We start from the raw sequence: 143,642 nt of genomic DNA, 5'->3' as shown, positions 1-143,642 counted from the left end.
CTCTTGGCGAGTTGAGCAAAACAAGGAGGGAGGCGGGTTGAACATCAGCCTACGTTGCAGTCAGAAATGCCAAAATGAAACAACATAAGAAAAAAAAGTAAACTCCGCGATTGTGTTGCGAAGCCACACGTCGTGAACTCAGTGCGTGGCCTAAGCAGGGCTCAGTGCTGCCACCCGCGACTCACGAAGAGAGGCCGCGCTGCCCGTGAGCCAATCGGCGCGCGTTTCACCTCCTCGCCCTTCGGCGCGGCTTCCTCGCTCAGTCGCGGCGCAAGGACGCGGCATTCGCTTTCCTGACTCGCTTCGAAGCAGCAGCAACAGCCGAGATGTCTGGACGTGGCAAGAGTGGCGCGAAGCGTCATCGTAAGGTGTTGCGTGACAACATCCAAGGCATCACCAAGCCAGCCATCCGTCGCCTCGCTCGCCGTGGTGGTGTCAAGCGTATCTCTGGCCTGATCTATGAGGAGACACGCGGTGTGCTCAAGGTGTTCCTCGAGAACGTGATCCGGGACGCCGTCACCTACACTGAGCACGCCAAGCGCAAGACCGTGACAGCCATGGACGTGGTGTATGCCCTCAAGCGTCAGGGCCGCACCCTCGACGGTTTCGGAGGCTAAGCAGCACGCGTGCGCGGCGTCGTCTGCAAGCAGCGCATCAGCTCCTCTGAAGAACCCAACAGCCCTCTTCAGGGCTACCCACTTGGTGCTTCGGCAGTGATGCGCAGGATTTGCGATCTCCTGCTCCGTTGACCCTCTTTTGCATGCCATTATCTCGCGTTCGGCCGTACGAGACACGCGCGGTAAACTTTGGTCAGGTGAGCGAGCGCAACCGCATGTATTCATAAGGTGTGGTAGCATTGTTTTTCGCCCTCGCAAGGCGAGTTTGCTCGATTGCATTTGCGCTCGCCCCTGTGTGTTGTGTTGCTCCCATTTCACCCGCCCTCAGTCTGTCCGAGTTGCGACGTGGCGGTCGTTCGTGCAGCTCAGTTGTCGCCTTTGGTTGGACCCTGATTGAGGCAACCAGAGTGGACTGATGATTAAAAGACAGAGGTAATCGTAAGCTCGTCGATGCGCATTTTTGTCGCTTTGAAATGGCTCGCTTCTTCTACTCCCTTAGAGAAGAGTATGAGCCGGGCAGTAGCACTCGGTTACATACATACGCCGAGCGTGACGGTCAGCGGGCGCATTTAAGTTAAGTAAGTTTTATATGTTAAGCCCCATATTTCACAACAATAGCTCCTGTGGGTACGCAGCGAAGCAAAGCGCGAGGAAAATATTGCCGGGCACGGGCCAGTGTGTAACAGCTGAAAGTGAGTTTTCTACAGACGGCGGTTATTTGTTCTTTCCAGTGCAAGCGTTAAATGATTGAGCCTACGCGCGACGCTGTGTCTGAGCGGCATACGCATGGCTTCGTTGTTTTGCGTGCGTCGGAGAAACAATAACGAGCCAGCCCTCTTGCCCTACGAGCTGGGCGGCCGTAAACTACCACCGTGCGATTCACAATTGTGTAACTCTTTTGAGCGACGCAAATGAATGCAAAGGTGAGATTAGCTAGGTAGCTGTCGCTAGAACCGGGCTCACTGCGTTGTATTCAAATGGACGAGGGTGCGCGCGATAGACACCGAGGCGCGTGCTGTTTTCATACTAGTGTACAGGGTTACAGTGGCATTTCTTGTCAGCGCGCTGTAGGTGATAAGCAGTTGGTTCGAGGCCAACGTGGCTCTTCTTGCAAGACAATGCACCGCTGAGTTGCCCAAAACAAGAGGAAAATAAAATAAAGGAGCAGAACGGTGAAGTGTGCTTACTGAGACAGAAATATGCTTGCACAGTGCAGACTCACTTTCTCTCGTTATTTCTGTACGACTGGCCCTTTCGTCATGCGTGCGTGTAGGCGATGCTGGGCGGCCCTTGTTCGCGCCATATACTTAGATCGGTAAGGAAGCGGGCGCTGGACACGCGCTGTATTTAAAGAAAACAAACTTTTTCGAGCAACGTATTTGTGTATGCCACACGCCGCGAGAACGGGGGAAAAAGAGAGAGAGGGACGAGCGGCCGCCCGATGGGCGATTTGAGCGGTGCATCACGTATTTGTCGAACTCTTCGCCGCCAGAGGGAGCCACCTGTCCTACATGTGAACATTTCTCCTTGTGGCAGCTTATGTCCGGCGTATTACGCGCTGTGAGGCGGTTGCGTAATGCCATGGCATGGACGCGCCAAAGTGCACAAGACTACCTCCTGCCGCTTAATCCCTGGAACATCGTGAATGTGCAAGCTGCTGTAGAGAAAAATTCCGAATTCGAACCGGCTCCCTCACTCATGGCACATATATTGGCACGCCAAGGTAAGGGAAGCTGACACACGCCGGCCGTCGTCATTGCACGGATTTCGCATTCGTGTTGCGTTTAATGAAAGCCAAGCTCGCGCCTATTGTTTTACATTCGTCCCACGAAGCCACCCGGAACTGCGCCTATGGCCTTCATGTATATAGCAAAGTGAGGTGATGGCTAAACAGGTAAACAAATGGGGAAGGAACAGTCAGAGAAAATGTACGGGCCTCTTGCTTTGAAGAAACGCGGAACTTTTGGTTATTTCTTTTCTCTTGTCTATGTAATGATTACTGCAACGAAGTCACTGGCATGCGCGTGCAAAGGGAATAGCCGAGGACGAAGCAAGGCGTACACAGTGCGCAATGAGGTCATACCGGTCGTGCGTGTAGCTCGGAGGTGAACTCTAAGTAAGGCATCGGAACACACCCAAGAGAAAACAACGGGTTGTCACGAGAGAACTACTGCAGCCATGTAAACAAGCTTCTTGTTCCATCTAAGAAAAATGTGTGGTGGTGCGGTGACGTCTCTCTTTCTCTCTTTTTTCCCTTTGTAATAAGATGATTTATTATGAGGCACTAGGCCCAGTCTAGTAGCACTGGCAGTAGACGAAAGCTGATCACGCGCACAGCCGACACAAGAGCGCCTTCTTCGTCTTCGTCTTCACCACAATGGCCCCCGGGAGAGAAGAGGAGCCATCCTGGCGACTTACGGCGTAGGTAGGATGAGGGGGTCATAGTACGGCTTAAGTCGGTTGACATGAACCGTGTCACGCCCGCGATGCCTATGGTCGGGTGAAGGTGTCACAGGTTCCACAACATAGGTGACAGCGGAGGTACGGTCTATGACGCGGTAGGGGTCATCATAGCGTGCAAGGAGTTTGGTCGAAAGGCCAGGGCTGTGAGGCGGGACCCACAACCAAACAAGGGAACCAGTCGGGAAAACTGGTGTAAGCGCGTCACTGTCACACCGCAGCTTTTGACGACCTTGAGCAGCGGTCGTAAGGGTTCGCGCGAGCTGCCTACAGTCCTCGGCGTATTTGGCGGCTTCAGACACAGTCGTGCATTCGGAAGCGTCGGGTCGGTATGGGAGCATTGTGTCCATAGTACACGAGGGCTCTCGTCCATACAGCAGAAAAAAGGGCGAAAAGCCAGTGGTAGCTTGTGTGGCCGTATTATAGGCATATGTGACGAAAGGCAAAACAGTGTCCCAGTTACTGTGATCCGAGGCGACGTACATAGTCAACATGTCACCGAGTGTGCGGTTGAACCTCTCTGTCAAGCCGTTCGTTTGCGGGTGGTAGGCTGTAGACTTGCGGTGAACGTTGCTGCATGCAGCGAGAAGGGCTTGGACGACTTCGGACAAGAAGACACGTCCCCTGTCGCTGAGCAGTTCGGGTGGAGCGCCATGTCGAAGAACGAAGTTCCGCAAGATGAAGAACGCAACTTCGCGCGCAGAGGCTGCCGGGAGTGCGGCAGTCTCGGCGTAGCGCGTCAGGTGGTCGACACCTACAATTATCCATCGGTTACCCGAGGAACTGCAGGGAAGTGGCCCGTATAGGTCTATGCCGACGCGATCGAAGGGCCGAGCCGGGCAGGGCAGCGGCTGTAGCTCACCAGAAGGGCGCTGTGGAATTTTACGCCGTTGGCACGCCGTGCAAGCGCGTACGTACTGGCGCACGAAGTGATACATGCCGTGCCAGTAGAAACGCTGCCTTAGCCGAGTATACGTTTTCAGAACACCGGCGTGACCATTATGAGGAGCAGCATGAAAATAAGCGCATATGTCAGAACGCATGTGTCGTGGTATCACCAGGAGCCATTTGTGACCATCAGGCAAATAATTTCTGCGGTAAAGAACGTTGTCGCGGACAGTAAAGTGAGCGGCTTGGCGACGAAGTGTTCGACAAGAGGGTGTGGCGGATGGGTCGTGGAGGAAATTCAGCATAGTTGAAAGCAGGGGATCCTTACGCTGCTCGTCCGGCATATCAGCGACGTTGAAGGCTGACATGGATGCGAAGAGCGGAGACACTGAAGCCACATCACAAGGTAGCGGCGATCGGGAAAGCGCATCGGCGTCAGAGTGCTTTCTGCCCGATCGGTAGACAACGCGGATATCATATTCTTGTAAGCGGAGTGCCCATCGCCCTAGGCGACCTGACGGATCCTTCAACGAGGACAGCCAGCAAAGTGAATGGTGGTCGGTGACAATGTCAAAAGGGCGACCATATAGGTATGGACGAAATTTGACGAGCGCCCAAATAATGGCCAAGCACTCCTTTTCTGTTACTGAGTAGTTGGCTTCTGCCTTCTTTAAAGTGCGGCTCGCATACGCGACGACGTACTCGTCATAGCCGTCTTTCCGTTGTGCGAGGACTGCACCAAGTCCGATACCGCTGGCGTCCGTATGTACCTCTGTAGGCGCTGTGGGATCGTAGTGTCGAAGAATCGGTGGCGAAGTAAGTAGGCGACGTAGTTGCTGGAAGGCTTCGTCACAGGAAGTTGACCACGCGGAGATGCCGTTGGTAGCGGTAAGCAAATTGGTCAGTGGTGCGATGATAGTCGCGAAATTGCGCACAAAACGCCGAAAGTAAGAGCAGAGCCCTATAAAGCTGCGGAGCGCCTTAAGAGTAGTGGGCGTCGGAAACTCTGCGACCGCGCGAAGCTTGGCTGGGTCAGGAAGCACGCCGTCCTTCGATACAACGTGACCCAATATTGTTAACTTGCGAGCAGCAAAACGGCACTTTTTGATGTTAAGTTGGAGGCCAGCAGAGGTGAGGCAGGTCAGTATCTCATGCAAGCGAACGAGGTGCGTCGGGAAATCTGGCGAAAACACCACGATATCATCAAGGTAGCACAGACATGTTTTCCACTTGTAGTTGCGAAGGATGGTGTCCATCATACGCTCGAAAGTAGCGGGCGCGTTGCAGAGCCCGAATGGCATTACGGTAAATTCGTACAAGCCATCGGGCGTGATGAAAGCTGTCTTCTCACAGTCATCATCTGCCATCGGCACTTGCCAATAGCCGGAGCGAAGATCCAAAGATGAGAAGTACTCCGCGCCTTGCAAGGAGTCGAGGGCGTCATCTATCCGAGGCAGCGGATAGACATCTTTACGAGTGATCTTATTGAGTCGACGGTAATCCACACAGAAGCGTATTGACCCGTCCTTCTTGCGTACTAATACTACAGGAGACGCCCAAGGACTGTGGGAAGGGCGAATGACGCCACGTTGCAGCATGTCGTCGACCTGCTCGTTGATGATCTTTCGCTCGGCTGCCGACACGCGGTATGGTCGCTGGCGTAAAGGAGGATGGGAACCAGTGTGGACGCTGTGAGTGACGGTTGCCGTACGCCCCAGAGATAGTTGGTCACAGTCAAACGACGAGCGAAAATTCTGAAGAAGCGCGAAGACTTGTTGGCGATATGGAGGCGGCAGATCGGCGTCTACGACAGATTCAAGAACGTCGGACGACGACAATGATGATGATGATGTGCACGGCACGGGAGAAGTGAGGGCGTCGAGTTCATAACAGGCCGTGTCGTCGGAAACATCGAGAATGTGAAGCGGGTCAAGGGGCTGAACCCGACCGAGGGATTCGCCGCGCAGTAACGTCACATGGTAGTGAGACGGGTTACACACAAGCATTGAGGATAATCCAGACTCAGTGGTGAGTACGGCAAATGGGAGAGGTAGGGCCTTGCGACGTAGAAAAATCGGCGATGGTGTAAAAAGTACTGTAGCGTCTGGCGCGGTAGAGCAAGAGACGGGCACAAGCACACACATGTCGGGTGGTATGTCCGTATCGGACACAATAGTGAGCTTGGAGGCTGTTTGTTCAGAGGGGTCAGGCAGCGGGGCATCGGCAAGCGGGAAAAGCGCTACTTCGGCCCGGGCACAGTCGATGATGGCACGATGGTGAGACAAGAAGTCCCAGCCGAGAATAATGTCATGCGAACATGATGACAACACGAGAAATTCAACAACATAGACAATGCCGTCGATGACCACCCTTGCAGTACATTGAGCGAGCGGGGCTATATGCTGCGCAGTCGCGGTGCTTAGAAGCATACCAGACAACGGCATTGTGACCTTATGGAGGCGGCGACAAAGCTTTTCGTCGATAACAGAAACAGCAGCCCCAGTATCAATAAGGGCAATTGCGGCGGTTCCTTCGACCAAAACGTCCAATAAATTGCGTGGCGACTGTGCAGGCCTTGTAGAAGTCGCGAAGCTGGCAGTTCGTGCCTGCGGAACTGCAGCAACTAGTTTCCCTCGCTAGGTGACTGGCGGCGACGTAAGGGGGAAAGTGAGCGACGACGTGGTGATGGCGAACGATGGGTGCCGACAGGGCGTCGAGGAGGCGGCGAAAACTCGTGGTCGGGAAGCATCGCATGCCCGGTGGTATCGTGGGAATAGGCATATCCAGGTGGTGCGACAGTAGCGTTAGCAGCTGGCATACGACGATGGCAGAAGCGCGCAACGTGGCCGGCGACACCGCAAGCGAAGCATATGGGTCGGTTGTCGCGTGTGCGCCAAGGGGTCTGAACTGGGCGTCGAGATGGAACGGCAGGCGATGCGGGAGGAGGTGCAGCTTGAAGTCGCATTGGCGCCGGAAACGAGAACGTCGGCGGCGCAGGTCGCGCGGCGACTTCGGCATAGGTCAGAGGTGCAGCCACGGGAGGGCAGGGTTGGGCGAAAGGTAAAGACCCAGCAAGTTCCTCGCGAATGGCCCGCCTAATGGGAGCAGCCAAAGATGTGTCAGGCTGGGGAGGTCCATCGTTGAGAGGCAGCATAGACAATTGGCGCGCCACCTCCTCACGAATGAAATCCTTAATCTCAACAGAGAGCGATGCTGCTGGTGTGGTGTGTGAGCGAAGCGTGAGGCCCGAGAGCGAGTCGCCAGGTGCGAGAGCGCTGCGCGCAAGGACCCTCTGTCGACGCAGCTCATCGAAGCTCTGGCAAAGAGTGACGACAGCTGCGACAGAAGTAGGGTTCCGCGCCAGGAGCATTTGAAATGCGTCGTCCTCGATGCCCTTGAGGATGTGCTTCACCTTGTCCTCTTCAGGCATGGTGGAATCGACGCGGGCGCAAATATCAACGACATCCTCTATGTAACTAGTATAAGTCTCGCCGGGCTGTTGAGCGCGCTGGCGGAGGCGTTGTTCAGCACGGAGTTTTCGCAAGGCTGGGCGACCGAAGACTTCCGCGAATGCAGTTTTGAAAGCGGACCAAGTTTGGAGTTCCCGTTCGTGATTGTGGAACCAGAGGTTCGCAACGTCAGCAAGGTAGAAGATGACGCTACGGAGCTTCGTCGGGTCATCCCACTTGTTGTGTTCACTGACGCGCTCGTAGGTAGAGAGCCAATCTTCTACGTCAGTCTCACCTGATCCGCTATAAACAGGAGGGTCCCGCTGCCGTTGCACGGCGCCGCACATGACAGGAACGGCAGATGCGCCAAGCGGATTGTTGGGAGCGTCGTTCATAGTAGCGGCTGGAGCAGATGTTAAAGTTCGGCTGCGAAGTTCCAGGGTGAGGTCGGGGAGTGCAGCACCTTCCACCAAATGTAATAAGATGATTTATTATGAGGCACTAGGCCCAGTCTAGTAGCACTGGCAGTAGACGAAAGCTGATCACGCGCACAGCCGACACAAGAGCGCCTTCTTCGTCTTCGTCTTCACCACACCTTCCATAATGCACGAGTACTGGCAGGTTAAGAAGTACAAAGTTTCATATCTCAACAATACAAAGCGGTACCGCGATCGTGTGAATTGCACGCAACTACTCACGGAAGTTCTGTCTAAAAAATTTTATCCCATCGAAAACGCCTGTGATGTCTGTGAAGGTATTGTAAAAGTCATACTCACACATGCCTGGCATATCTTATCGAGGCGTATAAATTGTGTTCCCTTTATACATATCGCCTTGTGCAATTAACAGAATTTCCAAATCCGTTGCCATTGCTGTGTGACAGAGCTTTAAAGCGCACAGTTGAACTGTTTGTTCTCTCTTCCATTTCACAGTTTGCCACAATCACTGAGAAAAAAAATAGTAAAGAAAAAAGAGGCAGCGCTCGGCATCAGTTGAAAATCGCGCTGTTGCAGGCGCGGCATTTGAACATTTTCTTTTACTCGTAATTAGGCGCACCAAATTCGGTGAATTAGTTGGCGAGGAAATAGATTTCTCCCGGCGGCTGCCGAGCTGGAGCTTCGCTATAACATGACATCGATGCCGTCGATCCTGTGGCGAAGTTGCGTGCGGGAATGCAATCGAAAAAGCTAGCTGACGAAATGTACGCACTGTATGGAGCAAAGTGTTGCGTTTGATGATTGTTTGTCAAAACATGGTGTCCCTTGCAAGTGCGAAAACTGCGCACCGAATACGGGGCACGGGGAAGCCGCGCTTGGGATCGCGCCTGCGAAGCATTGGTTGATGCTACCTTGACATATTGTTTAAGGACCCTTCATACATATGGAAGTACCGCTTGCCTATCCACAGTTTTGAGGCCCCAATTAGTTGTCCAGGTCTCCTAACGCGCGTTCAACACCTGTCAATATTGTATTCCAAATTCGCTCTTAGAGCGGAAGTGCATCGTTTTCTCTGTAACTCTGAAGTGGTGCTGGTAGTCCATACTTGAGTTTGTCGTTAATCTTGTGAGGCGCATGCGGGCCTCGCGTTCTTCTGTGCGTGGACTGGAAAGTGCGGTACTGGCATGTGTGCACATGCGAGACGGTTTGCTGCCGTGTGCGGCCAAAACACGATGTAGTTGCCCCTCGAGAAGGCACCGTGGCGTGCACTTGTAGTTCGTGAAACGAGCATCAGCATGATCAAAGCAAGGCAGTGGACAAGCAATAATGTAGCCTTAACATGCCACCCATCTGCGTCGCGCGGAGATCGCGATAACAGCTCCGATGGCGTTGGGCGTGGAGCGCTAACCACTGTCGAGATTAGTGGTGTGGTCTCACACTCGGCACTGGCAATTGGCGACGCGCGGCGGTATAAACGAGATTGTGGTGTTGGCTGAAACGAAAGAGAACAGCGCGGCATGCTGTCGTGTTTAAACTCAATTAAACCGCCTGCGAATGTGCTTTCCTTAGCCGCGAACAAGGCGCCCGCGCGAAAACGTGCCTCCTCCAGCATCCTGGCGAACGGTGGCGGCGCGCGCACCGCCCGAGACGGCTGTGCCGGCGCTGGCCAATCGGCGGGTGAGTTGGAGAGGAGAAGAGTAGTGCGGCGAAGCACGACGCGCGCGGCGCAGGGGTCATTTTCACTCCGGCAGTCGACGACTTCGGACGCTCGCTCCGTTCGCTATGGCCAGGACCAAGCAAACCGCCCGTAAGAGCACCGGTGGGAAGGCTCCGCGTAAGCAGCTTGCTACCAAGGCTGCTCGCAAGAGTGCACCTGCCACAGGAGGGGTTAAGAAACCGCATCGCTACAGGCCTGGAACCGTGGCCCTTCGTGAAATTCGCCGCTACCAGAAGTCGACCGAACTTCTCATCCGCAAGCTGCCGTTCCAGCGCTTGGTGAGGGAAATCGCTCAGGATTTCAAGACCGACCTCCGATTCCAGAGTTCGGCTGTGATGGCCCTTCAGGAGGCCAGCGAGGCATACCTGGTCGGTCTCTTCGAAGACACCAACCTGTGCGCCATCCACGCCAAGCGTGTTACCATCATGCCAAAGGACATCCAGCTGGCCCGGCGCATCCGTGGCGAGAGTGCCTAAGTTCGGCCGCTGTCTGCGCCGCAGCCTCGGTCAGGCAAGCAACACAAAACGGTCCTTCTCAGGACCACCTACATGTTTGCTTCGGCCACGGGAGCACGCGAGACCACGTACTCCAACCGTACCCTCTCGGTCTGTCTGTTTTGTTGTTATTTTTTATTATTAATATTTTTTTGTGTGTGCCTGTGGTGGGCTGCCGGTGCGAGGTGGTGCCTCGTTTGGTATGCATATGGTAAGTATTGCGCGCGTTCGAGCACGAACAAGACGAGAGAGGGGAAAAAAAATAAACAAAATGCGTGTTCGTTGCAAAACGGTGCGCGCATTCATGCGAAGAAGCCGCGCCCGAAAACGAAATTAATGCGGCCAATGTTGCGTGCAAGCTTTTGTGTATTGGTATGCCATGCATGCGTTTGTTCACGTTCCTCATGCATACCTGCCTGGCTCATAAGTGCATGCTGGTTGCGGATATGGCCCATTTTTTGTTTGTTTGTTTTTAAGGGCCCAATCGCCTATCACATTGCACTACGCGAATCGTACGCTAATTGCAGTGAGGCTCGTCCCTGTGCGCCCCCGGACACCCGGAAGCTCGCTTTCCATTTACATTCGTGCACTGAAATGCCAGCTAGCTAGCAGCAGCGTCAGTTCAAGAGGCACGGTTGCGCTAATTCAAACAGAGGGAAACGGGCGCAGAGAACGGGATTGCCAAGCAAAACCCTGCCGTCACATGCATTTCGGTGGTCCTGACGAGGACCGTTGGGTTGTGCGACGAGCACGACTGTAGTCCGGCGGCTGGGAGCTCGCTTAAGCCTTCTTCTCGGTCTTCTTTGGGAGAAGCACAGCTTGGATGTTGGGCAAGACGCCGCCCTGCGCGATCGTCATGCCGGAGAGCAGCTTGTTCAGCTCCTCGTCGTTGCGGATGGCGAGCTGCAGGTGGCGGGAGATGATCCTGGTCTTCTTGTTGTCACGAGCCGCGTTGTCAGCGAGCTCGAGCACTTCGGCAGCCAGGTACTCGAGGACGGCCGCGAGGTAGACGGGAGCGCCCGCTCCGACGCGCTCGGCGTAGCTTCCCTTGCGCAGGAGGCGGTGGATACGGCCTACGGGGAACTGGAGACCCGCGCGGCTGGAACGCGTCTTGCTCTTGCCCTTCGCCTTGCCGCCTTTGCCACGTCCGGACATGCTGGTGCTGTTGACGCGTAGACTGAGTAGCGTTGTCAGATGGGAAGAGGACTTGGCAACCAGGGGCGCCGCGTCCCAGAGCTTTCATGTACTCATACACCCAGCATCATTCGATACATTGACCCCGGTACTCCCCCACAACCCGGGCTGGCTGGGTGGGGGGACTTGGTTCGGGCCAACGGTCCTTCCCGGACAAGGGGGCTGTTGTGGTGCAGCCCAACTGAGGGACTGCACTCAACACACAAACAGCCATGTTGGTCTTGCAGGGCACAAGCCTGACTGACCCTCGGACTGCCCTGATGCAAAAGAGGTCAAGGCATACAACCATGGAGACCACCAAAGCCGTCCGCGGAGCAGCGCGACCACTTGAGGGTGCACCACCACCGGTTCCAGCTCTGGGTTCCACTGAGCCAAACAAAACCCCGTAGATCGACTGGCGCACACGGCCGAGTCGTGCGACCTTTGGAGCATGCATCATAACTTAATGGATAGCTTTCCACCTGACTCGTCAAAAATCACGGCAGGACGAGCCCACACTTCGAGAAACTTCTCGCCCAAGCGGTGCCGCTCCCGGGCGAGGTGGAACCAGACCTCCTTCCGTGCTTTCGCAAGCACTTCGTGAAGGGCCGGTGCCCGACCCCCCGAAAATTGCATCGCAGCGTGCCAGCCAAACTTGGTATGAGCACTCGGCGAGGAGAAGCACGAACTGGTTGATCGTCTGATTGGGCAAAGGGTGCAAAAATCGGACTGTCTCATAAGGAACGCCTGGGAGCCTAAATAGACTAGCAACTCTTTGGAGAAGAGCTGCTGGAAGCAAACACTGCGTAAAGATATGAACTGAGTCCTCACGAGCGCCACAGAAAGGACACACTCCACGAGCCGGGATGGCTGTGAAGGGCCTGTAGCTCAACGGCAGGCACCCTCGCGCCAGGCGGTACACAAAGGTGGCTCGTCTGGCGTCGAGGAAACCGGCTGTAATGAGCTTCCAGTTTGGCCTGTGAATCGACAGGTCGTACCTTTGGTAATGTGGGGGGAGTCCTGGGGTGAGGATATCCACTAACTCTTGGAGTGGAGCTGAAACTACTTCGATGCCTACGTGAACCTTGCAGAGGCTTACCAAAGAGTTGGCAGCCGCCGCATAAATGGTGGACGGGGTACCTGAACGAGGAACACAGTGGGAAAATGTGCTCTGCGAGAACAAGCGGAGTCGGGTGCTAAGAAAGAAGGAAGTTAAGCTTCGAGTTAGGAGCATATCCGAGTTAAGAGCGACCTGGGTCCAACTGACGTGTAGTGCAGTAGCCACGATGCCCAGGTCGGAAATTCCGAGTCCTCCCTTGTCCCTGGGCAACTTGAGCACCCACCTAGCTACACAACCAGTTGTGCCCTTCCAGAGGAAGCGAAACAAGACCCTCTCCAAGATAAGCTTGGTTCGGGTTGGAATAGGAGACACACACGCCACATACGTCAGAAAGGAAAACAGAAGTGAGCGAAGGATTGTCGCTCGAGTAGTCAAAGGGCATGACAACGCGCTGTATTCCTGAACCCTGGCTTCAAGCTTCTCCTTAGCCTGTTGCCAGTTTTAGGGAGAGAGACCATCTGGTTCGAACTTTAAGCCTAGAATCCGCAGCCGCGTTTTCACGGGGAGACCATGAACGGGCTGCGGACTGGAAGGAGTGGAGTTCAAGTACATTGCTGCACTTTTCGACCTATTCAACCTTGCACCGCTCGCCCCGCAGTAACTGTCCATGACCTCCAGGACGTCGCAAGCTGATGCTTCGTCCGGGACGATAATGGACAAGTCGTCTGCATAGGCAAAGAGTGCAACTGGGGGGGAACCTGGTGGAAGTAGGAACCTGCCAATTCTGCTGTCACAAGACAACCTCTGCAGAAGCGGTTCTAAAGCGAGTACGTAGAGGGCAGGTGGGAGCGGGTCCCCCTGTCGCACACCACGTCCCACAATGAATGCCTCCGAGAGGCGGTCTCGTATGAGAACAGCAGAAGTCGGTCGAGAATACAAAGCTTGGATCATCTGTCTAAAACCCACACTAAAACCAGCCTCTTCCAAAACACGGAAAAGGTACCTATGGCTAATGATATCGAAAGCCTTTTCCTGATCGAAGGAGCAAATACCTGGAAGTTTCCTGGTATTTGCCCTCAGGAGAAGGTCCCTTAGTGCTATACCGTGAAGCTGAGTAGAGCGCCCCTGGACACAACATGCCTGGTATGGACCCAAAACAGTGCTGAGCACTGGCGTGAGTCGCATACACAGGCACTTTGCTATGAGCTTATAATCGCAGTTCAGAAGTGTGATTGCACGCCATGCTCTCAGATCGGAGCTCCTCGACTCGTCCTTACAAAGGAGAGGGATTAACCCCTCTCGTTGAGACGCTGACAAAGTCCCTTCACTGAGTAGCCGGTTCACCAGTGATGTGAATGGCTTCCCTAACAGTGTCCAAAATTTAACATAAAATTCGACTGTCAGACCATCGGATCCCGGACTGCGATTACGCTTCATAGACTTCAATGCCGAAAAAAGCTCGTCCTCATCTATGGCTGAGTCGCACACTTGCGGCGGCTCAGCTGGCGAAGCAAAAGGAAACGCAGTTGGAGTGGCAGCTGGTTCTGCATACAAGATCATGTAAAACTGCCTCGCCATTGCAAGAACTCCATCTGGTGAATCGACTATGCTACCATCGCTTGGATCTATTAGGGAGGAGAGAGTTGTGCTCTTCCTTGAGAGATGTTTACGTAGGACGTTTCTGCTGCACCACGCTTCCATTTCCCACAGCTCTGCTCGGGTTGTGGCCCTCAAGCCATCCCAGCGTCGCTGCAGGAGAATCCGAAGTTCCTTTCGGAGTGAGGCCAGCGCCGAAGCAACTCCAGGACCACCGGACAGTGGCCTCGAGAGCAGGAGAATCGCGTTGGACACGATTTTAATCTCCTCACGCTCCTCACGCGCTCGACGCTTGCCCCAAGACCTGCAGCACTCACGCACTCTGACCTTCACGTCATCCCATTCTGTACCACTTAGATTCGCTCTATTGTGCAGCGATCGAAAAAGAATGGATGATACCTCTGCGGTTGCCTGCCTGTCTTTTAGAAGACGTGGATTCAGACGCCTCGGTCTCTTCCCTTGCGGGACTATGCTAGAATCGGCGAACCGCAGAATTTGGAAGCTGTGGTCGCTAAGAGCAGAAGGAGTTAACCAAGAAGAATGCATACTGGGAGCCAGTGACGACGAGATGTAAAAACGATCGATGCGGCTCTGCATGCCTCTTCCTGTCCAAGTCATTCCTGACTGACCAGGGCGAAGCACACGCCAAGCATCGACAAGTCCCAGCCCGTCGACGAGCTCTCGTAGTACAACATTTGCACGCCTATCTTTCTGGTTTGAAGTCCCTCTATGCGGGATGCGATCAACCTGTTCTAACACACAGTTGAAGTCGCCTACAAGGATTAGCCGAGAGGGACCTACCAAGTAGGGTTCTAATGTAGCGAAAAACTCTCTCTGATCTTGAGACTGGGTTGGCGCATAAACATTAACAATTCGAATGCCACAATCAAGGTCCACCGACAAGACGCGGCCCTCGGAATCCCTGGCATGGCGAATAACAAGGCAGTCGAAATTCGGCATCAAAACGATCGCCGTACCTCGACTGCCCGTCGCGCCATAACTCCAGAAAGACCGAGTGCGAAAAATCCGGTCGAAGTGGCTGATCTTGCCTAGCCTATGAATATAAGTTTCCTGAAGCACAAGAATATCTACCTTTTTGGATTTAGCCAAAATAATAACCTCTAACTGCTTAGAAGCACGCGACAAACCACGACAGTTAAAGGTAGCTATGGTGAGAGAAGAAGCCATTTGAAGGGAGAAAGAGATTAGCTAAGAGCTAGTAGAAAAAAAAGGAAGACAAAAAGAGCTAGGAAAATAAATAAAGAGCAGGCAAGTATTAGGTAATACTAGCCGCTAGTGACAAATAAGCAAAGTCTACTTATGAGAGGGTCTCCAAAGTTGGGGACCCCTCATCAGTAGACTCATAGGTTCTGTCTGAGAGCAACGAGCATTCGCAACGTCCCCATCCGCAATTGGGACAAGGAGGAGAACCCTCCGCGTCCGATGGGACCTCAGTATCAGAATCGGACGTTTCAACAGCACTGCGCTTAAATTCTGGAGGGCCAGTCTCCGAGCCCTGGGAGTCACCTTCGTCCGAGCTCGACTCACACCCCACGGCCGCCGCCCTGGCAGCGGAGCCAGCGCGGTGTGCGCGCCGGCTCTTACGCTTATGGTTCGACCGACGAGCAGTGTCAGTCGCGCCAGTCAGCGGTTCGAACGCGCCAGAGATAGCGACCGGCGTAGCGAGAGGCGTACCCGCCACGGAGGCGACAGCGACCGCCGCTTCAGCCTCCTCGCTCGCTGCCCCCTCGCACGTTGCCGTGACAGAAGGGGGAACGACCTCGGTAGCGTCCACGGAATCGCCGCCGCGCTCGGCGGCATCGACCACGCTCAAGGAGCCCTGGCTCTCTCCTTCCTCTAAGGCAGCAACCGTATCAGCTACCGGCGAAGTAACCGCTTCCACGACGGCAGGTTTCTGCTGTTCTGGCCTCGCGGTCACTGACGAGTAGGTGCGGACACTACACGCCGAAACCGCATGGTCGCCGCCGCAACGTACGCACGCCGCGTCGCAGGACGTGTGGCCAAACTGCCCGCAGTGCGCGCACTGAGGCGTGTCGCACGCGGCGGCGTGGTGTCCTGCCATGTTACACCTACGGCACAAAATAACTACACCCTCGTACTCACACTGAACGACACGCTCACCTACACGAAGAAGGTTAGGAACGGGCCGCGCCATCTCTATCCGAATGCGCCGGTTTCCGGTGCCAACGGCAGGGAAACCGGGCACGCATTCTTCGGAGATCCCGTGAACCTTTCCGAACACCTCTAGCTCGGAGACGAGAGCCTGGTCCGGAAGATCCGCGGGGTAGCCAAACACCCTAACCAACTTCACACGCACACCTCTATACTCAAAACGAACTTCCACATCCCGAACCTTCAAAGCGGGATCAGCTGAGAAGCGATCAACCGCGGCCTTATTCTTAAACGTTATCTCAAACCGTCCTACACCAAAGTCCTGCACTGCCTTAAGGTCGTTCAAGGAAAAGCGCTTTACGAGCGCCTTGCAAACATCTACATTGGACGCGCCTTTCGGAACTCGCCCGAAAAACGTAAGCGGCCGATGCCGCGAAGGGGCCACCATCGGGGTAAAAACCACGTGGCGCCCGCGCCTAGCCGAAGTTTAAGCTAACACTACACAAGATAGGAAGCTAGAAACCCTCAGCTAAACACTGGAAAAAACCAAGGACAAAAAAGAGCCACCGGAACACCTCACCGAATCGAAGACAGCGGGTTGGAGTCTAGAAGAATCCGCACCGTAATCCTATCCAACCATCCGAGAGGGGCCCACGTGGAGGGTAACAATAGCACCGAAGTTCGAACGCACAAATCACGCCACCACAGCACCTATCCACAGCACCTGGGGAGGCATCGCAGTGTTGCTGTCAGACTGAGTAACAACGACTTGCACAGTGGCGATCTGTGAGCGATTTGAGCCGTGCTCGTAGCGCCGTCGCCGCTCTCGCCGCCGCCGGTCCCAAAGGAAAGCGCGAGGAAAAGGGAGAGAAGCCGCACGGACCAATGGCGAGCGCGGCTTTGCGAGGTCGCGTGAACACCACCCTCCCGCGATAAAAACGCGGCGCGCGCGACCGGTCGCGCGTATTCCGATCTCGTTTGCTCGGCTACTGACATGCCTCCCCAGCCCAGCGGTAAGGCCGTGAAGAAGGCCGGCAAGGCGCAGAAGAACGTGCGCGCCACCGACAAGAAGAAGAAGAAGCGCCGCAGGAAGGAGAGCTTCTCCATGTATATCTACAAGGTGCTGAAGCAGGTGCACCCGGACACTGGAGTCTCCAGCAAGTCCATGTCTATCATGAACAGCTTCGTGAACGACATCTTCGAGCGTATCGCCGCGCAGTCGTCCCGTCTGGCTCACTACAACAAGCGCTCGACCATCGCGAGCCGGGAGATCCAGACTGCCGTGCATCTGCTGTTGCCCGGAGAGCTGGCCAAACACGCCGTGTCCGAGGGCACCAAAGCCGTCACCAAGTACACCAGCTCCAAGTAGGCGACCGAGCGCTCGTCCGCGCAGCCAACACCCAACGGCTCTTCTCAGAGCCACCCAAAGTGTCTGCATTGGCATTGGGATGTAGTGAGAATCTCGACAATTCCGTCCGTTCCCTCTGTTCGACGCTTCCTCGTTTACACGCACCCGGCGCGCGCTGTCGTATTCTCATTGCGACAGCGCATGTGCTGAAAGTTTTGTATCAGAAACGCACACAACGGCATGCGCGCAACACAACAACACACACAAAAAGGGACTCTCACGGGCCGATAGGCCCGTGAGAGTCCCTTTTATATGATATATGCACTTTTATTATAGATATATGCACTGCATATATCTCTCAGCTCGTGAAATCCTAATCGACACCTTGGACTCCCCATAGCCCGTCCTCAGGACTTTCTCGTTTCCTAGGGGTTTTGCGGTTTTACTCAAAGGAGCCTTCCCAGCTCATTGAGTTCTTTGAGTCGTCGAACCTTACCACGCTGCCATAGGCCCCGTTTCACGCTTCTCTCTCTCTCTTTTTTTTTCTTCACGGCCTTCCGCTCGTCCTCTTTAATCTTTGTTTCTCTTGGCTCCTTTATTCTCCTTACCCTCCCCCGTGTAGTACTGTTGAGGTGACCTCCTAAGCGAGAGACAGCTACGGTACTGCACTCTTCTCTTCTTTTACCATCTCAACGGCACTTACTACTACTTCTTGTTTTCAAACACGCGGCGTGCGCGGTCGGACAGCGCGTGTGCTATAACTTTTGTAGCAGAACCGCACGGAACGCCACGGGGCTCAGCACAACAACACACACTAAGCAAGTATGGGGCGCGTGAGGCGACTCTGCGCGAGCGGCCACGTTCGCCTGCATGCACTAATTACCACGGCGCGTGTTTCACACACCGAGGATGATGAGGCGGTCGTTGCTGCACATTTACTTAATTCTGATGTAGCGCAACTTTTAAAAGCAGGCAGCCCTCATCCCTCCTTTTTTTCTTTTTACCGTTTTGTTTCTTCTTGTCGTTCGACGCACTTTTGCGGGCCCTGAGGTGTGCCTCTATGGCTGCTAGAACTAATGCCATCGGTCGCTGCGTCTGCTAGAATGCCCTCTCGGCGGCCGCCCGCACGTATGCAGCAGTGCTCCGGACTGAAATTCAGAGCCGCATTGCTGTAGCGGTGGCTGGCGAGCGGAAATGGGTACGCACGTTCACGAAGCAGCACTGCCTAAGCGGAAATTTTACACTGTTATTAAAAATGTAGCAGTAGTAAGTGACTTTGAAGTGGGAAAAGAAGAGATGCGCGCGCTCTCCGCATACTGCATAGCTAGCGGTTCCGCGCGCGCGCCTTGCGTAGCTGCCTTCGTACGGGCGATGGGAGAGTGAGGAGCGGCGCAAACAGTTCCCTCGTTCTCTTCCGTCCCCTAGAATGCTGAATTGGGCTCGCGCGCGCGTCTTAGGCTGATTTCGCTGACGTTATCTACGAGGCTACGTAAGCTATCGCGACGAAATTTGACGGTCGTGTAGGCACCAGTCAGCGGTGCCGGCGTGCGAAATTTTAAACGCCTTAGGCGAACAGAGCATGAACGCGCCCTGTTTCGCGACTAGTGATCAAGTGAACGATGTTGGCGTGGCGGAATTTGAAGCTGTGCGCAATGTGTGCTTTGCGGCAATGACCAGGGTGCACTTGAAAGCGTAGCCGAGCTACCGGTGAATAGAACGAGTAATCATAATTATGAGAAGACAATAAACTTGTTCCTGGGGCGCGAAACGAGCAGTGGGTGCGTGCAACATAGCACAATAACATTGTTGACACGTTTGTTTTTCTCTTGGCGAGTTGAGCAAAACAAGGAGGGAGGCGGGTTGAACATCAGCCTACGTTGCAGTCAGAAATGCCAAAAAGAAACAACATAAGAAAAAAAAGTAAACTCCGCGATTGTGTTGCGAAGCCACACGTCGTGAACTCAGTGCGTGGCCTAAGCAGGGCTCAGTGCTGCCACCCGCGACTCACTCGCGAAGAGAGGCCGCGCTGCCCGTGAGCCAATCGGCGCGCGTTTCACCTCCTCGCCCTTCGGCGCGGCTTCCTCGCTCAGTCGCGGCGCAAGGACGCGGCATTCGCTTTCCTGACTCGCTTCGAAGCAGCGGCAACAGCCGAGATGTCTGGACGTGGCAAGGGCGGCAAGGGGCTCGGCAAGGGTGGCGCGAAGCGTCATCGTAAGGTGTTGCGTGACAACATCCAAGGCATCTCCAAGCCAGCCATCCGTCGCCTCGCTCGCCGTGGTGGTGTCAAGCGTATCTCTGGCCTGATCTATGAGGAGACACGCGGTGTGCTCAAGGTGTTCCTCGAGAACGTGATCCGGGACGCCGTCACCTACACTGAGCACGCCAAGCGCAAGACCGTGACAGCAAGCCCGTTATACTGCAAGGTGGTGCGGGCCTCCCCCTTTTTCTTTTTCTGTTTTTTTTTGCTCTGGGGGACACACTTAAGCCATGGACGTGGTGTATGCCCTCAAGCGTCAGGGCCGCACCCTCGACGGTTTCGGAGGCTAAGCAGCACGCGTGCACGGCGTCGTCTGCAAGCAGCGCATCAGCTCCTCTGAAGAACCCAACAGCCCTCTTCAGGGCTACCCACTTGGTGCTTCGGCAGTGATGCGCAGGATTTGCGATCTCCTGCTCCGTTGACCCTCTTTTGCATGCCATTATCTCGCGTTCGGCCGTACGAGACACGCGCGGTAAACTCTGGTCAGGTGAGCGAGCGCAACCGCATGTATTCATAAGGTGTGGTAGCATTGTTTTTCGCCCTCGCAAGGCGAGCTTTGCTCGATTGCATTTGCGCTCGCCACTGTGTGTTGTGTTGCTCCCTTTTCACCCGCCCTCAGTCTTTCCGAGTTGCGACGTGGCGGTCGTTCGTGCAGCTCAGTTGTCGCCTTTGGTTGGACTATGATTGAGGCAACCAGAGTGGACTGATGATTAAAAGACAGAGGTAATCGTAAGCTCGTCGATGCGCATTTTTGTCGCTTTGAAATGGCTCGCTTCTACTCCCTTAGAGAAGAGTATGAGCCGGGCAGTAGCACTCGGTTACATACATACGCCGAGCGTGACGGTCAGCGGGCGCATTTAAGTTAAGTAAGTTTTATATGTTAAGCCCCATATTTCACAACAATAGCTCCTGTGGGTTCGCAGCGAAGCAAAGCGCGAGGAAAATATTGCCGGGCACGGGCCAGTGTGTAACAGCTGAAAGTGAGTTTTTTACAGACGGCGGTTATTTGTTCTTTCCAGTGCAAGCGTTAAATGATTGAGCCTCCGCGCGACGCTGTGTCTGAGCGGCATTTTCATGGCTTCGTTGGTTTGCGTGCGTCGGAGAAACAATAACGAGCCAGCCCTCTTGCCCTACGAGCTGGGCGGCCGTAAACTACCATCGTGCGATTCACAATTGTGTAACTCTTTTGAGCGACGCAAATGAATGCAAAGGTGAGATTAGCTAGGTAGCTGTCGCTAGAACCGGGCTCACTGCGTTGTATTCGAATGGACGAGGGTGCGCGCGGTAGACACCGAGGCGCGTGCTGTTTTCATACTTGTGTACAGGGTTACAGTGGCATTTCTTGTCAGCGCGCTATAGGTGATAAGCAGTTGGTTCGAGGCCAACATGGCTCTTCTTGCAAGACAATGCACCGCTGAGTTGCCCAAAACAAGAGGAAAATAAAATAAAGGAGCAGAGCGGTGAAGTGTGCTTACTGAGACAGAAATATGCTTGCACAGTGCAGACTCACTTTCTCTCGTTATTTCTGTACGACTGGCCCTTTCGTCATGCGTGCGTGTAGGCGATGCTGGGCGACCCTTGTTCGTGCCATATACTTAGATCGGTAAGGAAGCGGGCGCTGGACACGCGCTGTATTTAAAGAAAACAAACTTTTTCGAGCAACGTATTTGTGTATGCCACACGCCGCGAGAACGGGGGAAAAAGAGAGAGAGGGACGAGCGGCCGCCCGATGGGCGATTTGAGCGGTGCATCACGTATTTGTCGAACTCTTCGCCGCCAGAGGGAGCCACCTGTCTTACATGTGAACATTTCTCCTTGTGGCAGCTTATGTCCGGCGTATTACGCGCTGTGAGGCGGTTGCGTAATGCCATGGCATGGACGCGCCAAAGTGCACAAGACTACCTCCTGCCGCTGCATCCCTGGAACATCGTGAATGTGCAAGCTGCTGTAGAGAAAAATTCCGAATTCGAACCGGCTCCCTCACTCATGGCACATATATTGGCACGCCAAGGTAAGGGAAGCTGACACACGCCGGCCGTCGTCATTGCACGGATTTCGCATTCGTGTTGCGTTTAATGAAAGCCAAGCTCGCGCCTATTGTTTTACATTCGTCCCACGAAGCCACCGGGAACTGCGCCTATGGCCTTGATGTATATAGCAAAGTGAGGTGATGGCTAAACAGGTAAACAAATGGGGAAGGAACAGTCAGAGAAAATGTACGGGCCTCTTGCTTTGAAGAAACGCGGAACTTTTGGTTATTTCTTTTTTCTTGTCTATGTAATGATTACTGCTACGAAGTCACTGGCATGCGCGTGCAAACGGAATAGCCGAGGACGAAGCAAGGCGTACACAGTGCGCAATGAGGTCATACCGGTCGTGCGTGTAGCTCGGAGGTGAACTCTAAGTAAGGCATCGGAACACACCCAAGAGAAAACAACGGGTTGTCACGAGAGTACTGCAGCCATGTAAACAAGCTTCTTGTTCCATCTGAGAAAAATGTGTGGTGGTGCGGTGACGTCTCTCTTTCTCTCTTTTTTTCCCTTCCATAATGCACGAGTACTGGCAGGTTAAGAAGTACAAAGTTTCATATCTCAACAATACAAAGAGGTACCGCGATCGTGTGAATTGCACGCAACTACTCACGGAAGTTCTGTCTAAAAAATTTTATCCCATCGAAAACGCCTGTGATGTCTGTGAAGGTATTGTAAAAGTCATACTCACACATGACTGGTATATCTTATCGAGGCGTATAAATTGTGTTCCCTTTATACATATCGCCTTGTGCAATTAACAGAATTTCCAAATCTGGTGCCATTGCTGTGTGACGGAGCTTTAAAGCGCACAGTTGAACTGTTTGTTCTCTCTTCCATTTCACAGTTTGCCACAATCACTGAGAAAAAAAATAGTAAAGAAAAAAGAGGCAGCGCTCCGCATCAGTTGAAAATCGCGCTGTTGCAGGCGCGGCATTTGAACATCTTCTTTTACTCGCAATTAGGCGCACCAAATTCGGTGAATTAGTTGACGAGGAAATAGATTTCTCCCGGCGGCTGCCGAGCTGGAGCTTCGCTATAAAATGACATCGATGCCGTCGATCCTGTGGCGAAGTTGCGTGCGGGAATGCAATCGAAAAAGCTAGCTGACGAAATGTACGCACAGTATGGAGCAAAGTGTTGCGTTTGATGATTGTTTGTCAAAACATGGTGTCTCTTGCAAGTGCGAAAACTGCGCACCGAATACGTGGTACGGGGAAGCCGCGCTTGGGATCGCGCCTGCGAAGCATTGGTTGATGCTACCTTGACATATTGTTTAACGACCCTTCATACATATGGAAGTACCGCTTGCCTATCCATAGTTTTGAGGCCCCAATTAGTTGTCCAGGTCTCCTAACGCGCGTTCAACACCTGTCAATATTGTATTCCAAATTCGCTCTTAGAGCGGAAGTGCATCGTTTTCTCTGTAACTCTGAAGTGGTGCTGGTAGTCCATACGTGAGTTTGTCGTTAATCTTGTGAGGCGCATGCGGGCCTCGCGTTCTTCTGTGCGTGGACGGGAAAGTGCGGTACTGGCATGTGTGCACATGCGAGACGGTTTGGTGCCGAGTGCGGCCAAAACACGATGTAGTTGCCCCTCGAGAAGGCACCGTGGCGCGCACTTGTAGTTCGTGAAACGAGCATCAGCATGATCAAAGCAAGGCAGTGGACAAGCAATAATGTAGCCTTAACATGCCACCCATCTGCGTCGCGCGGAGATCGCGATAACAGCTCCGATGGCGTTGGGCGTGGAGCGCTAACCACTGTCGAGATTAGTGGTGTGTTCTCACACTCGGCACTGGCAATTGGCGACGCGCGGCGGTATAAACGAGATTGTGGTGTTGGCTGAAACGAAAGAGAACAGCGCGGCATGCTGTCGTGTTTAAACTCAATTAAACCGCCTGCGAATGTGCTTTCCTTAGCCGCGAACAAGGCGCCCGCGCGAAAACGTGCCTCCTCCAGCATCCTGGCGAACGGTGGCGGCGCGCGCACCGCCCGAGACGGCTGTGCCGGCGCTGGCCAATCGGCGGGTGAGTTGGAGAGGAGAAGAGTAGTGCGGCGAAGCACGACGCGCGCGGCGCAGGGGTCATTTTCACTCCGGCAGTCGACGACTTCGGACGCTCGCTCCGTTCGCTATGGCCAGGACCAAGCAAACCGCCCGTAAGAGCACCGGTGGGAAGGCTCCGCTTAAGCAGCTTGCTACCAAGGCTGCTCGCAAGAGTGCACCTGCCACAGGAGGGGTTAAGAAACCGCATCGCTACAGGCCTGGAACCGTGGCCCTTCGTGAAATTCGCCGCTACCAGAAGTCGACCGAACTTCTCATCCGCAAGCTGCCGTTCCAGCGCTTGGTGAGGGAAATCGCTCAGGATTTCAAGACCGACCTCCGATTCCAGAGTTCGGCTGTGATGGCCCTTCAGGAGGCCAGCGAGGCATACCTGGTCGGTCTCTTCGAAGACACCAACCTGTGCGCCATCCACGCCAAGCGTGTTACCATCATGCCAAAGGACATCCAGCTGGCCCGGCGCATCCGTGGCGAGAGTGCCTAAGTTCGGCCGCTGTCTGCGCCGCAGCCTCGGTCAGGCAAGCAACACAAAACGCTCCTTCTCAGGACCACCTACATGTTTGCTTCGGCCACGGGAGCACGCGAGACCACGTACTCCAACCGTACCCTCTCGGTCTGTCTGTTTTGTTGTTATTTTTTATTATTATTATTTTTTTGTGTGTGCCTGTGGTGGGCTGCCGGTGCGAGGTGGTGCCTCGTTTGGTATGCATATGGTAAGTATTGCGCGCGTTCGAGCACGAACAAGAAGAGAGAGGGGAAAAAATAAACAAAATGCGTGTTCGTTGCAAAACGGTGCGCGCATTCATGCGAAGAAGCCGCGCCCGAAAACGAAATTAATGCGGCCAATGTTGTGTGCAAGCTTTTGTGTATTGGTATGCCATGCATGCGTTTGTTCACGTTCCTCATGCATACCTGCCTGGCTCATAAGTGCATGCTGGTTGTGGATATGGCCCATTTTTTGTTTGTTTGTTTTTAAGGGCCCAATCGCCTATCACATTCCACTACGCGAATCGTACGCTAATTGCAGTGAGGCTCGTCCCTGTGCGCCCCCGGACACCCGGAAGCTCGCTTTCCATTTACATTCGTGCACTGAAATGCCAGCTAGCTAGCAGCAGCGTCAGTTCAAGAGGCACGGTTGCGCTAATTCAAACAGAGGGAAACGGGCGCAGAGAACGGGATTGCCAAGCAAAACCCTGCCGTCACATGCATTTCGGTGGTCCTGACGAGGACCGTTGGGTTGTGCGACGAGCGCGACTGTAGTCCGGCGGCTGGGAGCTCGCTTACGCCTTCTTCTCGGTCTTCTTTGGGAGAAGCACAGCTTGGATGTTGGGCAAGACGCCGACCTGCGCGATCCTCACGCCAGAGAGCAGCTTGTTCAGCTCCTCGTCGTTGCGGATGGCGAGCTGCAGGTGGCGGGGGATGATCCTGGTCTTCTTGTTGTCACGAGCTGCGTTGCCAGCAAGCTCGAGCACTTCGGCAGCCAGGTACTCGAGGATGGCCGCGAGGTAGACGGGAGCGCCCGCTCCGACGCGCTCGGCGTAGTTTCCCTTGCACAAGAGACGGTGGATACGGCCCACGGGGAACTGGAGACCCGCGCGGCTGGAACGCGTCTTGCTCTTGCCCTTCGCCTTGCCGCCTTTACCACGTCCTGACATGCTGGTGCTGTTGATGCGTAGACAGAGTACCGTTGTCAGATGGGAAGAGGACTTGGCAACCAGGGGCGCCGCGTCCCAGAGCTTTCATGTACTCATCAACCCAGCATCATTCGATACATTGACCCCGGTACTCCCCCACAACCCGGGCTGACTGGGTGGGGGGACTTGGTTCGGGCCAACGGTCCTTCCCGGACAAGGGGGCTGTTGTGGTGCAGCCCAATTGAGGGACTGCACTCAACACACAAACAGCCATGTCGGTCTTGCAGGGCACAAGCCTGACTGACCCTCGGACTGCCCTGATGCAAAAGAGGTCAAGGCATACAACCATGGAGACCACCAAAGCCGTCCGCGGAGCAGCGCGACCACTTGAGGGTGCACCACCACCGGTTCCAGCTCTGGGTTCCACTGAGCCAAACAAAACCCCGTAGATCGACTGGCGCACACGGCCGAGTCGTGCGACCTTTGGAGCATGCATCATAACTTAATGGATAGCTTTCCACCTGACTCGTCAAAAATCACGGCAGGACGAGCCCACACTTCGAGAAACTTCTCGCCCAAGCGGTGCCGCTCCCGGGCGAGGTGGAACCAGACCTCCTTCCGTGCTTTCGCAAGCACTTCGTGAAGGGCCGGTGCCCGACCCCCCGAAAATTGCATCGCAGCGTGCCAGCCAAACTTGGTATGAGCACTCGGCGAGGAGAAGCACGAACTGGTTGATCGTCTGATTGGGCAAAGGGTGCAAAAATCGGACTGTCTCGTAAGGAACGCCTGGGAGCCTAAATAGACTAGCAACTCTTTGGAGAAGAGCTGCTGGAAGCAAACACTGCTTAAAGATATGAACTGAGTCCTCACGATCGCCACAGAAAGGACACACTCCACGAGCCGGGATGGCTGTGAAGGGCCTGTAGCTCAACGGCAGGCACCCTCGCGCCAGGCGGTACACAAAGGTGGCTCGTCTGGCGTCGAGGAAACCGGCTGTAATGAGCTTCCAGTTTGGCCTGTGAATCGACAGGTCGTACCTTTGGTAATGTGGGGGGAGTCCTGGGGTGAGGATATCCACTAACTCTTGGAGTGGAGCTGAAACTACGTCGATGCCTGGGTGAACCTTGCAGAGGCTTTCCAAAGAGTTGGCAGCCGCCGCATAAATGGTGGACGGGGTACCTGAACGAGGAACACAGTGGGAAAATGTGCTCTGCGAGAACAAGCGGAGTCGGGTGCTAAGAAAGAAGGAAGTTAAGCTTCGAGTTAGGAGCATATCCGAGTTAAGAGCGACCTGGGTCCAACTGACGTGTAGTGCAGTAGCCACGACGTCCAGGTCGGGAATTCCGAGTCCTCCCTTGTCCCTGGGCAAATTGAGCACCCACCTAGCTACACAACCAGTTGTACCCTTCCAGAGGAAGCGAAACAAGACCCTCTCCAAGATAAGCTTGGTTCGGGTTGGAATAGGAGACACACACGCCACATACGTCAGAAAGGAAAACAGAAGTGAGCGAAGGATTGTCGCTCGAGCAGTCAAAGGGCATGACAACGCGCTGTATTCCTGAACCCTGGCTTCAAGCTTCTCCTTAGCCTGTTGCCAGTTTTCAGGAGAGAGACAATCTGGTTCGAACTGGAAGCCTAGAATCCGCAGCCGCGTTTTCACGGGGAGACCATGAACGGGCTGCGGACTGGAAGGAGTGGAGTTCAAGTACATTGCTGCACTTTTCGACCTATTCAACCTTGCACCGCTCGCCCCGCAGTAACTGTCCATGACCTCCAGGACGTTGCAAGCTGATGCTTCGTCCGGGACGATAATGGACAAGTCGTCTGCATAGGCAAAGAGTGCAACTGGGGGGGAACCTGGTGGAAGTAGGAACCTGCCAATTCTGCTGTCACAAGACAACCTCTGCAGAAGCGGTTCAAAAGCGAGTACGTAGAGGGCAGGTGAGAGCGGGTCCCCCTGTCGCACACCACGTCCCACAATGAATGCCTCCGAGAGGCGGTCTCGTATGAGAACAGCAGAAGTCGGTCGAGAATACAAAGCTTGGATCATCTGTCTAAAACCCACACTAAAACCAGCCTCTTCCAAAACACGGAAAAGGTACCTATGGCTAATGATATCGAAAGCCTTCTCCTGATCGAAGGAGCAAATACCTGGAAGTTTCCTGGTATTTGCCCTCAGGAGAAGGTCCCTTAGTGCTATACCGTGAAGCTGAGTAGAGCGCCCCTGGACACAACATGCCTGGTATGGACCCAAAACAGTGCTGAGCACTGGCGTGAGTCGCATACACAGGCACTTTGCTATGAGCTTATAATCGCAGTTCAGAAGTGTGATTGCACGCCATGCTCTCAGATCGGAGCTCCTCGACTCGTCCTTACAAAGGAGAGGGATTGACCCCTCTCGTTGAGACGCTGACAAAGTCCCTTCACTGAGTAGCCGGTTCACCAGTGATGTGAATGGCTTCCCTAACAGTGTCCAAAATTTAACATAAAATTCGACTGTCAGACCATCGGATCCCGGACTGCGATTACGCTTCATAGACTTCAATGCCGAAAAAGCTCGTCCTCATCTATGGCTGAGTCGCACACTTGCGGCGGCTCAGCTGGCGAAGCAAAAGGAAACGCAGTTGGAGTGGCAGCTGGTTCTGCATACAAGATCATGTAAAACTGCCTCGCCATTGCAAGAACTCCATCTGGTGAATCGACTATGCTACCATCGCTTGGATATATTAGGGAGGAGAGAGTTGTGCTCTTCCTTGAGAGATGTTTACGTAGGACGTTTCTGCTGCACCACGCTTCCATTTCCCACAGCTCTGCTCGGGTTGTGGCCCTCAAGCCATCCCAGCGTCGCTGCAGGAGAATCCGAAGTTCCTTTCGGAGTGAGGCCAGCGCCGAAGCAACTCCAGGACCACCGGACAGTGGCCTCGAGAGCAGGAGAATCGCGTTGGACACGATTTTAATCTCCTCACGCTCCTCATGCGCTCGACGCTTGCCCCAAGACCTGCAGCACTCACGCACTCTGACCTTCACGTCATCCCATTCTGTACCACTTAGATTCGCTCTATTGTGCAGCGATCGAAAAAGAATGGATGATACCTCTGCGGTTGCCTGCCTGTCTTTTAGAAGACGTTGATTCAGACGCCACGGTCTCTTCCCTTGCGGGACTATGCTAGAATCGGCGAACCGCAGAATTTGGAAGCTGTGGTCGCTAAGAGCAGAAGGAGTTAACCAAGAAGAATGCATACTAGGAGCCAGTGACGACGAGATGTAAAAAAGATCGATGCGGCTCTGCATGCCTCTTCCTGTCCAAGCCATTCCTGACTGACCAGGGCGAAGCACACGCCAAGCATCGACAAGTCCCAGCCCGTCGACGAGCTCTCGTAGTACAATATTTGCACGCCTATCTTTCTGGTTTGAAGTCCCTCTATGCGGGATGCGATCAACCTGTTCTAACACACAGTTGAAGTCGCCTACAAGGATTAGCCGAGAGGGACCTACCAAGTAGGGTTCTAATGTAGCGAAAAACTCTCTCTGATCTTGAGACTGGGTTGGAGCATAAACATTAACAATTCGAATGCCACAATCAAGGTCCACCGACAAGACGCGGCCCTCGGAATCCCTGGCATGGCGAATAACAAGGCAGTCGAAATTCGGCATCAAAACGATCGCCGTACCTCGACTGCCCGTCGCGCCATAACTCCAGAAAGACCGAGTGTGAAAAATCCGGTCGAAGTGGCTGATCTGGCCTAGCCTATGAATATAAGTTTCCTGAAGCACAAGAATATCTACCTTTTTGGATTTAGCCAAATTAATAACCTCTAACTACTTGGAAGCACGCGACAAACCACGGCAGTTAAAGGTAGCTATGGTGAGAGAAGAAGCCATTTGAAGGGAGAAAGAGATTAGCTAAGAGCTAGTAGAAAAAAAAGGAAGACAAAAAGAGCTAGGAAAATAAATAAAGAGCAGGCAAGTATTAGGTAATACTAGCCGCTAGTGACAAATAAGCAAAGTCTACTTATGAGAGGGTCTCCAAAGTTGGGGACCCCTCATCAGTAGACTCATAGGTTCTGTCTGAGAGCAACGAGCATTCGCAACGTCCCCATCCGCAATTGGGACAAGGAGGAGAACCCTCCGCGTCCGATGGGACCTCAGTATCAGAATCGGACGTTTCAACAGCACTGCGCTTAAATTCTGGAGGGCCAGTCTCCGAGCCCTGGGAGTCACCTTCGTCCGAGCTCGACTCACGCCCCGCGGCCGCCGCCCTGGCAGCGGAGCCAGCGCGGTGTGCGCGCCGGCTCTTACGCTTATGGTTCGACCGACGAGCAGTGTCAGTCGCGCCAGTCAGCGGTTCGGACGCGCCAGAGATAGCGACCGGCGTAGCGAGAGGCGTACCCGCCACGAAGGCGACAACGACCGCCGCTTCAGCCTCCTCGCTCGCTGCCCCCTCGCACGTTGCCGTGACGGAAGGGGGAACCACCTCGGTAGCGTCCACGGAATCGCCGCCGCGCTCGGCGGCATCGACCACGCTCAAGGAGCCCTGGCTCTCTCCTTCCTCTAAGGCAGCAACCGTATCAGCTACCGGCGAAGTAACCGCTTCCACGACGGCAGGTTTCTGCTGTTCTGGCCTCGCGGTCACTGACGAGTAGGTGCGGACACTACACGCCGAAACCGCATAGTCGCCGCCGCAACGTACGCACGCCGCGTCGCCGGACGCGTGGCCAAACTGCCCGCAGTGCGCACACTGAGGCGTGTCGCACGCGGCGGCGTGGTGTCCTGCCATGTTACACCTATGGCACAATCTAACTACACCCTCGTACTCACACTGAACGACACGCTCACCTACACGAAGAAGGTTAGGAACGGGCCGCGCTATCTCTATCCGAATGCGCCGGTTTCCGGTGCCAACGGCAGGGAAACCGGGCACGCATTCTTCGGAGATCCCGTGAACCTTTCCGAAGACCTCTAGCTCGGAGACGAGAGCCTGGTCCGGAAGATCCGCAGGGTAGCCAAACACCCTAACCAACTTCACACGCACACCTCTATACTCAAAACGAACTTCCACATCCCGAACCTTCAAAGCGGGATCAGCTGAGAAGCGATCAACCGCGGCCTTATTCTTAAACTTTATCTCAAACCGTCCTACACCAAAGTCCTGCACTGCCTTAAGGTCGTTCAAGGAAAAGCGCTTTACGAGCGCCTTGCAAACATCTACATTGGACGCGCCTTTCGGAACTCGCCCGAAAAACGTAAGCGGCCGATGCCGCGAAGGGGCCACCATCGGGGTAAAAACCACGTGGCGCCCGCGCCTAGCCGAAGTTTAAGCTAACACTACACAAGATAGGAAGCTAGAAACCCTCAGCTAAACACTGGCAAAAACCAAGGACAAAAAAGAGCAACCGGAACACCTCACCGAATCGAAGACAGCGGGTTGGAGTCTAGAAGAATCCGCACCGTAATCCTATCCAACCATCCGAGAGGGGCCCACGTGGAGGGTAACAATAGCACCGAAGTTCGAACGCACAAATCACGCCACCACAGCACCTATCCACAGCACCTGGGGAGGCATCGCAGTGTTGCTGTCAGACTGAGTAGCAACGACTTGCACAGTGGCGATCTGTGAGCGATTTGAGCCGTGCTCGTAGCGCCGTCGCCGCTCTCGCCGCCGCCGGTCCCAAAGGAAAGCGCGAGGAAAAGGGAGAGAAGCTGCGCGGACCAATGGCGAGCGCGGCTTTGCGAGGTCGCGTGAACACCACCCTCCCGCGATAAAACGCGGCGCGCGCGACCGGTCGCGCGTATTCCGATCTCGTTTGCTCGGCTACTGACATGCCTCCCCAGCCCAGCGGTAAGGCCGTGAAGAAGGCCGGCAAGGCGCAGAAGAACGTGCGCGCCACCGACAAGAAGAAGAAGCGCCGCAGGAAGGAGAGCTTCTCCATGTATATCTACAAGGTGCTGAAGCAGGTGCACCCGGACACTGGAGTCTCCAGCAAGGCCATGTCTACCATGAACAGCTTCGTGAACATCTTCGAGCGTATCGCCGCGCAGTCGTCCCGTCTGGCTCACTACAACAAGCGCTCGACCATCGCGAGCCGGGAGATCCAGACTGCCGTGCATCTGCTGTTGCCCGGAGAACTGGCCAAACACGCCGTGTCCGAGGGCACCAAAGCCGTCACCAAGTACACCAGCTCCAAGTATGCGACCGAGCGCTCGTCCGCGCAGCCAACACCCAACGGCTCTTCTCAGAGCCACCCAAAGTGTCTGCATTGGCATTGGGATGTAGTGAGAATCTCGACAATTCCGTCCGTTCCCTCTGTTCGACGCTTCCTCGTTTACACGCACCCGGCGCGCGCTGTCGTATTCTCATTGCGACAGCGCGTGTGCTGAAAGTTTTGTATCAGAAACGCACACAACGGCATGCGCGCAGCACAACAACACACACAAAAAGGGACTCTCACGGGCCTGTCGGCCCGTGAGAGTCCCTTTTATATGATATATGCACTTTTATTATAGATATATGCACTGCATATATCTCTCAGCTCGTGAAATCCTAATCGACGCCTTGGACTCCCCATAGCCCGTCCTGAGGACTTTCTCGTTTCCTAGGGGTTTTGCGGTTTTACTCAAAGGAGCCTTCCCAGCTCATTGAGTTCTTTGAGTCGTCGAACCTTACCACGCTGCCATAGGCCCCGTTTGACGCTTCTCTCTCTCTCTTTTTTTTCTTCACGGCCTTCCGCTCGTCCTCTTCAATCTTTGTTTCTCTTGGCTCCTTTATTCTCCTTACCCTCCCCCGTGTAATACTGTTGAGGTGACCTCCTAAGCGAGAGACAGCTACGGTACTGCACTCTTCTCTTCTTTTACCATCTCAACGGCACTTACTACTACTTCTTGTTTTCAAACACGCGGCGTGCGCGGTCGGACAGCGCGTGTGCTATAACTTTAGTAGCAGAACCACAAGGAACGCCACGGGGCTCAGCACAACAACACACACTAAGCAAGTATGGGGCGCGTGAGGCGACTCTGCCCGAGCGGCCACGTTCGCCTGCATGCACTAATTACCACGGCGCGTGTTTCACACACCGAGGATGATGAGGCGGTCGTTGCTGCACATTTACTTAATTCTGATGTAGCGCAACTTTTAAAAGCAGGCAGCCCTCATCCCTCCTTTTTTTCTTTTTACCGTTTTGTTTCTTCTTGTCGTTCGACGTGCTTTTGCGGGCCCTGAGGTTTGCCTCTAGGGCTGCTAGAACTAATGCCATCGGTCGCTGCGTCTGCTAGAATGCCCTCTCGGCGGCCGCCCGCACGTATGCAGCAGTGCTCCGGACTGAAATTCAGAGCCGCATTGCTGTAGCGGTGGCTGGCGAGCGGAAATGGGTGCGCACGTTCACGAAGCAGCACTGCCTAAGGGGAAATTTTACACTGTTATTACAAATGTAGCAGTAGTAAGTGACTTTGAAGTGGGAAAAGAAGAGATGCGCGCGCTCTCCGCATACTGCATAGCTAGCGGTTCCGCGCGCGCCCTGCGTAGCTGCCTTCGATGGGAGAGGGAGGAGTGAGGAGCGGCGCAAACAGTTCCCTCGCTCTCTTCCGTCCCCTAGAATGCTGAATTGGGCTCGCGCGCGCGTCTTAGGCTGATTTCGCTGCGTTATCTACGAGGCTACGTAAGCTATCGCGACGAAATTTGACGGTCGTGTAGGCACCAGTCAGCGGTGCCGGCGTGCGAAATTTGAAACGCCTGAGGCGAACAGAGCATGAACGCGCCCTGTTTCGCGACTAGTGATCAAGTGAACGATGTTGGCGTGGCGGAATTTGAAGCTGTGCGCACGGTGTGCTTTGCGGCAATGACCAGGGTGCACTTGAAAGCGTAGCCGAGCTACCGGTGAATAGAACGAGTAATCATAATTATGAGAAGACAATAAACTTGTTCCTGGGGCGCGAAACGAGCAGTGGGCGCGTGCAACATAGCACAATAACATTGTTGACACGTTTGTTTTTCTCTTGGCGAGTTGAGCAAAACAAGGAGGGAGGCGGGTTGAACATCAGCCTACGTTGCAGTCAGAAATGCCAAAAAGAAACAACATAAGAAAAAAAAGTAAACTCCGCGATTGTGTTGCGAAGCCACACGTCGTGAACTCAGTGCGTGGCCTAAGCAGGGCTCAGGGCTGCCACCGCGACTCACTCGCGAAGAGAGGCCGCGCTGCCCGTGAGCCAATCGGCGCGCGTTTCACCTCCTCGCCCTTCGGCGCGGCTTCCTCGCTCAGTCGCGGCGCAAGGACGCGGCATTCGCTTTCCTGGCTCGCTTCGAAGCAGCAGCAACAGCCGAGTTGTCTGGACATGGCAAGGGCGGCAAGGGGCTCGGCAAGGGTGGCGCGTAGCGTCATCGTAAGGTGTTGCGTGACAACATCCAAGGCATCACCAAGCCAGCCATCCGTCGCCTCGCTCGCCGTGGTGGTGTCAAGCGTATCTCTGGCCTGATCTATGAGGAGACACGCGGTGTGCTCAAGGTGTTCCTCGAGAACGTGATCCGGGACGCCGTCACCTACACTGAGCACGCCAAGCGCAAGACCGTGACAGCCATCGCCACTGCCTCAGCCTGGTTGCTGCTCGCTTCGCTCTTCGTAGTTTCGGACAAAGGTTGTTTTTCCCTCCTTTGCCGCCCTCTCTCTTGTTGGTGGACCTTTATAAGTGTCTCGCGCACCCGGCCGAGGTCGTTTGCTGTGCTGCAAGGCCTTCCTTTTGACGGGATCGGCGTGTGCTGGTGTGTCATCGGACGGCGGTTGGGCTGATGGCTCATACCCACTAGTGGGATATGGCTGCTGTTCAGCCTACCGCAGCTGGACTTTCCACCGGGGGCGACCCCACTTCAGCGGGTTCTTCTCCGCGATCGGGCGGCTCTGTCTTTTCGGTGGTCGGGGATAATGCGCTTCGTCAGCTGAGCCTGGAATCTCGCGAAGGAGACCCCCCTGCTGCTGCCTCTGTTCATGGTGGCGAGGTCGACCTGCCTTCTACTGCCCAAAGCCGTGTGGATGGCGCGCTGACGGCGTCTTTTCATCGCGCCGTCTCGCTCCAGAAGGACATTATGGACATCCTCTTTGATTCTCAGTGTAAAGTGACGAACGCCCAACGCTCCCTAATCCTTGGACATCTGCGGCAAATTATCCAGGAGTGCGCCGATATGAGAGCGGTGGCGGCACGGCAGTGCGGGCGTGCTGACGCACTTCGTGAGCAGTTGGCCCAGCCGCGGTTGGGTGCTGCGGTGTGCCCCGGGGCGGACGTCCGGACCGGGGCTCTGGCGTCCTATGCTACCGTAGTCCGCGAGGGTGCCCCTACAGTCCTCAGGGCGCCTGCTGGACTCGCTGCTGCTGCGCCGTCCTCGACGTCCACCCTGACTGAGGGCGCCACCGACACCCACTTCAGGCGAGACCATCAACACATTATGTTCTTATCACCTCTCGTTCCCACATCCTCTGCCGCTCAGGACATTCATTCTGTACTTAAAGCAAACATTGACCCAGTCAAAGAACAAATAGGAGCCGTTACTATTCGAAAGACTTCACATGGGCTGACAATCCTTTCCAATGACAAGACATCAATAGACCGGCTTAAGGCTGCCCTTGAACGAAATCATGTGACGAACACCACCATGTCAATTCGCTTACCGCTAAAACGTAAGCCCCACATTAAGTTAACGGGGGTTGATCCTGACATCCCTGCCGCTACTTTAGTTCCGCAACTAAACGCCCGCAATCCTGGCTTGGACTTAGATATCTCATTATGCTCGGTACGTGTATCCAGTAAAGAACGCTCGGGTAACTTTTCCCACGTGTTAGAAGTTCCTCCTTCGGCGTTCCGCTCCCTCCTGAGCCGCGGGCGCGTTATGGTGGGCTGGACTTCGGCAGCGGTGGTCGAAGACCTCCATGTCCCCACCTGTACGTTTTGTGCGACTTATGGTCACCCTCGCCGTGCCTGCCCCGTGCGACAGCAGGATGATATGGCCGTCTGCACGCGCTGCGCGGGCCCACATCTTTACCCTCAGTGTACTGTTCGCTTGGGAGACGCGGCCGTGTGTTGTAACGAGTGCCGCAAGGCCGGTTTAGCAAGCACGCACCCTACTGGGGACCGTCTCTGCCCTCTCTTAGCCAGCCGGGTGGCCCGCTTAAGGGCAAGAACCGATTATGGCTGACGCCTCCCACGATGCTCCTGGGTCGCCGTGCGACGGCTTCAGTGTAGCGGATGGTTGGTCCCGCACTTGCACGCAGTGGTGGGCATGTCCTCTGAGCTCGCGTGCGAGCCTGGGGCTGCCGTGCGGCGTCCTCTCTGTTCTGCGACTTCATTTGTTCTTTATCTACGAATATTTACTTCCGGCCTCCTGCGTTGCTCGTTGTCTCCCCACTTGCTTTTGCTCATTTCTGATCGCTTTCTCTCCCCTGCCTCTCCCCCTGATCAGTGCCTCTCTCCGCCTCCTGTCCGATCTTCTACTTTTTGCAATCTCTCGACACTGTTGTCACCTCCTCTCCGGGGTGCGTGCGTGCGAGGACGCACGCGCATGTTTCTTTAACGTGCTTCCCTCTTCGCCCCGGCATCAGTGGCTTTTAGTTGGTTTTAGCCAAGATGCATACCCTTAAGTTCTTGCAGGCTAACATTGATCACACGAGGGACGCGATGAAGGTGTTGGTCGACCACATGGACCGGGGCGGGTTCACTTTTGCCATTGTCTCGGAGCCGCACATCCGAGATGGCAAAATTGCCAATGTGCCCCCTTCTTTAACCGCTTTTCATGCACTGGAGAACCCGCGAGTACTGCTCCTGGCACGAGCTCCCGGTTTTGACTTATTCCCGACGTATATCTCGCAGTACGTCGTTGCGGTCAGTTGTGCTTGCCCGGGGCAGGATTTTATCATCGTAGCGACGTACGCCCCACCGCATCGTCCTATAGACCCCATCCTCGATGAGCTCTGGCAATGCTTTTCACGGCATCCTTCTCAGAACTTTGTTTTGGCAGGCGATTTTAATGCCAAGCACGAGCTTTGGGGCCCTGTAGGTGGTGATATACGGGGCGTCCAGCTGGCCAGTTTTGCTAGTGGCAATGGTCTTCAGGTCCTGAATGACCCCGCCTCTGCCCCTACCTTCGACACACCCTATGCCAGTTCGTGGATCGATGTTACGATGCTGTCCATACCTTTAGCCAGCAAGGGGTACATCTGGACAGTATCGGACGTGGACACGCTTTCGGGCCACAGGTATATTGAATTTTCCCTTTGCGCGGCTTCCGGTTTTCCCATCAAGCGTCTAACCACTTATGCGCAATGCGAGATGCTGCGCGTCTTGCAGTGCTCCGACTGGTTCGCACGCGTGGTTCGTTGTGCCTTTTCCACAACCCTCTCGTTGGAATTGGTGTTAACGAAATTCTATTGTCTGTATGATGCGCTTTGTCGCAAGCACATGCGAGTAATTCGACAAAGGGGTGAGCGGACCAATGCTTGGTGGACCCCACAATTAGGGGAGGAGCGGGCAAAAGTGCGCGCGATGCGCCGCCGGGCTCAGCGGACAAGGGACCCTGCGCTCCGTACAATTTTCCGGCAGCAATATGCCACCGCTTTCGCGGTGTACAAACACCACATCCGGATTGCGAAGGAGAGCTTCGAAAAAACTGTCTGTCGTGATCTCACGGCAAAAAATCTATTTGGCAAACCGTTTAAACTGGCATTTGGGAAGCACGTCGCACAGTTGCCCCTTCCCCCGCTCGCTCTATCTCCGGAACGTTCTACGGTCTCCATTCTCGACCCTGCCGCGTTGCTCTTGCGGGAGCATGTGGCGACTGACGATCCGGCCTCTGACGGCGAGTTCCACCAACGCCTTCGGCGGCTCACCGCTTCCCCCTATCCGTGGCACCACAAGGACTGCCCGTTCAGCATGGCAGAGGTTGAACATGCCATCTTGCTAGGCAACCCTCGTGCGGCGCCGGGGCCCGATGGCCTCACAGGCATGTTTGTCCGGCAACTTTTTCAGCAGCATCCCCACTTCTTTCTGGCTGTCTTTAACAGTGCTCTTAAACTGGGCCACTTCCCCTCTTGTTGGAAGGTCGGCAGAATCATTTTTACATTAAAGCCTGGTCGTCCTTCGCACCTTCCATCTGCATATAGGCCCCTTGTTATGAACTCGTTATTCGGTAAGATTCTCGAACGCTTACTAAATTCCCGCCTTTACCATTTCCTGCACTCCAACCATCTCCTTCACCCCCGCCAGTTCGGCTTTACTCATGCTCGTGGTGCCCTTCAGGCTCTCTACGCCTTGCGTCAGAGGCTGTGCGCCCTGAAATCCTCCAAGACTCCAGCCGTCCTGCTTTCCTTAGACTTTACTGGGGCCTTTGACAGCGTGTGGCACGACACGGTTCTTTTCTTCTTCCGCAAACACCGCTGCCCGATCAACCTTTACAACCTACTCCAGTCCTTCTTGACGGGGCGATCGGTTGTCTTTCGCTCGAACGCGGGAGAGGTGAAAGCGCGCTCGTCGATTGGCACCCCTCAGGGATCGCCGGTCAGCCCTCTCCTATGGAATATAATTATCTATTCCCTTTTAGACCTTGACCTTCCTGCGGGAGTACATATACAGGCCTATGCGGACGACACCGTTCTCCTCGTTACTGGGACGTCGCGATTGCAACTGCAGGCCTTGGCGGAATCTGTCCTTACCTTGGTCTGTAATTGGTCTCGACAAAACAAGGTTCAAATTAGTCATCCCAAATCATTCTTTGTATTCTTTAACAACGGTCACATTGGCACATCAAAGCGCCGACCGCCTATCCGCTTGGATGGCGCTTTTCTGCAGTGCAAAGATCGCATCAAGCTCCTTGGTGTGGTCTTTGACGACAAACTTAATTTCTTTGCCCACGTTGACTATATTAAATCTAAATCAGAGGTCCTGGCTTTCCGATTACTCAATTTTATCCGCTTACATCGCGCGCTTCCTCCGGCACTTATTTTTCGGCTCTACCGACAGGTCCTGCTGCCTGCAGTTGCATACGCGTCCCCAGTATGGTGGCCTCCCTTTCCCTCCACCCACCTTACTACGCGGGTGCTGTCTGCCCAGCGGTCCCTTCTGGTGGCCATGACGGGCGCGTACCATACGACGCGCACGTCGGCCCTTCATGTTCTCGCTAACTGTCCCCCCCTTACTGTGGAGCTCGATCGATTGGCGGCGGAGTTTTCCCTGTTTACGCTTCGACAGGTGACTTATTATGGGGTCGAATCCTTTCATCCCTGCTTACTTGACTTCCCCTGCGACCCGTGGCGGGAACACCCTAGCGAGCGCATTCGGTTCCCTTTCACGCGCCTCACTCCCGAGCAGGCGCATAAGCTTTCACAGGCCCCGGTCTACCATGTTTACACGGACGGTGCCTTCACCACTACGGCGGCGGGCGCCGCGTTTGTAGCTTTCAATCGGAGTGGTCAAGTCGTCCGTGTGGGCAAGTACCGGGTCGTTGGCGCTTCTAGTGCATTCGGCACGGAGCTTTGTGCGTTTGAAGAGGCGCTGCTTTATGTCGCAACCTTGCACCACACCGCGTACTTGTATTCTGACTGTCTCTCACTTTTAGTGGCCTTGTCACGATGGCACTGTGAGGGGGAGCAGTTACGACGCGTTAGAGCTGTGCCGCGTCTCCTGGCTCATACCGGACCTGGTGTCCGGTTATTTCACGTACCAGGACTCCGGGGCGTACTGGGGAATGAACTTGCAGACACTGCCGCATCGTCTGCGTGCACCACAGGTGCAGTGCGTACGAGCGCCCTCTCTATACGCTCGATCAGAAAGCGCTTCTTTCAAATCGCAGCGAACCAGTGGCACGACTACTGGCAACAGGAAGGACTGGGCACCAGCCTCTATGCTTGGGTGCCCAGTGTCCACTCGATTCCTCGTTGGTTCCCTCCTCACCGCCTCCTTGTTCACCTTTTCACGGGACATGGGCACTTTCCCTATTACCTACATCGCTTTCACCTCAGTGCCACTAATTTCTGTACCTGTGGAGCGGAGTGCGCGGGAGTGGAACATTATTTTTCCGCGTGCCCGCGTACTGCGTCGATCGTGGCACAACTGTGCGCTCACTCGCGGTTCGACCAGGTGACGCCAGCAGTCTACCCGGAGTTGCTTCATACTAAACGACACCGTGCATTATTACTACAGTTTACTCTTGCCATCGTGCGCTCTGTGCCGGCACACCCTGCCACAATACCTTTTCCGGACGCCACATAACTTCCCTTCCTCCCTCGCTCTGGCACGCCTTCATGTTACTTTTGCATGTCTGTTTGTGCCCTTAGCACTGTACATGCCTACCGTGGTGGGGTCTTTACCCCGTTGCCAATGGTACAAACTACATGCTTCATCTCCATTACCTCCTTCCTTTCTTTCCTATCCTTCTCCTGCCGCGTACTATTCTATCTTGTCAACATACCAGCACGCCTCCAGGTCACCACCAGTTCCTCCAGGTCACCCCCAGTTCTTGCTGCTTTGAGCCTACTCCGGACCCAGCCTCTGTCACGGCGAGCGGCAATGTACCGGGCTCCGCATTCCGTCCCTTGGCACAACCGGCGGGAGACACTACCACCGGAGCCGACTGAACTCTATTCGCACTGACTTGCAATAAAGATGCAGCCTCGCAATGATCGCGCACCACTGCCAGAGCCTTCGGCTCATTACACCCTAAAGGAGCCTGCCCCGGGTCGCTATGTGCTGCTAATCCTGGCGACATACTTCGTCTTCTACTACTTCCTCAATGATTTCATTGGCTTCAGCTCCGAATTTGTTTTTTTTAAATATTGGCTTTGTATCCAAATTTCCTATGGATCATCTCTCGTGATGATCCCTCATTTTTTATCTTTTAATTGGCGTTAAGACCGTTATACTGCAAGGTGGTGCGGGCCTCCCCCTTTTTCTTTTTCTGTTCTTTTTGCTCTGGGGGAAACACTTAAGCCATGGACGTGGTGTATGCCCTCAAGCGTCAGGGCCGCACCCTCGACGGTTTCGGAGGCTAAGCAGCACGCGTGCGCGGCGTCGTCTGCAAGCAGCGCATCAGCTCCTCTGAAGAACCCAACAGCCCTCTTCAGGGCTACCCACTTGGTGCTTCGGCAGTGATGCGCAGGATTTGCGATCTCCTGCTCCGTTGACCCTCTTTTGCATGCCATTATCTCGCGTTCGGCCGTACGAGACACGCGCGGTAAACTTTGGTCAGGTGAGCGAGCGCAACCGCATGTATTCATAAGGTGTGGTAGCATTGTTTTTCGCCCTCGCAAGGCGAGCTTTGCTCGATTGCATTTGCGCTCGCCACTGTGTGTTGTGTTGCTCCCATTTCACCCGCCCTCAGTCTGTCCGAGTTGCGACGTGGCGGTCGTTCGTGCAGCTCAGTTGTCGCCTTTGGTTGGACCCTGATTGAGGCAACCAGAGTGGACTGATGATTAAAAGACAGAGGTAATCGTAAGCTCGTCGATGCGCATTCTTGTCGCTTTGAAATGGCTCGCTTCTTCTACTCCCTTAGAGAAGAGTATGAGCCGGGCAGTAGCACTCGGTTACATACATACGCCGAGCGTGACGGTCAGCGGGCGCATTTAAGTTAAGTAAGTTTTATATGTTAAGCCCCATATTTCACAACAATAGCTCCTGTGGGTATGCAGCGAAGCAAAGCGCGAGGAAAATATTGCCGGGCACGGGCCAGTGTGTAACAGCTGAAAGTGAGTTTTCTACAGACGGCGGTTATTTGTTCTTTCCAGTGCAAGCGTCAAATGATTGAGCCTACGCGCGACGCTGTGTCTGAGCGGCATTCGCATGGCTTCGTTGGTTTGCGTGCGTCGGAGAAACAATAACGAGCCAGCCCTCTTGCCCTACGAGCTGGGCGGCCGTAAACTACCACCGTGCGATTCACAATTGTGTAACTCTTTGAGTGACGCAAATGAATGCAAAGGTGAGATTAGCTAGGTAGCTGTCGCTAGAACCGGGCTCACTGCGTTGTATTCAAATGGACGAGGGTGCGCGCGGTAGACACCGAGGCGCGTGCTGTTTTCATACTTGTGTACAGGGTTACAGTGGCATTTCTTGTCAGCGCGCTATAGGTGATAAGCAGTTGGTTCGAGGCCAATGTGGCTGTTCTTGCAAGACAATGCACCGCTGAGTTTCCCAAAACAAGAGGAAAATAAAATAAAGGAGCAGAGCGGTGAAGTGTGCTTACTGAGACAGAAATATGCTTGCACAGTGCGGACTCACTTTCTCTCGTTATTTCTGTACGACTGGCCCTTTCGTCATGCGTGCGTGTAGGCGATGCTGGGCGAACCTTGTTCGCGCCATATACTTACATCGGTAAGGAAGCGGGCGCTGGACACGCGCTGTATTTAAAGAAAACAAACTTTTTCGAGCAACGTATTTGTGTATGCCACACGCCGCGAGAACGGGGGAAATAGAGAGAGAGGGACGAGCGGCCGTCCGATGGGCGATTTGAGCGGTGCATCACGTATTTGTCGAACTCTTCGCCGCCAGAGGGAGCCACCTGTCTTACATGTGAACATTTCTCCTTGTGGCAGCTTATGTCCGGCGTATTACGCGCTGTGAGGCGGTTGCGTAATGCCATGGCATGGACGCGCCAAAGTGCACAAGACTACCTCCTGCCGCTGCATCCCTGGAACATCGTGAATGTGCAAGCTGCTGTAGAGAAAAATTCCGAATTCGAACCGGCTCCCTCACTCATGGCACATATATTGGCACGCCAAGGTAAGGGAAGCTGACACACGCCGGCCGTCGTCATTGCACGGATTTCGCATTCGTGTTGCGTTTAATGAAAGCCAAGCTCGCGCCTATTGTTTTACATTCGTCCCACGAAGCCACCGGGAACTGCGCCTATGGCCTTGATGTATATAGCAAAGTGAGGTGATGGCTAAACAGGTAAACAAATGGGGAAGGAACAGTCAGAGAAAATGTACGGGCCTCTTGCTTTGAAGAAACGCGGAACTTTTGGTTATTTCTTTTTTCTTGTCTATGTAATGATTACTGCTACGAAGTCACTGGCATGCGCGTGCAAACGGAATAGCCGAGGACGAAGCAAGGCGTACACAGTGCGCAATGAGGTCATACCGGTCGTGCGTGTAGCTCGGAGGTGAACTCTAAGTAAGGCATCGGAACACACCCAAGAGAAAACAACGGGTTGTCACGAGAGTACTGCAGCCATGTAAACAAGCTTCTTGTTCCATCTGAGAAAAATGTGTGGTGGTGCGGTGACGTCTCTCTTTCTCTCTTTTTTTCCCTTCCATAATGCACGAGTACTGGCAGGTTAAGAAGTACAAAGTTTCATATCTCAACAATACAAAGAGGTACCGCGATCGTGTGAATTGCACGCAACTACTCACGGAAGTTCTGTCTAAAAAATTTTATCCCATCGAAAACGCCTGTGATGTCTGTGAAGGTATTGTAAAAGTCATACTCACACATGACTGGTATATCTTATCGAGGCGTATAAATTGTGTTCCCTTTATACATATCGCCTTGTGCAATTAACAGAATTTCCAAATCCGGTGCCATTGCTGTGTGACGGAGCTTTAAAGCGCACAGTTGAACTGTTTGTTCTCTCTTCCATTTCACAGTTTGCCACAATCACTGAGAAAAAAAATAGTAAAGAAAAAAGAGGCAGCGCTCCGCATCAGTTGAAAATCGCGCTGTTGCAGGCGCGGCATTTGAACATTTTCTTTTACTCGCAATTAGGCGCACCAAATTCGGTGAATTAGTTGACGAGGAAATAGATTTCTCCCGGCGGCTGCCGAGCTGGAGCTTCGCTATAAAATGTCATCGATGCCGTCGATCCTGTGGCGAAGTTGCGTGCGGGAATGCAATCGAAAAAGCTAGCTGACGAAATGTACGCACTGTATGGAGCAAAGTGTTGCGTTTGATGATTGTTTGTCAAAACATGGTGTCTCTTGCAAGTGCGAAAACTGCGCACCGAATACGTGGTACGGGGAAGCCGCGCTTGGGATCGCGCCTGCGAAGCATTGGTTGATGCTACCTTGACATATTGTTTAACGACCCTTCATACATATGGAAGTACCGCTTGCCTATCCATAGTTTTGAGGCCCCAATTAGTTGTCCAGGTCTCCTAACGCGCGTTCAACACCTGTCAATATTGTATTCCAAATTCGCTCTTAGAGCGGAAGTGCATCGTTTTCTCTGTAACTCTGAAGTGGTGCTGGTAGTCCATACGTGAGTTTGTCGTTAATCTTGTGAGGCGCATGCGGGCCTCGCGTTCTTCTGTGCGTGGACGGGAAAGTGCGGTACTGGCATGTGTGCACATGCGAGACGGTTTGCTGCCGAGTGCGGCCAAAACACGATGTAGTTGACCCTCGAGAAGGCACCGTGGCGCGCACTTGTAGTTCGTGAAACAAGCATCAGCATGATCAAAGCAAGGCAGTGGACAAGCAATAATGTAGCCTTAACATGCCACCCATCTGCGTCGCGCGGAGATCGCAATAACAGCTCCGATGGTGTTGGGCGTGGAGCGCTAACCACTGTCGAGATTAGTGGTGTGGTCTCGCACTCGGCACTGGCAATTGGCGACGCGCGGCGGTATAAACGAGATTGTGGTGTTGGCTGAAACGAAAGAGAACAGCGCGGCATGCTGTCGTGTTTAAACTCAATTAAACCGCCTGCGAATGTGCTTTCCTTAGCCGCGAACAAGGCGCCCGCGCGAAAACGTGCCTCCTCCAGCATCCTGGCGAACGGTGGCGGCGCGCGCACCGCCCGAGACGGCTGTGCCGGCGCTGGCCAATCGGCGGGTGAGTTGGAGAGGAGAAGAGTAGTGCGGCGAAGCACGACGCGCGCGGCGCAGGGGTCATTTTCACTCCGACAGTCGACGACTTCGGACGCTCGCTCCGTTCGCTATGGCCAGGACCAAGCAAACCGCCCGTAAGAGCACCGGTGGGAAGGCTCCACGTAAGCAGCTTGCTACCAAGGCTGCTCGCAAGAGTGCACCTGCCACAGGAGGGGTTAAGAAACCGCATCGCTACAGGCCTGGAACCGTGGCCCTTCGTGAAATTCGCCGCTACCAGAAGTCGACCGAACTTCTCATCCGCAAGCTGCCGTTCCAGCGCTTGGTGAGGGAAATCGCTCAGGATTTCAAGACCGACCTCCGATTCCAGAGTTCGGCTGTGATGGCCCTTCAGGAGGCCAGCGAGGCATACCTGGTCGGTCTCTTCGAAGACACCAACCTGTGCGCCATCCACGCCAAGCGTGTTACCATCATGCCAAAGGACATCCAGCTGGCCCGGCGCATCCGTGGCGAGCGCGCCTAAGTTCGGCCGCTGTCTGCGCTGCAGCCTCGGTGAGGCAAGCAACACAAAACGGTCCTTCTCAGGACCACCCACATGTTTGCTTCGGCCCCGGGAGCGCGCGAGACCACGTACTCCAACCGTACCCTCTCGGTCTGTCTGTTTTGTTTTTATTTTTATTATTAATATTTTTTTGTGTGTGCCTGTGGTGGGCTGCCGGTGCAAGGTGGTGCCTCGTTTGGTATGCATATTGTAAGTATTGCGCGCGTTCGAGTACGAACAAGAAGAGAGAGGGGAAAAAAAAATAAACAAAATGCGTGTTCGTTGCAAAACGGTGCGCACATTCATGCGAAGAAGCCGCGCCCGAAAACGAAATTAATGCGGCCGATGTTGCGTGCAAGCTTTTATGTATTGGTATGCCATGCATGCGTTTGTTCACGTTCCTCATGCATACCTGCCTGGCTCATAAGTGCATGCTGGTTGCGGATATGGCCCATTTTTTGTTTGTTTGTTTTTAAGGGCCCAATCGCCTATCACATTCCACTACGCGAATCGTACGCTAATTGCAGTGAGGCTCGTCCCTGTGCGCCCCCGGACACCCGGAAGCTCGCTTTCCATCTACATTCGTGCACTGAAATGCCAGCTAGCTAGCAGCAGCGTCAGTTCAAGAGGCACGGTTGCGCTAATTCAAACAGAGGGAAACGGGCGCAGAGAACGGGATTGCCAAGCAAAACCCTGCCGTCACACGCATTTCGGTGGTCCTGACGAGGACCGTTGGGTTGTGCGACGAGCGCGACTGTAGTCCGGCGGCTGGGAGCTCGCTTACGCCTTCTTCTCGGTCTTCTTTGGGAGAAGCACAGCTTGGATGTTGGGCAAGACGCCGCCCTGCGCGATCCTCACGCCAGAGAGCAGCTTGTTCAGCTCCTCGTCGTTGCGGATGGCGAGCTGCAGGTGGCGGGGGATGATCCTGGTCTTCTTGTTGTCACGAGCCGCGTTGCCAGCGAGCTCGAGCACTTCAGCAGCAAGGTACTCGAGGACGGCCGCGAGGTAGACGGGAGCGCCCGCTCCGACGCGCTCGGCGTAGTTTCCCTTGCGCAGGAGACGGTGGATACGGCCCACGGGGAACTGGAGACCCGCGCGGCTGGAACGCGTCTTGCTCTTGCCCTTCGCCTTGCCGCCATTGCCACGTCCGGACATGCTGGTGCTGTTGATGCGTAGACTGAGTACCGTTGTCAGATGGGAAGAGGACTTGGCAACCAGGGGCGCCGCGTCCCAGAGCTTTCATGGACTCATCAACCCAGCATCATTCGATATATTGACCCCGGTACTCTCCCACAACCCGGGCTGACTGGGTGGGGGGACTTGGTTCGGGCCAACGGTCCTTCCCGGACAAGGGGGCTGTTGTGGTGCAGCCCAACTGAGGGACTGCACTGGAGATGTTGTGGTGCAGCCCAACTGAGGGACTACAACAATGGAGACCACCAAAGCCGTCCGCGGAGCAGCGCGACCACTTGAGGGTGCACCACCACCGGTTCCAGCTCTGGGTTCCACTGAGCCAAACAAAACCCCGTAGATCGACTGGCGCACACGGCCGAGTCGTGCGACCTTTGGAGCATGCATCATAACTTAATGGATAGCTTTCCACCTGACTCGTCAAAAATCACGGCAGGACGAGCCCACACTTCGAGAAACTTCTCGCCCAAGCGGTGCCGCTCCCGGGCGAGGTGGAACCAGACCTCCTTCCGTGCTTTCGCAAGCACTTCCTGAAGGGCCGGTGCCCGACCCCCCGAAAATTGCATCGCAGCGTGCCAGCCAAACTTGGTATGAGCACTCGGCGAGGAGAAGCACGAACTGGTTGATCGTGTGATTGGGCAAAGGGTGCAAAAATCGGACTGTCTCATAAGGAACGCCTGGGAGCCTAAATGGACTAGCAACTCTTTGGAGAAGAGCTGCTGGAAGCAAACACTGCGTAAAGATATGAACTGAGTCCTCGCGAGCGCCACAGAAAGGACACACTCCACGAGCCGGGATGGCTGTGAAGGGCCTGTAGCTCAACGGCAGGCACCCTCGCGCCAGGCGGTACACAAAGGTGGCTCCCCTGGCGTCGAGGAAACCGGCTGTAATGAGCTTCCAGTTTGGCCTGTGAATCGACAGGTCGTACCTTTGGTAATGTGGGGGGAGTCCTGGGGTGAGGATATCCACTAACTCTTGGAGTGGAGCTGAAACTACGTCGATGCCTAGGTGAACCTTGCAGAGGCTTACCAAAGAGTTGGCAGCCGCCGCATAAATGGTGGACGGGGTACCTGAACGAGGAACACAGTGGGAAAATGTGCTCTGCGAGAACAAGCGGAGTCGGGTGCTAAGAAAGAAGGAAGTTAAGCTTCGAGTTAGGAGCATATCCGAGTTAAGAGCGACCTGGGTCCAACTGATGTGTAGTGCAGTAGCCACGACGTCCAGGTCCGGAATTCCGAGTCCTCCCTTGTCCCTGGGCAACTTGAGCACCCACCTAGCTACACAACCAGTTGTACCCTTCCAGAGGAAGCGCAACAAGACCCTCTCCAAGATAAGCTTGGTTCGGGTTGGAATAGGAGACACACACGCCACATACGTCAGAAAGGAAAACAGAAGTGAGCGAAGGATTGTCGCTCGAGCAGTCAAAGGGCATGACAACGCGCTGTATTCCTGAACCCTGGCTTCAAGCTTCTCCTTAGCCTGTTGCCAGTTTTCGGGAGAGAGACCATCTGGTTCGAACTGGAAGCCTAGAAGCCGCAGCCGCGTTTTCACGGGGAGACCATGAACGGGCTGCGGACTGGAAGGAGTGGAGTTCAAGTACATTGCTGCACTTTTCGACCTATTCAACCTTGCACCGCTCGCGCCGCAGTAACTGTCCATGACCTCCAGTACGTCGCAAGCTGATGCTTCGTCCGGGACGATAATGGACAAGTCGTCTGCATAGGCAAAGAGTGCAACCGGGGGGGAACCTGGTGGAAGTAGGAACCTGCCAATTCTGCTGTCACAAGACAACCTCTGCAGAAGCGGTTCAAAAGCGAGTACGTAGAGGGCAGGTGAGAGCGGGTCCCCCTGTCGCACACCACGTCCCACAATGAACGCCTCCGAGAGGCGGTCTCGTATGAGGACAGCAGAAGTCGGTCGAGAATACAAAGCGTGGATCATCTGTCTAAAACCCACACTAAAACCAGCCTCTTCCAAAACACGGAAAAGGTACCTATGGCTAATGATATCGAAAGCCTTCTCCTGATCGAACGAGCAAATACCTGGAAGTTTCCTGGTATTTGCCCTCAGGAGAGGGTCCCTTAGTGCTATACCGTGAAGCTGAGTAGAGCGCCCCTGGACACAACATGCCTGGTATGGACCCAAAACAGTGCTGAGCACTGGCGTGAGTCGCATACACAGGCACTTTGCTATGAGCTTATAATCGCAGTTCAGAAGTGTGATTGGACGCCATGCTCTCAGATCGGAACTCCTCGACTCGTCCTTACAAAGGAGAGGGATTAACCCCTCTCGTTGAGACGCTGACAAAGTCCCTTCACTGAGTAGCCGGTTCACCAGTGATGTGAATGGCTTCCCTAACAGTGTCCAAAATTTAACATAAAATTCGACTGTCAGACCATCGGATCCCGGACTGCGATTACGCTTCATAGACTTCAATGCCGAAAAAAGCTCGTCCTCATCTATGTCTGAGTCGCACACTTGCGGCGGCTCAGCTGGCGAAGCAAAAGGAAACGCAGTTGGAGTGGCAGCTGGTTCGGCATACAAGATCATGTAAAACTGCCTCGCCAGCGCAAGAACTCCATCTGGTGTATCGACTATGCTACCATCGCTTGGATCTATTAGGGAGGAGAGAGTTGTGCTCTTCCTTGAGAGATGTTTACGTAGGACGTTTCTGCTGCACCACGCTTCCATTTCCCACAGCTCTGCTCGGGTTGTGGCCCTCAAGCCATGCCAGCGTCGCTGCAGGAGAATCCGAAGTTCCTTTCGGAGTGAGGCCAGCGCCGAAGCAACTCCAGGACCGCCGGACAGTGGCCTCGAGAGCAGGAGGATCGCGTGGGAGACGATTTTAATCTCCTCACGCTCCTCGCGCGCTCAACGCTTGCCCCAAGACCTGAAGCACTCACGCACTCTGACCTTCACGTCATACCATTCTGTACCACTTAGATTCGCTCTATTGTGCAGCGATCGAAAAAGAATGGATGATACCTCTGCGGTTGCCTGCCTGTCTTTTAGAAGACGTGGATTCAGACGCCACGGTCTCTTCCCTTGCGGGACTATGCTAGAATCGGTGTACCGCAGAATTTGGAAGCTGTGGTCGCTCAGAGCAGAAGGAGTTAACCAAGAAGAATGCATACTAGGAGCCAGTGACGACGAGATGTAAAAACGATCGATGCGGCTCTGCATGCCTCTTCCTGTCCAAGTCATTCCTGACTGACCAGGGCGAAGCACACGCCAAGCATGGACAAGTCCCAGCCTGTCGACGAGCTCTCGTAGTACAACATTTGCACGCCTATCTTTCTGGTTTGGAGTCCCTCTATGCGGGATGCGATCAACCTGTTCTAACACACAGTTGAAGTCGCCTACAAGGATTAGCCGAGAGGGACCTACCAAGTAGGGTTCTAATGTAGCGAAAAACTCTTTGATCTTGAGACTGGGTTGGAGCATAAACATTAACAATTCGAATGCCACAATCAAGGTCCACCGACAAGACGCGGCCCTCGGAATCCCTGGCATGGCGAATAACAAGGCAGTCGAAATTCGGCATCAAAACGATCGCCGTACCTCGACTGCCTGTCGCGCCATAACTCCAGAAAGACCGAGTGCGAAAAATCCGGTCGAAGTGGCTGATCTGGCCTAGCCTATGAATATAAGTTTCCTGAAGCACAAGAATATCTAACTTTTACGATTTAGCCAAATTAATAACCTCTAACTGCTTAGAAGCACGCGACAAACCACGACAGTTAAAGGTAGCTATGGTGAGAGAAGAAGCGATTTTAAGGGAGAAAGAGATTAGCTAAGAGCTAGTAGAAACAAAGGAAGACAAAAAGAGCTAGGAAAATAAATAAAGAGCAGGCAAGTATTAGGTAATACTAGCCGCTAGTGACAAATAAGGAAAGTCTACTTATGAGAGCGTCTCCAAAGTTGGGGACCCCTCATCAGTAGACTCATAGGTTCTGTCTGAGAGCAACGAGCATTCGCAACGTCCCCATCCGCAATTGAGACAAGGAGGAGAACCCTCCGCGTCCGATGGGACCTCAGTATCAGAATCGGACGTTTCAACAGCACTGCGCTTAAATTCTGGAGGGCCAGTCTCCGAGCCCTGGGAGTCACCTTCGTCCGAGCTCGACTCACGCCCCGCGGCCGCCGCCCTGGCAGCGGAGCCAGCGCGGTGTGCGCGCCGGCTCTTACGCTTACGGTTCGACCGACGAGCAGTGTCAGTCGCGCCAGTCAGCGGTTCGGACGCGCCAGAGATAGCGACCGGCGTAGCGAGAGGCGTACCCGCCACGGAGGCGACAGCGACCGCCGCTTCAGCCTCCTCGCTCGCTGCCACCCTCGCACGTTGCCGTGACGGAAGGGGGAACGACCTCGGTAGCGTCCACGGAATCGCCGCCGTGCTCGGCGGCATCGACCACGCTCAAGGAGCCCTGGCTCTCTCCTTCCTCTAAGGCAGCAACCGTATCAGCTACCGGCGAAGTAACCGCTTCCACGACGGCAGGTTTCTGCTGTTCTGGCCTCGCGGTCACTGACGAGTAGGTGCGGACAGTACACGCCGACACCGCATGGTCGCCGCCGCAACGTACGCACGCCGCGTCGCAGGACGCGTGGCCAAACTGCCCGCAGCGCGCGCACTGAGGCATGTCGCACGCGGCGGCGTGGTGTCCTGCCATGTTACACCTACGGCACAATCTAACTACACCCTCGTACTCGCACTGAACGACACGCTCACCTACACGAAGAAGGTTAGGAACGGGCCGCGCCATCTCTATCCGAATGCGCCGGTTTCCGGTGCCAACGGCAGGGAAACCGGGCACGCATTCTTCGGAGATCCCGTGAACCTTTCCGAAGACCTCTACCTCGGAGACGAGAGCCTGGTCCGGAAGATCCGCGTGGTAGCCAAACACCCTAACCAACTTCACACGCACACCTCTATACTCAAAACGAACTTCCACATCCCGAACCTTCAAAGCGGGATCAGCTGAGAAGCGATCAACCGCGGCCTTATTCTTAAACGTTATCTCAAACCGTCCTACACCAAAGTGCTGCACTGCCTTAAAATCGTTCAAGGAAAAGCGCTTTACGAGCGCCTTGCAAACATCTACATTGGACGCGCCTTTCGGAACTCGGCCGAAAAACGCAAGCGGCCGCAGCCGCGAAGGGGCCGCCATCGCGGTAAAAACCACGTGGCGCCCGCGCCTAGCCGAAGTTTAAGCTAACACTACACAAGGTAGGAAGCTAGAAACCCTCAGCTAAACACTGGAAAAACCAAGGACAAAGAAGAGCCGCCGGAACACCTCACCGAATCGAAGACAGCGGGTTGGAGTCTAGAAGAATCCGCACCGTAATCCTACAACCATCCGAGAGGGGCCCACGTGGAGGGGATCCATAGCACCGAAGCTCGAACGCACAAATCACGCCACCACAGCACCTATCCACAGCACCTGGGGAGGTATCGCAGTGTTGCTGTCAGACTGAGTAAGAACGACTTGCACAGTGGCGATCTGTGAGCGATTCGAGCCGTGCTCGTAGCGCCGTCGCCGCTCTCGCCGCCGCCGGTCCCAAAGGAAAGCGCGAGGAAAAGGGAGAGAAGCCGCGCGGACCAATGGCGAGCGCGGCTTTGCGAGGTCGCGTGAACACCACCCTCCCGCAATAAAAACGCGGCGCGCGCGACCGGTCGCGCGTATTCCGATCTCGTTTGCTCGGCTACTGACATGCCTCCCCAGCCCAGCGGTAAGGCCGTGAAGAAGGCCGGCAAGGCGCAGAAGAACGTGTGCGCCACCGACAAGAAGAAGAAGCGCCGCAGGAAGGAGAGCTTCTCCATGTATATCTACAAGGTGCTGAAGCAGGTGCACCCAGACACTGGAGTCTCCAGCAAGGCCATGTCTATCATGAACAGCTTCGTGAACGACATCTTCGAACGTATCGCCGCGCAGTCGTCCCGTCTGGCTCACTACAACAAGCGCTCGACCATCGCGAGCCGGGAGATCCAGACTGCCGTGCATCTGCTGTTGCCCGGAGAGCTGGCCAAACACGCCGTGTCCGAGGGCACCAAAGCCGTCACCAAGTACACCAGCTCCAAGTAGGCGACCGAGCGCTCGTCCGCGCAGCCAACACCCAACGGCTCTTCTCAGAGCCACCCAAAGTGTCTGCATTGGCATTGGGATGTAGTGAGAATCTCGACAATTCCGTCCGTTCCCTCTGTTCGACGCTTCCTCGTTTACACGCACCCGGTGCGCGCTGTCGTATTCTCATTGCGACAGCGCGTGTGCTGAAAGTTTCGTATCAGAAACGCACACAACGGCATGCGCGCAGCACAACAACACACACAAAAAGGGACTCTCACGGGCCTATCGGCCCGTGAGAGTCCCTTTTATATGATATATGCACTTTTATTATAGATATATGCACTGCATATATCTCTCAGCTCGTGAAATCCTAATCGACGCCTTGGACTCCCCATAGCCCGTCCTGAGGACTTTCTCGTTTCCTAGGGGTTTTGCGGTTTTACTCAAAGGAGCCTTCCCAGCTCATTGAGTTCTTTGAGTCGTCGAACCTTACCACGCTGCCATAGGCCCCGTTTCACGCTTCTCTCTCTCTCTTTTTTTTTCTTCACGGCCTTCCGCTCGTCCTCTTTAATCTTTGTTTCTCATGGCTCCTTTATTCTCCTTACCCTCCCCCGTGTTGTACTGTTGAGGTGACCTCCTAAGCGAGAGACAGCTACGGTACTGCACTCTTCTCTTCTTTTACCATCTCAACGGCACTTACTACTACTTCTCGTTTTCAAACACGCGGCGTGCGCGGTCGGAGAGCGCGTGTGCTATATCTTTTGTAGCAGAACCGCACGGAACGCCACAGGGCTCAGCACAACAACACACACTAAGCAAGTATGGGGCGCGTGAGGCGACTCTGCGCGAGCGGCCACGTTCGCCTGCATGCACTAATTACCAAGGCGCGTGTTTCACACACCGAGGATGATGAGGCGGTCGTTGCTGCACATTTACTTAATTCTGATGTAGCACAACTTTTAAAAGCAGGCAGCCCTCATCCCTCCTTTTTTTCTTTTTACCGTTTTGTTTCTTCTTGTCGTTCGACGCGCTTTTGCGGGCCCTGAGGTGTGCCTCTATGGCTGCTAGAACTAATGCCATCGGTCGCTGCGTCTGCTAGAATGCCCTCTCGGCGGCCGCCCTCACGTATGCAGCAGTGCTCCGGACTGAAATTCAGAGCCGCATTGCTGTAGCGGTGGCTGGCGAGCGGAAATGGGTGCGCACGTTCACGAAGCAGCACTGCCTAAGGGGAAATTTTACACTGTTATTACAAATGTAGCAGTAGTAAGTGACTTTGAAGTGGGAAAAGAAGAGATGCGCGCGCTCTCCGCATACTGCATAGCTAGCGGTTCCGCGCGCGCCCTGCGTAGCTGCCTTCGTACGGGCGATGGGAGAGGGAGGAGTGAGGAGCCGCGCAAACAGTTCCCTCGCTCTCTTCCGTCCCCTAGAATGCTGAATTGGGCTCGCGCGCGCGTCTTAGGCTGATTTCGCTGACGTTATCTACGAGGCTACGTAAGCTATCGCGACGAAATTTGACGGTCGTGTAGGCACCAGTCAGCGGTGCCGGCGTGCGAAATTTGAAATGCCTGAGGCGAACAGAGCATGAACGCGCCCTGTTTCGCGACTAGTGATCAAGTGAACGATGTTGGCGTGGCGGAATTTGAAGCTGTGCGCACGGTGTGCTTTGCGGCAATGACCAGGGTGCACTTGAAAGTGTAGCCGAGCTACCGGTGAATAGAACGAGTAATCATAATTATGAGAAGACAATAAACTTGTTCCTGGGGCGCGAAACGAGCAGTGGGTGCGTGCAACATAGCACAATAACATTGTTGACACGTTTGTTTTTCTCTTGGCGAGTTGAGCAAAAGAAGGAGGGAGGCGGGTTGAACATCAGCCTACGTTGCAGTCAGAAATGCCAAAAAGAAACAACATAAGAAAGAAAGTAAACTCCGCGATTGTGTTGCGAAGCCACACGTCGTGAACTCAGTGCGTGGCCTAAGCAGGGCTCAGTGCTGCCACCCGCGACTCACTCGCGAAGAGAGGCCGCGCTGCCCGTGAGCCAATCGGCGCGCGTTTCACCTCCTCGCCCTTCGGCGCGGCTTCCTCGCTCAGTCGCGGCGCAAGGACGCGGCATTCGCTTTCCTGACTCGCTTCGAAGCAGCAGCAACAGCCGAGATGTCTGGACGTGGCAAGGGCGGCAAGGGGCTCGGCAAGGGTGGCGCGAAGCGTCATCGTAAGGTGTTGCGTGACAACATCCAAGGCATCACCAAGCCAGCCATCCGTCGCCTCGCTCGCCGTGGTGGTGTCAAGCGTATCTGTGGCCTGGTCTATGAGGAGACACGCGGTGTGCTCAAGGCGTTCCTTGAGAACGTGATCCGGGACGCCGTCACCTACACTGAGCACGCCGGCCTTGGCTTGGCTGGCCGGTGGAATCGGGCTCCCGTTTGTCGGCGAAAGGTCAGTTCTTTCTGATTCCTGGCTTCTAATTTCTATCAGGGGTTATTTTTGAACATTTGGGGTTTGCATTCGACCAGCGGGTTTGGGCTAAAAGGGGCTACTTTTCATTAATTTTCGACCTTTCGTCGCGGCCGGCTGCCGGCCTACGGGCCAATGGCTCATACCCGCTAGTGGGGCATGGCGGAGAGCGTCAATCCCGCTACTGACCTTCCGCCTGCGAGCGGCTCTGCCTCGCCGGGCGGCTCGTCGCGCTCGGACGCGTCAGTGCTCTCTACTGATGGCGATCGGCTCCTAGCGGATGTTCACCTCGGCCCTCCGCGCCTGCTATACCCGCGCCTCCTGGGCGGGCGGATGCCGATCGCCGGCCGGACGGCCGAGGGCATGCAGACTCATGTTCCGAGCGCGGGGCCGTCGATGCCGCGCTTTCGGCCTCCTTTCAACGTGCCATTGATTACCACAAACAAATCACGGATATCATGTTTGAGAACAACTGCAAAATCACTAATAACTACCGGTCACAAATCTTGGGCCTTTTGCGAGGTCTGATACAGGAGTGTGCTGATCTGCGTGCGGTCGCGGCCCGGCAATGCGGACGGGCTGACGAGTTGCGGCACCAACTGGCGCGGGCTGGAGCGGCTGGTCCGGTGCCGTGTGCGGCTGCTGTTGCTTCCGCGACCCCGGCTCGTTCCTACGCCGCGGTGGCCCGAGATGGCGGTTTGGCACCACATGCGGGCGCGCTTGGCATGCCGGCTCCCGTCGCCTTCGGCCCGGCGCCTTCGGCTGTCGACGTCACCGTGGAGGACGACTTGCCCCGGCGAGAACACGCCCACGTCATGTTCCTGTCGCCACTCACCCCTACCACCTCTCCCGCGAAAGATCTCTCCCACGTCCTAAAAACTAACATCGACCCGGCTAAGGAAAACATCAGTGACATTACTATTCGAAAGACGTCCCGCGGCCTCACTGTCCTCACCAACAAATTACCATCTGTCCTCCGACTTAAAGAGGCGATCGAACAAAATATCATCACTAAAACGACTATGTCGGTGCGACTCGTTGACCGGCGTAAACCTCAGGTAAAGATCACAGGCGTTGTTCCCAATGTCCCGGCAAGCACCCTCGTCGCGCAGATCGACTCGCGCAATCCCGATGTCAACCTCGACCCTTCGACGTCTGACGTGCGCGTGTCATTTCGGGAACGGTCAGGCAACTTCACTCATGTACTTGCGGTGACCCCCGCGGCGTTCCGGGCGCTCACGAGCCGCGGCCGCGTCACGGTGGGATGGACATCTGCCACCGTGGTGGAGGACCTGCACGTCCCCACGTGCACGTTCTGCGCCTCGTACGGCCATCCCCGGCGTGCCTGTCCTCTGCGCGATCAACCGGAGCGAGCGGTTTGCACCCGCTGCGCCGGCCAACATCTCGGCGAGCAGTGCACCGTGCGTATAGGAGATGCGACGGTGTGCTGCAGCGAGTGCCGTCGGGCGGGGCGGCCGAGCTCGCACCCGACGGGCGATAGGGGGTGCCCTCTTTTGATGGCTCGCATAGCCCGCCTGCGGTTGCGAACCGATTATGGCTAGCTTCCATCTGATGGCCCCTCTGTTGCAGCGCGGCGGCTCCGCCTTGTCCGCGGCAGTCGGTGGCTTTTGCGTGCGCGGGAGACGGCGCACCTCGCCGGCGGGGGCGGGGCCGCCGTGCCTTCGTCACTCCTTTGATTTTGGCTCCTCGTTACATCGCCTTCCTTTCGTCTCTCAACTCGAACCTGTACCCTGCGTCTTCCTACCCGTTTTCGCGTCCCCATTTCGTCCATGTTCCTGTCTCCGTTGTTCTGTCCCCTTCTTTCTCTCACACCACCTTTTTTTCGATAGCATTCTCTGCCGGCCGGTTGCAGGATCAGGGCAGCTTTGTCCTCTTCTTAGGTTTCGTGCTGCTCCCTCTTGGCTGTGGGTCATGCCCTTGTTCGGTGGGTCACGCCTCTTGACGGCCTTGGCTTCGTGCACACGGTTTTGGTGCTTTCGCTGGCGCTTTTCCTGGCTCTTGCTGAGTGCGCGTATTCATTTTGATGACACACCTGTGCTCACCCGCAATGGCTAGCGCCACTCCTCTCAAATTCCTCCAGGCTAATCTTGCCAGTACGCGCGATGCCACCAAGATGCCTGTGGAGCGCATGATCGAGGGGGACTTCAGTTTTGCGCTGGTGTCCGACCCGCACATGCGCGACAACAGCATGCAGAATCTGCCCCGGTCCATCGTTTCCTATCACGCTCCCGAACGCCCGCGTGTTGTCTTGCTGGTGCGGGCACCTGACTTTGACATCTTTCCTGTCCACTGTTCCCAGTTCGTCGTTGCACTCCGCTGCGAACGTGCTGGGAAGGCTTTCATTGTCGTCGCGGTCTATGCGCCACCTCATCGCCCGTTGGACCCCATTCTAGATGAATTGAGCCTGGTCGTTTCTCAACATCTCACCCACAGCTTTATCTTGGGCGGTAATTTTAATGCGAAACATGCGTTGTGGGTTCCCGAGAGGAGCGATGTGCGCGGCGCTCAACTTGTGCAGTTCGCGTGCGCGAACGATTTGCTCATTTTAAACAATTGTGCCTCCCTCCCCACCTTTGAGACTCCCTATGCTCGGTCATGGATCGATGTCTCATTAGCATCATTCTCCTTGACTGAGCAGGGCTATAGCTGGTCGGTATGCGAGGAGGAGACGCTGTCCGACCACCGCTATATTGCATTCACTCTTTTCGCAGCCACGACCACACCGGTCCGTCGTCTTACCAACTTCGCACGCGGCCAGATATTGGAATGTCTCCGGCAACACAAGTGGTTCCGCAGCGTCTCCCGTTGTCAATATTCCACGTACACTATGCTTGACGTCGTGTTACAGGGGTTCTATACCACTTACAACACCCTCTGTAGACGCTACATTCGCACGGTCCGTCCACGACGCGACGGGGCAAAGTCTTGGTGGTCGCCTCTCTTGCAGGAGGAGCGGGCCAGGGTGCGCGCGATGCGCCGGCGTTTTCAGCGCGCGCGCGACCCTGCCATGCGTGCGCACTTTCGAGCTCAATATGCTGCCGCCTACGCTATCTATAAGCGCAATCTGCGGCAATCGAAGGCTGCGGCTGATCGGGCGGCATGCCACGACCTTACGGCACGGTCCCTCTTTGGTATCCCTTTTCGGACCGCTTTTGACAAAATTCCCCCTCTCATCTCTCTTCCTCCGCTACAGGGTTCGGACGGTACTCTAACCACGTCCGTCTTAGACTCGGCGACCCTCCTGTTACGGACGCATGTCGCTTTCGATGACCCCACCGCTGACAGCGACTATCATAGTCGCATCCGGACGGTGGTACAGAGCCCGTATCCTGAGGTGCGGAATGACTGTCCCTTTACCGCGGCCGAGATCGAACGAGCGGTTTACCGGGGCAATCCGCAGTCGGCGCCGGGACTAGACGGGCTTACTGCCATGTTCATCCGCCACCTGTAGCGGCTACATCCGCGTTTCTTTTTTGATGTCTTTAATGCCTCTCTCCGTTTGGGACACTTCCCCTCCGTGTGGAAGGTCGGCCGGGTTATTTTTATTCCTAAACCCGGTTGGCCCCCTTCTCTTCCTTCCGCGTATCGGCCAATCGTCAGGAACTCTATATTCGGCAAGATCTTGGAACGGTTGCTAAATTCCCGCCTCTATTATTTTCTCCACGCCCACAACCTCCTTCACGCTCAACAATTTGGTTTTACTCATGCGCGGAGCGCCCCTCTGGCTCTGCATGTCCTCCAACGTCACCTCAGTGCGCTGAAGGCTGATAAAATCCCGGCGGTTTTGATCTCCTTAGACTTTACCGGTGCGTTTGACAGCGTGTGGCATGATTCGGTGTTGTTTTTTCTGCGCCAACACCGCTGCCCCGCCGATCTTTACTTCCTTCTTAAATCCTTCCTAACGGACCGCCAAGTAGTCTTCTGGGCGAACGCGGGCGACGCGTCGGCGCGTCCGTCCATTGGAAGTCCTCAGGGCTCTCCTATTAGCCCATTACTGTGGAATTTAGTCATGTTCTCGTTATTAGACCTTCCATTACCACAGGGGGTACACATCCAGGCTTATGCCGACGATACCATTATACTCGTTTCCGGTTCGTCGCGCTTGCAGTTGCAGGCTCTTGCAGAATCTGTACTCACCTTGGTTTGCAATTGGGCACGGCAAAACAAGGTCAAAATTAGTTCCGAAAAGTCCTATTTCGTCTTTTTCAACAATGGGCACATTGGCACATCTAAGCGGCGTCCCTCCATTAGGTTGGACGGCGCTTATCTAAAACCAAAGACCATATTAAAATTCTCGGCGTGGTCTTTGATAACAAACTTAATTTCCACGCCCATGTTGATTTTCTTAAAACCAAAGCCGAGGTATTGGTTGCGCGATCTCTTAAATTTTTACGCATGCATTTTTCGCTGCGTCCCGTGCTTATACGGCGTCTATATAGACAGGTCCTGCTTCCTGCGATTGTTTACGCGTCTCCGGTGTGGTGGCCGGCTTTTCCATCCTCCTTCCTCACCACACGCGTCTTGTCGGTTCAACGCTCCCTTCTCGTGGCCCTGACCGGTGCATATCATACAACGCGCACCACGGCACTGCACATCCTGGCCAACTGTCCACCTTTGAATGTGGAGTTAGACAGGTTGGGGGCGGAGTTCTCCGTCCTGACTCTCCGCCAATTCACCCATTATGGCCAGGTCACGTTCCACCCGGCCTCCATCGCGCGTCCATTCGACGCCTGGTCGCATCACCCGTGCATGGCCTGTCGCTTTTCCTTCACCCGTCTGACACCTTCCCAGGCTGCCCTCCATTCTTCCTTGCCGGTATACCATGTATACACGGACGGCGCCTTCACGTCAGTCGGGGCAGGCGCGGCGTACGTGGTGTTTGGCCCGCGCGGGCGCCTTCTTGCAGTGCGCAAATACAGGATACACAATGCCACTAGCGCATATGATGCTGAGGCTATTGCTTTTGAAGAGGCCCTCCTGTTTCTAATGAACAGGCGTGGGCCTTGCATAACCCACCTCTACACTGACTGCCTGTCACTTTTGCGGGCGCTTTCCAGCCTTCATCATACAGATGCACGCGTCTGGAACTTTCAGCAAGTGCTGCGCCAGCTCCACCTCGTGGGTCGCACCGTGCGCCTCTTCCATGTCCCTGGCCACCAGGGCGTAGTGGGCAACGAACTGGCCGACGAGGCTGCGTCATCGGCGCTCCGCCGTGGTATACTTCGTTCCTGCCCGACCTCAGTCCGGTCGGTCCGAAAGACTCTCTTTGTGGCTTCATTACAGCAGTGGCACTTGCACTGGCAGCGTGAGGGCCACGGTACCAGTCTTTATCGATGGGTCGGAAGTGTCTATGCAATCCCCTCTCGGTTCCCCCCGCCTCGTCTGTTTACGCATTTTTTCACTGGCCACGGTCATTTTCCCTACTACCTCCATCGGTTTCGACTTATTGCCTCCGATCGGTGCGCGTGTGGTGCCTCTCCTGTCGATGACCTTCATTACTTGACCTCCTGCCCACGCACTGCATTTGTTGCTTCGCGGTTGTGCCGACTTCATCATGTCCATGCCCTTTCTCCCGACCTGTACCCCGCACTCATTAAAACCCCTCGATCCCGCGCCCTGCTTCTGCAACTCATCCGGCTTATCACCCTTTCCGTTCCTCCCCATCCTGTTCCTGTGCCTCCTCTTCTTCCCGACGCCTACTAATTTGCTTTCTACTGATGCCTCTCGGTTCACCTTTTCATATTATTTTCGCATGACTGTTCGTGGCCATCCACACTGCATATGCCAACTATGGCGGGGCTTCCCCATGTTGGATGGTCCTAACTGCATGCTACATTCACATTTCTTTCCTTTTCATCTTTTCCCCAATTGTATTGTCTGCTACCCTTTGTGCAGCTGTCCAGCCAGCCGACCGTGGGCGTCTCCACTGCGATGACCTTTCTCCGGACTCTCCCAGTCGCCTCGGCGTGACACGACCACACGGCACGAGCGCGCCCACGAAGACAGCCACATGCTTCGGTTCTTTTTACAATAAACCAACTGCGTGTCACTGCGTGGGCATTGTTGGGTTGCCCTGCGGACGGGGTGCGTTTGGGAGCATGCACTGCTTGCAGACCCTGGAGGCAGTTTTACTTTACTGCTCCCTCCTTCTCTTCCAGTCTATTTGTTTATTCCTCATTTTGGCCTCCTTGTTGGCTTGCCTCCGTCTCTTTTCTTTTATCAAGCAGGTAAACAAATGGGGAAGGAACAGTCAGAGAAAATGTACGGGCCTCTTGCTTTGAAGAAACGCGGAACTTTTGGTTATTTCTTTTCTCTTGTCTATGTAATGATTACTGCTACGAAGTCACTGGCATGCGCGTGCAAAGGGAATAGCCGAGGACGAAGCAAGGCGTACACAGTGCGCAATGAGGTCATACCGATCGTGCGTGTAGCTCGGATGTGAACTCTAAGTAAGGCATCGGAACACACCCAAGAGAAAACAACGGGTTGTCACGAGAGAACTACTGCAGCCATGTAAACAAGCTTCTTGTTCCATCTGAGAAAAATGTGTGGTAGTGCGGTGACGTCTCTCTTTCTCTCTTTTTTTTCCCTTCCATAATGCACGAGTACTGGCAGGTTAAGAAGTACAAAGTTTCATATCTCAACAATACAAAGCGGTACCGCGATCGTGTGAATTGCACGCAACTACTCACGGAAGTTCTGTCTAAAAAATTTTATCCCATCGAAAACGCCTGTGATGTCTGTGAAGGTATTGTAGAAGTCATACTCACACATGAGTGGTATATCTTATCGAGGCGTATAAACTGTGTTCCCTTTATACATATCGTCTTGAGCAATTAACAGAATTTCTAAATACGGTGCCATTGCTGTGTGACGGAGCTTTAAAGCGCACAGTTGAACTGTTTGTTCTCTCTTCCATTTCACAGTTTGCCACAATCACTGAGAAAAAAAATAGTAAAGAAAAAAGAGGCAGCGCTCGGCATCAGTTGAAGATCGTGCTGTTGCATGCGCGGCATTTGAACATTTTCTTTTACTCGCAATTAGGCGCACCAAATTCGGTGAATTAGTTGGCGAGGAAATAGATTTCTCCCGGCGGCTGCCGAGCTGGAGCTTCGCTATAACATGACATCGATGCCGTCGATCCTGTGGCGAAGTTGCGTGCGGGAATGCAATCGAAAAAGCTAGCTGACGAAATGTACGCACTGTATGGAGCAAAGTGTTGCGTTTGATGATTGTTTGTCAAAACATGGTGTCCCTTGCAAGTGCGAAAACTGCGCACCGAATACGTGGCACGGGGAAGCCGCGCTTGGGATCGCGCCTGCGAAGCATTGGTTGATGCTACCTTGACATATTGTTTAAGGACCCTTCATACATATGGAAGTACCGCTTGCCTATACACAGTTTTGAGGCCCCAATTAGTAGTCCAGGTCTCCTAACGCGCGTTCAACACCTGTCAATATTGTATTCCAAATTCGCTCTTAGAGCGGAAGTGCATCGTTTTCTCTGTAACTCTGAAGTGGTGCTGGTAGTCCATACGTGAGTTTGTCGTTAATCTTGTGAGGCGCATGCGGGCCTCGTGTTCTTCTGTGCGTGGACGGGAAAGTGCGGTACTGGCATGTGTGCACATGCGAGACGGTTTGCTGCCGAGTGCGGCCAAAACACGATGTAGTTGCCCCTCGAGAAGGCACCGTGGCGCGCACTTGTAGTTCGTGAAACGAGCATCAGCAAGGTCAAAGCAAGGCAGTGGACAAGCAATAATGTAGCCTTAACATGCCACCCATCTGCGTCGCGCGAAGATCGCGATAACAGCTCTGATGGCGTTGGGCGTGGAGCGCTAACCACTGTCGAGATTAGTGGTGTGGTCTCACACTCGGCACTGGCAATTGGCGACGCGCGGCGGTATAAACGAGATTGTGGTGTTGGCTGAAACGAAAGAGAACAGCGCGGCATGCTGTCGTGTTTAAACTCAATTAAACCGCCTGCGAATGTGCTTTCCCTAGCCGCGAACAAGGCGCCCGCGCGAAAACGTGCCTCCTCCAGCATCCTGGCGAACGGTGGCGGCGCGCGCATCGCCCGAGACGACTGTGCCGGCGCTGGCCAATCGGCGGGTGAGTTGTAGAGGAGAAGAGCAGTGCGGCGAAGCACGACGCGCGCGGTGCAGGGGTCATTTTCACTCCGGCAGTCGATGACTTCGGACGCTCGCTCCGTTCGCTATGGTCAGGACCAAGCAAACCGCCCGTAAGAGCACCGGTGGGAAGGCTCCGCGTAAGCAGCTTGCTACCAAGGCTGCTCGCAAGAGTGCACCTGCCACAGGAGGGGTTAAGAAACCGCATCGCTACAGGCCTGGAACCGTGGCCCTTCGTGAAATTCGCCGCTACCAGAAGTCGACCGAACTTCTCATCCACAAGCTGCCATTCCAGCGCTTGGTGAGGGAAATCGCTCAGGATTTCAAGACCGACCTCCGATTCCAGAATTCGGCTGTGGTGGCCCTTCAGGAGGCCAGCGAGGCATACCTGGTCGGTCTCTTCGAAGACACCAACCTGTGCGCCATCCACGCCAAGCGCGTTACCATCATGCCGAAGGACATCCAGCTGGCCCGGCGCATCCGTGGCGAGAGTGCCTAAGTTCGGCCGCTGTCTTCGCCGCAGCCTCGGTCAGGCAAGCAACACAAAACGGTCCTTCTCAGGACCACCTACATGTTTGCTTCGGCCACGGGAGCACGCGAGACCACGTACTCCAACCGTACCCTCTCGGTCTGTCTGTTTTGTTGTTATTTTTTATTATTAATATTTTTTTGTGTGTGCCTGTGGTGGGCTGCCGGTGCGAGGTGGTGCCTGTTTGGTATGCATATGGTAAGTATTGCGCGCGTTCGAGCACGAGCAAGAAGAGAGAGGGGAAAAACAATAAACAAAATGCGTGTTCGTTGCAAAACGGTGCGCGCATTCATGCGAAGAAGCCGCGCCCGAAATCGAAATTAATGCGGCCGATATTGCGTGCAAGCTTTTGTGTATTGGTATGCCATGCATGCGTTTGTTCACGTTCCTTATGCATACCTGCCTGGCTCATAAGTGCATGCTGGTTACGGATATGGCCCATTTTTTGCTTGTTTGTTTTTAAGGGCCCAATCGCCTATCACATTCCACTACGCGAATCGTACTCTAATTGCAGTGAGGCTCGTCCCTGTGCGCCCCCGGACACCCGGAAGCTCGCTTTCCATCTACATTCGTGCACTGAAATGCCAGCTAGCTAGCAGCAGCGTCAGTTCAAGAGGCACGGTTGCGCTAATTCAAACAGAGGGAAACGGGCGCAGAGAACGGGATTGCCAAGCAAAACCCTGCCGTCACACGCATTTCGGTGGTCCTGACGAGGACCGTTGGGTTGTGCGACGAGCGCGACTGTAGTCCGGCGGCTGGGAGCTCGCTTACGCCTTCTTCTCGGTCTTCTTTGGGAGAAGCACAGCTTGGATGTTGGGCAAGACGCCGCCCTGCGCGATCGTCACGCCGGAGAGCAGCTTGTTCAGCTCCTCGTCGTTGCGGATGGTGAGCTGCAGGTGGCGGGGGATGATCCTGGTCTTCTTGTTGTCACGAGCCGCGTTGCCAGCGAGCTCGAGCACTTCGGTAGCCAGGTACTCGAGGACGGCCGCGAGGTAGACGAGGGCGCCCGCTCCGACGCGCTCGGCGTAGTTTCCCTTGCGCAGGAGACGGTGGATACGGCCCACGGGGAACTGGAGACCCGCGCGGCTGGAACGCGTCTTGCTCTTGCCCTTCGCCTTGCCGCCTTTGCCACGTCCGGACATGCTGGTGCTGTTGATGTGTAGACTGAGTACCGTTGTCAGATGGGAAGAGGACTTGGCATCCAGGGGCGTCGCGTCCCAGAGCTTTCATGTACTCATCAACCCAGCATCATTGGATACATTGACCCCGGTACTCCCCCACAACCCGGGCTGACTGGGTGGGGGGACTTGGTTCGGGCCAACGGTGCTTCCCGGACAAGGGGGCTGTTGTGGTGCAGCCCAACTGAGGGACTGCACTCAACACACAAACAGCCATGTCGGTCTTGCAGGGCACAAGCCTGACTGATCCTCGGACTGCCCTGATACAAAAGAGGTCAAGGCATACAACCATGGAGAACACCAAAGCCGTCCGCGGAGCAGCGCGACCACTTGAGGGTGCACCACCACCGGTTCCAGCTCTGGGTTCCACTGAGCCAAACAAAACCCCGTAGATCGACTGGCGCACACGGCCGAGTCGTGCGACCTTTGGAGCATGCATCATAACTTAATGGATAGCTTTCCACCTGACTCGTCAAAAATCACGGCAGGACGAGCCCAGACTTCGAGAAACTTCTCGCCCAAGCGGTGCCGCTCCCGGGCGAGGTGGAACCAGACCTCCTTCCGTGCTTTCGCAAGCACTTCGTGAAGGGCCGGTGCCCGACCCCCCGAAAATTGCATCGCAGCGTGCCAGCCAAACTTGGTATGAGCACTCGGCGAGGAGAAGCACGAACTGGTTGATCGTGTGATTGGGCAAAGGGTGCAAAAATCGGACTGTCTCATAAGGAACGCCTGGGAGCCTAAATAGACTAGCAACTCTTTGGAGAAGAGCTGCTGGAAGCAAACACTGCGTAAAGATATGAACTGAGTCCTCACGAGCACCACAGAAAGGACACACTCCACGAGCCCGGATGGCTGTGAAGGGCCTGTGGCTCAACGGCAGGCACCCTCGCGCCAGGCGGTACACAAAGGTGGCTCGCCTGGCGTCGAGGAAACCGGCTGTATTGAGCTTCCAGTTTGGCCTGTGAATCGACAGGTCGTACCTTTGGTAATGTGGGGGGAGTCCTGGGGTAAGGATATCCACTAACTCTTGGAGTGGAGCTGAAACTACGTCGATGCCTAGGTGAACCTTGCAGAGGCTTACCAAAGAGTTGGCAGCCGCCGCATAAATGGTGGACGGGGTACCTGAACGAGGAACACAGTGGGAAAATGTGCTCTGCGAGAACAAGCAGAGTCGGGTGCTAAGAAAGAAGGAAGTTAAGCTTCGAGTTAGGAGCATATCCGAGTTAAGAGCGACCTGGGTCCAACTGACGTGTAGTGTCGTAGAGACGACGCCCAGGTCGGGAATTCCGAGTCCTCCCTTGTCCCTGTGCAACTTGAGCACCCACCTAGCTACACAACCAGTTGTACCCTTCCAGAGGAAGCGAAACAAGACCCTCTCCAAGATAAGCTTGGTTCGGGTTTGAATAGGAGACACACACGCCACATACGTCAGAAAGGAAAACAGAAGTGAGCGAAGGATTGTCGCTCGAGCAGTCAAAGGGCATGACAACGCGCTGAATTCCTGAACCCTGGCTTCAAGCTTCTCCTTAGCCTGTTGCCAGTTTTCGGGAGAGACACCATCTGGTTCGAACTGGAAGCCTAGAATCCGCAGCCGCGTTTTCACGGGGAGACCATGAACGGGCTGCGGACTGGAAGGACTGGAGTTCAAGTACATTGCTGCACTTTTCGACCTATTCAACCTTGCACCGCTCGCCCCGCAGTAACTGTCCATGATCTCCAGGCGGTCGCAAGCTGATGCTTTGTCCCGGACGATAATGGACAAGTCGTCTGCATAGGCAAAGAGTGCAACCCGGGGGGAACCTGGTGGAAGTAGGAACCTGCCAATTCTGCTGTCACAAGACAACCTCTGCAGAAGTGGTTCAAAAGCGAGTACGTAGAGGGCAGGTGAGAGCGGGTCCCCCTGTCGCACACCACGTCCCACAATGAACGCCTCCGAGAGGCGGTCTCGTATGAGAACAGCAGAAGTCGGTCGAGAATACAAAGCTTGGATCATCTGTCTAAAACCCACACTAAAACCAGGCTCTTCCAAAACACGGAAAAGGTACCTATGGCTAATGATATCGAAAGCCTTCTCCTGATCGAAGGAGCAAATACCTGGAAGTTTCCTGGTATTTGCCCTCAGGAGAAGGTCCCTTAGTGCTATACCGTGAAGCTGAGTAGAGCGCCCCTGGACACAACATGCCTGGTATGGACCCAAAACAGTGCTGAGCACTGGCGTGAGTCGCATACACAGGCACTTTGCTATGAGCTTATAATCGCAGTTCAGAAGTGTGATTGGACGCCATGCTCTCAGATCGGAGCTCCTCGACTCGTCCTTACAAAGGAGAGGGATTAACCCCTCTCGTTGAGACGCTGACAAAGTCCCTTCACTGAGTAGCCGGTTCACCAGTGATGTGAATGGCTTCCCTAACAGTGTCCAAAATTTAACATAAAATTCGACTGTCAGACCATCGGATCCCGGACTGCGATTACGCTTTATAGACTTCAATGCCGAAAAAAGCTCGTCCTCATCTATGGCTGAGTCGCACACTTGCGGCGGCTCAGCTGGCGAAGCAAAAGGAAACGCAGTTGGAGTGGCAGCTGGTTCGGCATACAAGATCATGTAAAACTGCCTCGTCAGTGCAAGAACTCCATCTGCTGAATCGACTATGCTACCATCACTTGGATCTATTAGAGAGGAGAGAGTTGTGCTCTTCCTTGAGAGATGTTTACGTAGGACGTTTCTGCTGCACCACGCTTCCATTTCCCACAGCTCTGCTCGGGTTGTGGCCCTCAAGCCATCCCAGCATCGCTGCAGGAGAATCCGAAGTTCCTTTCGGAGTGAGGCCAGCGCCGAAGCAACTCCAGGACCGCCGGACAGTGGCCTCGAGAGCAGGAGGATCGCGTCGGAGACGATTTTAATCTCCTCACGCTCCTCGCGCGCTCGACGCTTGCCCCAAGACCTGAAGCACTCACGCACTCTGACTTTACGTCATCCCGTTCTGTACCACTTAGATTCGCTCTATTGTGCAGCGATCGAAAAAGAATGGATGATACCTCTGCGGTTGCCTGCCTGTCTTTTCGAAGACGTGGATTCAGACGCCACGGTCTCTTCCCTTGCGGGAATATGCTAGAATCGGCGAACCGCAGAATTTGGAAGCTGTGGTCGCTAAGAGCAGAAGGAGTTAACCAAGAAGAATGCATACTAGGAGCCAGTGACGACGAGATGTAAAAACGATCGATGTGGCTCTGCATGCCTCTTCCTGTCCAAGTCATTCCTGACTGACCAGGGCGAAGCACACGCCAAGCATCGACAAGTCCCAGCCCGTCGACGAGCTCTCGTAGTACAACATTTGCACGCCTATCTTTCTGGTTTGGAGTCCCTCTATGCGGGATGCGATCAACCTGTTCTAACACACAGTTGAAGTCGCCTACAAGGATTAGCCGAGAGGGACCTACCAAGTAGGGTTCTAATGTAGCGAAAAACTTTCTCTGATCTTTAGACCGGGTTGGCGCATAAACATTAACAATTTGAATGCCACAATCAAGGTCCACCGACAAGACGCGGCCCTCGGAATCCCTGGCATGGCGAATAACAAGGCAGTCGAAATTCGGCATCAAAACGATCGCCGTACCTCGACTGCCCGTCGCGCCATAACTCCAGAAAGACCGAGTGCGAAAAATCCGGTCGAAGTGGCTGATCTGGCCTAGCCTATGAATATAAGTTTCCTGAAGCACAAGAATATCTACCTTTTTGGATTTAGGCAAATTAATAACCTCTAACTGCTTAGAAGCACGCGACAAACCACGATAGTTAAAGGTAGCTATGGTGAGAGAAGAAGCCATTTTAAGGGAGAAAGAGATTAGCTAAGAGCTAGTAGAAACAAAGGAAGACAAAAAGAGCTAGGAAAATAAATAAAGAGCAGGCAAGTATTAGGTAATACTAGCCGCTAGTGACAAATAAGCAAAGTCTACTTATGAGAGGGTCTCCAAAGTTGGGGACCCCTCATCCGTAGACTCATAGGTTCTGTCTGAGAGCAACGAGCATTCGCAACGTCCCCATCCGCAATTGGGACAAGGAGGAGAACCCTCCGCGTCCGATGGGACCTCAGTATCAGAATCGGACGTTTCAACAGCACTGCGCTTAAATTCGGGAGGGCCAGTCTCCGAGCCCTGGGAGTCACCTTCGTCCGAGCTCGACTCACGGCCCGCGGCCGCCGCCCTGGCAGCGGAGCCAGCGCGGTGTTCGCGCCGGCTCTTACGCTTATGGTTCGACTGACGAGCAGTGTCAGTCGCGGCAGTCAGCGGTTCGGACGCGCCAGAGATAGCGACCGGCGTAGCGAGAGGCGTACCCGCCACGGAGGCGACAGCGACCGCCGCTTCAGCCTCCTCAATGCCCCCTCGCACGTTGCCGTGACTGAAGGGGGAACGACCTCGGTAGCGTCCACGGAATCGCCGCCGCGCTCGGCGGCATCGACCACGCTCAAGGAGCCCTGGCTCTCTCCTTCCTCTAAGGCAGCAACCGTATCAGCTACCGGCGAAGTAACCGCTTCCACGACGGCAGGTTTCTGCTGTTCTGGCCTCGCGGTCACTGACGAGTAGGTGCGGACACTACACGCCGAAACCGCATGGTCGCCGCCGCAACGTACGCACGCCGCGTCGCAGGACGCGTGGCCAAACTGCCCGCAGCGCGCGCACTGAGGCGTGTCGCACGCGGCGGCGTGGTGTCCTGCCATGTTACACCTACGGCACAATCTAACTACACCCTCGTACTCACACTGAACGACACGCTCACCTACACGAAGAAGGTTGGGAACGGGCCGCGCCATCTCTATCCGAATGCGCCGGTTTCCGGTGCCAACGGCAGGGAAACCGGGCACGCATTCTTCGGAGATCCCGTGAACCTTTCCGAAGACCTCTAGCTCGGAGACGAGAGCCTGGTCCGGAAGATCCGCGGGGTAGCCAAACACCCTAACCAACTTCACACGCACACCTCTATACTCAAAACGAACTTCCACATCCCGAACCTTCAAAGCGGGATCAGCTGAGAAGCGATCAACCGCGGCCTTATTCTTAAACGTTATCTCAAACCGTCCTACACCAAAGTCCTGCACTGCCTTAAGGTCGTTCAAGGAAAAGCGCTTTACGAGCGCCTTGCAAACATCTACATTGGACGCGCCTTTCGGAACTCGCCCGAAAAACGTAAGCGGCCGAAGCCGCGAAGGGGCCACCATCGCGGTAAAAACCACGTGGCGCCCGCGCCTAGCCGAAGTTTAAGCTAACACTACACAAGGTAGGAAGCTAGAAACCCTCAGCTAAACACTGGAAAAAAACCAAGGACAAAAAAGAGCCCCCGGAACACCTCACCAAATCGAAGACAGCGGGTTGGAGTCTAGAAGAATCCGCACCGTAATCCTATCCAACCATCCGAGAGGGGCCCACGTGGAGGGGATGCATAGCACCGAAGCTCGAACGCACAAATCACGCCACCACAGCACCTATCCACAGCACCTGGGGAGGCATCGCAGTGTTGCTGTCAGACTGAGTAACAACGACTTGCACAGTGGCGACCTGTGAGCGATTTGAGCCGTGCTCGTAGCGCCGTCGCCGCTCTCGCCGCCGCCGGTCCCAAAGGAAAGCGCGAGGAAAAGGGAGAGAAGCCGCGCGGACCAATGGCGAGCGCGGCTTTGCGAGGTCGCGTGAACACCACCCTCCCGCGATAAAAACGCGGCGCGCGCGACCGGTCGCGCGTATTCTGATCTCGTTTGCTCGGCTACTGACAGGCCTCCCAAGCCCAGCGGTAAGGCCGTGAAGAAGGCCGGCAAGGCGCAGAAGAACGTGCGCGCCACCGACAAGAAGAAGAAGAAGCGCCGCAGGAAGGAGAGCTTCTCCATGTATATCTACAAGGTGCTGAAGCAGGTGCACCCGGACACTGGAGTCTCCAGCAAGTCCATGTCTATCATGAACAGCTCCGTGAACGACATCTTCGAGCGTATCGCCGCGCAGTCGTCCCGTCTGGCTCACTACAACAAGCGCTCGACCATCGCGAGCCGGGAGATCCAGACTGCCGTGCATCTGCTGTGTCCCGGAGAGCTGGCCAAACACGCCGTGTCCGAGGGCACCAAAGCCGTTACCAAGCACACCAGCTCCAAGTAGGCGACCGAGCGCTCGTCCGCGCAGCCAACACCCATTGGCTCTTCTCAGAGCCACCCAAAGGGTCTGCATTGGCATTGGGATGTAGTGAGAATCTCTACAATTCCGTCCGTTCCCTCTGTTCGACGCTTCCTCGTTTACACGCACCCGGCGCGCGCTGTCGTATTCTCATTGCGACAGCGCGTGTGCTGAAAGTTTTGTATCAGAAACGCACACAACGGCATGCGCGCAGCACAACAACACACACAAAAAGGGACTCTCACGGGCCGATAGGCCCGTGAGAGTCCCTTTTATATGATATATGCACTTTTATTATAGATATATGCACTGCATATATCTCTCAGCTCGTGAAATCCTAATCGACGCCTTGGACTCCCCATAGCCCGTCCTGAGGACTTTCTCGTTTCCTAGGGGTTTTGCGGTTTTACTCAAAAGAGCCTTCCCAGCTCATTGAGTTCTTTGAGTCGTCGAACCTTACCACGCTGCCATAGGCCCCGTTTGACGCTTCTCTCTCTCTCTTTTTTTTCTTCACGGCCTTCCGCTCGTCCTCTTTAATCTTTGTTTCTCTTGGCTCCTTTATTCTCCTTACCCTCCCCCGTGTAGTACTGTTGAGGTGACCTCCTAAGCGAGAGACAGCTACGGTACTGCACTCTTCTCTTCTTTTACCATCTCAACGGCACTTACTACTACTTCTTGTTTTCAAACACGCGGCGTGCGCGGTCGGACAGCGCGTGTGCTATAACTTTTGTAGCAGAACCGCACGGAACACCACGGGTCTCAGCACAACAACACACACTAAGCAAGTATGGGGCGCGTGAGGCGACTCTGCGCGAGCGGCCACGTTCGCCTGCATGCACTAATTACCACGGCGCGTGTTTCACACACCGAGGATGATGAGGCGGTCGTTGCTGCACATTTACTTAATTCTGATGTAGCGCAACTTTTAAAAGCAGGCAGCCCTCATCCCTCCTTTTTTTCTCTTTACCGTTTTGTTTCTTCTTGTCGTTCGACGCGCTTTTTCGGGCCCTGAGGTGTGCCTCTATGGCTGCTAGAACTAATGCCATCGGTCGCTGCGTCTGCTAGAATGCCCTCTCGGCGGCCGCCCGCACGTATGCAGCAGTGCTCCGGACTGAAATTCAGAGCCGCATTGCTGTAGCGGTGGCTGGCGAGCGGAAATGGGTGCGCACGTTCACGAAGCAGCACTGCCTAAGGGGAAATTTTACACTGTTATTACAAATGTAGCAGTAGTAAGTGACTTTGAAGTGGGAAAAGAAGAGATGCGCGCGCTCTCCGCATACTGCATAGCTAGCGGTTCCGCGCGCGCCCTGCGTAGCTGCCTTCGTACGGGCGATGGGAGAGGGAGGACTGAGGAGCGGCGCAAACAGTTCCCTCGCTCTCTTCCGTCCCCTAGAATGCTGAATTGGGCTCGCGCGCGCGTCTTAGGCTGATTTCGCTGACGTTATCTACGAGGCTACGTAAGCTATCGCGACGAAATTTGACGGTCGTGTAGGCACCAGTCAGCGGTGCCGGCGTGCGATATTTAAAACGCCTGAGGCGAACAGAGCATGAACGCGCCCTGTTTCGCGACTAGTGATCAAGTGAACGATGTTGGCGTGGCGGAATTTGAAGCTGTGCGCACGGTGTGCTTTGCGGCAATGACCAGGGTGCACTTGAAAGCGTAGCCGAGCTACCGGTGAATAGAACGAGTAATCATAATTATGAGAAGACCATAAACTTGTTCCTGGGGCGCGAAACGAGCAGTGGGTGCGTGCAACATAGCACAATAACATTGTTGACACGTTTGTTTTTCTCTTGGCGAGTTGTGCAAAAGGAGGGAGGCGGGTTGAACATCAGCCTACGTTGCAAACAGAAATGCCAAAAAGAAACAACATAAGAAAAAAAAGTAAACTCCACGATTGTGTTGCGAAGCCACACGTCGTGAACTCAGTGCGTGGCCTAAGCAGGGCTCAGTGCTGCCACCCGCGACTCACTCGCGAAGAGAGGCCGCGCTGCCCGTGAGCCAATCGGCGCGCGTTTCACCTCCTCGCCCTTCGGCGCGGCTTCCTCGCTCAGTCGCGGCGCAAGGACGCGGCATTCGCTTTCCTGACTCGCTTCGAAGCAGCAGCAACAGCCGAGATGTCTGGACGTGGCAAGGGCGTCAAGGGGCTCGGCAAGGGTGGCGCGAAGCGTCATCGTAAGGTGTTGCGTGACAACATCCAAGGCATCACCAAGCCAGCCATCCGTCGCCTCGCTCGCCGTGGTGGTGTCAAGCGTATCTCTGGCCTGATCTATGAGGAGACACGCGGTGTGCTCAAGGTGTTCCTCGAGAACGTGATCCGGGACGCCGTCACCTACACTGAGCACGCCAAGCGCAAGACCGTGACAGGCATGGACGTGGTGTATGCCCTCAAGCGTCAGGGCCGCACCCTCGGCGGTTTCGGAGGCTAAGCAGCACGCGTGCGCGGCGTCGTCTGCAAGCAGCGCATCAGCTCCTCTGAAGAACCCAACAGCCCTCTTCAGGGCTACCCACTTGGTGCTTCGGCAGTGATGCGCAGGATTTGCGATCTCCTGCTCCGTTGATCCTCTTTTGCATGCCATTATCTCGCGTTCGGCCGTACGAGACACGCGCGGTAAACTTTGGTCAGGTGAGCGAGCGCAACCGCATGTATTCATAAGGTGTGGTAGCATTGTTTTTCGCCCTCGCAAGGCGAGCTTTGCTCGGTTGCATTTGCGCTCGCCACTGTGTGTTGTGTTGCTCCAATTTCACCCGCCCTCAGTCTGTCCGAGTTGCGACGTGGCGGTCGTTCGTGCAGCTCAGTTGTCGCCTTTGCTTGGACCCTGATTGAGGCAACCAGAGTGGACTGATGATTAAAAGACAGAGGTAATCGTAAGCTCGTCGATGCGCATTTTTGTCGCTTTGAAATGGCTCGCTTCTTCTACTCCCTTAGAGAAGAGTATGAGCCGGGCAGTAGCACTCGGTTACATACATACGCCGAGCGTGACGGTCAGCGGGCGCATTTAAGTTAAGTAAGTTTTATATGTTAAGCCCCATATTTCACAACAATAGCTCCTGTGGGTACGCAGCGAAGCAAAGCGCGAGGAAAATATTGCCGGGCACGGGCCAGTGTGTAACAGCTGAAAGTGAGTTTTCTACAGACGGCGGTTATTTGTTCTTTCCAGTGCAAGCGTTAAATGATTGAGCCTACGCGCGACGCTGTGTCTGAGCGGCATTCGCATGGCTTCGTTGGTTTGCGTGCGTCGGAGAAACAATAACGAGCCAGCCCTCTTGCCTTACGAGCTGGGCGGCCGTAAACTACCACCGTGCGATTCACAATTGTGTAACTCTTTTGAGCGACGCAAATGAATGCAAAGGTGAGATTAGCTAGGTAGCTGTCGCTAGAACCGGGCTCACTGCGTTGTATTCAAATGGACGAGGGTGCGCGCGGTAGACACCGAGGCGCGTGCTGTTTTCATACTTGTGTACAGGGTTACAGTGGCATTTCTTGTCAGCGCGCTATAGGTGATAAGCAGTTGGTTCGAGGCCAACGTGGCTGTTCTTGCAAGACAATGCACCGCTGAGTTGCCCAAAACAAGACGAAAATAAAATAAAGGAGCAGAGCGGTGAAGTGTGCTTACTGAGACAGAAATATGCTTGCACAGTGGAGACTCACTTTCTCTCGTTATTTCTGTACGACTGGCCCTTTCGTCATGCGTGCGTGTAGGCGATGCTGGGCGACCCTTGTTCGCGCCATATACTTAGATCGGTAAGGAAGCGGGCGCTGGACACGCGCTGTATTTAAAGAAAACAAACTTTTACGAGCAACGTATTTGTGTATGCCACACGCCGCGAGAACGGGGGAAAAAGAGAGAGAGGGACGAGCGGCCGCCCGATGGGCGATTTGAGCGGTGCATCACGTATTTGTCGAACTCTTCGCCGCCAGAGGGAGCCACCTGTCCTACATGTGAACATTTCTCCTTGTGGCAGCTTATGTCCGGCGTATTACGCGCTGTGAGGCGGTTGCGTAATGCCATGGCATGGACGCGCCAAAGTGCACAAGACTACCTCCTGCCGCTGCATCCCTGGAACATCGTGAATGTGCAAGCTGCTGTAGAGAAAAATTCCGAATTCGAACCGGCTCCCTCACTCATGGCACATATATTGGCACGCCAAGGTAAGGGAAGCTGACACACGCCGGCCGTCGTCATTGCACGGATTTCGCATTCGTGTTGCGTTTAATGAAAGCCAAGCTCGCGCCTATTGTTTTACATTCGTCCCACGAAGCCACCGGGAACTGCGCCTATGGCCTTGATGTATATGGCAAAGTGAGGTGATGGCTAAACAGGTAAACAAATGGGGAAGGAACTGTCAGAGAAAATGTACGGGCCTCTTGCTTTGAAGAAACGCGGAACTTTTGGTTATTCCTTTTCTCTTGTCTATGTAATGATTACTGCTACGAAGTCACTGGCATGCGCGTGCAAAGGGAATAGCCGAGGACGAAGCAAGGCGTACACAGTGCGCAATGAGGTCATACCGGTCGTGCGTGTAGCTCGGAGGTGAACTCTAAGTAAGGCATCGGAACACACCCAAGAGAAAACAACGGGTTGTCACGAGAGAACTACTGCAGCCATGTAAACAAGCTTCTTGTTCCATCTGAGAAAAATGTGTGGTGGTGCGGTGACGTCTCTCTTTCTCTCTTTTTTTCCCTTCCATAATGCACGAGTACTGGCAGGTTAAGAAGTACAAAGTTTCATATCTCAACAATACAAAGCGGTACCGCGATCGTGTGAATTGCACGCAACTACTCACGGAAGTTCTGTCTAAAAAATTTTATCCCATCGAAAACGCCTGTGATGTCTGTGAAGGTATTGTAAAAGTCATACTCACACATGACTGGTATATCTTATCGAGGCGTATAAATTGTGTTCCCTTTATCCTCCTGAGACCCGGGATGCATTTGGGTGCACAGATTTTTACCAAACTTTCAGAATAAATCAGGATGGTTATGAAGGTGAAAAGTGTTAAATGTTTTTTCAATAGCCGTGATAATTTCAGCTCAGCGCGATGTCCAATATATTGGACATTGGGATGCTACCCGGTCTTTCTTCACCCAGGGCGCACGTAATGACATACAGCGGATATTACGCAAAACTCATGTGCAAAAATATTTTAACAACTCAAAAGGCAAAGTATTCAATAAAGTACATAAGAAGAGCATTCCTCTGCTCAAAAAAAAAAAATTTCGCTCTTGTGTTCACTTCCCGTGGGCAATTTCAAAACACCTGTTTGTCCTTGGTGATGCAGAAGAAGAGCCGACATTTGGTGCAAAAGAATTATTATTTAGGCACCTAATTAAACCGCCCGATTCTTGGCCAATCCCCCACTGTGGGTGTGTGCCACGGCCACTCAGGACAACAACAACAACAACTTCGTTTTCATGTCGCAGCCCTGTAGTCTGCAACGGGCAGTGTTTGCAGTGTCTGCCAGTATTGAGTAGTGGGTAGTGCTCTTTTCTTGCTGTTCTCGAGGAGACAGCCGAGCCTGCTTTGATGGCGGATGCCACTCGGCTTCGTTCTCACTCTTCGTTTCATCCTGCTTCTTCCCTTGAGCCACGAGAGTCTCAGCAACAGATGGGTGGAACTGCATATATTTGAGTATTTATTTCCGCTGTTTCTTTACGGAGCGTATGTCCCGCGTGTTCTGCACCCAGGAGTTGTTGAGGGCAATGTCGAAGAGGTGAAAGATGGCTCTGATTGTCCACTTGTTCACGCCTGCTTTTATCCTGTAGTAACTTAGCATTCGTTCTGCCTTGTCAACAACGCCCATGTTGAAGTTGTACATGCGAACAATATCTGGTAGAGGGATATTGATATTTTTTTGCCTTACGAGACCATCTGCGACAGTAGGTGTCTTGCGGATCGAAGCCATGGATTGAAAAAAGAAACGTTATTGGATTAATTCATGAGACACGCGAGGCCGGTCCCCCGAAGAAAAAAATAAGCAATTTCGTCCGCAAGCCGCTAAACGCCATCAGTACTCGCCTACTGTTCATAACAAGGCCATTGAAAAAGCGCGGTCAAAATAACCGGGTTGAGTCCTAGCGTCCAACGTAATGGACACGCGAAATCAAAGGAAGAGTAAAAAAAGGTAAGCGAGCGAATAGTTAAAATTTTGTATCCTGCGCGTACGCTGTTGTATCACCTTTATTATAAAATCAAAGATATGCCCTAAAAGCAGGTAGAAATACGAGAAACAGTGCTTACTTCTCCGGCAGCTGCCGTAAAACGCCGCGCCGCTTAATGCCGCCATTGTGGAACTGTTTCGGCGGGAATTTGAACGATGTATTTTCATCAATGCTGCATAGATGGCGCAAGCAGGTGTCCAATAAGTTGTACAGTGTGGTTTTATGAGGATGAAAGCCTTGTCACAGGAGTACTGTCTCATATCTCAATGTCCAATATATTGGACAAATCCCCATAGCGGGGTCTCAGGAGGTTATACATATCGCCTTGTGCAATTAACAGAATTTCCAAATCCGGTGCCATTGCTGTGTGACGGAGCTTTAAAGCGCACAGTTGAACTGTTTGTTCTCTCTTCCATTTCACAGTTTGCCACAATCACTGAGAAAAAAAATAGTAAAGAAAAAAGAGGCAGCGCTCGGCATCAGTTGAAAATCGCGCTGTTGCAGGCGCGGCATTTGAACATTTTCTTTTACTCGCAATTAGGCGCACCAAATTCGGTGAATTAGTTGGCGAGGAAATAGATTTCTCCCGGCGGCTGCCGAGCTGGAGCTTCGCTATAACATGACATCGATGCCGTCGATCCTGTGGCGAAGTTGCGTGCGGGAATGCAATCGAAAAAGCTAGCTGACGAAATGTACGCACTGTATGGAGCAAAGTGTTGCGTTTGATGATTGTTTGTGAAAACATGGTGTCCCTTGCAAGTGCGAAAACTGCGCACCGAATACGTGGCACGGGGAAGCCGCGCTTGGGATCGCGCCTGCGAAGCATTGGTTGATGCTACCTTGACATATTGTTTAAGGACCCTTCATAAATATGGAAGTACCGCTTGCCTATCCACAGTTTTGAGGCCCCAATTAGTTGTTCAGGTCTCCTAACGCGCGTTCAACACCTGTCAATATTGTATTCCAAATTCGCTCTTAGAGCGGAAGTGCATCGTTTTCTCTGTAACTCTGAAGTGGTGCTGGTAGTCCATACGTGAGTTTGTCGTTAATCTTGTGAGGCGCATGCGGGCCTCGCGTTCTTCTGTGCGTGGACGGGAAAGTGCGGTACTGGCATGTGTGCACATGCGAGACGGTTTGCTGCCGAGTGCGGCCAAAACACGATGTAGTTGCCCCTCGAGAAGGCACCGTGGCGCGCACTTGTAGTTCGTGAAACGAGCATCAGCATGACCAAAGCAAGGCAGTGGACAAGCAATAATGTAGCCTTAACATGCCACCCATCTGCGTCGCGCGCAGATCGCGATAACAGCTCCGATGGCGTTGGGCGTGGAGCGCTAACCACTGTCGAGATTAGTGGTGTGGTCTCACACTCGGCACTGGCAATTGGCGACGCGCGGCGGTATAAACGAGATTGTGGTGTTGGCTGAAACGAAAGAGAACAGCGCGGCATGCTGTCGTGTTTAAACTCAATTAAACCGCCTGCGAATGTGCTTTCCTTAGCCGCGAACAAGGCGCCCGCGCGAAAACGTGCCTTCTCCAGCATCCTGGCGAACGTTGGCGGCGCGCGCACCGCCCGAGACGGCTGTGCCGGCGCTGGCCAATCGGCGGGTGAGTTCGAGAGGAGAAGAGTAGTGCGGCGAAGCACGACGCGCGCGGCGCAGGGGTCATTTTCACTCCGGCAGTCGACGACTTCGGACGCTCGCTCCGTTCGCTATGGCCAGGACCAAGCAAATCGCCCGTAAGAGCACCGGTGGGAAGGCTCCGCGTAAGCAGCTTGCTACCAAGGCTGCTCGCAAGAGTGCACCTGCCACAGGAGGGGTTAAGAAACCGCATCGCTACAGGCCTGGAACCGTGGCCCTTCGTGAAATTCGCCGCTACCAGAAGTCGACCGAACTTCTCATCCGCAAGCTGCCGTTCCAGCGCTTGGTGAGGGAAATCGCTCAGGATTTCAAGACCGACCTCCGATTCCAGAGTTCGGCTGTGATGGCCCTTCAGGAGGCCAGCGAGGCATACCTGGTCGGTCTCTTCGAAGACACCAACCTGTGCGCCATCCACGCCAAGCGTGTTACCATCATGCCAAAGGACATCCAGCTGGCCCAGCGCATCCGTGGCGAGCGCGCCTAAGTTCGGCCGCTGTCTGCGCCGCAGCCTCGGTCAGGCAAGCAACACAAAACGGTCCTTCTCAGGACCACCTACATGTTTGCTTTGGCCACGGGAGCACGCGAGACCACGTACTCCAACCGTACCCTCTTGGTCTGTCTGTTTTGTTGTTATTTTTTATTATTAATATTTTTTTTTGTGTGCCTGTGGTGGGCTGCTGGTGCAAGGTGGTGCCTCGTTTGGTATGCATATGGTAAGTATTGCGCGCGTTCGAGCACGAACAGGAAGAAAGAGGGGAAAAAAAATAAACAAAATGCGTGTTCGTTGCAAAACGGTGCGCGCATTCATGCGAAGAAGCCGCACACGAAAAGGAAATTAATGCGGCCGATGTTGCGTGCAAGCTTTTATGTATTGTTATGCCATGCATGCGTTTGTTCACGTTCCTCATGCATACCTGCCTGGCTCATAAGTGCATGCTGGTTGCGGATATGGCCCATTTTTTGTTTGTTTGTTCTTAAGGGCCCAATCGCCTATCACATTCCACTACGCGAATCGTACGCTAATTGCAGTGAGGCTCGTCCCTGTGCGCCCCCGGACACCCGGAAGCTCGCTTTCCATCTACATTCGTGCACTGAAATGCCAGCTAGCTAGCAGCAGCGTCAGTTCAAGAGGCACGGTTGCGCTAATTCAAACAGAGGGAAACGGGCGCAGAGAACGGGATTGCCAAGCAAAACCCTGCCGTCACACGCATTTCGGTGGTCCTGACGATGACCGTTGGGTTGTGCGACGAGCGCGACTGTAGTCCGGCGGCTGGGAGCTCGCTTACGCCTTCTTCTCGGTCTTCTTTGGGAGAAGCACAGCTTGGATGTTGGGCAAGACGCCGCCCTGCGCGATCGTCACGCCGGAGAGCAGCTTGTTCAGCTCCTCGTCGTTGCAGATGGCGAGCTGCAGGTGGCGGGGGATGATCCTGGTCTTCTTGTTGTCACGAGCCGCGTTGCCAGCGAGCTCGAGCACTTCGGCAGCCAGGTACTCGAGGACGGCCGCGAGGTAGACGGGAGCGCCCGCTCCGACGCGCTCTGCGTAGTTTCCCTTGCGCAGGAGACGGTGGATACGGCCCACGGGGAACTGGAGACCCGCGCGGCTGGAACGCGTCTTGCTCTAGCCCTTCGCCTTGCCGCCTTTGCCGCGTCCGGACATGCTGGTGCTGTTGATGCGTAGACTGAGTAGCAACGACTTGCACAGTGGCGATCTGTGAGCGATTTGAGCCGTGCTCGTAGCGCCTTCGCCGCTCTCGCCGCCGCCGGTCCCAAAGGAAAGCGCGAGGGAAAGGGAGAGAAGCCGCGCGGACCAATGGCGAGCGCGGCTTTCCGAGGTCGCGTGAACACCACCCTGCCGCGATAAAAACGCGGCGCGCGCGACCGGTCACGGAGTTCCTTGTGCGCCTCGGACACCTTCGAACGTGTATCGAACTCAACGAACCTCCATGCCGCCCGTGTTCTGCACCCACGACCGCGCTCTCGAGCGTAGCCCTTTTTAGGGCTCCCAAGGGTGCAGATGCAGTCGGAGGTCCTAGCGTCCACCGCTTTTTCCACTGCACTGAGGATGTCAGTCTCTGACAACCCAGTGCAGGGGCCACGTGGCCCCACCTCAGCGCACTCGCCGGCGCTCAAACTGCTTCTTGCGGAAGCGAGACGCCAGTTTTGCGCCACTACGGCGAACGAGGCACTACCAGCCGAGGCTGCTGCCCCATCCCCGAGGTTCCTACGTTCCGGAACCTGCAGGGATATTGCACCAGCGGCAACACAGCTACGACGACGCGGCCGTGCTGCCCCGGACAACGTTGACGACGGCGGAGACACCACCGGCAGCGAGAGCGACGACGAGACTGCCAGCTCGCGCCGCTCTAGCAGCTGCCCGCCTTCCTGCTCGTACTCGTCGAGCAGCAGCGAAGACAGCCAGATGACCCTGGCTACGGATTCTATTAGAAGCCGTTCCCCATCGCCCAGCGCGCAAGGAGAAAGCGTCGGCATCCCCACTGATACTGAGCGAGGCACTGAAGCCGTGTTGGCCGTGCTTACTCGAGCACCGCATGAGCCCAGGGTACCCGCGGTCGCCCTCGCCGAGGCGAGCACAAACGCGGCCACGAGCGACGCTCCCGAGAGCTGCCCCACAGCGCTTGCGCCGCCAAATGACGTCACGGACACGCGAAGCGAAGCCCCGGCTCCACCCGCGGAGCCTCCTCACCCCGGCGCGAAGCAGCCGCCACCCGTGGAGCCTCCTCGTCCCGGCGCGAAGCAGCCGGGCAAGAAAAAGCAATACAGCAGGCGTAAGCGCCACAACATGCGCTCGGTGACGATCACCACCGTCGCTACCGGTGGCGTACGATCAAGCACCCCTGCGACAGCAGAAGACACCGGACCGGCCGCTGAGGGACGGGAAACTGTCCTCTACAGACCACTGGCAAGAAAGGCCCACTTTCTTGCGGCATCGCGCGACGCGATTGCCGCTTTTCTTGCCGGTGTTCCAGGCACCCATCGAGTGCGGCCGAACCTTCGGCGGAACGTCGTAGCCGTCGACGCGCTGCCCGGCACGGACCTCTCCCCACTACTCGCCGTCCGGGTGATATGCGACGTGCCTGTCAAGGCGAAGGCACTCATCGCCGACTCCTGCACGGGCACGCTCTTCAACGTGGACCCGGCGATCGATGGGCCTTCCATACTTGAGGGGCTCGAGTCCCGGGTGCCCGTTCTCGCCGTCACCAGGAGCGGCGATGTGGCAACCCTCAGCTTCGCTGGCAGAGACGTGCCGGAAGAGGTCCACCTCTTCAGACAGCGCCGTGTCGTGCGCCCGCAGCTGCCGCGGCCGTTGCAGTGCGGTCGATGTGGTCTGTTCGGCCACGCCACAGCGACTTGCACCCGCGACCCACGCTGTCTGCAGTGCGCGGGGTCGCACGCGACGAGCGCCTGCACTTCAAAGCGGACCCGCTGCATTAATTTGCCGGGGCCCGCACGAGTCAGCAGAGCCACACTGCCCCAACTGGCAGCTCGAGCGGCGGGTGGCGAGCATACTCGCGAGAACCGTCCCGCGCATCACGCGCCGACAAGCCTTGGTTCTCGCGAGGAGCAGTGCCCCTGCAGCGCTGAACCGGCAGCCGGCCACCACTACAGGACAGCGCACCCCCGAGCGACGACCATCGCCGACGGTTCAGCCGGGACGCTCCTTTCGCGACGTGCTAGCCGGCAACACAGTGCCGCAGCCTGTCGCCGAGAGCAGCCCTGCACAGCCCCGCAGTGCGACAACACCCGACGCACGTGACCTCGTTATAACGACGCTCGCGTCGGCATTGCGTGCACTCTTGGAATCGGTACCTGCCGACTCGCCAGCGCGTCACATGTGTGTGGCAGCTCTGGGAATGCATGACACCCTGATCCAGCATGGCTAGCACACCAGTAGAGCAACGGCCGCGCATCGTTCAATGAAACGTTCGTTCGATGCGCCGCCGTCATCCAGAGCTGGCGCATGGGGCTCTGTCGGACGAATGCGACGTGCTTGCTTTGCAAGAAACCCACGTTCGCCCGGGAGAGCTCAACCTGCCAGACTTCGTCAGCTACCACAGTGCTGCTAGCTGCGAGCAGGCGTCATGCACGGCCATTCCGTGTACCGATTCCGCTCATCCGGCTGGGCGATCACGCGCGTCACTTTACGTACGCACTGGGCTCCCCCAGGCCGTGGTGAGTGTGGACGATTTGCCGTGCACGGGCGTCGAGTGCGTGGCGGTGACCGTGCGAATCGGAAGAACCGACACGTGCGTCGCGAGTGTTTACGCGTGCTGCGGCGGCAGCTGGGACAAGGAGCTGATCGTCCGGCTGTCGCAACGGGTGCGCGGTGATCTCGATGTGTGCGGGGATTTTAACTCCCACAACAGGGCTTGGGGCTCAAGCCACACGGACAGTAGCGGCCGCGACCTGCTTGACGCCATCCAGCGGGCGGCTCTGCTCGTAGTCAACACGGGCTGCGTTACTTTCACCCGTCGTGGTTCCGAGGGAAGTGTGTTGGACCTCTCGCTAGTGTCGGAGCGCTGCCATTACACCTGGCGCCGCAGCCCCGACATGCGAGGGTCCGACCACTACCCAATCCACCTCGAGCCCCGCCACGCCGCCCACCTACCGACGCACGCATACAGTGTTGTGAATTGGCCGCGATTCCGGGAACTGTGTGCTACAGTGCCAGTCTCGGAGGGTAGCCTCTTTTTCGAACACATCGCGCGGTGCGCGCGAGCCGCGTCGACTCGCTGTGTTGTGCCGGCCGGGAGGCCCGTTCCCGACATGAAACAGTTGAACATCCGCGCTGCGCGTCGCAGAGCCGAGAGGATAGTGCTGCGCTCGGGTAAACGCGATCATTGGACGCTATACAACCGGCTCGACGCGGTATGCCGTCGCCACGCGAAGCAGCGCCGCAACGCCAGCTGGTCCAGCCTCTGCTCGTCACTGGAACGGGCGAGTGTGCGATCAAGCCCGTGGCGAATCCTGGGAGGGATCCTGCGGCCCCGCGTGCCGCGCTGCCCCGCCCTCTCCATCGCTGTGGCGCGCGGCATCACCAACGGGCAGCTGGCCGAGCTGCTCGCAGAGACTTTCTGCCCACCTCCCACCATCCGTGCACCAGCGCCGTACGTGCTGCAGCCGCAACCGCATCCAAGGCGCGAGCTGCTTGCGCCGGAGCGGTATTTCCCAACGGCCGGGATCCTCGAGGACATCAGGGCACTGTGCGAGACTGACTTCACTCTCAGTGAGCTTCGCACAGTGCTCGCGTCGCGGAAGCGCCGTTCAGCTCCGGGTTCCGATGGCGTCACGTATCAGATGCTTCGGAACCTGGACGGCGAACAGCTCCTGCTGCTGCTCGACGCCTTCAACGGGGTATGGCGGACCGGCAGCATCCCGGACGAGTGGAACGAGGCGGTGGTCGTCCCGCTGCTCAAGGCTGGCAAGGCAGCCAGCAACCCTGCTTCGTACCGGCCCGTTTCGCTCACCTCCGCCGCTGGCAAGGTGCTCGAGGCCATGGCGCTGCGGCGGCTCGAGTGGATTGCGGCGGCGCTCGACACCTTTGCAGCGGAGCAGAGCGGCTTCCGGCGACTCCAGGCCACTGCGGACTGCCTGGCCGACGTCATCGCGACACTGGAGACAGCGAAGCGCCGGGGCGAGGCAGGCTACCTCATTCTCCTTGACGTCGAGAGTGCCTTCGACCGGCTGCTACACGCCACCATCATGGACGCACTCGATGCCCTGCGAGTGTGCGGACGAATGCAGAGTTACGTTGCGGCGTTTCTCGGCGGCGGACGATGCGGGTGCGTGTGGGTGGAGTGTAGTCGACCGCGTGCGGTTGTGACAGGAGTGCCGCAGGGCAGTGTGCTCAGCCCATTCCTGTTCAACCTCGCGCTGGCACGCATCCCCAACTACATTCCCCAGCTCCCCGCGCATGAGGTTCGCGTCGCAGTGTACGCGGACGATATCGCGTTGTTTGCGAGCGGCCCCACCAGCGTCGGCTATGCGGTGCATGCGTGTGTACAGCGCGTGCTGGATGGGGTCGATGCTTACATCAGCGGCATCGGTCTCACCCTCTCGGCATCCAAGACCAAGGCGCTCATCGTTCACCCAAAGTACAAGGGGCAGCACAACACGCCGGGCTTCACCCTCCATGGAGTGCTGCTTCCGTGGGAGAAGCGTGTACGTTACCTTGGCCTTGTGATCGGCCGACGGCTGAACTGGTGTTCTGCAGTAGCTGACTTGCGGAAAGGGGCCGCGCAGGTGGCGGGCGCCGCGCGCTCCCTACTCGCTCGTGGCCAAGGCTGCTCGCCCACCCTCGCGCTGCGCCTCTACAATTCCGTGGCCTCGGCGCGGATCCTGTACGCGCTGCCCCTGGCGGACCTGCAGCCGACGCAATGGAAGGTGATGGACGCGGATCACCGAGCCGTCGTACGCCAGTTCCTGTGCCTCCCGCGGTCTTCACAGAGCGGCGCCACTCTCGCCGAGGCGGGGGAGACGCCCATCTCTCTCCGTGCCGAGGGGCGGGCGCTCAACCACGTGGAGCGCTTGCATCGCTAGCGGCAAGGCCAGCAGCTGATCAGCCGGCTGCACTCTCTCCCGAGCTCCGGCATGGGTCGCCGCGTCGCCGAGTTCGCCAACCTGGTACGGGGCGGCGCCACGTGTGCGTGGCTTGCTCCGCCCCCGCATCGAGAGCGTCGTCTGCTCATCCGCACGACCGTCCCTGGTGTTCGAGGGAAGCGCAACACACCGCTCTGCGCCATGCAACAAGAGACGCCTGCAGCCATCAACGAGCAGCTGGCTGGCCGGGTGCTCGTGTTCACCGACGCCTCTGTCTTGCGGGACGGTGCTGCCGCTGCCGCGTGCGTCGCCCCTTCAATCCCGGCGCACAGTCAGTGCCGCGTTTTGAGTGCGGTCTCTTCAACGCACGCGGAGCTGGCGGCCATCGACTTGGCGGCCGAGCTGATCTTCCGGCGACGCATCCCTGCGGCGGCGCATCCCTGCGGCGGCCATCCTGACGGACTCCCGTGCGGCACTGCACATGCTGCCCGGGGCCGACCAGGGATCCCCGCTAATTCAGCGCCTCCTACGCAAGATGCATGGCGTGTGCGAGCAGGGATGCCACCTCGTTCTGCAGTGGGTGCCTGCCCACATTTGCATACACGGGAACGAGGAAGCGGACCGGCTCGCGAAGGCCGCCCACGCGGCGTCGGTGCCTCGATCGCTCGTTGTGACTCCCTTCGATGTCGCCCGTCACACCGTGGCTGGCACGTTGCGAGCGAGACACCCGGACGCCCGCGTCGCCAGTGGCAACCCGCCGAGACTCCTGCTGCGAACGGGTCTTCATCGACGAGACCGGGCGCTGCTGCTCCGCCTCCGCATCGGCTGCTGCCGCACCTCAGCAAGGACTCACCGCTTCCAAGGTACGGGGAGCCCCTTTTGCCTCAAGTGCGCCGATGTGGAGGACTTAGAGCACGTACTTTTACGGTGCCCAGCGTACTCGGTACAGCGTGACACGCTCACGAGCGCCTACCGCCGCCTTGGGCTGCCGTGCGACAGTACCGATGCGCTTCTGTTCCCGGCGGCGCATTCATCAGTGACCGGGCGCGCCTTCGCGGCGCTGCTCGATTTCTTGGACGGCGCCGAACTGTATGAGCGGCTGTACCCGCCGCGCCTTCCTGACGTGCCTTACCGCTGGGCTATCTCTCACTTCTATACTCTGTTTTCTTCGCCACCGTTTTCATCCCTCTCTCCTCACCCGTACAGCGCCGTGGAGGTGCCCTCGCACGAGAGGCAGTAACAGCGCTGTACTTATCTCTTCCTTTTCCCCTTTAAAACCACTCACACGCGACCGGTCGCGCGTATTCCGATCTCGTTTGCTCGGCTACTGACATGCCTCCCCAGCCCAGCGGTAAGGCCGTGAAGAAGGCCGGCAAGGCGCAGAAGAACGTGCGTGCCACCGACAAGAAGAAGCGCCGCAGGAAGGAGAGCTTCTCCATCTATATCTACAAGATGCTGAAGCAGGTGCACCCGGACACTGGAGTCTCCAGCAAGGCCATGTCTATCATGAACAGCTTCGTGAACGACATCTTCGAGCGTATCGCCGCGGAGTCGTCCCGTCTGGCTCACTACAACAAGCGCTCGACCATCACGAGCCGGGAGATCCAGACTGCCGTGCGTCTGCTGTTGCCCGGAGAGCTGGCCAAACACGCCGTGTCCGAGGGCACCAAAGCCGTCACCAAGTACACCAGCTCCAAGTAGGCGACCGAGCGCTCGTCCGCGCAGCCAACACCCAACGGCTCTTCTCAGAGCCACCCAAAGTGTCTGCATTGGCATTGGGATGTAGTGAGAATCTCGACAATTCCGTCCGTTCCCTCTGTTCGACGCTTCCTCGTTTACACACACCCGGCGCGCGCGGTCGTATTCTCATTGCGACAGCGCGTGTGCTGAAAGTTTTGTATCAGAAACGCACACAACGCCATGTGCGCAGCACAACAACACACACAAAAAGGGACTCTCACGGGCCTATCGGCACGTGAGAGTCCCTTTTATATGATTTATGCTCTTTTATTATAGATATATGCACTGCATATATCTCTCAGCTCGTGAAATCCTAATCGACGCCTTGGACTCCCCATATCCCGCCCTGAGGACTTTCTCGTTTCCTAGGGGTTTTGCGGTTTTACTCAAAAGAGCCTTCCCAGCTCATTGAGTTCTTTGAGTCGTCGAACCTTACCACGCTGGCATAGGCCCCGTTTCACGCTTCTCTCTCTCTCTTTTTTTTTCTTCACGGCCTTCCGCTTGTCCTCTTTAATCTTTGTTTCTCTTGGCTCCTTTATTCTCCTTACCCTCCCCCGTGTAGTAATGTTGAGGTGACCCCCTAAGCGAGAGACAGCTACGGTACTGCACTCTTCTCTTCTTTTACCATCTCAACGGCACTTACTACTACTTGTTTTCAAACACGTGGCGTGCGCGGTCGGACAGCGCGTGTGCTACAACTTTTGTAGCAGAACCGCACGGAGCGCCATGGGGCTCAGCACAACAACACACACTAAGCAAGTATGGGGCGCGTGAGGCGACTCTGCGCGAGCGGCCACGTTCGCCTGCATGCACTAATTACCACGGCGAGTGTTTCACACACCGAAGATGATGAGACTGTCGTTGCTGCACATTTACTTAATTCTGATGTAGCGCAACTTTTAAAAGCAGGCAGCCCTCATCCCTCCTTTTTTTCTTTTTACCGTTTTGTTTCTTCTTGTCGTTCGACGCGCTTTTGCGGGCCCTGAGGTGTGCCTCTATGGCTGCTAGAACTAATGCCATTGGTCGCTGCGTCTGCTAGAATGCCCTCTCGGCGGCCGCCCGCACGTATGCAGCAGTGCTCCGGACTGAAATTCAGAGCCGCATTGCTGTAGCGGTGGCTGGCGAGCGGTAATGGGTGCGCACGTTCGCGAAGCAGCACTGCCTAAGGGGAAATTTTACACTGTTATTACAAATGTAGTAAGTGACTTTGAAGTGGGAAAAGAAGAGATGCGCGCTCTCCGCATACTGCATAGCTAGCGGTTCCGCGCGCGCCCTGCGTAGCTGCCTTCGTACGGGCGATGGGAGAGGGAGGAGTGAGGAGCGGCGCAAACAGTTCCCTCGCTCTCTTCCGTCCCATAGAATGCTGAATTGGGCTCGCGCGCGCGTCTTAGGCTGATTTCGCTGACGTTATCTACGAGGCTACGTAAGCTATCGCGACGAAATTTGACGGTCGTGTAGGCACCAGTCAGCGGTGCCGGCGTGCGAAATTTGAAACGCCTGAGACGAACAGAGCATGAACGCGCCCTGTTTCGCGACTAGTGATCAAGTGAACGATGTTGGCGTGGCGGAGTTTGAAGCTGTGCGCACGGTGTGCTTTGCGGCAATGACCAGGGTGCACTTGAAAGCGTAGCCGAGCTACCGGTGAATAGAACGAGTAATCATAATTATGAGAAGACAATAAACTTGTTCCTGGGGCGCGAAACGAGCAGTGGGTGCGTGCAACATAGCACAATACCATTGTTGACACGTTTGTTTTTCTCTTGGCGAGTTGAGCGAAAGAAGGAGGGAGGCGGGTTGAACATCAGCCTACGTTGCAGTCAGAAATGCCAAAAAGAAACAACATAAGAAAAAAAAAGTAAACTCCGCGATTGTGTTGCGCAGCCACATGTCGTGAACTCAGTGCGTGGCCTAAGCAGGGCTCAGTGCTGCCACCCGCGACTCACTCGCGAAGAGAGGCCGCGCTGCCCGTGAGCCAATCGGTGCGCGTTTCACCTCCTCGCCCTTCGGCGCGGCTTCCTCGCTCAGTCGCGGCGTAAGGACGCGGCATTCGCTTTCCTGACTCGCTTCGAAGCAGCAGCAACAGCCGAGATTTCTGGACGTGGCAAGGGCGGCGCGAAGCGTCATCGTAAGGTGTTGCGTGACAACATCCAAGGCATCACCAAGCCAGCCATCCGTCGCCTCGCTCGCCGTGGTGGTGTCAAGCGTATCTCTGGCCTGATCTACGAGGAGACACGCGGTGTGCTCAAGGTGTTCCTCGAGAACGTGATCCGGGACGCCGTCACCTACACTGAGCATGCCAAGCGCAAGACCGTCCCTTGGCACAACCGGCGGGAGACACTACCACCGGAGCCGACTGAACTCTATTCGCACTGACTTGCAATAAAGATGGAGCCTCGCAATGATCGCGCATCACTGCCGGAGGCTTCGGCTCATTACACACTAAAGGACCCTGCACCGGGTCGCTATGTGCTGCTAATCCTGGCGACTTACTTCGTCTTCTACTACTTCCTCACTGATTTCATTGGCTTCAGCTCCGAATTTGTTTTTTTTAAATATTGGCTTTTGTATCCAAATTTCCTATGGATCATCTCTCGTGATGATCCCTCATTTTTTATCTTATAATTGGCGTTAAGCCCGTTATACTGCAAGGTGGTGCGGGCCTCCCCCTTTTTCTTTTTCTGTTTTATTTTTGCTCTGGGGGAAACACTTAAGCCATGGACGTGGTGTATGCCCTCAAGCGTCAGGGCCGCACCCTCTACGGTTTCGGAGGCTAAGCAGCACGCGTGCGCGGCGTCGTCTGCAAACAGCGCATCAGCTGCTCTGAAGAACCCAACAGCCCTCTTCAGGGCTACCGACTTGGTGCTTCGGCAGTGATGCGCAGGATTTGCGATCTCCTGCTCCGTTGACCCTCTTTTGCATGCCATTATCTCGCGTTCGGCCGTACGAGACACGCGCGGTAAACTTTGGTCAGGTGAGCGAGCGCAACCGCATGTATTCATAAGGCGTGGTAGCATTGTTTTTCGCCCTCGCAAGGCGAGTTTTGCTCGATTGCATTTGCGCTCGCCACTGTGTGTTGTGTTGCTCCCATTTCACCCGCCCTCAGCCTGTCCGAGTTGCGACGTGGCGGTCGTTCGTGCAGCTCAGTTGTCGCCTTTGGTTGGACCCTGATTGAGGCAACCAGAGTAGACTGATGATTAAAAGAAAGAGGTAATCGTAAGCTCGTCGATGCACATTTTCGTCGCTTTGAAGTGGCTCGCTTCTTCTACTTCCTTAGAGAAGAGTATGAGCCGGGCAGTAGCACTCGGTTAGATACATACGCCGAGCGTGACGGTCAGCGTTCGCATTTAAGTTAAGTAAGTTTTATATGTTAAGCCCCATATTTCACAACAATAGCTCATGTGGGTACGCAGCGAAGCAAAGCGCGAGGAAAATATTGCAGGGCACGGGCCAGTGTGTAACAGCTGAAAGTGAGTTTTCTACAGACGGCGGTTATTTGTTCTTTCCAGTGCAAGCGTTAAATGATTGAGCCTACGCGCGACGCTGTGTCTGAGCGGCATTCGCATGGCTTCGTTGGTTTGCGTGCGTCGGAGAAACAATAACGAGCCAGCCCTCTTGCCCTACGAGCTGGGCGGACATAAACTACCACCGTGCGATTCACAATTGTGTAACTCTTTTGAGCGACGCAAATAAATGCAAAGGTGAGATTAGCTAGGTAGCTGTCGCTAGAATCGGGCTCACTGCGTTGTATTCAAATGGACGAGGGTGCGCGCCGTAGACACCGAGGCGCGTGCTGTTTTCATACTTGTGTACAGGGTCACAGTGGCATTTCTTGTCAGCGCGTTATAGGTGATAAGCAGTTGGTTCGAGGCCAACGTGGCTCTTCTTGCAAGACAATGCAGTGCTGAGTTGCCCAAAACAAGAGGAAAATAAAATAAAGGAGCAGAGCGGTGAAGTGTGCTTACTGAGACAGACATATGCTTGCACAGTGCAGACTCACTTTCTCTCGTTATTTCTGTACGACTGGCCCTTTCGTCATGCGTGCGTGTAGGCGATGCTGGGCGACCCTTGTTCGCGCCATATACTTAGATCGGTAAGGAAGCGGGCGCTGGACATGCGCTGCATTTAAAGAAAACAAACTTTTTCGAGCAACGTATTTGTGCATGCCACACGCCGCGAGAACGGGGGAAAAAGAAAGAGAGGGACGAGCGGCCACCCGATGGGAGCGGTGCATCACGTATTTGTCGAACTCTTCGCCGCCAGAGGGAGCCACCTGTCCTTCATGTGGATATTTCTCCTTGTGGCAGCTCATGTCCGGCGTATTACGCGCTGTGAGGCGGTTGCGTAATGCCATGGCATGGACGCGCCAAAGTGCACAAGACTACCTCCTGCCGCTGCATCCCTGGAATATCGTGAATGTGCAAGCTGCTGTAGAGAAAAATTCCGAATTCGAACCGGCTCGCTCACTCATGGCACATATATTGGCACGCCAAGGTAAGGGAAGCTGACACCCGCCGGCCGTCGTCATTGCACGGATTTCGCATTCGTGTTGCGTTTAACGAAAGCCAAGCTCGCGCCTATTATTTTACATTCGTCCCACGAAGCCACCGGGAACTGCGCCTATGGCCATGATGTATATAGCAAAGTGAGGTGATGGCTAAACAGGTAAACAAATGGGGTAGGAACAGTCAGAGAAAATGTAAGGGCCTCTTGCTTTGATGAAACGCGGCACTTTTGGTTATTTCTTTTCTATTGTCTATGTAATGATTACTGCTGCGAAGTCACTGGCATGCGCGTGCAAAGGGAATAGACGAGGACGAAGCAAGGCGTACACAGTGCGCAATGAGGTCATACCGGTCGTGCGTGTAGCTCGGAGGTGAACTCTAAGTAAGGCATCGGAACACACCCAAGAGAAAACAACGGGTTGTCACGAGAGAACTACTGCAGCCATGTAAACAAGCTGCTTGTTCCATCTGAGAAAAATGTGTGGTGGTACGGTGACGTCTCTCTCTCTCTTTTTTTCCCTTCCATTATGCACGAGTACTGGCAGTTTAAGAAGTACAAAGTTTCATATCTCAACAATACAAAGCGGTACCGCGATCGTGTGAATTGCACGCAACTACTCACAGAAGTTCTGTCTAAAAAATTTTATCCCATCGAAAACGCCTGTGATGTCTGTGAAGGTATTGTAAAAGTCATACTCACACATGACTGGTATATCTTATCGAGGCGTATAAATTGTGTTCCCTTTATACATATCGCCTTGTGCAATTAACAGAATTTCCAAATCCGGTTCCATTGCTGTGTGATGGAGCTTTAAAGCGCACAGTTGAACTGTTTTTTCTCTCTTCCATTTCACAGTTTGCCACAATCACTGAGAAAAAAAATAGTAAAGAAAAAAGAGGCAGCGCTCGGCATCAGTTGAAAATCGCGCTGTTGCAGGCGCGGCATTTGAACATTTTCTTTTACACGCAATTAGGCGCACCAAATTCGGTGCATTAGTTGCCGAGGAAATAGATTTCTCCCTGCGGCTGCCGAGCTGGAGCTTCGCTATGACATGACATCGATGCCGTCGATCCTGTGGCGAAGTTGCGTGCGGGAATGCAATCGAAAAAGCTAGCTGACGAAATGTACGCACTGTATGGAGCAAAGTGTTGCGTTTTATGATTTTTTGTCAAAACATGGTGTCCCTTGCAAGCGCGAAAACTGCGTACCGAGTACGTGGCACGGGGAAGCCGCGCTTGGGATCGCGCCTGTGAAGCATTGGTTGATGCTACCCTGACATATTGTTTAAGGACCCTTCATACATATGGAAGTACCGCTTGCCTATCCACAGTTTTGAGGCCCCAATTAGTTGTCCAGGTCTCCTAACGCGCGTTCAACACCTGTCAATATTGTATTCCAAATTCGCTCTTAGAGCGGAAGTGCATCGTTTTCTCTGTAACTCTGAAGTGGTGTTGGTAGTCAGGCGCATGCGGGCCTCGCGTTCTTCTATGCGTGGACGGGAAAGTGCGGTACTGGCATGTGTGCACATGCGAGACGGTTTGCTGCCGAGTGCGGCCAAAACACGATGCAGTTGCCCCTCGAGAAGGCAACGTGGCGCGCACTTGTAGTTCGTGAAACGAGCACCAGCATGATCAAAGCAAGGCAGTGGACAAGCAATAATGTAGCCTAAACATGCCACCCATCTCCGTCGCGCGGAGATCGCGATAACAGCTCCGATGGCGTCGGGCGTGGAGCGCTTACCACTGTCGAGATTAGTGGTGTGGTCTCACACTCGGCACTGGCAATTGGCGACGCACGGCGGTATAAACGAGATTGTGGTGTTGGCTGAAACGAAAGAGAACAGCGCGGCATGCTGTCGTGTTTCAACTCAATTAAACCGCCTGCGAATGTGCTTTCCTTAGCCGCGAACAAGGCGCCCGCGCGAAAACGTGCCTACTCCAGCATCCTGGCGAACGGCGGCGGCGCGCGCACCACCCGAGACGGCTGTGCCGGCGCTGGCCAATCGGCGGGTGAGTTGGAGAGGAGAAGAGTAGTGCGGCGAAGCACGACGCGCGCGGCGCAGGGGTCATTTTCACTCTGGCAGTCGACGACTTCGGACGCTCGCTCCGTTCGCCATGGCCAGGACCAAGCAAACCGCCCGTAAGAGCACCGGTGGGAAGGCTCCGCGTAAGCAGCTTGCTACCAAGGCTGCTCGCAAGAGTGTACCTGCCACAGGAGGGGTTAAGAAACCGCATCGGTACAGGCCTGGAACCGTGGCCCTTCGTGAAATTCGCCGCTACCAGAAGTCGACCGAACTTCTCATCCGCAAGCTGCCGTTCCAGCGCTTGGTGAGGGAAATCGCTCAGGATTTCAAGACCGACCTCCGATTCCAGAGTTCGGCTGTGATGGCCCTTCAGGAGGCCAGCGAGGCATACCTGGTCGGTCTCTTCGAGGACACTAACCTGTGCGCCATCCATGCCAAGCGCGTTACTATCATGCCGATGGACATCCAGCTGGCCCCGGCGCATCCGTGGCGAGCGCGCCTAAGTTCGGCCGCTGTCAGTGCCGCAGCCTCGGTCAGGCAAGCAACACAAAACGGTCCTTCTCAGGACCACCTACATCTTTGCTTCGGCCACGGGAGCACGCGAGACCACGTACTCCAACCGTACCCTCTGGTCTGTCTGTTTTGTTTTTATTTTTTATCATTAATATTTTTTTTTGTGTGTGCCTGTGGTGGGCTGCCGGTGCAAGGTGGTGCCTCGTTTGGTATGCATATGGTAAGTATTGCGCGCGTTCGAGCACGAACAGGAAGAGAGAGGGGAAAAAAAATAAACAAAATGCGTGTTCGTTGCAAAACGGTGCGTGCATTCATGCGAAGAAGCCGCGCCCGAAAAGGAAATTAATGCGGCCGATGTTGCGTGCAAGCTTTTATGTATTGGTATGCCATGCATGCGTTTGTTCACGTTCCTCATGCATACCTGCCTGGCTCATATGTGCATGCTGGTTGCGGATATGGCCCATTTTTTGTTTGTTTGTTCTTAAGGGCCCAATCGCCTATCACATTACACTACGCGAATCGTACGCTAATTGCAGTGAGGCTCGTCCCTGTGCGCCCCCGGACACCCGGAAGCTCGCTTTCCATCTACATTCGTGCACTGAAATGCCAGCTAGCTGGCAGCAGCGTCAGTTCAAGAGGCACGGTTGCGCTAATTCAAACAGAGGGAAACGGGCGCAGAGAACGGGATTGCCAAGCAGAACCCTGCCGTCACACGCATTTCGGTGGTCCTGACGATGACCGTTGGGTTGTGCGACGAGCGCGACTGTAGTCCGGCGGCTGGGAGCTCGCTTACGCCTTCTTCTCGGTCTTCTTTGGGAGAAGCACAGCTTGGATGTTGGGCAAGACGCCGCCCTGCGCGTTCGTCACGCCGGAGAGCAGCTTGTTCAGCTCCTCGTCGTTGCGGATGGCGAGCTGCAGGTGGCGGGGGATCATCCTGGTCTTCTTGTTGTCACGAGCCGCGTTGCCAGCGAGCTCGAGCACTTCGGCAGCCAGGTACTCGAGGACGGCCGCGAGGTAGACGGGAGCGCCCACTCCGACGCGCTCGGCGTAGTTTCCCTTGCGCAGGAGACGGTGGATACGGCCCACGGGGAACTGGAGACCCGCGCAGCTGGAACGCGTCTTGCTCTTGCCCTTCGCCTTGCCGCCTTTGCCGCGTCCGGACATGCTGGTGCTGTTGATGCGTAGACTGAGTAGCAACGACTTGCACAGTGGCGATCTGTGAGCGATTTGAGCCGTGCTCGTAGCGCCTTCGCCGCTCTCGCCGCCGCCGGTCCCAAAGGAAAGCGCGAGGGAAAGGGAGAGAAGCCGCGCGGACCAATGGCGAGCGCGGCTTTCCGAGGTCGCGTGAACACCACCCTGCCGCCATAAAGACGCGGCGCGCGAGACCGGTCACGGAGTTCCTTGTGCGCCTCGGACACCTTCGAACGTCTATCGAACTCAACGAACCTCCATGCCGCCCGTGTTCTGCACCCACGACCGCGCTCTCGAGCGTAGCCCTTTTTAGGGCTCCCAAGGGTGCAGACGCAGTCGGAGGTCCTAGCGTCCACCGCTTTTTCCACTGCACAGCTGGCTGGCCGGGTGCTCGTGTTCACCGACGCCTCTGTCTTGCGGGACGGTGCTGCCGCTGCCGCGTGCGTCGCCCCTTCAATCCCGGCGCACAGTCAGTGCCGCGTTTTGAGCGCGGTCTCTTCAACGCACGCGGAGCTGGCGGCCATCGACTTGGCGGCCGAGCTGATGTTCCGGCGGCGCATCCCTGCGGCGGCCATCCTGACGGACTCCCGTGCGGCACTGCACATGCTGCCCGGGGCCGACCAGGGATCCCCGCTAATTCAGCGCCTCCTACGCAAGATGCACGGCGTGTGCGAGCAGGGATGCCACCTCGTTCTGCAGTGCGTGCCTGCCCACATTTGCATACACGGGAACGAGGAAGCGGACCGGCTCGCGAAGGCTGCCCACGCGGCGTCGGTGCCTCGATCGCTCGTTGTGACTCCCTTCGATGTCGCCCGTCACACCGTGGCTGGCACGTTGCGAGCGAGACACCCGGACGCCCGCGTCGCCAGTGGCAACCCGCCGAGACTCCTGCTGCGAACGGGTCTTCATCGACGAGAACGGGCGCTGCTGCTCCGCCTCCGCATCGGCTGCTGCCGCACCTCAGCAAGGACTCACCGCTTCCAAGGTACGGGGAGCCCCTTTTGCCTCAAGTGCGCCGATGTGGAGGACTTAGAGCACGTACTTTTACGGTGCCCAGCGTACTCGGTACAGCGTGACACGCTCACGAGCGCCTACCGCCGCCTTGGGCTGCCGTGCGACAGTACCGATGCGCTTCTGTTCCCGGCGGCGCATTCATCAGTGACCGGGCGCGCCTTCGCGGCGCTGCTCGATTTCTTGGACGGCGCCGAACTGTATGAGCGGCTGTACCCGCCGCGCCTTCCTCACGTGCCTTACCGCTGGGCTATCTCTCACTTCTATGCTCTGTTTTCTTCGCCACCCTTTTCATCCCTCTCTCCTCACCCGTACAGCGCCGTGGAGGTGCCCTCGCACGAGAGGCAGTAACAGCGCTGTACTTATCTCTTCCTTTTCCCCTTTAAAACCACTCACACGCGACCGGTCGCGCGTATTCCGATCTCGTTTGCTCGGCTACTGACATGCCTCCCTAGCCCAGCGGTAAGGCCGTGAAGAAGGCCGGCAAAGCGCAGAAGAACGTGCGTGCCACCGACAAGAAGAAGCACCGCAGGAAGGAGAGCTTCTCCATCTATATCTACAAAATGCTGAAGCAGGTGCACCCGGACACTGGAGTCTCCAGCAAGGCCATGTCTATCATGAACAGCTTCGTGAACGACATCTTCGAGCGTATCGCCGCGGAGTCGTCCCGTCTGGCTCACTACAACAAGCGCTCGACCATCACGAGCCGGGAGATCCAGACTGCCGTGCGTCTGCTGTTGCCCGGAGAGCTGGCCAAACACGCCGTGTCCGAGGGCACCAAAGCCGTCACCAAGTACACCAGCTCCAAGTAGGCGACCGAGCGCTCGTCCGCGCAGCCAACACCCAACGGCTCTTCTCAGAGCCACCCAAAGTGTCTGCATTGGCATTGGGATGTAGTGAGAATCTCGACAATTCCGTCCGTTCCCTCTGTTCGACGCTTCCTCGTTTACACACACCCGGCGCGCGCTGTCTTATTCTCATTGCGACAGCGCGTGTGCTGAAAGTTTTGTATCAGAAACGCACACAACGCCATGCGCGCAGCACAACAACACACACAAAAAGGGACTCTCACGGGCCGATAGGCCCGGGAGAGTCCCTTTTATATGATTTATGCTCTTTTATTATAGATATATGCACTGCATATATCTCTCAGCTCGTGAAATCCTAATCGACGCCTTGGACTCCCCATATCCCGCCCTGAGGACTTTCTCGTTTCCTAGGGGTTTTGCGGTTTTACTCCAAAGAGCCTTCCCAGCTCATTGAGTTCTTTGAGTCGTCGAACCTTACCACGCTGCCATAGGCCCCGTTTCACGCTTCTCTCTCTCTTTTTTTTTCTTCAAGGCCTTCCGCTCGTCCTCTTTAATCTTTGTTTCTCTTGGCTCCTTTATTCTCCTTACCCTCCCCCGTGTAGTAATGTTGAGGTGACCTCCTAAGCGAGAGACAGCTACGGTACTGCACTCTTTTCTTCTTTTACCATCTCAACGGCACTTACTACTACTTCTTGTTTTCAAACACGTGGCGTGCGCGGTCGGACAGCGCGTGTGCTACAACTTTTGTAGCAGAACCGCACGGAGCGCCATGGGGCTCAGCACAACAACACACACTAAGCAAGTATGGGGCGCGTGAGGCGACTCTGCGCGAGCGGCCACGTTCGCCTGCATGCACTAATTACCACGGCGCGTGTTTCACACACCGAAGATGATGAGGCTGTCGTTGCTGCACATTTACTTAATTCTGATGTAGCGCAACTTTTAAAAGCAGGCAGCCCTCATCCCTCCTTTTTTTCTTTTTACCGTTTTGTTTCTTCTTGTCGTTCGACGCGCTTTTGCGGGCCCTGAGGTGTGCCTCTATGGCTGCTAGAACTAATGCCATTGGTCGCTGCGTCTGCTAGAATGCCCTCTCGGCGGCCGCCCGCACGTATGCAGCAGTGCTCCGGACTGAAATTCAGAGCCGCATTGCTGTAGCGGTGGCTGGCGAGCGGTAATGGGTGCGCATGTTCACGAAGCAGCACTGCCTAAGGGGAAATTTTACACTGTTATTACAAATGTAGTAAGTGACTTTGAATGGGAAAAGAAGAGATGCGCGCGCTCTCCGCATACTGCATAGCTAGCGGTTCCACGCGCGCCCTGCGTAGCTGTCTTCGTACGGGCGATGGGAGAGGGAGGAGCGGCGCAAACAGTTCCCTCGCTCTCTTCCGTCCCCTAGAATGCTGAATTGGGCTCGCGCGCGCGTCTTAGGCTGATTTCGCTGACGTTATCTACGAGGCTACGTAAGCTATCGCGACGAAATTTGACGGTCGTGTAGGCACCAGTCAGCGGTGCCGGCGTGCGAAATTTGAAACGCCTGAGACGAACAGAGCATGAACGCGCCCTGTTTCGCGACTAGTGATCAAGTGAACGATGTTGGCGTGGCGGAGTTTGAAGCTGTGCGCACGGTGTGCTTTGCGGCAATGACCAGGGTGCACTTGAAAGTGTAGCCGAGCTACCGGTGAATAGAACGAGTAATCATAATTATGAGAAGACAATAAACTTGTTCCTGGGGCGCGAAACGAGCAGTGGGTGCGTGCAACATAGCACAATACCATTGTTGACACGTTTGTTTTTCTCTTGGCGAGTTGAGCAAAAGAAGGAGGGAGGCGGGTTGAACATCAGCCTACGTTGCAGTCAGAAATGCCAAAAAGAAACAACATAAGAAAAAAAAGTAAACTCCGCGATTGTGTTGCGCAGCCACATGTCGTGAACTCAGTGCGTGGCCTAAGCAGGGCTCAGTGCTGCCACCCGCGACTCACTCGCGAAGAGAGGCCGCGCTGCCCGTGAGCCAATCGGTGCGCATTTCACCTCCTCGCCCTTCGGCGCGGCTTCCTCGCTCAGTCGCGGCGCAAGGACGCGGCATTCGCTTTCCTGACTCGCTTCGAAGCAGCAGCAACAGCCGAGATGTCTGGACGTGGCAAGGGCGGCAAGGGGCTCGGCAAGGGTGGCGCGAAGCGTCATCGTAAGGTGTTGCGTGACAACATCCAAGGCATCACCAAGCCAGCCATCCGTCGCCTCGCTCGCCGTGGTGGTGTAAAGCGTATCTCTGGCCTGATCTACGAGGAGACACGCGGTGTGCTCAAGGTGTTCCTCGAGAACGTGATCCGGGACGCCGTCACCTACACTGAGCACTAGCTAAGGCGCTAGTATACTCGGCTCGAAATTGCGGGCTAATCCCCGGCTTCGGAGATTTCAATTTGAATGAAGGCAAGCTGCGAAGGCGCCCGTGTGCATCGTAGCGCACGTTAAAGATCCTTCACATTTCTTTCCTTTTCATCTTTCCCCCATTGTATAGTCTCCTACCCTTTGTGCAGCTGTCCAGCCAGCCGACCGTGGGCGTCTCCACTGCGATGACCTTTCTCCGGACTCTCCCAGTCGCCTCAGCGTGACACGACCACACGGCACGAGCGCGCCCATGAAGACAGCCATATGCTTCGGTTCTTTTTACAATAAACCACCTGCGCGTCACTGCGTGGGCATTGTTGGGTTGCCCTGCGGACGGGGTGCGTTTGGGAGCATGCGCTGCTTGCAGACCCTGGAGGCAGTTTTACTTTACTGCTCCCCCCTTCTCTTCCCGTCTATTTGTTTATTCCTCATTTTGGCCTCCTTGTTGGCTTGCCTCCGGCTGTTTTCTTTTATCAATTGGCTTTTTCTCCAAACCTGATTTGGGCTGCCTCGGCGGCCCCTTTTCATTTATTTTTTATTCGGCTTTATACCGGTTATACCTTAACGGTGGTGCGGGTTTGCCCCTCCTTTTCTTTTCCTTTCCTTTTGACCTAGGGGCCACATAAAGCCATGGACGTGGTGTATGCCCTCAAGCGTCAGGGCCGCACCCTCTACGGTTTCGGAGGCTAAGCAGCACGCGTGCGCGGCGTCGTCTGCAAACAGCGCATCAGCTGCTCTGAAGAACCCAACAGCCCTCTTCAGGGCTACCCACTTGGTGCTTCGGCAGTGATGCGCAGGATTTGCGATCTCCTGCTCCGTTGAGCCTCTTTTGCATGCCATTATCTCGCGTTCGGCCGTACGAGACACGCGCGGTAAACTTTGGTCAGGTGAGCGAGCGCAACCGCATGTATTCATAAGGCGTGGTAGCATTGTTTTTCGCCCTCGCAAGGCGAGTTTTGCTCGATTGCATTTGCGCTCGCCACTGTGTGTTGTGTTGCTCCCATTTCACCCACCCTCAGTCTGTCCGAGTTGCGACGTGGCGGTCGTTCGTGCAGCTCAGTTGTCGCCTTTGGTTGGACCCTGATTGAGGCAACCAGAGTGGACTGATGAATAAAAGAAAGAGGTAATCGTAAGCTCGTCGATGCGCATTTTTGTCGCTTTGAAGTGGCTCGCTTCTTCTACTCCCTTAGAGAAGAGTATGAGCCGGGCAGTAGCACTCGGTTAGATACATACGCCGAGCGTGACAGTCAGCGTTCGCATTTAAGTTAAGTAAGTTTTATATGTTAAGCCCCATATTTCACAACAATAGCTCATGTGGGTACGCAGCGAAGCAAAGCGCGAGGAAAATATTGCCAGGCACGGGCCAGTGTGTAACAGCTGAAAGTGAGTTTTCTACAGACGGCGGTTATTTGTTCTTTCCAGTGCAAGCGTTAAATGATTGAGCCTACGCGCGACGCTGTGTCTGAGCGGCATTCTCATGGCTTCGTTGGTTTGCGTGCGTCGGAGAAACAATAACGAGCCAGCCCTCTTGCCCTACGAGCTGGGCGGCCATAAACTACCACTGTGCGATCCACAATTGTCTAACTCTTTTGAGCGACGCAAATAAATGCAAAGGTGAGATTAGCTAGGTAGCTGTCGCTAGAACCGGGCTCACTGCGTTGTATTCGAATGGACGAGGGTGCGCGCCGTAGACACCGAGGCGCGTGCTGTTTTCATACTTGTGCACAGGGTCACAGTGGCATTTCTTGTCAGCGCATTATAGGTGATAAGCAGTTGGTTCGAGGCCAACGTGGCTCTTCTTGCAAGACAATGCAGTGCTGAGTTGCCCAAAACAAGAGGAAAATAAAATAAAGGAGCAGAGCGGTGAAGTGTGCTTACTGAGACAGAAATATGCTTGCACAGTGCAGACTCACTTTCTCTCGTTATTTCTGTACGACTGGCCCTTTCGTCATGCGTGCGTGTAGGCGATGCTGGGCGACCCTTGTTCGCGCCATATACTTAGATCGGTAAGGAAGCGGGCGCTGGACATGCGCTGCATTTAAAGAAAACAAACTTTTTCGAGCAATGTATTTGTGCATGCCACACGCCGCGAGAACGGGGGAAAAAGAGAGAGAGGGACGAGCGGCCGCCCGATGGGAGCGGTGCATCACGTATTTGTCGAACGCTTCGCCGCCAGAGGGAGCCACCTGTCCTACATGTGAATATTTCTCCTTGTGGCAGCTCATGTCCGGCGTATTACGCGCTGTGAGGCGGTTGCGTAATGCCATGGCATGGACGCGCCAAAGTGCACAAGACTACCTCCTGCCGCTGCATCCCTGGAATATCGTGAATGTGCAAGCTGCTGTAGAGAAAAAGTCCGAATTCGTACCGGCTCCCTCACTCATGGCACATATATTTTCACGCCAAGGTAAGGGAAGCTGACACACGCCGGCCGTCGTCATTGCACGGATTTCGCATTCGTGTTGCGTTTAACGAAAGCCAAGCTCGCGCCTATTATTTTACATTCGTCCCACGAAGCCACCGGGAACTGCGCCTATGGCCTTGATGTATATAGCAAAGTGAGGTGATGGCTAAACAGGTAAACAAATGGGGAAGGAACAGTCAGAGAAAATGTACGGGCCTCTTGCTTTGATGAAACGCGGCACTTTTGGTTATTTCTTTTCTATTGTCTATGTAATGATTACTGCTGCGAAGTCACTGGCATGCGCGTGCAAAGGGAATAGACGAGGACAAAGCAAGGCGTACACAGTGCGCAATGAGGTCATACCGGTCGTGCGTGTAGCTCGGAGGTGAACTCTAAGTAAGGCATCGGAACACACCCAAGAGAAAACAACGGGTTGTCACGAGAGAACTACTGCAGCCATGTAAACAAGCTGCTTGTTCCATCTGAGAAAAATGTGTGGTGGTGCGGTGACGTCTCTCTCTCTCTTTTTTTCCCTTCCATTATGCACGAGTACTGGCAGTTAAAGAAGTACAAAGTTTCATATCTCAACAATACAAAGCGGTACCGCGATCGTGTGAATTGCACGCAACTACTCACGGAAGTTCTGTCTAAAAAATTTTATCCCATCGAAAACGCCTGTGATGTCTGTGAAGGTATTGTAAAAGTCATACTCACACATGACTGGTATATCTTATCGAGGCGTATAAATTGTGTTCCCTTTATACATATCGCCTTGTGCAATTACCAGAATTTCCAAATCCGGTTCCATTGCTGCGTGACGGAGCTTTAAAGCGCACAGTTGAACTGTTTTTTCTCTCTTCCATTTCACAGTTTGCCACAATCACTGAGAAAAAAAATAGTAAAGAAAAAGGAGGCAGCGCTCGGCATCAGTTGAAAATCGCGCTGTTGCAGGCGCGGCATTTGAACATTTTCTTTTACACGCAATTAGGCGCACCAAATTCGGTGCATTAGTTGGCGAGGAAATAGATTTCTCCCGGCGGCTGCCGAGCTGGAGCTTCGCTATGACATGACATCGATGCCGTCGATCCTGTGGCGAAGTTGCGTGCGGGAATGCAATCGAAAAAGCTAGCTGACGAAATGTACGCACTGTATGGAGCAAAGTGTTGCGTTTGATGATTGTTTGTCAAAACATGGTGTCCCTTGCAAGCGCGAAAACTGCGTACCGAGTACGTGGCACGGGGAAGCCGCGCTTGGGATCGCGCCTGCGAAGCATTGGTTGATGCTACCCTGACATATTGTTTAAGGACCCTTCATACATATGGAAGTACCGCTTGCCTATCCACAGTTTTGAGGCCCCAATTAGTTGTCCAGGTCTCCTAACGCGCGTTCAACACCTGTCAATATTGTATTCCAAATTCGCTCTTAGAGCGGAAGTGCATCGTTTTCTCTGTAACTCTGAAGTGGTGCTGGTAGTCCATACGTGAGTTTGTCGTTAATCTTGTGAGGCGCATGCGGGCCTCGCGTTCTTCTATGCGTGGACGGGAAAGTGCGGTACTGGCATGTGTGCACATGCGAGACGGTTTGCTGCCGAGTGCGGCCAAAACACGATGCAGTTGCCCCTCGAGAAGGCACCGTGGCGCGCACTTGTAGTTCGTGAAACGAGCACCAGCATGATCACAGCAAGGCAGTGGACAAGCAATAATGTAGCCTAAACATGCCACCCATCTCCGTCGCGCGGAGATCGCGATAACAGCTCCGATGGCGTTGGGCGTGGAGCGCTAACCACTGTCGAGATTAGTGGTGTGGTCTCACACTCGGCACTGGCAATTGGCGACGCGCGGCGGTATAAACGAGATTGTGGTGTTGGCTGAAACAGAACAGCGCGGCATGCTGTCGTGTTTAAACTCAATTAAACCGCCTACGAATGTGCTTTCCTTAGCCGCGAACAAGGCGCCCGCGCGAAAACGTGCCTCCTCCAGCATCCTGGCGAACGGCGGCGGCGCGCGCGCCGCCCGAGACGGCTGTGCCGGCGCTGGCCAATTGGCGGGTGAGTTGGAGAGGAGAAGAGTAGTGCGGCGAAGCACGACGCGCGCGGCGCAGGGGTCATTTGCACTCTGGCAGTCGACGACTTCGGACGCTCGCTCCGTTCGCCATGGCCAGGACCAAGCAAACCGCCCGTAAGAGCACCGGTGGGAAGGCTCCGCGTAAGCAGCTTGCTACCAAGGCTGCTCGCAAGAGTGTACCTGCCACAGGAGGGGTTAAGAAACCGCATCGGTACAGGCCTGGAACCGTGGCCCTTCGTGAAATTCGCCGCTACCAGAAGTCGATCGAACTTCTCATCCGCAAGCTGCCGTTCCAGCGCTTGGTGAGGGAAATCGCTCAGGATTTCAAGACCGACCTCCGATTCCAGAGTTCGGCTGTGATGGCCGTTCAGGAGGCCAGCGAGGCATACCTGGTCGGTCTCTTCGAGGACACTAACCTGTGCGCAATCCACGCCAAGCGCGTTACCATCATGCCGAAGGACATCTAGCTGGCCCCGGCATATCCGTGGCGAGCGCGCCTAAGTTCGGCCGCTGTCTGTGCCACAGCCGCGGTCAGGCAAGCAACACAAAACGGTCCTTCTCAGGACCACCTACATGTTTGCTTCGGCCACGGGAGCACGCGAGACCACGTACTCCAACCGTACCCTCCCGGTCTGTCTGTTTTGTTTTTATTTTTTATTATTAATATTTTTTTGTGTGTGCCTGTGGTGGGCTGCCGGTGCGAGGTGGTGCCTCGTTTGGTATGCATATGGTAAGTATTGCGCACGTTCGAGCACGAACAAGAAGAGATAGGGGAAAAAAATAAACAAAATGCGTGTTCGTTGCAAAACGGTGCACGCATTCCTGCGAAGAAGCCGCGCCCGAAAACGAAATTAATGCGGCCGATGTTGCGTGCAAGCCTTTGTGTATTGGTATACAATGCATGCGTTTGTTCACGTTCCTGATGCATACCTGCCTGGCTCATAAGTGCATGCTGGTTGCGGATATGGCCCATTTTTTGTTTGTTTGTTTTTAAGGGCCCAATCGCCTATCACATTCGACTACGCGAATCGTACGCTAATTGCAGTGAGGCTCGTCCCTGCGCGCCCCCGGACACCCGGAAGCTCGCTTTCCATTTACATTCGTGCACTGAAATGCCAGCTAGCTAGCAGCAGCGTCAGTTTAAGAGGCACGGTTGCGCTAATTCAAACAGAGCGAAACGGGCGCAGAGAACGGGATTGCCAAGCAAAACCCTGCCGTCACACGCATTTCGGTGGTCCTGACAAGGACCGTTGGGTTGTGCGGCGAGCGCGAATGTAGTCCGGCGTCTGGGAGCTCGCTTACGCCTTCTTTTCGGTCTTCTTTGGGAGAAGCACAGCTTGGATGTTGGGCAAGACGCCGCCCTGCGCGATCGTCACGCCGGAGAGCAGCTTGTTCAGCTCCTCGTCGTTGCGGATGGCGAGCTGCAGGTGGCGGGGGATCATCCTGGTCTTCTTGTTGTCACGAGCCGCGTTGCCAGCGAGCTCGAGCACTTCGGCAGCCAGGTACTCGAGGACGGCCGCGAAGTAGACGGGAGCGCCCGCTCCGACGCGCTCGGCGTAGTTTCCCTTGTGCAGGAGACGGTGGATACGGCCCATAGGGAACTGGAGACCCGCGCGGCTGGAACGCGTCTTGCTCTTGCCCTTCGCCTTGCCGCCTTTGCCGCGTCCGGACATGCTGGTGCTGTTGATGCATAGACTGAGTACCGTTGTCAGATGGGAAGAGGACTTGGCAACCAGGGGCGCCGCGTGCCAGAGCTTTCATGTACTCATCAACCCAGCATCATTCGATACATTGACCCCGGTACTCCCCCACAACCCGGGCTGACTGGGTGGGGGGACTTGGTTCGGGCCAACGGTCCTTCCCGGACAAGGGGGCTGTTGTGGTGCAGCCCAACTGAGGGACTGCACTCAACACACAAACAGCCATGTCGGTCTTGCAGGGCACAAGCCTGACTGACCGTCGACTGCCCTGACGCAAAAGAGGTCAAGGCATACAACCATGGAGACCACCAAAGCCGTCCGCGGAGCAGCGCGACCACTTGAGGGTGCACCACCACCGGTTCCAGCTCTGGGTTCCACGGAGCCAAACAAAACCCCGTAGGTCGACTGGCGCACACGGCCGAGTCGTGCGACCTTTGGAGCATGCATCATAACTTAATGGATAGCTTTCCACCTGACTCGTCAAAAATCACGGCAGGACGAGCCCACACTTCGAGAAACTTCTTCTCGCCCAAGCGGTGCCGCTCCCGGGTGAGGTGGAACCAGACCTCCTTCCGTGCTTTCGCAAGCACTTCGTGAAGGCCCGGTGCCCGACCCCCGAAAATTGCATCGCAGCGTGCCAGCCAAACTTGGTATGAGCACTCGGCGAGGAGAAGCACGAACTGGTTGATCGCCTGATTGGGCAAAGGGTGCAAAAATCGGACTGTCTCATAAGGAACGCCTGGGAGCCTAAATAGACTAGCAACTCTTTGGAGAAGAGCTGCAGGAAGCAAACACTGCGTAAAGATATGAACTGAGTCCTCACGAGCGCCACAGAAAGGACACACTCCACGAGCCGGGATGGCTGTGAAGGGCCTGTAGCTCAACGGCAGGCACCCTCGCGCCAGGCGGTACATAAAGGTGGCTCGCCTGGCGTCGAGGAAACCGGCCGTAATGAGCTTCCAGTTTGGCCTGTGAATCGACAGGTCGTACCTTTGGCAATGTAGGGGGAGTCCTGGGGTGAGGATATCCACTAACTCTTGGAGTGGAGCTGAAACTACGTCGATGCCTAGGTGAACCTTGCGGAGGCTTACCAAAGAGTTGGCAGCCGCCGCATAAATGGTGGACGGGGTACCTGAACGAGGAACACAGTGGGAAAATGTGCTCTGCGAGAACAAGCGGAGTCGGGTGCTAAGAAAGAAGGAAGTTAAGCTTCGAGTTAGGAGCATATCCGAGTTAAGAGCGACCTGGGTCTACCCGACGTGTAGTGCAGTAGCCACGATGCCCAGGTCGGGAATTCCGAGTCCTCCCTTGTCCCTGGGCAACTTGAGCACCCGCCTAGCTACAGAACCAGTTGTACCCTTCCAGAGGAAGCGAAACAAGACCCTCTCCAAGATAAGCTTGGTTCGGGTTGGAATAGGAGACACACACGCCACATACGTCAGAAAGGAAAAGAGAAGTGAGCGAAGGATTGTCGCTCGAGCAGTCAAAGGGCATGACAACGCGCTGAATTCCTGAACCCTGGCTTCAAGCTTCTCCTTAGCCTGTTGCCAGTTTTCGGGAGAGAGACCATCTGGTTCGAACTGGAAGCCTAGAATCCGCAGCCGCGTTTTCACGGGGAGACCATGAACGGGCTGCGGACTGGAAGGAGTGGAGTTCAAGTACATTGCTGCACTTTTCGACCTATTCAACCTTGCACCGCTCGCCCCGCAGTAACTGTCCATGACCTCCAGGACGTCGCAAGCTGATGCTTCGTCCGGGACGACAATGGACAAGTCGTCTGCATAGGCAAAGAGTGCAACCGGGGGGGAACCTGGTGGAAGTAGGAACCTGCCAATTCTGCTGTCACAAGACAACCTCTGCAGAAGCAGTTCAAAAGCGAGTACGTAAAGGGCAGGTGAGAGCGGGTCCCCCTGTCGCACACCACGTCGCACAATGAACGCCTCCGAGAGGCGGTCTCGTATGAGAACAGCAGAAGTCGGTCGAGAATACAAAGCTTGGATCATCTGTCTAAAACCCACACTAAAACCAGCCTCTTCCAAAACACGGAAAAGGTACCTATGGCTAATGATATCGAAAGCCTTCTCCTGATCGAAGGAGCAAAGGATACCTGGAAGTTTCCTGGTATTTGCCCACAGGAGAAGGTCCCTTAGTGCTATACCGTGAAGCTGAGTAGAGCGCCCCTGGACACAACATGCCTGGTATGGACCCAAAACAGTGCTGAGCACTGGCGTGAGTCGCATACACAGGCACTTTGCTATGAGCTTATAATCGCAGTTCAGAAGTGTGATTGGACGCCATGCTCTCAGATCGGAGCTCCTCGACTCGTCCTTACAAAGGAGAGTGATTAACCCCTCTCGTTGAGACGCTGACAAAGTCCCTTCACTGAGTAGCCGGTTCACCAGTGATGTGAATGGCTTCCCTAACAGTGTCCAAAATTTAACATAAAATTCGACTGTCAGACCATCGGATCCCGGACTGCGATTACGCTTCATAGACTTCAATGCCGAAAAAAGCTCGTCCTCATCTATGGCTGAGTCGCACACTTGCGGCGGCTCAGCATGGCGAAGCAAAAGGAAATGCAGTTGGAGTGGCGGCTGGTTCGGCATACAAGGTCATGTAAAACTGCCTCGCCAGTGCAAGAACTCCATCTGGTGAATCGACTATGCTACCATCGCTTAGATCTATTAGGGAAGAGAGAGTTGTGCTCTTCCTTGAGAGATGTTTACGTAGGACGTTTCTGCTGCACCACGCTTCCATTTCCCACAGCTCTGCTCGGGTTGTGGCCCTCAAGCCATCCCAGCGTCGCTGGAGGAGAATCCGAAGTTCCTTTCGGAGTGGGGCCAGCGGCGAAGCAACTGCAGGACCGCCGGACAGCGGCCTCGAGAGCAGGAGGATCGCGTCGGAGACGATTTTAATCTCCTCACGCGCTCGACGCTTGCCCCAAGACCTGAAGCACTCACGCACTCTGACCTTCACGTCATCCCATTCTGTACCACTTAGATTCGCTCTATCGTGCAGCGATCGAAAAAGAATGGATGATACCTCTGCGGTTGCCTGTCTTTTAGAAGATGTGGATTCAGACGCCACGGTCTCTTCCCTTGCGGGACTATGCTAGAATCGCCGAACCGCAGAATTAGGAAGCTGTGGTCGCTAAGAGCAGAAGGAGTTAACCAAGAAGAATGCATACTAGGAGCCAGTGACGACGAGATGTAAAAACGATCGATGCGGCTCTGCATGCCTCTTCCTGTCCAAGTCATTCCTGACTGACCAGGGCGAAGCACACGCCAAGAATCGACAAGTCCCAGCCCGTCGACGAGCTCTCGTAGCACAACATTTGCACGCCTATCTTTTTGGTTTGGAGTCCCTCTATGCGGGATGCGATCAACCTGTTCTAACACACAGTTGAAGTCGCCTACAAGGATTAGCCGAGAGGAACCTACCAAGTAGGGTTCTAATGTAGCGAAAAACTCTCTCTGATCTTTAGACCGGGTTGGAGCATAAATATTAACAATTCGAATGCCACAATCAAGGTCCACCGACAAGACGCGGCCCTCGGAATCCGTGGCATGGCGAATAACAAGGCAGTCGAAATTCGGCATCAAAACGATGGCCGTACCTCGACTGCCCGTCGCGCCATAACTCCAGAAAGACCGAGTGCGAAAAATCCGGTCGAAGTGGCTGATCTGGCCTAGCCTATGAATATAAGTTTCCTGAAGCACAAGAATATCTACCTTTTTGGATTTAGCCAAATTAATAACCTCTAACTGCTTAGAAGCACGCGACAAACCACGATAGTTAAAGGTAGCTATGGTGAGAAAAGAAGCCATTTTAAGGCAGAAAGAGATTAGCTAAGAGCTAGTAGAAACAAAGGAAGACAAAAAGAGCTAGGAAAATAAAGAAAGAGCAGGCTAGTATTAGGTAATACTAGCCGCTAGTGACAAATAAGCAAAGACTACTTATGAGAGGGTCTCCAAAGTTGGGGACCCCTCATCAGTAGACTCATAGGTTCTGTCTGAGAGCAACGAGCATTCGCAACGTCCCCATCCGCAATTGGGACAAGGAGGAGAACCCTCCGCGTCCGATGGGACCTCAGTATCAGAATCGGACGTTTCAACAGCACTGCGCTTAAATTCTGGAGGGCCAGTCTCCGAGCCCTGGGAGCCACCTTCGTCCGAGCTCGACTCACGCCCCGCGGCCGCCGCCCTGGCAGCGCAGCCAGCGCGGTGTGCGCGCCGGCTCTTACGCTTATGGTTCGACCGACGAGCAGTGTCAGCGGTTCGGACGCGCCAGAGATAGCGACCGGCGTAGCGAGAGGCGTACCCGCCACGGAGGCGACAGCGACCGCCGCTTCAGCCTCCTCGCTCGCTGCCCCCTCGCACGTTGCCGTGACGGAAGGGGGAACGACCTCGGTAGCGTCCACGGAATCGCTGCCGCGCCCTGCGGCATCGACCACGCTCAAGGAGCCCTGGCTCTCTCCTTCCTCTAAGGCAAAAACCGTATCAGCTACCGGCGAAGTAACCGCTTCCACGACGGCAGGTTTCTGCTGTTCTGGCCTCGCGGTCACTGACGAGTAGGTGCGGACACTACACGCCAAAACCGCATGGTCGCCGCCGCAACGTACGCACGCCGCGTCGCAGGACGTGTGGCCAAACTGCCCGCAGTGCGCGCACTGAGGCGTGTCGCACGCGGCGGCGTGGTGTCCTGCCATGTTACACCTACGGCACAATCTAACTACACCCCCGTACTCACACTGAACGACACGCTCACCTACACGAAGAAGGTTAGGAACGGGCCGCGCCATCTCTATCCGAATGCGCCGGTTTCCGGTGCCAACGGCAGGGAAACCGGGCACGCATTCTTCGGAGATCCCGTGAACCTTTCCGAAGACCTCTAGCTCGGAGACGAGAGCCTGGTCCGGAAGATCCGCGGGGTAGCCAAACACCCTAACCAACTTCACACGCACACCTCTATACTCAAAACGAACTTCCACATCCCGAACCTTTAAAGCGGGATCAGCTGAGAAGCGATCAACCGCGGCCTTATTCTTAAACGTTATCTCAAACCGTCCTGCACCAAAGTCCTACACTGCCTTAAGGTCGTTCAAGGAAAAGCGCTTTACGAGCGCCTTGCAAACATCTACATTGCACGCGCCTTTCGGAACTCGCCCGAAAAACGTAAGCGGCCGAAGCCGCGAAGGGGCCACCATCGCGGTAAAAACCACGTGGCGCCCGCGCCTAGCCGAAGTTTAAGCTAACACTACACAAGCTAGGAAGCTAGAAACCCTCAGCTAAACACTGGAAAAAACCAAGGACAAAAAAGAGCCACCGGAACACCTCACCGAATCGAAGACAGCGGGTTGGAGTCTAGAAGAATCCGCACCGTAATCCGATCCAACCATCCGAGAGGGGCCCACGTGGAGGGGATCCGTAGCACCGAAGCTCGAACGCACAAATCACGCCACCACAGCACCTATCCACAGCACCTGGGGAGGCATCGCAGTGTTGCTGTCCGACTGAGTAACAACGACTTGCACAGTGGCGATCTGTGAGCGATTTGAGCCGTGCTCGTAGCGCCTTCGCCGCTCTCGCCGCCGCCGGTCCCAAAGGAAAGCGCGAGGGAAAGGGAGAGAAGCCGCGCGGACCAATGGCGAGCGCGGCTTTGCGAGGTCGCGTGAACACCACCCTCCCGCGATAAAAACGCGGCGCGCGCGACCGGTCGCGCGTATTCCGATCTCGTTTGCTCGGCTACTGACATGCCTCCCCAGCCCAGCGGTAAGGCCGTGAAGAAGGCCGGCAAGGCGCAGAAGAACGTGCGCGCCACCGACAAGAAGATGAAGAAGCGCCGCAGGAAGGAGAGCTTCTCCATCTATATCTACAAGGTGCTGAAGCAGGTGCACCCAGACACTGGAGTCTCCAGCAAGGCCATGTCTATCATGAACAGCTTCGTGAACGACATCTTCGAGCGTATCGCCGCGGAGTCGTCCCGTCTGGATCACTACAACAAGCGCTCGACCATCACGAGCCGGGAGATCCAGACTGCCATGCGTCTGCTGTTGCCCGGAGAGCTGGCCAAACACACCGTGTCCGAGGGCACCAAAGCCGTCACCAAGTACACCAGCTCCAAGTAGGCGACCGAGCGCTCGTCCGCGCAGCCAACACCCAACGGCTCTTCTCAGAGCCACCCAAAGTGTCTGCATTGGCATTGGGATGTAGTGAGAATCTCGACAATTCCGTCCGTTCCCTCTGTTCGACGCTTCCTCGTTTACACACACCCGGCGCGCGCTGTCGTATTCTCATTGCGACAGCGTGTGTGCTGAAAGTTTTGTATGAGAAACGCACACAACGCCATGCGCGCAGCACAACAACACACACAAAAAGGGACTCTCACGGGCCTATCGGCCCGTGAGAGTCCCTTTTATCTGATATATGCGCTTTTATTATAGATATATGCACTGCATATATCTCTCAGCTCGTGAAATCCTAATCGACGCCTTGGACTCCCCATAGCCCGTCCCGAGGACTTTCTCGTTTCCTAGGGGTTTTGCGGTTTTACTCAAAAGAGCCTTCCCAGCTCATTGAGTCGTCGAACCTTACCACGCTGCCATAGGGCCCGTTTCACGCTTCTCTCTCTCTCTCTTTTTTTTCTTCACGGCCTTCCGCTCGTCCTCTTTAATCTTTGTTTCTCTTGGCTCCTTTATTCTCCTTACCCTCCCCCGTGTAGTACTGTTGAGGTGACCTCCTAAGCGAGGGACAGCTACGGTACTGCACTCTTCTCTTCTTTTACCATCTCAACGGCACTTACTACTACTTCTTGTTTTCAAACACGCGGCGTGCGCGGTAGGACAGCGCGTGTGCTACAACTTTTGTAGCAGAACCGCACGGAACGCCATGGGGCTCAGCACAACAACACACACTAAGCAAGTGTGGGGCGCGTGAGGCGACTCTGCGCGAGCGGCCACGTTCGCCTGCATGCATTAATTACCACGGCGCGTGTTTCACACACCGAGGATGATGAGGCGGTCGTTGCTGCACATTTACTTAATTCTGATGTAGCGCAACTTTTAAAAGCAGGCAGCCCTCATCCCTCCTTTTTTTCTTTTTACCGTTTTGTTTCTTCTTGTCGTTCGACGCGCTTTTGCGGGCCCTGAGGTGTGCCTCTATGGCTGCTAGAACTAATGCCATCGGTCGCTGCGTCTGCTAGAATGCCCTCTCGGCGGCCGCCCGCACGTATGCAGCAGTGCTCCGGACTGAAATTCAGAGCCGCATTGCTGTAGCGGTGACTGGCGAGCGGAAATGGGTGCGCACGTTCACGAAGCAGCACTGCCTAAGGGGAAATTTTACACTGTTATTACAAATGTAGCAGTAGTAAGTGACTTTGAAGTGGGAAAAGAAGAGATGCGCGCGCTCTCCGCATACTGCATAGCTAGCGGTTCCGCGCGCGCCCTGCGTAGCTGCCTTCGTACGGGCGATGGGAGAGGGAGGATTGAGGAGCGGCGCAAACAGTTCCCTCGCTCTCTTCCGTCCCCTAGAATGCTGAATTGGGCTCGCGCGCGCGTCTTAGGCTGATTTCGCTGACGTTATCTACGAGGCTACGTAAGCTATCGCGACGAAATTTGACGGTCGTGTAGGCACCAGTCAACGGTGCCGGCGTGCGAAATTTGAAACGCCTGAGGCGAACAGAGCATGAACGCGCCCTGTTTCGTGACTAGTGATCAAGTGAACTATGTAGGCGTGGCGGAGTTTGAAGCTGTGCGCACGGTGTGCTTTGCGGCAATGACCAGGGTGCACTTGAAAGCGTAGGCGAGCTACCGGTGAATAGAACGAGTAATCATAATTATGAGAAGACAATAAACTTGTTCCTGGGGCGCGAAACGAGCAGTGGGTGCGTGCAACATAGCACAATAACATTGTTGACACGTTTGTTTTTCTCTTGGCGAGTTGTGCAAAAGAAGGAGGGAGGCGGGTTGAACATCAGCCTACGTTGCGGTCATAAATGCCAAAAAGAAACATCATAAAAAAAGTAAACTCCGCGATTGTGTTGCGCAGCCACATGTCGTGAACTCAGTGCGTGGCCTAAGCAGGGCTCAGTGCTGCCACCCGCGACTCACTCGCGAAGAGAGGCCGCGCTGCCCGTGAGCCAATCGGCGCGCGTTTCACCTCCTCGCCCTTCGGCGCGGCTTCCTCGCTCAGTCGCGGCGCAAGGACGCGGCATTCGCTTTCCTGACTCGCTTCGAAGTAGCAGCAACAGCCGAGATGTCTGGACGTGGTAAGGGCGGCAAGGGGCTCGGCAAGGGTGGCGCGAAGCGTCATCGTAAGGTGTTGCGTGACAACATCCAAGGCATCACCAAGCCAGCCATCCGTCGCCTCGCTCGCCGTGGTGGTGTCAAGCGTATCTCTGGCCTGATCTACGAGGAGACACGCGGTGTGCTCAAGGTGTTCCTCGAGAATGTGATCCGGGACGCCGTCACCTACACTGAGCACGCCAAGCGCAAGACCTTGACCGCCTCAGCCTGGTTGCTGCTCGCTTCGCTCTTCGCAGTTTCGGCCAAAGGTCGGTTTTCCCTCCTTCGCCGCCCTCTCTCTTGTTGGTGGACCTTTATAAGTGTCTCGTGCACCCGGCCGAGGTCGGTTGCTGTGCTGCAAAGCCTTACTTTTGACGGGATCGACGTGTGCTGGTGTGTCATCGGACGGCGGCTGGGCTGATGGCTCATACCCACTAGTGGGATATGGCTGCTGTTCAGCCTACCGCAGCTGGACTTTCCACCGGGGGCGACCCCACTTCGGCGGGTTCTTCTCCGCGATCGGGCGGCTCTGTCTTTTCGGTGGTCGGGGATAATGCGCTTCGTCAGCTGAGCCTGGAATCTCGCGAAGGAGACCCCCTGCTGCTGACTCTGTTCATGGTGGCGAGGTCGACCTGCCTTCTACTGCCCAAAGCCGTGTGGATGGCGCGCTGACGGCGTCTTTTCATCGCGCCGTCTCGCTCCAGAAGGACATTATGGACATCCTATTTGATTCTCAGTGTAAAGTGACGAACGCCCAACGCTCCCTAATCCTTGGACATCTGCGGCAAATTCTCCAGGAGTGCGCCGATATGAGAGCGGTGGCGGCACGGCAGTGCGGGCGTGCTGACGAACTTCGTGAGCAGTTGGCCCAGACACGGTTGGGTGCTGCGGTGTGTCCCGCGGCGGACGTCCGGACCGGGGCTCTGGCGTCCTATGCTACCGTAGTCCGCGAGGGTGCACCTACAGTCCTCAGTGCACCTGCTGGACTCGCTGCTGCTGCGCTGTCCTCGGCGTCCACCCTGACCGAGGGCGCCACCGACACCCACTTCAGGCGAGACCATGAACACATTATGTTCTTATCACCTCTCGTTCCCACATCCTCTCAGGACATTCATTCTGTACTTAAAGCAAACATTGACCCAGTCAAAGAACAAATAGGAGCCGTTACTATTCGAAAGACTTCACATGGGCTGGCAATCCTTTCAAATGACAAGACATCAATGGACCGGCTTAAGGCTGCCCTTGAACGAAATCATGTGACGAACACCACCATGTCAATTCGCTTACCGCTAAAACGTAAGCCCCACATTAAGTTAACGGGGGTTGATCCTGACATCCCTGCCGCTACTTTAGTTGCGCAACTCAACGCCCGCAATCCTGGCTTGGACTTAGATATCTCATTATGCTCGGTACGTGTATCCATTAAAGAACGCTCGGGTAACTTTTCCCACGTGTTAGAAGTTACTCCTTCGGCGTTCCGCTCCCTCCTGAGCCGCGGGCGAGTTATGGTGGGCTGGACTTCGGCAGCGGTGGTCGAAGACCTCCATGTCCCCACTTGTACGTTTTGTGCGACTTATGGTCACCCTCGCCGTGCCTGCCCCGTGCGACAGCAGGAGGATATGGCCGTCTGCACGCGCTGCGCGGGCCCACATCTTTACCCACAGTGTACTGTTCGCTTGGGTGACGCGGCCGTGTGGTGTAACGAGTGACGCAAGGCCGGTTTAGCAAGCACGCACCCTACTGGGGACCGTCTCTGCCCTCTCTTAGCCAGCCGGGTGGCCCGCTTAAGGGCTAGAACCGATTATGGCTGACGCCTCCCACGATGCTCCTGGGTCGCCGTGCGACGGCTTCAGTGTAGCGGATGGTTGGTCCCGCACTTGCACGCAGTGGTGGACATGTCCTCTGAGCTCGCGTGCGAGCCTGGGGCTGCCGTGTGGCGTCCTCTTTGTTCTGCGACTTCATTTGTTCTTTATCTACGAATCTTTACTTCCGGCCTCCTGCGTTGCTCGTTGTCTCCCCACTAGCTTTTGCTCATTTCTGATCCCTTTTTCTCCCCTGCCTCTCACCCTGATCAGTGCCTCTCTACGCCTCCTGTCCGATCTTCTCCCTTTTGCAATCTCTCGACACTTGTCTATCCTCCTCTCCGGGGTGCGTGCGTGCGAGGACGCACGCGCATGGTTATTTAACGTGCTTCCCTCTTCGCCCCGGCATCAGTGGCTTTTAGTTGGTTTTAGCCAAGATGCATACCTATAAGTTCTTGCAGGCTAACATTGATCACACGAGGGACGCGATGAAGGTGTTGGTCGACCACATGGACCGGGGCGGGTTCACTTTTGCCATTGTCTCGGAGCCGCACATCCGAGATGGCAAAATTGCCAATGTGCCCCCTTCTTTAACAGCTTTTCATGCACTGGAGAACCCGCGTGTACTGCTCCTGGCACGAGCTCCCGGTTTTGAATTATTCCCGACGTATATCTCGCAGTACGTAGTTGCGGTCAGCTGTGCTTGCCCGGGGCAGGATTTTATCATCGTAGCGACGTACGCCCCACCGCATCGTCCTATAGACCCCATCCTCGATGAGCTCTGGCAATGCTTTTCACGGCATCCTTCTCAGAACTTTGTTTTGGCAGGCGATTTTAATGCCAAGCACGAGCTTTGGGGCCCTGTAGGTGGTGATATACGGGGCGTCCAGCTGGCCAGTTTTGCTAGTGGCAATGGTCTTCAAGTCCTGAAAGACCCCGCCTCTGCCCCTACCTTCGACACACCCTATGCCAGTTCGTGGATCGAAGTTACGATGCTGTCCATACCTTTAGCCAGCAAGGGGTACATCTGGACAGTATCGGACGCGGACACGCTTTCGGGCCACAGGTATATTGAATTTTCCCTTTGCGCGACTTCCGGTTTTCCCATCAAGCTTCTAACCACTTATGCGCAATGCGAGATGCTGCGCGTCTTGCAGTGCTCCGACTGGTTCGCACGCGTGGTTCGTTGTGCCTTTTCTACAACCCTCTCGTTGGAATGGGTGTTAACGAAATTCTATTGTATGTATGATGGGCTTTGTCGCAAGCACATGCGAGTAATTCGACAAAGGGGTGAGCGGGCCAATGCTTGGTGGACCCCACAATTAGGGGAGGAGCGGGCAAAAGTGCGCGCGATGCGCCGCCGGGCTCAGCGGACAAGGGACCCTGCGCTCCGTACAATTTTCCGGCAGCAATATGCCAACGCTTTCGCGGTGTACAAACACCACATCCGGATTGCGAAGGAGAGCTTCGAAAAAACTGTCTGTCGTGATCTCACGGCAAAAAATCTATTTGGCAAACCGTTTGAACTGGCATTTGGGAACCACGTCGCACAGTTGCCCCTTCCCCCGCTCGCTCTATCTCCGAAACGTTCTACGGTCTCCATTCTCGACTCTGCCGCGTTGCTCTTGCGGGAGCATGTGGCGACTGACGATCTGGCCTCTGACGGCGAGTTCCACCAACGCCTTCGGCGGCTCACCACTTCCCCCTATCCATGGCAACACAAGGACTGCCCGTTCCGCATGGCAGAGGTTGAACATGCCATCTTGCTAGGCAACCCTCGTGCGGCGCCGGGGCTCGATGGCCTCACAGGCATGTTTGTCCGGCAACTTTTTCAGCAGCATCCCCACTTCTTTCTGGCTGTCTTTAACAGTGCTCTTAAACTGGGCCACTTCCCCTCTTGTTGGAAGGTCGGCAGAATCATTTTTACATTAAAGCCTGGTCGTCCTTCGCACCTTCCATCTGCATATAGACCCCTTGTTATGAACTCGTTATTCTGTAAGATCCTCGAACGCTTACTAAATTCCCGCCTTTACCATTTCCTGCACTCGAACCATCTCCTTCACCCCCGCCAGTTCGGCTTTACTCATGCTCGTGGTGCCCTTCAGGCTCTCTACGCCTTGCGTCAGAGGCTGTGCGCCCTGAAATACTCCAAGACTCCAGCCGTCCTGATTTCCTTAGACTTTACTGGGGCCTTTGACAGCGTGTGGCACGACGCGGTTCTTTTCTTCTTCCGCAAACGCCGCTGCCCGATCAACCTCTACAACCTGCTCCAGTCCTTCTTGACGGGGCGATCGGTTGTCTTTCGCTCGAACGCGGGAGAGGTGAAAGCGCGCTCGTCGATTGGTACCCCTCAGGGATCGCCGGTCAGCCCTCTCTTATGGAATATAATTATCTATTCCCTTTTAGACCTTGACCTTCCTGCGGGAGTACATATACAGGCCTATGCGGACGACACCGTTCTCCTCGTTACTGGGACGTCGCGATTGCAACTGCAGGCCTTGGCGGAATCTGTCCTTACCTTGGTCTGTAATTGGTCTCGACAGAACAAGGTTCAAATTAGTCATCCCAAATCATTCTTTGTATTCTTTAACAACGGTCACATTGGCACATCAAAGCGCCGACCGTCTATCCGCTTGGATGGAGCTTTTCTGCAGTGCAAAGATCGCATCAAGCTCCTTGGTGTGGTCTTTGCCGACAAACTTAATTTCTTTGCCCACGTCGACTATATTAAATCTAAATCAGAGGTCTTGGCTTTCCGATTACTCAATTTTATCCGTTTACATCGCGCGCTTCCTCCGGCACTTATTTGTCGGCTCTACCGACAGGTCCGGCTGCCTGCAGTTGCATACGCGTCCCCAGTTTGGTGGCCTCCCTTTCCTTCCACCCACCTTACTATGCGGGTGCTGTCTGCCCAGCGGTCCCTTCTGGTGGCCATGACGGGCGCGTACCATACGACGCGCACGTCGGCCCTTCATGTTCTCGCTAACTGTCCCCCCATTACTGTGGAGCTCGATCGATTGGCGGCGGAGTTTTCCCTGTTTACGCTTCGACAGGTGACTTATTATGGGGTTGAATCCTTTCATCCCTGCTTACTTGACTTCCCCTGCGACCCGTGGCGGGAACACCCTAGTGAGCGCGTTCGGTTCCCTTTCACGCGCCTCACTCCCGAGCAGGCGCATAAGCTTTCACAGGCCCCGGTCTACCATGTTTACACGGACGGTGCCTTCACCACTACGGCGGCAGGCGCCGCGTTTGTAGCTTTCGATCGCAGTGGTCATGTAGTCCGTGTGGGCAAGTACCGGGTAGTGGGCGCTTCTAGTGCATTCGGCACGGAGCTTTGTGCGTTTGAAGAGGCGCTGATTTATGTCGCAACCTTGCACCACACCGTGTACTTGTATTCTGACTGTCTCTCACTTTTAGTGGCCCTGTCACGATGGCGCTGTGAGGGGGAGCAGTTACGACGCGTTAGAGCTGTGCTGCATCTCCTGGCTCACACCAGACCTGGTGTCCGGTTATTTCACGTACCAGGACACCGGGGCGTACTGGGGAATGAACTTGCAGACACTGCCGCATCGTCTGCATGCACTACAGGTGCAGTGCGTACGAGCGCCCTCTCTATACTCTCGATCAGAAAGCGCTTCTTTCAGATCGCAGCGAACCAGTGGCACGACTACTGGCAACGGGAAGGACTGGGCACCAGCCTCTATGCTTGGGTGCCCAGTGTCCACTCGATTCCTCATTGGTTCCCTCCTCACCGCCTCCTCGTTCACCTTTTCACGGGACATGGGCACTTTCCCTATTACCTACATCGATTTCACCTCAGTGCCACTAATTTCTGTACCTGTGGAGCGGAGTGCGCGGGAGTGGAACATTATTTCTCCGAGTGCGCGCGTACTGCGTCGATCGTGGCAGAACTGTGCGCTCACTCGCGGTTGGAACAGGTGACGCCAGCAGTATACTCGGCGTTGCTTCATACTAAACGACACCGTGCATTATTACTACAGTTTACTCTTGCCATCGTGCGCTCTGTGCCGGCACATCCTGCCACAATACCTTTTCCGGATGCCACATGACTTCCCTTCCTCCCTCGCTCTGGCACGCCTTCATGTTACTTTTGCATGTCTGTTTGTGCCCTTAGCACTGTACATGCCTACCGTGGTGGGGTCTTTACCCCGTTGCCAATGGTACTAACTGCATGCTTCATCTCCATTTCCTCCCTTCCTTTCTTTCCTATCCTTCTCCTGCCGAGTACTATTCTATCTTCTCAACATACCCGCACGCCTTATGTATCTTTGCCTCCTTCTTGCCCAATCCGGGCATGTCTGATGTAGCTCCTCCAGGTCACCACCAGTTCTTGCTGCTCTGAGCCTACTCCGGACCCAGCCTTCTGTCACGGCGAGCGGCGATGTACCGGGCTCCGCTTTCTGTCCCTTGGCACAAGCGGCGGGAGACACACTACCACCGGAGCCGACTGACCTCTTTTCGCATTGACCTGCAATAAAGATGCAGCATCGCAATGATCGCGCATCACTGCCGGAGCCTTAGGCTCATTAGACCCTAAAGGAGCCTGCCCCTGGTAGATATGTGCTGCTAATTCTGGTGACCTACTTCGTCTTCCACTACTTCCTCAATGATATCATTGGCTTAAGCTCCGAATTTGTTTTTTTTTAAATATTGGCTTTTTTATCCAAATTTCCTATGGATCATCTCTCGTGATGATCCCTCATTTTTTATCTTTTAATTAGCGTTAAGCCCGTTATACCGCAAGGTGGTGCGGGCCTCCCCCTTTTTTTTTCTGTTCTTTTAGCTCTGGGGGAAACACTTAAGCCATGGACGTGGTGTATGCCCTCAAGCGTCAGGGCCGCACCCTCTACGGTTTCGGAGGCTAAGCAGCACGCGTGCGCGGCGTCGTCTGCAAGCAGCATATCAGCTCCTCTGAAGAACCCAACAGCCCTCTTCAGGGCTACCCACTTGGTGCTTCGGCAGTGATGCGCAGGATTTGCGATCTCCTGCTCCGTTGACCCTCTTTTGCATGCCATTATCTCGCGTTCGGCCGTACGAGACACGCGAGGTAAACTTGGGTCAGGTGAGCGAGCGCAACCGCATGTATTCATGAGGCGTGGTAGCATTGTTTTTCGCCCTCGCAAGGCGAGCTTTGCTCGATTGCATTTGCGCTCGCCACTGTGTGTTGTGTTGCTCCCATTTCACCCGCCCTCAGTCTGTCCGAGTTGCGACGGGGCGGTCGTTCGTGCAGCTCAGTTGTCGCCTTTGGTTGGACCCTGATTGAGGCAACCAGAGTGGACTGATGATTAAAAGAAAGTGGTAATCATAAGCTCGTCTGTCCTTTTAGCATTGCCGAGTTGAGAGCTGCCTTGAGCGCATGCAAAAGCTCTGCACCGGGCTCTGATAGAATCATGTACGAAATGCTCAAAAACACGCACAATGACATGCAAGTAACACTACTTACACTTTTCAACACCATCTGGGACGCAGGGTACCTTCCAACGGCATGGAAAGAAGCCATTGTGGTCCCTGTTTTGAAACAAGGGAAAGACCCTTCTTCAGTGGCAAGTTACCGCCCGATAGCCCTCACAAGCTGCATGTGCAAGGTATTTGAAAAAATGATAAATAGGCGTCTCATCCATTTCCTTGAACAAAACAAAATGCTTGATCCCTATCAGTGTGGCTTCCGAGAAGGGCGCTGCACAACCGACCATCTTGTACGTATTGAAGGAGATATTCGTGACGCGTTTGTACACAAACAGTTCTTCTTATCGATATTCCTCGATATGGAGAAGGCGTACGATACGACCTGGCGCTACGTAATCTTGAGAGATTTGTCAGAAATGGGCATTCGTGGTAATATTCTAAACGTAATAAAAAGCCACTTGTCCAATCGCACCTTCCGGGTGAAAGTTGGCAATGTGCTGTCACGTCCTTTTACACAAGAAACTGGTGTACCCCAAGGAGGCATGCTCAGTTGCACACTTTTTATTGTTAAAATGACAACGCTTCGAGCGTCCTTACCACCAGCCATTTTGTATTCCGTCTATGTGGACGACATTCAAATAGGTTTCAAGTCCTGTAACCTCGCAGTCTGTGAGAGACAGGTACAGCATGGTTTGAACAAGGTGTCAGGGTGGGCAGAGAAAAATGGATTTAAAATCAATCCTCACAAGAGTTCTTGTGTGTTGTTTACAAGAAAGAGAGGCCTGGTTCCGGACCCTTCCTTAGAACTGTGTGGACAACAGATACCTGTAAACAAAGAGCACAAATTTCTAGGTGTTATACTTGAAAATAGACTCACTTTCGTCCCACACATTAAACATCTGAAAGAAAAGTGTCTGAAAACAATGAACCTAATGAAACTTCTATCCCAGACTACGTAGGGTAGTGACAGGAAGTGCCTAATGAATCTCTATAAGAGCCTAATCCGGTCACGATTAATCCGGTGCCGTGATATATAACTCTGCCGCCCCAAGCACGCTAAAGATGCTAGACCCTGTTCACCATCTAGGTATCCGTTTAGCCACAGGCGCTTTCAGAACAAGCCCGATCGAAAGCCAATATGCCGAATCCAATGAATGGTCTCTCTACCTACAGAGGTCATGCATCAGCTTTACATATCTCCTTAAAGTACGCTCTAATCCTGAACATCCATGTTTTGATACCGTTACCGATATGAGGTGCGCTACACTTTTCAGCAATCGCCCCTCCATAAGACAGCCTTTCTCGCTGCGTGTGAAGCAGCTTAGCGATGAAATCCATGTCCCACTCCTCGAGCATCGCTTAATGCACCTAACCAATCTCTTACCTCCTTGGGAGTGGCAGGTTATACAATGTGACATATCCTTTATAAAAATTACAAAGCACGCTCCTGAGGCTGAAATAAGAATGCATTTCCTAGAGCTGCAGTACAAACACTCCTGCACAGAGTACTACACAGACGCTTCGAAGTCAAATGCCGGGGTATCCTATGCAGCCGTCGGCCCATCCTTCTCGGAATCCGATGTACTGCATCCAGAAACCAGCATTTTTACGGCCGAGGCCTACGCATTACTCTCTGCTTTGAAGCATATTAGAAGATCAAAACTTCCAAAAGCAGCGATCTATACAGACTCTCTAAGCGTCGTGAAGGCCCTAATGTCACTCTACAAACATAAAAATCCCGTATTCAATGAACTGTATTCGGTATTGTGTAAAGCGTACACATCTAACCAGAACGTTATAATATGCTGGGTACCTGGCCACAGAGGTATCGAGGGCAATGTACTGGCTGATCAAATGGCCACATCACTCATATCACTAAACACTTCTTCTGCAGTTGCTGTCCCGGTCACAGATCTGAAGCCTTTCGTGCGTAAGAAACTGCGACAACACTGGCAACGCATGTGGAACGCAGAAATAAACAATAAACTGCACGTTATAAAGCCACAGCTAGGTTTTTGGCCCTTCCCATCAAAATCACGGCGAACAGATGTCCTATTTTGCCGCCTCAGAATAGGGCACACATTTGGTACACACAATTTTCTTCTTACTGGAAACAAACCGCCAACCTGTGGTCGATGTGGTGAGAGGCTGACCGTCCTCCACGTCCTCTTGGAGTGTCGCGAAGCCGAACGTGAAAGAAAGAAGCATTTTCCTCTTGCATATCGTCATTGCATACCTCTTCACCCAGCTATGTTTCTTGGTAAGGAACCGCTTTTTAACACCAAGGCAGTCCTCGACTTCTTAAAGGATGTAGTTCTACACGTTATAAGCCCAATAAATTCGTAGAGCATCCTCGCTCCAGAGGATGCTGCTGCGATAATTGTTCTGAATAGCACATGCCTCCAGGCCCTTGTGTTTTCAAGGGCCATATGGAGGCAGTAGTGCTCTAGCATTTCTTATAATCTGCTATATTTTACCTATCGTACCATTCTTTTTAAATGCATCTAAATGTTCATAGTACAAGTCATACGTCATCGCCATAATTTTATTATACAGATTTTCCGCACTTTATTGCGTATATTTTAAGGCCCCTTTACAGCCACGTCACACCAACCTCATAGTAATCATAAGTACATTGCAAACCCATTAGCACAGACATGGCGCTCTTTGGCCATACCTGGCCCTTGCGCCAAAAAACCCCATACATCATCATCATCATAAGCTCGTCGATGCGCATTTTGTCGCTTTGAAGTGGCTCGCTTCTTCTACTCCCTTAGAGAAGAGTATAAGCCGGGCAGTAGCACTCGATTACATACATACGCCGAGCGTGACTGTCAGCGGGCGCATTTAAGTTAAGTAAGGTTTATATGTTAAGCCCCATATTTCACAACAATAGCTCATGTGGGTACGCAACGAAGCAAAGCGCGAGGAAAATATTGCCGGGCACGGGCCAGTGTGTAACAGCTGAAAGTGAGTTTTCTACAGGCGGCGGTTATTTGTTCTTTCCAGTGCAAGCGTTAAATGATTGAGCCTACGCGCGACGCTGTGTCTGAGCGGCATTCGCATGGCTTCGTTGGTTTGCGTGCGTCGGAGAAACAATAACGAGCCAGCCCTCTTGCCCTATGAGCTGGGCGGCCGTAAACTACCACCGTGCGATTCACAATTGTGTAACTCTTTTGAGCGACGCAAATGAATGCAAAGGTGAGATTAGCTAGGTAGCTGTCGCTAGAACCGGGCTCACTGCGTTGTATTCAAATGGACGAGGGTGCGCGATGTAGACACCGAGGCGCGTGCTGTTTTCATACTTGTGTACAGGGTCACAGTGGCATTTCTTGTCAGCGCGCTATAGGTGATAAGCAGTTGGTTCGAGGCCAACGTGGCTCTTCTTGCAAGACAATGCACCGCTGAGTTGCCCGAAACAAGAGGAAAATAAAATAAAGGAGCAGAGCGGTGAAGTGTGCTTACTGAGACAGAAATATGCTTGCACAGTGCAGCCTCACTTTCTCTCGTTATTTCTGTACGACTGGCCCTTTCGTCATGCGTGCGTGTAGGCGATTTGAACATTTTCTTTTACTCGCAATTAGGCGCACCAAATTCGGCGCATTAGTTGGCGAGGAAAGAGATTTCTCCCGGCGGCTGCCGAGCTGGAGGTTCGCTATAACATGACATCGATGCCGTCGATCCTGTGGCGAAGTTGCGTGCGGGAATGCAATCGAAAAAGCTAGCTGACGAAATGTACGCACTGTATGGAGCAAAGTGTTGCGTTTGATAATTGTTTGTCAAAACATGGTGTCCCTTGCAAGTGCGAAAACTGCGCACCGAATACGTGGCACGGGGAAGCCGCGCTTGGGATCGCGCCTGCGAAGCATTGGTTGATGCTACCTTGACATATTGTTTAAGGACCCTTCATACATATGGAAGTACCGCTTGCCTATCCACAGTTTTGAGGCCCCAATTAGTTGTCCAGGTCTCCTAACGCGCATTGAACACCTGTCAATATTGTATTCCAAATTCGCTCTTAGAGCGGAAGTGCATCGTTTTCTCTGTAACTCTGAAGTGGTGCTGGTAGTCCATACGTGAGTTTGTCGTTAATCTTGCGAGGCGCATGCGGGCCTCGCGTTCTTCTGTGCGTGGACGGGAAAGTGCGGTACTGGCATGTGTGCACATGCGAGACGGTTTGCTGCCGAGTGCGGCCAAAACACGATGTAGTTGCCCCTCGAGAAGGCACCGTGCCGCGCACTTGTAGTTCGTGAAACGAGCATCAGCATGATCAAAGCAAGGCAGTGGACAAGCAATAATGTAGCCTTAACATGCCACCCATCTGCGTCGCGCGGAGATCGCGATAACAGCTCCGATGGCGTTGGGCGTGGAGCGCTAACCACTGTCGAGATTAGTGGTGTGGTCTCACACTCGGCACTGGCAATTGGCGACGCGCGGCGGTATAAACGAGATTGTGGTGTTGGCTGAAACGAAAGAGAACAGCGCGGCATGCTGTCATGTTTAAACTCAATTAAACCGCCAACGAATGTGCTTTCCTTAGCCGCGAACAAGGCGCCCGCGCGAAAACGTGCCTCCTCCAGCATCCTGGCGAACGGCGGCGGCACACCGCCTGAGACGGCTGCGCCGGCGCTGGCCAATGGGCGAGTGAGTTGGAGAGGAGAAGAGTAGTGCGGCGAAGCACGACGTGCGCGGCGCAGGGGTCATTTTCACTCCGGCAGTCGACGACTTCGGACGCTCGCTCCGTTCGCCATGGCCAGGACCAAGCAAACCGCCCATAAGAGCACCGGTGGGAAGGCTACGCGTAAGCAGCTTGCTACCAAGGCTGCTCGCAAGAGTGCACCTGCCACAGGAGGGGTTAAGAAACCGCATTGCTACAGGCCTGTGACCGTGGCCCTTCGTGAAATTCGCCGCTACCAGAAGTCGACCGAACTTCTCATCCGCAAGCTGCCGTTCCAGCGCTTGGTGAGGGAAATCGCTCAGGATTTCAAGACCGACCTCCGATTCCAGAGTTCGACTGTGATGGCCCTTCAGGAGGCCAGCGAGGCCTACTTGGTCGGTCTCTTCGAGGCCACCAACCTGTGCGCCATCCACGCCAAGCGCGTTAGCATTATGCCGAAGAACATCCAGCTGGCCCGGCGCATCCGTGGCGAGCGCGCCTAAGTTCGGCCGCTGTCTGCGCCGCAGCCTCGGTCAGGCAAGCAACACAAAACGGTCCTTCTCAGGACCACCTACATGTTTGCTTCGGCCACGGGAGCACGCGAGACCACGTACTCCAACCGTACCTTCTCGGTCTGTCTGTTTTGTTGTTATTTTTTATTAATAATATTTTTTGTGTGTGCCTGTGGTGGGCTGCCGGTGCGAGGTGGTGCCTCGTTTGGTATGCATATGGTAAGTATTGCGCGCGTTCGAGCACGACCAAGACGAGAGAGAGAGGGGAAAAAAATAAACAAAATGCGTGTTCATTGCAAAACGGTCCGCGCATTCATGCGAAGAAGCCGCGTCCGAAAACGAAATTAATGCGGCCGATGTTGCGTGCAAGCTTTCGTGTATTGGTATGCATTCATGCGTTTGTTCACGTTCCTCATGCATACCTGCCTGGCTCATAAGTGCATGCTTGTTGCGGATATGGCCCATTTTTTGTTTGTTTGTTTTTAAGGGCCCAATCGCCTATCACATTCCAGTACGCGAATCGTACGCTAATTGCAGTGAGGCTCGTCCCTGTGCGCCCCCGGACACCCGGAAGCTCGCTTTCCATCTACATTCGTGCAATGAATTGCCAGCTAGCTAGCAGCAGCGTCAGTTCAAGAGGCACGGTTGCGCTAATTCAAACAGAGGGAAACGGGCGCAGAGAACGGGATTGCCAAGCAAAACCCTGCCGTCACACGCATTTCGGTGGTCCTGACAAGGACCGTTGGGTTGTGCGACGAGCGCGACTATAGTCCGGCGGCTGGGAGCTCGCTTACGCCTTCTTCTCGGTCTTCTTTGGGAGAAGCACAGCTTGGATGTTGGGCAAGACGCCGCCCTGCGCGATCGTCACGCCGGAGAGCAGCTTGTTCAGCTCCTCGTCGTTGCGGATGGCGAGCTGCAGGTGGCGGGGGATGATCCTGGTCTTCTTGTTGTCACGAGCCGCGTTGCCAGCGAGCTCGAGCACTTCGGCAGCCAGGTACTCGAGGACGGCCGCGAGGTAGACGGGAGCGCCCGCTCCGACGCGCTCGGCGTAGTTTCCCTTGCGCAGGAGACGGTGGATACGGCCCACGGGGAATTGGAGACCCGCGCGGCTGGAACGCGTCTTGCTCTTGCCCTTCGCCTTGCCGCCTTTGCCGCGTCCGGACATGCTGGTGCTGTTGATGCGTAGACTGAGTAGCAACGACTTGCACAGTGGCGATCTGTGAGCGATTTGAGCCGTGCTCGTAGCGCCTTCACCGCTCTCGCCGCCGCCGGTCCCAAAGGAAAGCGCAAGGGAAAGGGAGAGAAGCCGCGCGGACCAATGGCGAGCGCGGCTTTCCGAGGTCGCGTGAACACCACCATGCCGCGATAAAAACGCGGCGCGCGCGACCGGTCGCGCCTATTCCGATCTCGTTTGCTCGGCTACTGACAACAACACTGCGATGCCTCCCCAGGTGCTGTGGATAGGTGCTGTGGTGGCGTGATTCGTACGTTCGAGCTTCGGTGCTACGGATCCCCTCCACGTGGGCCCCTCTCGGATGGTTGGATAGGATTACGGTGCGGATTCTTCTAGACTCCAACCCACTGTCTTCGATTCGGTGAGGTGTTCCGGTGGCTCTTTTTTGTCCTTGGTTTTTTCCAGTGTTTTGCTGAGGGTTTCTAGCTTCCTACCTTGTGTAGTGTTAGCTTAAACTTTGGCTAGGTGCGGGCGCCACGTGGTTTTTACCGCGATGGTGGCCCCTTCGCGGCTTCGGCCGCTTACGTTTTTCGGGCGAGTTCCGAAAGGCGCGTCCAATGTAGATGTTTGCAAGGCGCTCGTAAAGCGCTTTTCCTTGAACGACCTCAAGGCAGTGCAGGACTTTGGTGCAGGACGGTTTGAGATAACGTTTAAGAATAAGGCCGCGGATGATCGCTTCTCAGCTGATCCCGCTTTCAAGGTTCGGGATGTGGAAGTTCGTTTTGAGTATAGAGGTATGCGTGTGAAGTTGGTTAGGGTGTTTGGCTACCCCGCGGATCTTCCGGACCAGGCTCTCGTCTCCGAGCTAGAGGTCTTCGGAAAGGTTCACGGGATCTCCGAAGAATGCGTGCCCGGTTTCCCTGCCGTTGGCACCGGAAACCGGCGCATTCGGATAGAGATGGTGCGGCTCGTTCCTAACCTTCTTCGTGTAGGTGAGCGTGTCGTTCAGTGTGAGTACGAGGGTGTAGTTAGGTTGTGCCGTAGGTGTAACATGGCAGGACACCACGCCGTCGCGTGCGACATGCCTCAGTGCGCGCGCTGCGGGCAGTTTGGCCACGCGTCCTGCGACGCGGCGTCCGTACGTTGCGGTTTCGGCGTGTAGTGTCCGCACCTACTCGTCAGTGACCGCGAGGCCAGAACAGCAGAAACCTGCCGTCGTGGAAGCAGTTACTTCGCCGGTAGCTGATACGGTTGCTGCCTTAGAGGAAGGAGAAAGCCAGGGCTCCTTGAGCGTGGTCGATGCCGCCGAGCGCGGCAGCGATTCCGTGGACGCTACCGAGGTCGTTTCCCCTTCCGTCACGGCCACGTGCGAGGAGGCTGAAGCGGCGGTCGCTGTCGCCTCCGTGGCGGGTACGCCTCTCGCTACGCCGGTCGCTGTCTCTGGCGCGTCCGAACCGCTGACTGGCGCGACTGACACTGCTCGTCGGTCGAACCATAAGCGTAAGAGCCGGCGCGCACACCGCGCTGGCTCCGCTGCCAGGGCGGCGGCCGCGGGGCGTGAGTCGAGCTCGGACGAAGGTGGCTCCCAGGGCTCGGAGACTGGCCCTCCAGAATTTAAGCGCAGTGCTGTTGAAACGTCCGATTCTGATACTCAGGTCCCATCGGACGCGGAGGGTTCTCCTCCTTGTCCCAATTGCGGATGGGGACGTTGCGAATGCTCGTTGCTTTCAGACAGAACCTATGAGTCTACTGATGAGGGGTCCCCAACTTTGGAGACCCTCTCATAAGTAGTCTTTGCTTATTTCTCACTAGCGGCTATTACTAGCGGCTATTACCCAATACTAGCCTGCTCTTTATTTATTTTCCTAGCTCTTTCTGTCTTCCTTTGTTTCTACTAGCTCTTAGCTAATCTCTTTCTCCCTTAATATGGCTTCTTCTCTCACCATAGCTACCTTTAACTGTCGTGGTTTGTCGCGTGCTTCTAAGCAGTTAGAGGTTATTAATTTGACTAAATCCAAAAAGGTAGATATTCTTGTGCTTCAGGAAACATATATTCATAGGCTAGGCCAGATCAGCCACCTCGACCGGATTTTTCGCACTCGGTCTTTCTGGAGTTATGGCGCGACGGGCAGTCGAGGTACGGCCATCGTTTTGATGCCGAATTTCGACGGCCTTGTTACTCGCCATGCCAGGGATTCCGAGGGCCGCGTCTTGTCGGTGGACCTTGATTGTGGCATTCGAATTGTTAATGTTTATGCTCCAACCCGGTCTAAAGATCAGAGAGAGTTTTTCGCTACATTAGAACCCTACTTGGTAGGTCCCTCTCGGCTAATCCTTGTAGGCGACTTCAACTGTGTGTTAGAACAGGTTGATCGCATCCCGCATAGAGGGACTCCAAACCATAAAGATAGGCGTGCAAATGTACTACGAGAGCTCGTCGACGGACTGGGACTTGTCGATGCTTGGCGTGTGCTTCGCCCTGGTCAGTCAGGATTGACTTGGACAGGAAGAGGCATGCAGAGCCGCATCGATCGTTTTTACATCTCGTCGTCACTGGCTCCTAGTATGCATTCTTCTTGGTTAACTCCTTCTGCTCTTAGCGACCACAGCTTCCTAATTCTGCGGTTCGCCGATTCTAGCATAGTCCCGCAAGGGAAGAGACCGTGGCGTCTGAATCCACGTCTTCTAAAAGACAGGCAGGCAACCGCAGAGGTATCATCCATTCTTTTTCGATCGCTGCACAATAGAGCGAATCTAAGTGGTACAGAATGGGATGACGTGAAGTTCAGAGTGCGTGAGTGCTTCAGGTCTTGGGGCAAGCGTCGAGCGCGCGAGGAGCGTGAGGAGATTAAAATCGTGGCCAACGCGATCCTCCTGCTCTCGAGGCCACTGTCCGGTGGTCCTGGAGTTGCTTCGGCGCTGGCCTCACTCCGAAAGGAACTTCGGATTCTCCTGCAGCGACGCTGGGATGGCTTGAGGGCCACAACCCGAGCAGAGCTGTGGGAAATGGAAGCGTGGTGCAGCAGAAACGTCCTAGGTAAACATCCCTCAAGGAAGAGCACAACTCTCTCTTCCCTAATAGATCGAAGCGATGGTAGCATAGTCGATTCACCAGATTGAGTTCTTGCACTGGCGAGGCAGTTTTACATGACCTTGTTTGCCGAACCAGCTGCCACTCCAACTGCGTTTCCTTTTGCTTCGCCAGCTGAGCCGCCGCAAGTGTGCGACTCGGCCATAGATGAGGACTAGCTTTTGTCGGCATTGAAGTCTGTGAAGCGTAATCGCAGTCTGGGATCCGATGGTCTGACAGTCGAATTTGATGTTCACTTTTGGACACTGTTAGGGAAGCCATTCACATCACTGGTGAACCGGCTACTCAGTGAAGGGACTTTGTCAGCGTCTCAACGAGAGGGGTTAATCACTCTCCTTTGTAAGGACGAGTCGAGGAGCTCCGATCTGAGAGCATGGCGTCCAATCACACTTCTGAAGTGCGATTATAAGCCCATAGCAAAGTGCCTGTGTATGCGACTCACGCCAGTGCTCAGCACTGTTTTGGGTCCATACCAGGCATGTTGTGTCCAGGAGCGCTCTACTCAGCTTCACGGTATAGCACTAAGGGACCTTCTCCTGTGGGCAAATACCAGGAAACTTCCAGGTATTCTTTGCTCCTTCGATCAGGAGAAGGCTTTCGATATCATTAGCCATAGGTACCTTTTCCGTGTTTTGTAAGAGGCTGGTTTTAGTGTGGGTTTTAGACAGATGATCCAAGCTTTGTATTCTCGACCGACTTCTGCTGTTCTCATACGAGACCGCCTCTCGGAGGCGTTCATTGTGGGACGTGGTGTGCGACAGGGGACCCGCTCTCACCTGCCCTCTACGTACTCGCTTTTGAACCGCTTCTGCAGAGGTTGTCTTGTGACAGCAGAATTGGCAGGTTCCTACTTCCACCAGGTTCCCCCCGGTCGCACTCTTTGCCTATGCAGACGACTTGTCCATTGTCGTCCCGGACGGAGCATCAGCTTGCGGTGTCCTGGAGGTCATGGACAGTTACTGCGGGGCGAGCGGTGCAAGGTTGAATAGGTCGAAAAGTGCAGCAATGTACTTGAACTCCACTCCTTCCAGTCCGCAGCCCGTTCATGGTCTCCCCGTGAAAACGCGGCTGCGGATTCTAGGCTTCCAGTTCGAACCAGATGGTTTCTCTCCCGAAAACTGCCAACAGGCTAAGGAGAAGCTTGAAGCCAGGGTTCAGGAATTCAGCGCGTTGTCATGCCCTTTGACTGCTCTAGCGACAATCCTTCGCTCACTTCTGTTTTCCTTTCTGACGTATGTGGCGTGTGTGTCTCCTATTCCAACCCAAACCAAGCTTATCTTAGAGAGGGTCTTGTTTCGCTTCCTCTGGAAGGGTACAACTGGTTGTGTAGCTAGGCGGGTGCTCAAGTTGCCCAGGGACAAGGGAGGACTCGGAATTCCCGACCTGGGCATCGTGGCTACTGCACTACACGTCAGGTAGACCCAGGTCGCTCTTAACTCGGTTATGCTCCTAACTCGAAGCTCAACTTCCTTCTTTCTTAGCACCCGACTCCGCTTGTTCTCGCAGAGCACATTTTCCCACTGTGTTCCTCGTTCAGGTACCCCGTCCACCATTTATGCGGCGGCTGCAAACTCTTTGGTAAGCCTCCACAAGGTTCACCCAGGCATCGACGTAGTTTCAGCTCCACTCCAAGATTTAGTGGATATCCTCACCCCAGGACTCCCCCCATATTGCCAAAGGTACGACCTGTCGATTCACAGGCGAAACTGGAAGCTCATTACGGCCGGTTTCCTCGACGCCAGGCGAGCCACCTTTATGTACCGCCTGGCGCGAGGGTGCCTGCCGTTGAGCTACAGGTCCTTCACAGCCATCCCGGCTCGTGGAGTGTGTCTTTTCTGTGGCGCTCGTGAGGACTCAGTTCATATCTTTACGCAGTGTTTGCTTCCTGCAGCTCTTCTCCAAAGAGTTGCTTGTCTATTTAGGCTCCCAGGCGTTCCTTATGAGACAGTTCGATTTTTGCACCCTTTGCCCAATCAGGCGATCAACCAGTTCGTGCTTCTCCTCGCCGAGTGCTCATACCAAGTTTGGCTGGCACGCTGCGATGCAATTTTCGGGGGTCGGGCACCGGGCCTTCACGAAGTGCTTGCGAAAGCACGGAAGGAGGTCTGGTTCCAACTCACCCGGGAGCGGCACCGCTTGGGCGAGAAGAAGTTTCTCGAAGTGTGGGCTCGTCCTACCGTGATTTTTGACGAGTCAGGTGGAAAGCTATCCACTAAGTTATGATGCATGCTCCAAAGGTCGCACGACTCGGCCGTGTGTGCCAGTCGATCTACGGGGTTTTGTTTGGCTCAGTGGAACCCAGAGCTGGAACTGGTGGTGGCGCACCCTCAAGTGGTCGCGCTGCTCCGCGGACGGCTTTGGTGGTCTCCATGGTTGTATGCTTTGACCTCTTTTGCGTCAGGGCAGTCCGAGGGTCAGTCAGGCTTGTGCCCGGCAAGACCGACATGGCTGTTTGTGTGTTGAGTGCAGTCCCTCAGTTGGGCTGTACCACAACAGCCCCCTTGTCCGGGAAGGACCGTTGGCCCGAACCAAGTCCCCCACCGAGTCAGCCCGGGTTGTGGGGGAGTACCGGGGTCAATGTATCGAATGATGCTGGGTTGATGAGTACATGAAAGCTCTGGGACGCGGCGCCTCTGGTTGCCAAGTCCTCTTCCCATCTGACAACGGTACACTGCGATGCCTCCCCAGGTGCTGTGGATAGGTGCTGTGGTGGCGTGATTTGTGCGTTCGAGCTTCGGTGCTACGGATCCCCTCAACGTGGGCCCCTCTCGAATGGTTGGATAGGATTACGGTGCGGATTCTTCTAGACTCCAACCCGCTGTCTTCGATTCGTTGAGGTGTTCCGGTGGCTCTTTTATTGTCCTTGGTCTTTTCCAGTGTTTAGCTGAGGGTTTCTAGCTTCCTACCTTGTGTAGTGTTAGCTTAAACTTCGGCTAGGCGCGGGGCCACGTGGTTTTTACCGCGATGGTGGCCCCTTCCCGGCTTCGGCCGCTTACGTTTTTCGGGCGAGTTCCGAAAGGCGCGTCCAATGTAGATGTTTGCAAGGCGCTCGTAAAGCGCTTTTCCTTGAATGACCTTACAGCAGTGCAGGACTTTGGTGCAGGACGGTTTGAGATAACGTTTAAGAATAAGGCCGCGGTTGATCGCTTCTCAGCTGATCCCGCTTTGAAGGTTCGGGATGTGGAAGTTCGTTTTGAGTATAGAGGTGTGCGTGTGAAGTTGGTTAGGGTGTTTGGCTACCCCGCGGATCTTCCGGACCAGGCTCTCGTCTCCGAGCTAGAGGTCTTCGTATTCGTAAAGGTTCACGGGATCTCCGAAGAATGCGTGCCCAGTTTCCCTGCCGTTGGCACCGGATACCGGCGCATTCGGATACAGATGGTGCGGCTCGTTCCTAACCTTCTTCGTGTAGGTGAGCGTGTCGTTCAGTGTGAGTACGAGGGTGTAGTTAGGTTGTGCCGTAGGTGTAACATGGCAGGAGACCACGCCGCCGCGTGCGACACGCCTCAGTGCGCGCGCTGCGGGCAGTTTGGCCACGCGTCCTGCGACGCGGCGTGCGTACGTTGCGGCGGCGACCATGCGGTTTCGGCGTGTAGTGTCCGCACCTACTCGTCAGTGACCGCGAGGCCAGAACAGCAGAAACCTGCCGTCGTGGAAGCGGTTACTTCGCCGGTAGCTGATACGGTTGCTGCCTTAGAGGAAGGAGAAAGCCAGGGCTCCTTGAGCGTGGTCGATGCCGCCGAGCGCGGCAGCGATTCCGTGGACGCTACCGAGGTCGTTTCTCCTTCCGTCACGGCAACGTGCGAGGGGACAGCGAGCGAGGAGGCTGAAGCGGCGGTCGCTGTCGCCTCCGTGGCGGGTACGCCTCTCGCTACGCCTCTCGCTACGCCGGTCGCTGTCTCTGGCGCGTCCGAACCGCTGACTGGCTCGACTGACACTGCTCGTCGGTCGAACCATAAGCGTAAGAGCCGGCGCGCACACCGCGCTGGCTCCGCTGCCAGGGCGGCGGCCGCGGGGCGTGAGTCGAGCTCGGACGAAGGTGGCTCCCAGGGCTCGGAGACTGGCCCTCCAGAATTTAAGCGCAGTGCTGTCGAAACGTCCGATTCTGATACTGAGGTTCCATCGGACGCGGAGGGTTCTCGTCCTCGTCCCAATTGCGGATGGGGACGTTGCGAATGCTCGTTGCTTTCAGACAGAACCTATGAGTCTACTGATGAGGGGTCCCCAACTTTGGAGACCCTCTCATAAGTAGTCTTTGCTTATTTCTCACTAGCGGCTTGTATTACCTAATACTAGCCTGCTCTTTATTTATTTTCCTAGCTCTTTTTGTCTTCCTTTGTTTCTACTAGCTCTTAGCTAATCTCTTTCTCCCTTAAAATGGCTTCTTCTCTCACCATAGCTACCTTTAGCTGTCGTGGTTTGTCGCGTGCTTCTAAGCAGTTAGAGGTTATTAATTTGACTAAATCCAAAAAGGTAGATATTCTTGTGCTTCAGGAAACTTATATTCATAGGCTAGGCCAGATCAGCCACTTCGACCGGATTTTTCGCCCTCGGTCTTTCTGGAGTTATGGCGCGACGGGCAGTCGAGGTACGGTCATCGTTTTGATGCCGAATTTCGACGGCCTTGTTACTCGCCATGCCAGGGATTCCGAGGGCCGCGTCTTGTCGGTGGACCTTGATTGTGGCATTCGAATTGTTAATGTTTATGCTCCAACCCGGTCTAAAGATCAGAGAGAGTTTTTCGCTACATGAGAACCCTACTTGGTAGGTCCCTCTCGGCTAATCCTTGTAGGCGACTTCAACTGTGTGTTAGAACAGGTTGATCGCATCCCGCATAGAGGGACTCCAAACCATAAAGATAGGCGTGCAATTGTTGTACTACGAGAGCTCGTCGACGGGCTGGGACTTGTCGATGCTTGGCGTGTGCTTCGCCCTGGTCAGTCAGGAATGACTTGGGCAGGAAGAGGCATGCAGAGCCGCATCGATCGTTTTTACATCTCATCGTCACTGGTTCCTAGTATGCATTCTTCTTGGTTAACTCCTTCTGCTCTTAGCGACCACAGCTTCCTAATTCTGCGGTTCGCCGATTCTAGCATAGTCCCGCAAGGGAAGAGACCGTGGCGTCTGAATCCACGTCTTCTAAAAGACAGGCAGGCAACCGCAGAGGTATCATCCATTCTTTTTCGATCGCTGCACAATAGAGCGAATCTAAGTGGTACAGAATGGGATGACGTGAAGGTCAGAGTGCGTGAGTGCTTCAGGTCTTGGGGCAAGCGTCGAGCGCGCGAGGAGCGTGAGGAGATTAAAATCGTCTCCGACGCGATCCTCCTGCTCTCGAGGCCACTGTCCGGCGGTCCTGGAGTTGCTTCGGCGCTGGCCTCACTCCGAAAGGAACTTCGGATTCTCCTGCTGCGACGCTGGAATGGCTTGAGGGCCACAACCCGAGCAGAGCTGTGGGAAATGGAAGCGTGGTGCAGCAGAAACGTCCTACGTAAACATCCCTCAAGGAAGAGCACAACTCTCTCTTCCCTAATAGATCCAAGCGATGGTAGCATAGTCGATTCACCAGATGGAGTTCTTGCACTGGCGAGGCAGTTTTACATGACCTTGTATGCCGAACCAGCTGCCACTCCAACTGCGTTTCCTTTTGCTTCGCCAGCTGAGCCGCCGCAAGTGTGCGACTCAGCCATAGATGAGGACGAGCTTTTTTCGGCATTGAAGTCTATGAAGCGTAATCGCAGTCCGGGATCCGATGGTCTGACAGTCGAATTTTATGTTAAATTTTGGACACTGTTAGGGAAGCCATTCACATCAGTGGTGAACCGGCTACTCAGTGAAGGGACTTTGTCAGCGTCTCAACGAGAGGGGTTAATCACTCTCCTTTGTAAGGACGAGTCGAGGAGCTCCGATCTGAGAGCATGGCGTCCAATCACACTTCTGAACTGCGATTATAAGCTCATAGCAAAGTGCCTGTGTATGCGACTCACGCCAGTGCTCAGCACTGTTTTGGGTCCATACCAGGCATGTTGTGTCCAGGGGCGCTCTACTCAGCTTCACGGTATAGAACTAAGGGACCTTCTCCTGTGGGCAAATACCAGGAAACTTCCAGGTATTCTTTGCTCCTTCGATCAGGAGAAGGCTTTCGATATCATTAGCCATAGGTACCTTTTCCGTGTTTTGTAAGAGGCTGGTTTTAGTGTGGGTTTTAGACAGATGATCCAAGCTTTGTATTCTCGACCGACTTCTGCTGTTCTCATACGAGACCGCCTCTCGGAGGCGTTCATTGTGGGACGTGGTGTGCGACAGGGGGACCCACTCTCACCTGCCCTCTACGTACTCGCTTTTGAACCGCTTCTGCAGAGGTTGTCTTGTGACAGCAGAATTGGCAGGTTCCTACTTCTACCAGGTTCCCCCCCGGTTGCACTCTTTGCCTATGCAGACGACTTGTCCATTGTCGTCCCGGACGAAGCATCAGCTTGCGGCGTCCTGAAGGTCATGGACAGTTACGGCGGGGCGAGCGGTGCAAGGTTGAATGGGTCGAAAAGTGCAGCAATGTACTTGAACTCCACTCCTTCCAGTCCGCAGCCCGTTCATGGTCTCCCCGGGAAAACGCGGCTACGGATTCTAGGCTTCCAGTTCGAACCGGATGGTCTCTCTCCCGAAAACTGGCAACAGGCTAAGGAGAAGCTTGAAGCCAGGGTTCAGGAATTCAGCGCGTTGTCATGCCCTTTGACTGCTCGAGCGACAATCCTTCGCTCACTTCTGTTTTCCTTTCTGACGTATGTGGCGTGTGTGTCTCCTATTCCAACCCGAACCAAGCTTATCTTGGAGAGGGTCTTGTTTCGCTTCCTCTGGAAGGGTACAACTGGTTGTGTAGCTAGGCGGGTGCTCAAGTTGCCCAGGGACAAGGGAGGACTCGGAATTCCCGCCCTGGGCATCGTGGCTACTGCACTACACGTCAGGTGGACCCAGGTCGCTCTTAACTCGGATATGCTCCTAACTCGAAGCTTAACTTCCTTCTTTCTTAGCACCCGACTCCGCTTGTTCTCGCAGAGCACATTTTCCCACTGTGTTCCTCGTTCAGGTACCCCGTCCACCATTTATGCGGCGGCTGCCAACTCTTTGGTAAGCCTCCGCAAGGTTCAGCTCGCGGAGGCTCAGCTCCACTCCAAGAGTTAGTGGATATCCCCACCCCAGGACTCCCCCCACATTGCCAAAGGTACGACCTGTCGATTCACAGGCCAAACTGGAAGCTCATTACGGCCGGTTTCCTCGACGCCAGGCGAGCCACCTTTATGTACCGCCTGGCGCGAGGGTGCCTGCCGTTGAGCTACAGGTCCTTCACAGCCATCCCGGCTCGTGGAGTGTGTCTTTTCTGTGGCGCTCGTGAGGACTCAGTTCATATCTTTACGCAGTGTTTGCTTCCTGCAGCTCTTCTCCAAAGAGTTGCTAGTCTATTTAGGCTCCCAGGAGTTCCTTATGAGACAGTTCGATTTTTGCACCCTTTGCCCAATCAGGCGATCAACCAGTTCGTGCTTCTCCTCGCCGAGTGCTCATACCAAGTTTGGCTGGCACGCTGCGATGCAATTTTCGGGGGTCGGGCACCGGGCCTTCACGAAGTGCTTGCGAAAGCACGGAAGGAGGTCTGGTTCCACCTCACCCGGGAGCGGCACCGCTTGGGCGAGAAGAAGTTTCTCGAAGTGTGGGCTCGTCCTACCGTGATTTTTGACGAGTCAGGTGGAAAGCTATCCACTAAGTTATGATGCATGCTCCAAAGGTCGCACGACTCGGCCGTGTGTGCCAGTCGATCTACGGGGTTTTGTTTGGCTCAGTGGAACCCAGAGCTGGAACTTGTGGTGGCGCACCCTCAAGTGGTCGCGCTGCTCCGCGGACGGCTTTGGTGGTCTCCATGGTTGTATGCTTTGACCTCTTTTGCGTCAGGGCAGTCCGAGGGTCAGTCAGGGTTGTGCCCGGCAAGACCGACATGGCTGTTTGTGTGTTGAGTGCAGTCCCTCAGTTGGGCTGTACCACAACAGCCCCCTTGTCCGTGAAGGACCGTTGGCCCGAACCAAGTCCCCCCACCCAGTCAGCCCGGGTTGTGGGGGAGTAGCGGGGTCAATGTATCGAATGATGCTGGGTTGATGAGTACATGAAGGCTCTGGGACGCGGCGCCTCTGGTTGCGAAGTCCTCTTCCCATCTGACAACGGTACACTGTGATGCCTCCCCAGGTGCTGTGGATAGGTGCTGTGGTGGCGTGATTTGTGCGTTCGAGCTTCGGTGCTACGGATCCTCTCCACGTGGGCCCCTCTCGGATGGTTGGATAGGATTACGGTGCGGATTCTTCTAGACTCCAACCCGCTGTCTTCGATTCGTTGAGGTGTTCCGGTGGCTCTTTTTTTGTCCTTGGTCTTTTCCAGTGTTTAGCTGAGGGTTTCTAGCTTCCTACCTTGTGTAGTGTTAGCTTAAACTTCGGCTAGGCGCGGGCGCCACGTGGTTTTTACCGCGATGGTGGCCCCTTCGCGGCTTCGGCCGCTTACGTTTTTCGGGCGAGTTCCGAAAGGCGCGTCCAATGTAGATGTTTGCAAGGCGCTCGTAAAGCGCTTTTCCTTGAACGACCTTACGGCAGTGCAGGACTTTGGTGCAGGACGGTTTGAGATAACGTTTAAGAATAAGGCCGCGGTTGATCGCTTCTCAGCTGATCCCGCTTTGAAGGTTCGGGATGTGGAAGTTCGGTTTGAGTATAGAGGTGTGCGTGTGAAGTTGGTTAGGGTGTTTGGCTACCCCGCGGATCTTCCGGACCAGGCTCTCGTCTCCGAGCTAGAGGTCTTCGTAAAGGTTCACGGGATCTCCGAAGAATGCGTGCCCAGTTTCCCTGCCGTTGGCACCGGAAACCGGCGCATTCGGATAGAGATGGTGCGGCTCGTTCCTAACCTTCTTCGTGTAGGTGAGCGTGTCGTTCAGTGTGAGTACGAGGGTGTAGTTAGGTTGTGCCGTAGGTGTAACATGGCAGGACACCACGCCGCCGCGTGCGACACGCCTCAGTGCGCGCGCTGCGGGCAGTTTGGCCACGCGTCCTGCGACGCGGCGTGCGTACGTTGCGGCGGCGACCATGCGGTTTCGGCGTGTAGTGTCCGCACCTACTCGTCAGTGACCGCGAGGCCAGAACAGCAGAAACCTGCCGTCGTGGAAGCGGTTACTTCGCCGGTCGCTGATACGGTTGCTGCCTTAGAGGAAGGAGAAAGCCAGGGCTCCTTGAGCGTGGTCGATGCCGCCGAGCGCGGCAGCGATTCCGTGGACGCTACCGAGGTCGTTTCCCCTTCCGTCACGGCAACGTGCGAGGGGGCAGCGAGCGAGGAGGCTGAAGCGGCGGTCGCTGTCGCCTCCGTGGCGGGTACACCTCTCGCTACGCCGGTCGCTGTCTCTGGCGCGTCCGAACCGCTGACTGGCTCGACTGACACTGCTCGTCGGTCGAACCATAAGCGTAAGAGCCGGCGCGCACACCGCGCTGGCTCTGCTGCCAGGGCGGCGGCCGCGGGGCGTGAGTCGAGCTCGGACGAAGGTGGCTCCCAGGGCTCGGAGACTGGCCCTCCAGAATTTAAGCGCAGTGCTGTTGAAACGTCCGATTCTGATACTGAGGTTCCATCGGACGCGGAGGGTTCTCGTCCTTGTCCCAATTGCGGATGGGGACGTTGCGAATGCTCGTTGCTTTCAGACAGAACCTATGAGTTTACTGATGAGGGGTCCCCAACTTTGGAGACCCTCTCATAAGTAGTCTTTGCTTATTTCTCACTAGCGGCTAGTATTACCTAATACTAGCCTGCTCTTTATTTATTTTCCTAGCTCTTTTTGTCTTCCTTTGTTTCTACTAGCTCTTAGCTAATCTCTTTCTCCCTTAAAATGGCTTCTTCTCTCACCATAGCTACCTTTAACTGTCGTGGTTTGTCGCGTGCTTCTAAGCAGTTAGAGGTTATTAATTTGACTAAATCCAAAAAGGTAGATATTCTTGTGCTTCAGGAAACTTATATTCATAGGCTAGGCCATATCAGCCACTTCGACCGGATTTTTCGCACTCGGTCTTTCTGGAGTTATGGCGCGATGGGCAGTCGAGGTATGGTCATCGTTTTGATGCCGAATTTCGACGGCCTTGTTACTCGCCATGCCAGGGATTCCGAGGGCCGCGTCTTGTCGGTGGACCTTGATTGTGGCATTCGAATTGTTAATGTTTATGCTTCAACCCGGTCTAAAGATCAGAGAGAGTTTTTCGCTACATTAGAACCCTACTTGGTAGGTCCCTCTCGTCTAATCCTTGTAGGCGACTTCAACTGTGTGTTAGAACAGGTTGATCGCATCCCGCATAGAGGGACTCCAAACCATAAAGATAGGCGTGCAAATGTTGTACTACGAGAGCTCGTCGACGGGCTGGGACTTGTCGATGCTTGGCGTGTGCTTCGCCCTGGTCAGTCAGGAATGACTTGGACAGGAAGAGGCATTCTGCACGGCCTTACCGCTGGGCTGCCTCCCCCGCCCAGCGGTAAGGCCGTGAAGAAGGCCGGCAAGGTGCAGAAGAACGTGCGCGCCACCGACAAGAAGAAGAAGAAGCGCCGCAGGAAGGAGAGCTTCTCCATCTATATCTACAAGGTGCTGAAGCAGGTGCACCCGGACACTGGAGTCTCCAGCAAGGCCATGTCTATCATGAACAGCTTCGTGAACGACATCTTCGAGCGTATCGCCGCGGAGTCGTCCCGTCTGGCTCACTACAACAAGCGCTCGACCATCACGAGCCGGGAGATCCAGACTGCCGTGCGTCTGCTGTTGCCCGGCGAGCTGGCCAAACACGCCGCTCCTGAGTTTTCTCGCAAAAGGTAAGGTTTTTTCGACCTTACCAACCTAACCTTGCTTTGAGGATCCCTTTAAATCTCTCAGGACTCGCTTCGTCGTACGATTGGGGCTTTTGGGCGCCCCCTTTCCTTATTTTGGCCATCTAATACCGTGAGCCGGCCGGGCGGTGGCCATGGCCGCTTGTGTACGCGGCCATGCCTAAGCCTGCGGTTCCTCAGGACGAGCAGACGACCGGGCGAGACTCGCCTAGCGGTGTCAAACCGCCTCGCTCGGACGGCTCAAATGAGTCAGTTTTTTCTGATGAAGGGGACGAGGTCCTTCGCGAGGCCGAGTTGCCAGGGGGAGAACGCGATCCACCCGCAAGGGTTGGCCCCGCTACCGGGTATTTACCATCTGTTGTTGCTGCTCCCAGTTCCCCAGCTTCCGTTTGCGGCACCTCGGTTCCCACTGTTCCCCTGGATCCCGAGCAACGCATTACCGCCTCCATTCACCGCATCGTAGAGAGGCAAAAACTAATCACAGACTTGATCTTCCACGCCTCCTCCAAAGTGCCAAATGCTCAACGCTCGCAAATCGTATCCTGGCTTGCCGAGATTTTACAGGAATGCTCTGACGTTCGAGCGATTGCTGCACATGAGGCGGGTCGCGTTGCAGAGTTACGGGACCAGCTGCAACAGGCGAGTCGCCTTGCTGGCGATGCGCTGGCGGCTCTACCGCGTCCTCCTTGTCAGCCCCGGACATACGCTGCTGCGGCGCACCTTGGTATGTAGGCTGCTTCACCCACGACCCGTCTGCTCCCAATCAGGACCCCTGCAGGTGTTCAACAAACGGTCACGGACTTGCCGATCCTTCCTCCACGGCCCGATGCAATCAGGCGAGTACACGAATTTATCCTGTTCCTCACCCCTGTCGCTCCTTCCGCCTCGCCGGCGCGCGATGTCGTAGCCCTTCTCAAGGCGAACATAGACCCAATAACGGAGGGAATTGGTGACGTCTCGCTGCGCCGTACACGACACGGCATCACCATATTCACTAATGAGCGTCACTCTTTTGACCATCTCAAGAATGCAATTGAAAGGAACCCAATAACGCGTACCGCGATTTCCATAAAGGTTGCCCAAAAACGACAACCCCATATTCGGATATCAGGTGTTGATCCCGACGTACCAGCTCATGCCCTCCTTGCTGCTATCAATGCACGCAACCCATCAATCCAACTCGATCCTGATACCTGTAAAATACGAGTCTCTTTCCGCGAACGCTCCGGAAACTTTACCCATGTCCTTGCCGTCGATGCAGCGTCCTTCCGCTCCCTTACTGCCCTCGGGCGTTTGATCATAGGCTGGACTTCGGTGACGGTGCGAGAAGACCTACATGTCCCCACCTGCACCTACTGCTCAAAGTACGGACACTCCAAACGCGCCTGTCCCCATAAGTCAGACCCTTCACGGATGGTGTGCACTAAGTGTGCTGAGGCGCATTTAGCAGACACGTGCTCGGTGCGTATGGGGGACGCTGCGGTATCGTGCGCCGAGTGCTGGCGGGTGGCTAGGCCGTCGTCGCATCCCACGGGAGATGCGACTTACCCAGTGATGCTTGAACGCATAGCGCCTATGCGCATGCGCACCGACTATGGATAACATAGCATGCACCACCTACCCCTGTCCCCTGGGGGCTGCGCGGTGGCTCTGGCCATTTATACTCCCTGCCATCAGATACACTTGTATCCTTTCTATACCTCGGCTTCTGGACTTGACGCTTCTGTCAGTTTGCCGCTGTGCAGCCCCTTTCTCTAGAGGGCGGGTGCATGCGCCCCTCTATTCTCCTCAATCCTTGTTCCCGTCTGGTTGCTCCCCTTGTCCCTCGCTTCGTTCTAGTGGTCTGCTTCTCTCTCTTTCCTTCCTTCCTATCTTCTATCTCTCTTTCCTCCCTCTTCCCCTCTTCTCTGTTACCTTCTGCCTCCCCTTAACTTCGCACATTCTGCCTTTCTTTATTTCTGTCTCCCGCGATACTCTACTCATCCTCACGTTCTCTTCCCCTTTCTTTTCTATACTGAACCATGGCCCATTCCATACCCATTAAATTTTTACAGGCTAATCTGGCACATTCCCGACAACCCACATTGTTGTTGTCGGACTTTATCCAGCAGCACCACATTGATTTTATCATCATTTCCGAACCTTATACACGAGGCAACTCTCTTCCGCACCTACCTCACACGCACATCACTTTCGCTTCACCAATCAGTCCCCGTCTTGCTCTTTTAGCTCCTAAACATACCTATGATCTTTTCCTAGTCCATTCCGACCCTCTATATGTCATAGTTTCCTGTGTTGCCCCTTCAGTTTCTTTCGTCATCCTCGCCGTTTACGCTCCCCCTCACGAACCCTTGGAACCCCTTTTTGATGCCCTCCAAGCTCACCTGTCCTCTCTTACTCAACCTTTTCTGGTGATGGCGGGTGATTTTAATGCGAAGCACTTACTGTGGGGCCCTGTGGAAGGCGATATCAGGGGAGCGCAGCTCACACAATTTGCTGCCGCCAACAACTTAAAAGCATTAAATGACCCTCGCTCGCCGCCTACCTTTCAATCCCACCTTGCTGAGAGTTGGATCGATGTTTCCTTTGCATCAGTTCCTCTCGCCGTATGTGGCTACAGCTGGTTCGTCGCCGAATCCGAAACGTTATCTGACCACAAATATATCCTATTTTCCTTTTTCGGCCATACCAGACCCCGCCATAAACGATTAACAAAATCGACTACCTCTCATC

This window comes from Dermacentor variabilis, chromosome 7 (genome assembly GCF_050947875.1).
Source record: "Dermacentor variabilis isolate Ectoservices chromosome 7, ASM5094787v1, whole genome shotgun sequence".
Classification (NCBI taxonomy): domain Eukaryota; kingdom Metazoa; phylum Arthropoda; class Arachnida; order Ixodida; family Ixodidae; genus Dermacentor; species Dermacentor variabilis.
This window is presented reverse-complemented; position numbering follows the sequence as displayed.